Source organism: Ruditapes philippinarum, unplaced genomic scaffold, assembly GCF_026571515.1.
Source record: "Ruditapes philippinarum isolate M1 unplaced genomic scaffold, ASM2657151v2 ctg1079_1_1_1_1, whole genome shotgun sequence".
Classification (NCBI taxonomy): domain Eukaryota; kingdom Metazoa; phylum Mollusca; class Bivalvia; order Venerida; family Veneridae; genus Ruditapes; species Ruditapes philippinarum.
The window spans coordinates 105,488-249,666 of NW_026855141.1; the positions used below are offsets into that span (position 1 = coordinate 105,488).

General features: G+C 31.4%; 4 protein-coding genes across 10 annotated transcripts; 2 read left to right on the forward strand and 2 right to left on the reverse strand.

Moving 5' to 3' along the window:
- The first annotated feature begins 1,400 nt into the window (after window positions 1–1,400).
- Window positions 1,401–4,216, forward strand: LOC132742258 (uncharacterized). The gene has a single exon (XM_060730607.1). It carries the CDS (start codon window positions 2,237–2,239, stop codon window positions 3,209–3,211), a length of 975 nt encoding a protein of 324 aa, XP_060586590.1. The 5' UTR covers window positions 1,401–2,236; the 3' UTR covers window positions 3,212–4,216.
- A 2,207-nt stretch (window positions 4,217–6,423) lies between these two features.
- On the reverse strand, window positions 6,424–13,773 carry LOC132742247 (Parkinson disease protein 7 homolog). Its single transcript, XM_060730594.1, has 5 exons — window positions 13,592–13,773; window positions 11,747–11,908; window positions 10,646–10,715; window positions 9,875–10,006; window positions 6,424–7,372 (listed from the first exon to the last, which is right to left on the reverse strand). The coding sequence occupies exons 1-5, from the start codon at window positions 13,748–13,750 to the stop codon at window positions 7,227–7,229; spliced, it is 669 nt and encodes a 222-aa protein (XP_060586577.1). The 5' UTR covers window positions 13,751–13,773; the 3' UTR covers window positions 6,424–7,226.
- A 169-nt stretch (window positions 13,774–13,942) lies between these two features.
- On the forward strand, window positions 13,943–65,508 carry LOC132742259 (forkhead-associated domain-containing protein 1-like). Of its 7 annotated transcripts, XM_060730609.1 has the most exons (28): window positions 13,943–14,315; window positions 22,426–22,632; window positions 24,954–24,986; window positions 32,890–33,149; window positions 33,407–33,468; window positions 34,033–34,062; window positions 35,678–35,799; window positions 36,443–36,571; window positions 39,379–39,501; window positions 40,927–41,106; window positions 45,192–45,356; window positions 46,703–46,915; window positions 47,818–48,057; window positions 48,992–49,190; window positions 49,413–49,601; window positions 52,824–52,951; window positions 53,804–54,131; window positions 54,673–54,802; window positions 55,083–55,189; window positions 55,511–55,670; window positions 56,120–56,391; window positions 56,975–57,204; window positions 57,546–57,766; window positions 59,462–59,513; window positions 60,003–60,116; window positions 60,582–60,794; window positions 61,457–61,485; window positions 62,772–65,508. In XM_060730609.1, exons 1-27 carry the CDS (start codon window positions 14,208–14,210, stop codon window positions 61,469–61,471), a joined length of 4,230 nt encoding a protein of 1,409 aa, XP_060586592.1. In that variant the 5' UTR covers window positions 13,943–14,207; the 3' UTR covers window positions 61,472–61,485; window positions 62,772–65,508. The 7 variants fall into 7 exon arrangements, with proteins under 7 accessions (XP_060586592.1, XP_060586591.1, XP_060586596.1 ...); XM_060730608.1 differs by lacking the exon at window positions 61,457–61,485; XM_060730613.1 differs by lacking the exon at window positions 61,457–61,485 and having other exon boundaries at window positions 40,927–41,010.
- Window positions 65,509–125,597: 60,089 nt separating this feature from the next.
- LOC132742246 (uncharacterized) lies at window positions 125,598–126,699 on the reverse strand. The gene has a single exon (XM_060730593.1). It carries the CDS (start codon window positions 126,604–126,606, stop codon window positions 125,845–125,847), a length of 762 nt encoding a protein of 253 aa, XP_060586576.1. The 5' UTR covers window positions 126,607–126,699; the 3' UTR covers window positions 125,598–125,844.
- Between the last annotated feature and the right edge of the window lie 17,480 nt (window positions 126,700–144,179).

A 144,179-nucleotide genomic window follows, 5' to 3' on the forward strand; every position in this document is an offset into this window, starting at 1 on the left:
TACGGAAAATGAAAATACGCATTTTATTTCATCAATATGTCTCAATACTTCATTTATAATTATATAATTAAACTGTTTATTCATAATTCATAAACATTATATAATTATGTTTAAAGTGCACATGCACTTGTAGTGTCAAATAGAAAATTTAATAATTTCGGAACAATGACTTTCAGGTTTTTCTCTTTTTTTTTTCCATTTTTTATTTTCTTTAATTCATAGTTTTTGTATATAAAAAGGAAAACAATACCGCTCAACTATTTCAATGGCGCAAAATTCATAACATATTTTTTCCCTTACAGAAGCTGAAATATTAGCCCGTTGTTCAAATATATCAAATATTTTGATACCTACCTATACAACTTGTCACTGTAAGCTTTCGGATTTCTCATAATTTATTGAAAGCGTACGTATTTTTTCTATTGTCACATAACCTTGTTAAAAAGATATTGACTCTATGTATTATTAATTCTCGATTAAGTTTCAAAATTTCTTTTGATGACTTTATTACAGATCGTCTCAATTTTTAATATTGGAATGAAATATAAAAATAACATTGAAGGTCAGTTATTGAATTTGAAACGAGCGCTTATTACTTTTGTGAAAGGATTTGAACGACACTTAAAAAAATACGCGGTCCTCTCTTAATCAGCCGATATAAAAATATTGAAAGTGTACCAATCAAATTAAATGACAAACGAAAATTACCAGTTACTTAAACTCCGCCATTCACTAGGCACCTTTCGTATACATTTCACCGATATTTTTGATAAAAAAATTGACGTTCAACTTATCAAAACCAAATCAATACGTGTAATATCACATTAAACCGTCCGGATTTTACCCAAATTTTTGTAATCTTAATACTAAAGGAGGGTTATTACGGTGATTATTGGATATCTGAAGGAATTTGAAGACATCTAAAATCAATTAGAATAATAGCGCAAATAGATAATAAGGGGTTTCGTATACTAAAACACGGACACTGTCATACCAGGAATTCAGGTGGAAATGATCTTTTTACAAAGTGAGAAATATCATGAAATATGTTTATATAAGAAATAACAAGGACAGAGTTATAATAAAGCTAAATTTATCTCGTTAAACAGTACTCCTCAGTAAAGAAAATACTATACTATATTCCTAAAAAAAATATAGGGAAATAAATCGAAAGTTTTCTTCATGAAAATATGGAATATATTTGTACCAGTGAAATTAAGGATGAGATTTTGACGTCGTAAAACAAACGCATAACAACACGAAATAAGCTCATAGAAAAAGGAAAAAGAGAGGGAATCTCGCAAAAATATATATGTAGGAAGGAAATACAAATATATACCGAAGCAAACTTGTAGACCGCATAAAAAGCAGGCAATAAATCCCAGACATTAAGAGAGAAGATTGTTACTTGTAGACCGCGCAAGAAGCGCGCAATAGATTCCAGAGGAAATACACTGTTACTTGTAGACCGCGCAAGAAGCGCGCAATAGATTCCAGAGGAAATACACTGTTACTTGTAGACCGCGCAAGAAGCGCGCAATAGATTCCAGAGGAAATACACTGTTACTTGTAGACCGCGCAAGAAGCGCGCAATAGATTCCAGAGGAAATACACTGTTACTTGTAGACCGCGCAAGAAGCGCGCAATAGATTCCAGAGGAAATACACTGTTACTTGTAGACCGCGCAAGAAGCGCGCAATAGATTCCAGAGGAAATACATTGTTACTTGTAGACCGCGCAAGAAGCGCGCAATAGATTCCAGAGGAAATACATTGTTATTTAGGACAGTACAGTAAACACCGATAAACTGAAGAGAAAGGGAATAGTGGAGTACGATTTTATCATTTAAATAATTAACAATAAATTAAACGAATTGAGATTTAAAATTAGTGCAAGAAAATGCAATAAATTAATTTAACCAGTTCATACAAAATACCAAGTTCGCAAAAAGAACAGATTTTGAACGAAATTCACGTGTAACGAATAGTTAAAAATGAACAAAATTATGTTCAATCAGAAGAATTCATTGAAATGAAAACACCAACATTATATTAAACTTGAAATATTTCAACAGAGTGTAAACATAAGATTATATCAATTTAGCCATGCTTCAGAATAAAATGTCAACAGAACTTCCGCTATACCTATACACTTAAACGTGTTTACGTGGTAACGACAGATTAAAATCATTTATTCTCCATACTGTTTTTTGTCAAGATAACATTTCCTTGCTAAGATGGATATAAACTTGCCAATGAGCCCTCCAGTAAACAATAACATCCAGTCGAGTTTGTGTGACAGACTGGACGCCGTTGTTTTTGAAAAGATGCGTGTCGTCAACACACAACTTGACGCCCGGCTTACACTTCAAGAAAAAATCATTAATAAATATCGCAGAGACGTGGAAAAAATACACGCGCGTCAAACTCGAAAGATAAAGCGCGAGGTGAGACAAATTCGACAAAAGAAACCGGACTATGTGTGCGATGACTCTGATATAAGTACATCTAGAAGTCAAAACACGGTTGGTACAAGTCGACAACGATGTTTAAGTGAGCCGAGCAACTTAAGTTACTGCAGGCGGTACTATTCTCATCACTTTAACGTCAAGGAGCCGGAAAAAGAAGACAAGAAGGACAAAGACGGGAAAAAGCAGGGACCTACTGACTTCTTCAACATGAGGATGAGATTATATTTCGTCAACATGATGAACAATATTCGTCAGAGGACACATTTGCATCATGACATACCGGACGATCTCTCTTACACAAATAGAGACAGGTTAGACAGCAACGATCTAAATCTACATTCACATTTCCTTCCAAAACTACCCCATAATGCTAATGCAAACTATGATATTCATGAAGAGAAAGAAATATGCGGAGCGCAACAGGATGAACCAAACGAGGAAATCACAATTCATAGCGTTAAAGAAGAGGACGATGAAAACGTTTTCAATGAAGATGATCAAATTACAGACTTTGGAGGGATGCCTGTCCTTGCTAAAACCGATATTATACATGAAAACCCAAGAGATATTAATGCAAACAAGTCCTGGGACGGGAATAGACGTAGACATAGAAGTAAAGGCGGCAAGTCAAGGCGTAGAAGTATTTTAGGATCTGGATCGGAAGAAGAGGTGGTGTATAATGAAACTGAACGTAGGAAAGCAAAGCATGCCTTCGAGAAGATCTTTGCTGGCTTATTGTAACTGAAAGAACTGCGTGGACTTTGTAAACGATAGTTGAAGCGTTTCTGTGAAAGAAAGAAATAGACACAAGTGCTTTCCTTTCGATATGGCAGTTGATGCTTAATAAAAACGTAGTTGCTGCTAATAACATTTTTTTTTTCCGATAAGTATTTTTCTGGTTTAGTATGAAATAAAAATAAACCACATGTTCGAGAAGATATTTGCAGGCTTAGAGGACAAACAAACTAATTTCGAAAAGATATTTGCTAGCTTATTGTGACATATAGAACAATGTTTATTATATTGATGCTAGTTAGTTGTCATAGAAATAAAATGGGGCCAAGTGCCAAAAGTTATTTGAAGGTTATTCTGTGGTAGATGAAAAATTATAATTTTTAGGGGATATCTGCTGGATGTCGGTGATATAAAAAATACAGCATTATCTTTAAATAATTATTTGCTGTACTGCCGGTATTTTATTAATACAGCCGGACATATACTATACCTGAATTCAGACTGTTTTGCATAAAGACAATTAATGACGGATGACTGAATACAGACTTGAAAAAACGAATGATTACTGATTGCTTTTCAATGATTAGATGCCTTCCTGAAAATATTTGCTCACTAAGATAAACTAGTACAACATTGCTACGAACGACAGTGTCTTATTGTGTATGTACAATATGAATTCGAAAACACAATTGTTGATTGTGATACAGGAGTACAACACAACTTCTAGTGGATATTTTGCGAGCTGATATTATTTATGTACGTTCGTGTATGTTTTTATGATATAAAATTAACTGTATAATTTCGGGTGTACTTAAGTCAAACATTAATTATTTAACAACTAACATTTTCTATAAAACACGAATACAAACAAACATAACTGAAGGACAATTGAATATTGTTTGTTTTCAAGACACCACGTTAAAAAAGTTCCTAAAAAGTGAAATTTCGTTTGTAGCATTTAATTGACCCGTTTTGTAATGAAAAAGAATATAATATAAACTATATTAAATTTATTTGTGTTGTTATAAAAGCGGTTGTAACTTTGCAGTACATAAAATCTTTAAACATAACCAAACTTACACGCTGGTCTGGCATGTGACATTATCCCAATCTAAAATGTAAATGGTGAGTGTGCCTGTAAAAGTAAAAAAACTTGACATTTTGACAATTGTTTTCAATTGTGTATTCTATTTCAATAACCCACATGACTCATGGAAAGTTCTTTAAATATCCGTAAAAATGTACATGCATCTGTTACGGTCAATTGAAAGTACTGCAGTATTTTTATATTTCAGACCTTTTTTTTTAAATTTTTGGTCAATGGCTTTTGAAATATGGAACTAATTATAAATAAAGCTTGACTTTTCAACGAGAAAATGAGCATAATGTCACTTAAATGAAGTATTATTGATGTAACACTGGGTATTTCAGATCGTGAACCTTGTAATATGAATATATAATTTATTATATGAATACATAATTTCTTTGCATTTCATCCAAGCAATATGTACATGAAACTGTTATTAAAATGAGCACTCTTATACCTGTATACCAATTTAGCACTTGTATGTATAGGTAAAAACATATTTCTAGAAAGAACAACTTCTCTTAGTCAATTTTATAGCAAAAGAAACAATTTCACTAGTGTTTATCGCTGCATTTCTTTATTTAACAATTTGCTTAAAAGGAACAATAATTAAACCTCAGAAAAGGGTATTTTTTATCTATAGAGAAGGGGAAACATGAGTTTTATAACATCGGAATAATGGATTTAGAGGTTTTAGATGTTTATCACTTGAAAAGAGTAGCCCTGAATGTAACACTATTTGTTATAAAAATAGAAAAATGTAAACAAAGTACATGTAGTATTTTGACTTCCATACAAAATAACTACATATATTAACTGTACTGATTATAAAAGGCAACTGCAGATGCAAAAGGTTAAGCTGGTCACTGGCAAAAGGGTAAATTCTGGAAAGTATAATATGACATTTAAAATAAGAGTTAAGATATATAAAGAAAAGCATTTCTGGGGCCTAATGGGCCTTTACACTATGTGACGAGACGCTTCATGTTTAAAGTACTCTCAGCAATTTTCCAGTAATCTTTACAAAGAATATTTCGTCCTTTTTGCTACAATTGGATTTCATTATCAAGACCATGACCATTTATCAGGAGAAACCATTTTAAAACAAATTCTATGTTTCGTTTTAAGCTTAAGACAAATAATTTCAGAGGTAACAAATTATAGCCATTATTAAATCAGCAGGTGACGGGTATATAATATATATGCAGATTACCCATAATAATTCATCATTGATACATTATATATACATTCATCATGATTATCTGTAAACACTATAATCAATTGAAAATTAAGTAAATTATTTTTAGAATTAGATACCAATTATTTAAACAAAATTTATCTTGTTTTGGTAGTTCGTCAATCATACAATGTAGGTAGATTTTAGATATGCAGACAAATCCTGGGTAACTGATGTATTATTAACCAAGAAATAACCAAAGAAAATTTTGTTATCAGTTATACCTGTTATAATCCCAACTGTTGACTGCATGTTTTTCATTTTCAATACTTGACAATTATTCTGACTATGTGTACGAGTGTAAATTGACCTATTATGTATACTATAGAAAAAGTTCATTAGTGTGTATTTACAAAATTAAATTGGTCAGGCCTGGCTGTGCGGGGCGAACAATTTAATTTTGTAAATACATACCAGCTTAGTGTTCCAAGTTATTTTTATAAACAATTGATTTACTAGACTGATTAACATTTACTAATTTACCAAAGTAAATGTATTACGATTCATTTTAAATACTGAAATCCTATTGGACAAAAAATGATTTCAAACACTAAGATTTATTATCATATATAATTTGTTCCCATTAATAGTTTCAGGGTAATAATAAATGTATTGCAAGTAGGTACTGGAAACTTTATAATTTATATTCATGTAGCAATGTGTATTATAATATGGTCTGGGAAATGCTTTTCTTATTCTTGGGTAGATTTGTATAAACTAAAATTAAATTACGCAAATTACCTCCCTTTAACCTGGAAGAATTTTCCTATCACTCTTCTGTCTTTCAAAATAAAGGTAAAAATGACACTGCATCCAAATAGATCCTGAACATGTAACTGACATGTATTTTCATTATAACAAAATCTGATAATAAAACATGAGAAAAATGTGTAATGCTTTTTTATTGTTATTTATTTCAGAAAAACAAACAGTATTAAATATTTATCAAATAACAACATTATGCACCAAATGAGCTTATGATTTAACAGTACAATACACACATATTTCTATATGTATGTAGATGTATTAAACTGAGTAATACATGTATATCTACACTCATTCATTGCTTACAGCAACAAGCCACCACATTCTTCGAAAAATGGAAAATTCCGAAACGTGAGATTCATAAAGTAAAGGAAAATCTGGAAATTATGAAATTTTTGTCAAGCTTTGATAAAAACATTATGCCTTAGTTTGAATATAAATCTACACAACATCTGAACTCAAAAACAACTAATGACATTAGCGTTCATTTATTATTATAATGATTTCAGCATAAATACCTTGACATTTTACGATAGAGTAGTCTTTTTTACAGTTAACAAAATTTTTGCAAAAGAAAAGATCAGAAAACTAACTTCAACAATAAAAATTTACAATTTTTTCTTAACAATAAAATGGCAAGGATATGTGCAGAGAATTCAAGTATGGAGGCAACTGAAGGACAGGGTCGAGTCTAGGACACCCAATTACAACATAAGGTAAAAATTCCATGCAGGTATATGCAATCTATGATCCATAACCTTTGACCTATAGGATTTTTATTGATCACTATGAGGAAATGCTGAGTAACAAACTTAATCACTCAAAATTTACATCATAATCTTCGCCACTTTTTTTCGAGAGTTCACTCACACTGAATGGGTAAATTCAACTTTATGGCAACAAGAATATAGTCTGTGCAGTTGCCAAGGTAATCACATTTTTACAAGCATCGGTGCCACCAATGAATCTGCTTTCTCTTTACCCTGTATGGCTTCGACAATTTCAAGCGATGAAGCAGGTCCAGGGCCCCGACTTTTCAACTTCCCCCCTGTACTCCGATCTCTAGTACTTGTAAACTCTTAAAAAATTTCATATTAAATTTTATAGATACCTTCTAAAGAAAAAGTTTTTAAAACAAAAAAAAATGTTTCTTAAAGGGACTACTCTGAGGTTTTTGATATGACAGGATTGAAAATAATTTTTCGAGATTATGTCTTTCTGTTTCATGTGCCCAAGATGGTTTATGTACCATCAAACAAATGTATATCTGTAGAAACCTGTGCTAAGATAAATCAATTTTTAGGTAAGAATATGTCAGTCCCTAAATGAGGCTGATTTTTTTAATCTTGAAAAACAACAACAACAAGGGTGCCATAGTCACAAAATACACCCGTTTACGAAAGCTTTAGATGGAGATGGGGGCATTATGGATAAGTGTTATCTAGCAAGCAAGTTTTTATCCTTGGCACTGTGTTGTTAAATGAACCTTAAAACAAATCAGTAGGGAAGATAAAAAGTACATGTAATTGTAATTTAATAACTAAAAAATTCTGATTTAAGATTTTATTCTAGGGAAATACATTTCATTACAATTCTTAATCTTTGAATGAGCTGAACTGATATTTACTTGAAAATTAAAATATAATTAAATTTCTATGAGAAAGTATTTACATTTGATAAGGTAATTACTGTATGATCTTTATGAACAAATACCAAGTCTACAGAACACCATAGTTATCACAGTTAAGAATCTTGACCAATGAATGAAACATGTGTAAATAAATGTTACATTCTTTAGAACATACTCAAGTCCAAGAAAGAGGATTATTTTATGCCCTTTGATTAAATTCTATTTTTAGAATTGAAAGTGAAAGTAGATCAAGGGGAGTAATTGTGTAAGTCATTTATGAACAAAGTAATAACTTTGTTGTTGCCCTTTGATTAAATTCTATTTACAAAATCTGGATATTTCATCATCTTTAGTGACCTTGACCTTGTATATATTGACCTAAATTATATGTATCACAGCCATAGTCTTGATAATGACCATTTGTGTTACAATCCCTCAATAAACAAGCATTTGATAGTATTGCGGGCAATACAGTAGTCCCCTACCGGTCCCTCAAAAAGTTCTTTAATTGTCATACACTCCTGTGTATTGCCATTTATAATGAATTTGAGGATGAAGTCTGTATTTGAAAATATCGACCACAAAACATAATAAAATAAGTTTGTTTATATCACAGTAATGTGTTAAGTTTCCATGCTTAGTAAGGAAATTATGTTTATACAACCTTGTCATATTATTACGATGTGGGATTTTAAAGTAAATCCTATAAGGAATGAAGAAGTTGGAGTGAAAATACCAGTTTCTCGAAAAAAATCTAAGTTCAAGGGGGACATAATTCTGGAAATAGTCTTGCTAGAGTATTTAACCTTCTCAAAAATGTCGAGTGATAATAAGAAACATATATATGAAGTTTGAAGTAGATACATTAGGAAATAAAGAAGTTATTTAAAAAAGACAACATTTTTTCCCCTAAAAAATCTAAGTTCAAGGGAGGTAATATTAATATTTTTTGTGCTAGAGTTATAAAACCTTGTCACATATGATGTGGTTGATGACCAGGAACTTATATATTTAAAGTTTGAAGTAAACACCTTAAGAAATAAAGAACATATAGTGAAAAAAGCTGAAAAATTTAAATCAGAAATCTTGAAATTCAGGCTATTTGTTGCCATAGCAACCAGAATTTTCAACATAGGAAGAAAATAAAAAGATGTGCATAATCTCCAGACTGCCATCTACCCATATTTCAAGTTTCATAAAAATATTTTCAGTACTTTTTGAGTTATCACTGGATCCAGTTTATGTGTTAAATTTGCCATATTTTCAGACTATTTGTTGCCATAGCAACCAGAATTTTCAACATAGGAAGAAAAAAAAAAGACGTGCATAATCTCCATACTGCCATCTATCCATATATCAAGTTTCATAAAAATATTTTCAGTACTTTTTGCGTTATCGCGGGATCCAGTTTTGTGGACGGACGGACTGACGGACTGACAGACTGACAGACAGACAGACGGACAGACAGACGGACAGACAGACAGACGGACAGACGGACGGAGGGTAAACCTAAAGTCCCCTCCGGTTAAACCGGTAGGGGACTAATGATGACTAAATGGTCCATATACACATCTTCATATTTTTATCTGAACTTTGACCTCTATGTGTGACCTTGACCTTGGCCGCAAGGACCTGAATCTTGCACGCGACACTCCGCCTCACAATGGTGAACATTTGTGCCAAGTAATATTGAAATCCCTCTATACATGTGGAAGTTTTGCTCTGACAAGCATTTTTCAATGACCTCTAAGTGTGACCTTGACCTTTGACCTAGAGACCTTGTTCATGTGCGAAGCTAAGCTTCTGATAGTGGTTAAAATTTCTATGAAGTTTCATTAAAATCCCTCCATACATGTAGGAGATATGCTCCAGACAAAATTGGACGCCGCCCGCCCGCCAGGGGCGTTCCCATAATACGTCCCGTTTTTCAAACGGGCGTATAAAAAGAATGAAAAACAACAACAAAACAAAGAGTTACCGTTGTCTTAGAGGTAATGTACTTACCTAACTTATCTTTCACACTAGGATGAGATGTTACATTCTTTCCACTGCCCACTTTGTGACTGGCCAGAGCAATTGGAGCTGAAAGAAAACATATACAATGTACAATTTTTATATTTTTGGGGGAATTTTATTTTTCATGTAATACATGTATTTTAAAATCAAAGGGCTCACCATGGTAGAACCATAAACTTATATTATGAATCAATCAAAGAGTTATGAAAAGCTAAACTCATACAAGTACTAACAATAAGCCTACAAGTTAAGGGCAATGCCAACCTTTATGTCAGACCATAATTCCATACTGTTGGCTGCTTTGGATATTCAAATACGGTATTTATCTTTGTTTGAAATAATATACTGTAATACATGTATAGGAATCATGTTTTTTGTGGTTATTTTTTGGTATTATGTCACACCAACACATTATAGGTCATATGGCAACCTTCCAGCATTACTGTTGGAGGAAGAGCATAGGTGCCCTTCTGTGAATTATTTCAAGCACAAACAGGCACTTGAGTACAACCACCAACGTTCCATAAGTTAGTTGGATATGAAAGAATAAAAAGTCTGTGTCGGAATCTGAACCCACAGCAGTGATGGGTAAGTGGTTTGAAGGCAATTACCATAACTATTTGGCCAACTTCAAATACCGCCATGTTCATTATTCATATTAAGCATGATAACAGTTACCCATTATTTAAACCTATGATATATTACCTGCACATACTGCTGCTATCACTCTGCCACCTTTCTCCTGATCCTGTAGAATCTCTCCAACTTCTTTTGACTGAAATAAAATAAACTTATGTTATAAATACATCAAGTGTTATTTCTTTTGTCCTGTCCTCAAATCAACTAATTCTAAAACCATGTCCAAACAAATATTAAATACAAATAGGAGCAGTGCATGCGCTGTAAACCACTATCAATAAATATTGTAAGTTTAAAAGGGGCAGAACTCCTAAATATATTTGCCTTCAGGATAATGTCCCTTGTTTTACAACTGCTTTGTCATGATGATCAAGCATTACAAGTTTCAAGTTTATAGCTATAATAGTTTTGAAATCATCTTTAATACCAATAAAAAGAGTCAAAAAGGGGAATAACTCAAAAAATAAAGCTTTCAGAATAATGCCCCTTGTCTAACAACTGACTTTTTTCACATTAAACATTGAGAAATGTGCTACAGTAAAGTTTTTGCTAACCCTGCCACCACAGCAATAGTAATTATAGCTCCACTTTTTCTTCGAAAGAGAGGAGTTTTATATAATAACTTTGCCAAATTTTTTAAAAATATTTTTAGGAATAATTCAATTGACATACCATAATGATATGGAACATTATGTCTCAGAAATTGAAATATATTATAAATTCAACTCAACAAGGCAGCGAAGAAATGAGCATAATCAAAAGTAGGGTAGGAAAAAAACAATATAGAAGATTAAAAATCATATTAATAAAAGATCCTGTATGTTGTAATTAAGGATGTAACATACAGTTAAGTGAAGTTTTATATAATTATGTATATAATTATTCTTCTAAAACAATTTCCAAACATCCAAGAATATGTTAAATATGTACAGCAAATGTTTATATACAAATTTACATTATAATTAAACATTAGAATAAAAATTAATGCATTCATTTCTTACTGAAGACTTCATCGAAAATAAATAACTAATTACCTCCCTTAACTTACATGAAATATTAAATCCGGTAATATCTTTACAAATAATGCTTTTTGAAACTTACAATATTGATAAATCTTCATTTGAGCATCAGATTTATGAAATAAATCCATTAAAAACTTATTCTCACCGCAGCTAAATTTTTCGCTCCATTTGCTCCACCAGGACAAACAACGACATCATAGGGTCCTTGTTTAACAGCATCAGAGAGGGCCGCATCAGGTACTATTTTCACATTACGGCTGCACAATACAGGATCACTATTCATTAAACCAGCAAGCGTTACATCTATCTGTAAACAAAATACATGATGTAAATAAATAATTTGTTATGAAAAATGACTACATCTGATATTTAGATTTTTTTCTAAAAAATTTAATGCAGTGCTTTTTTTCATACTTTTAGATGAATGGTGGCAAGGTCTATGTAGAGAGGAAAATTGCATTGCTAAGGGAAAAAGTGGAAATCTAAAAACAGATGAATCAGTTCATTTAATGCATACATGCCATAACGTCCCCGATGTCCAGGAAAGTCCCAGAAATAAGGATTAATTGTTTACCCCCTGTGGCTTCCTGAGCGAAGGTGCCATACATCATTAACAAATGGCCAGTATAAATTTAATCCGCCTGCAGGCAGTTATTAGTGGTCAAACAACATGAATATTACCGCTATATATATGAGGTGATGAAATCTACAGGATTTAGCAAATGACATGGCTAATTGTCCTTACTTAAAATAGCTTTATTCTATCCTGTGACTGATTGAATTTAGGATGCCTAAATACTTAAAAAAAGATAGAAAAACTGTCAATAATTATTGACATTTTGTCTTGTTTATGTTGTCATTAAATTTGCAAGTTGTAATTACCCGTAATATAGGTTGTATGCCACTATGTAAATTTAAAAAAAAATGATCAATGCCCTCCAAATGAAAAGTGTCCCATAAATGAGTCTAAAAATTAGGGCATGTATGATTTTATGTTAATTCTAATATAATATCATCATCATACTTTTTTTTTAAAAGGGAATTTTATCAGAAATAGGGGAAACAAAAAATATTTTGGAGATGGGATTTGGGCCAAATATTGGTCACAAATTGGCCTAGAAAGAATGCAATGATTTATTTAAATGGACATAAAATAGTTGATATGATATGAAAGACAGTCTAGTTAAGTATATTGTGTTTTTACACATAGAAAATTGAGTGTCCAGTCCGACCTAGCAAAAATGTGATATTTGGTTTGTTGTTCAAAAAAGTGGGAAGAATTATGTTATTGTCAACATCTAGTGATGTCATTTAGCTGCAATTTAGTGGCATTCTGCTGATTTGGCGTGTTCAACCCCTGGGCTAATTATATCCCAACACTGAGCAGATAGGCGGGGCATTCCGATAACAATCTTTTCGGATTAGAATTGAGCTCGAATAGCAGGCCCAAGGGCCTGCTTCCAAAGTGACCTTTATGGTATAAACGCAAGTACCTGCTAGATAGTGATGGTTTTCAAAACTTTCATCGGAAGTATGAAATTGACACATATCTTGACACCGCAACTTTTTCGAATTACAAGATAAGGACAAAACCCGAGGAATTCTGATTGCTATGAAAACAGATGCGTAGACTGGTTTCCTGCACACTTCTATGGGAACAATAACAGGACAGGGAACAAGAATAAACGGAAGCAGTGTATAAAATAGCGAATGACAGTTTTAAAATAAAATAAAAATTTAGGAACGTTTATTTTGAGGCTTTGCCTTTTTCATAATAATTGGCGAGTGTTCCGAGTAAAAACCGATGTAGTGCATGAAATACCGAATGACTCCTTTGAAACGGAGAAATGAATGCTTTATAATCGACTTCACAGTTCATGGCTTTGCCTTATTTCATATTATTGAACTATCAAGGGAGACAACACATTTTTAACTAAATCAGTTTTACATCAAGGGAAGTAACTATAGTCTGAGAAAAGGTGACATTTACCCCTCCCCTTCTGAGAACATCAACGGCGATGACAGTCTCCATTTCCTCCGCTCCTTCAGATAAGATAACCAAAGCTTTCGGCATGATTCTACACTGCTCGTGAAACTGCTTAAAACCGTGCCGTTTGACTGCTGTAATTGTTCGATAAACAAACCGCATGAAACCGGAAGTAGAATTAATTTTTAAAAAGTCTTCAAACCAAAATTTATTTAATAACTTATTTTTTATTTCGGCATATATTTTCCAGTTTCAAATAAATATGAATGATTTATTGAAAATTATCTCAGAGAAATGAAATTATTGCAGTAAATATTGAAAATAAATAAAGAAATATTTTCAAATGTAGTCTCTAGGTTAGAGATTATGGTTGTTTGGGGTTGTTATGCCGAAACCTGTCAAATGTGGAAACTGATAGTTTTGATGACAATTGACAAGTTCATCACCATTGTTTAAATTTACATGTGTTTTTGAATATGATATGAATAAGTGTTGAAATTGTGTTATCGGAAAACGTTGTAAATAATTGCAAGTTAGTCAAATCTGTGTTCGATTTTCCAATTAATCAGTTTTTCACGGGCACCTGTTGTTTTTAATTGGCATGTGGTAAATCAACATCATGAGCCGGAATTCAAAAGCATTTCTGAAAGGAAACGATGGGAATTACTATCCATTGGCACCTAAAGTTACAACTATAGGAAAAGATGGATGTGACATACTTTTACAGGTGAATATTTGATATATTTTGTATCTAAGCATAATTCTTTTAACCATTAAAAATCATGTGCCATTGTGAATGCATGTCTGAAGCTGTTCACTCAATTCATTAACTGCTTTTACAAGTTTCAAATGCACTTTAAGCTAGAAGATAAGATACTTTGCTGTTTTTACTGTACCAAAAAGGAGTGTGAATTTGTAAATTATTGGACAGATTTAGTAATTTCTTAATGCACTGTCAAGTATTTAGCCTGATTTCCCAATCCCTGTAGAATAGCAGGGAACATTTAAAATGTAGAGCCAACAAAGCTCTAGCGTGCCATGTGCAGGATAATTAGATTTATGAAATGACTGCCAATACACCCTCTCTCCTACGCCACCTCCCTACTCTTTTTAAGGTTCACATAAAAGTACCTACATGTATTTACCAGTGACAGAAAAGGCAAAAAGAGGTTCTTCGTTTCAATGACTGGTTCATATATTGTTATAACATTCAGATATGTTTTATTTGATAGGCAATGCGGTGGCTCGATAGCTCAGTTGGTTAGCCCACTGATTATCACTCCTGAGGTCCTGGGTTTGATCCTGGGTTATAACCTTGGGATTTTCAGAGACACTTTCAGTGTTTCCCACCCACATTAATTTGTACCTAGAGGTGTACTGGTAAGAAATCCAGGTAATCCTCGCATGTATCAGTGCTATACACTGGGCATGTAAAAGAACCAAGGGGTCTATTCAATAAGAGCTAGGGACTGGTTCCCGGATTCCCTTGTATCTCATAGCTGTCTCTTAAAAATGTAAAAAATGTATACCTGCTTAGAGTGATCGTAAACGATTTTAAAGCAGTAAGATGTAGAACTAGAACTAGAATATGTACAATAGTTGAAAAAAAAACAACGTAAACTGGGTCAAATGGCATTGTTGCTGTGTTAGCCCATTAACAAATGCAGAACTTTGACTGGTTCAAATTGTCAGTGCTGGAGGATTTTCTAGGTTCACAATAATACCAAATGATTTTTGTTAAGTGCAAATCTATAATTTCATACTTTATTAGGTAAATAAAAAAATAAAATAAAAAAGAGTACCAGTTCAACGTTGCACATCAGTTTTTTTTTAAGACTGGCACTCATCAACATTGTATGCCTGCTGTTGTAATATTCATGTGAAATTTCTTCTTCTATGACAATTATAAATATAATGAATATGACAATATAATCAATATTCCTATAAATTAGCTCTTAATTGAACATTATTGTGTAATCTGAATACATTTTGATATGTCGTCATAATAGAAAGAAAGGAACTTAATATATGGCTATTAGATCAACCTCTGATGAAATAATTAGGGATATCTTGCTGTTGGCAGTGGTATAAAACATGGATATTTAACTTGGATACTTAGTTTTTGTGTCCAGCTTAATTTAACAATAAGGTGTGAGAGTATAATTGCTTGAAATGTACTTTACACAATATAAAATGTTTTTTGGGTCACTTTTACTAAGTTAAACCTTTTGTGAACGAAACAAAAATTTCAGTTTGAGGTATTTATTTGCCTGCAAAGTATGGTATATCTCCTATACTACTGAAAATCTTCCCCCGAAACTTCATGCTTGTCACATCAGGGTCAGAACTGTAGGTAATCACCTCAGACCCATAACTCTAGCAATGAAATTTTACTGAGTTATCCTCTTTGAATATAAATTAACTTTGTATATACCTAAGGCATGTTGCTTTAAATTGTATGTGTATAAATAAACAACAGCAGCAAGTGACTGCATGGCCAAGTGGTTTACATGTTAGACTCAAGTAATCTAAGGATCACTATCTGAGTAACATAGGTTTAAACACTGTCAGGGGTCACAGTTGTTTCCTTGAACAAGTCACGATTCACACTCATTGCTCAGTACTGGTTGGTTCCAGGAATTGATTCAAAAATGCGTCTAAAAGGTATTTAAGAAGCTTCCTATACACAATCAAACTAAAATAAATTATGTATAATTTACCAACAACAACAAAATCTCAATGTTTTAATATCATCATGCATGTTAATATGACAGATATCATCACAGTGTCTTACACACATTTAGATAAGTATCACATGACATTTAATTCGCTGTAAATCTTCCTCTATCAACAGTTACCGTAATGTTTCTATCAATACCTGAATTATAAAACACTAATTACAATCTATTGATTCATGGATGTAGGACCTGTGAATCAAGGGTACATAAACCTTGTTGGCAGCAACAGCTGTTAGTATTGGAATTCAGTGGTGTTTTTTTTGTTATTGTTACCCAAGAGTAATTAATGTAATTAACTAGAAAGGTGATACCAATAGATGAATTATAGATTAAATCAATCAAGTGAATCTGCAGCAGCATGAATGAATACTGTCTTTGTGACTAGGATTTGGGCAAGTCTTACCTGAATAAAAGAAAAGAAAATGTCAACTTACATACAAATCTGATCAACTGAACCTTAATTTATATACATGTAATTACCATATTTTATCAGACTTAAATAGAAAAACAGATCTGATCCCCAAAAGTTTAATAATGCGTTTTTTGTTGTTGTTTTTTTTTCAAATTAAAAGCTTTAAATTCTCTTTCAAAATGTATTCTGCATAAGAAAGACAATTTTAACTTGATGGTGACTGACCTTAAAATGTACCAGTATGTTAATATATGTATTACAAAATTTGAAATTATATGTGAAATGTTTGATTGTCCTTGAATATGATTCAGAAGTAAATATTTAATTGTTATTGAAAAATTGTTAAAATTTAAGATTGACAAGTATTAAATAAAAATGATAAAAGGGCTTGTAAACATGTAAATTAAAGAAACGTTAAATGCTGCTTTATTATAATGATCCTTAACTTGGATTTTTAACCCTTACCTTGCTAAATATCTTAAATGTACTTGTCCATATTTTAGTCTGGATAAAACTTTTGTTCATCATTTTTAGGGAATATTTCAAAATTAATACTTACTGAATAGCTAACTTATAACTTAGCCTTGTTTGATTTTATTCATTAGTAAACAAAGCCTTAATTAGGTTGTTCCACTTTATTCATGTAGAAATTTTACGTAAAAACAATATTTTTAAGTTGTCTTACGATGCTAGAAAAGTCCAAACAAGATTTCGATCTGTGGTGAGTTACAAAAAATAATTATAAATTATAAAAGCTTTTGAGACTGTGATTTAATTTTCTTTGATTGCTTTTAACAATTATTTTTTTATGTTATACTTACAGGTCTGTTTCAAAATGCTTAATTTTGCTATGCGTTAATTTTGAGGTAAAATCTGTGATTTCAATTTCTCTGAAATATATGAGAACAAAATAAAGAAAACAGAATCCTTAAAAAAACGTCCAGTTTTTTAACAACAATGATCAATAAAGAAGGGTGACATTCATTTAACTCATTGTTTAATTTCATGTTAAAAAATACTGAACAAATGTTGTCATTGATAGTTTGGCTAGAATGTAGGGAGTTGTAGGCTGGCTGGACTGACACATGACATTAAAGGGACAACACTGAGGTTTTAAGTACATTATGGAACTTAATTTTTTTCTAGATTTTTACACCATTTGATCATGGTCTGTACCAATATTTTAGATGGTTTGCTTGCTTTGTTTTTCCTGAATAATCATTTGTATTTAGGAAATAAACTTAAATATAAAAGTTTTAAAATGCTTTTTGTGTCGCCTTGAAAAGGTGACATATAGGGGTTACTTTTGTCGGCGGTGTCGGCGGCGGCGGCGTCTGTGTCGGCGTCGTTGTCGGCGTCGGCGTCCGCTAAAGCTTGTCCGGAGCATAACTCAGTCACTATAAGTCTGATTGACTTCAAACTTGGTATGCATGCTTCTTTCAATAACCCGAAGTGCAGTGCACAAGGACCGGTACTCTGCAGTTCTTATTTTTTGAGTTATTGCCCTTTGTTAATTTTCATACTTTAATTTTGTCCGGGCCATTTCTCTTCAACTAAAAAAGCTATAGACTTGAAACTTCATAGGATGATAGATCTCATTAAGAAGAAATGCAGTGCACAAGAACCAGTACTCTGCACTTCCTAATTTTTGAGTTATTGCCCTTTGTTAATTTTCATACTTTATTTTTGTCCGGGCCATTTCTCCTAATGTATAAAAGCCATGGACTTGAAACTTCATAGGATGATAGGTCTCATTAAGAAGAAGTGCAGTGCACAAGAACTGGTACTCTGCATTTCTTATTTTTTGAGTTATTGCCCTTTGTTTATTTTCATTTTTTAATTTTGTCCGGGCCATTTCTCCTTAAGTATAAAAGCTATGGACTTGAAACTTCATAGGATGATAGATCTCATTATTAAGAAGTGCAGTGCACAAGAATCGGTACTTTGCATTTCTTAATTTTTGAGTTATGGCCCTTTGTTAATTTTCATACTTAATTTTTGTCCAGGCCATTTCTCCGAAAGTATAAAAGTTATGGACTTGAAACTTCATAGGATGATAGATCTCATTAAAAAGAAGTGCAGTGCATAAGAACTGATACTCTGCATTTCTTATTTTTGAGTAATTGCCCTTTTTTGATTTTCTTACTTTATTTCTGTCCTGGTCATTTCTCCTCAAGTATGAAAGCTATGGACTTGAAACATCATAGAATGATAGATCTTATTGATAAGAAGTGCAGTGTACAGAAATGCTGCTCTGCACGTATTATTTTTTTAGTTATTGCCCTTTGTTATTTTTCATATTTCATTTTTGTCCTGGCCATTTCCCCTAAACTACATTGTTCACAAGGCGACACATCCGACTCGCGGAGTTCTAGTTTATCTTTCAGAGTACATGTAACTAATGATTTTCAATTAAATTCCTAATATATGTTTTATTATCTGTTTCATATTTTTTCATGTTAATTAGCGCCCCATGTGATCTATGTAGGATTTTCAAATTTTATGTTTTAAGGCTTTAGACCTTAGTTAGGAGCTCTTCAACTATTCGCTCATTCTCAATAAAACACAGCATTTGGTGTTCCACTGGGTAGCTCTTATACGAAGGAATTTCTTGAGGTCAAAATGTCGTTAGAAAGGTGGCTGCCACTTTGTCTAATAGGGACTCTCTCAGTTTTACATTTTTATATGGTATTTTTCTTTTACAAGTACCATTAATGCCCTAAAATGTAACATACGTTACTGTCGCCACCTAGATTTTTTAACTTTGAAATTGTGTTTCAGAAAAATAAGTTCCAGAATAAACGAAACATGTGCAATTTGTCATTGCCGCGTGTATATATGCACTTCGATTATTAGTAAAAATTATATTTGATTGATAAAACCTCATTGATATAATGGATGATCAAATGTCGCCAAACGTATATAAATAAATATTTTCAAACCTAAAACAATTGGAAGCGAAACAGAAATTACATTATTGAATCGATGCATGCTTAATAATACAGCATATATATAATTATAAGCAAAAATAAGCTTGCAGCCTCCAAAATATCATTCTGTTTTCGGAAATTTTCAATTTTTATTCAATTTTTTTCAACAGCATTTTAAAAAGAAACATACGTTACCATTGTTTAAGAACTGATCCATTCAAGGAAGACTCCAAACAAGAAATAAAATTAACATGTGTGTAACTCTGATATATTAACCACAAATTATGGCGGGTTATATGCTCTTGCGTCATTTTTCAACCCAATTTCGATGTAAAAATGAAACATACGTTACAGAAACATACGTTACTAACTTTTTAAAATAATTTTATCCAAAGGTAAATTGAAGTCAGAAAGCACGTATAACAGCAACATTAACTTCCATTTGACATTAGTAAGTAAATTTTGTTAACTTTGGTCGAGTTTCAACATGTTTAAGTAACCACAGTGAAACAAACGTTACTTTTATCAAACAGACTTTATATTTTTTACACATGCAAATATAAAAAACATAAAATCGCATTTTTATGACAAAAGAATGATATACATTTGATTTCTAAATAAAAAAGTCGATTTTACATGTAAATTTCAATTTTGTGATAAAGTTCATAAATAGACCAGTGTGAAACATACGTTACTCCAACTTACAATTCAACAATTTTTGAAAATTTACTGGAATTAGCATGCCTGTTAGTAACGGTAACCTTGTATTAGATGAAAGAAAATACAAAAGTGTTTTTGCAAAGGAAAGATATTTGCATAATATGTTGATGTACCAGCAGAAATGTTAAAAATATATAACAAGCTGTTGAAGTTCTCTACAACAACTAATTCGTTTCTGCAAATAGCTTATTGGTCATATTTCATTCTATATATAATAATGTTAAAATAATATCCAAAAATATAAATTATTTTACAAAAAATGAAATTGTTTTCTTAGCCTTTACTTGTAATTGAAAAAAAAGAAACATACGTGATATGCCATATGGGGTTAAATATAGAACTGCTTAGCAATAAATTTTCCAAATATGAAGAAAATGGAAAGTTGAATGTTTGAAGAAAAAGGTTACTAAATACAACATTTGTGTATGCATTTGACCTCTCATATATTATAAATGATATATATCCTTTGAATGAAGACATGAAATAATCATTTCCAAATTTGACTCTTTTTGCTTTCAACGAATATTTAACTTTGAAGAAATTAACTAAAAATTAGCAAGGAATCCGACTTCCTTGAATTTTCCTGGGTTTGAAAGTCCCTCTACATAGAGAATTTACAGATTTTGATATATTTTACAGACATTTGCTATCTATATTCAGCCCATATGTTACATTATTAGATCTGAAATCTACGTTACCGAGGAAATGCATTGTCATTACCGAAATAAATGCTATCCTGTTATATTTTAGTTTCTTGTTGAAAATATTTCTGGCAAACTTGCAAAATACCCTAAACTTTTACTTCAGGGATAAAAAATGACAAAATGACAACATCAAATTTTTAATATTTTCCAACCTCAAATGCTTTGTTTTATTGAGAATGGGCGTATTACCGTTGGATCTTACTGGATGATTTATTACAAAATGAAGAAACTCATTAATTTTCTTAGAACTTGATAAGCAATAATAAGGGTCTATTAATACTGCCAAAGAATTGCTTTGATTAAAGTTTTGTTTTGATATCAAGTTTAACAATATTATAGTGAAATAATTACTCTGCTTAAAATGACTGCAGTGATTGGTGTGCCGTGGCGAAGTGATGAAATAAATGTATGAAATATAACAATAAGTGTGTTATATATAAATGGAAGGTTGAAAAAGAAAAAAAGACACATACATCTTTTATTGTTAAGTAGTCTGTGATATTTAATTTATTTCATTTTCATATATTTGATAATCTATGGAAGAAAAAATCTGATTCCAAAATGAAAGTAAAATGGGCCTGCAGATTGTTTTCAAATGGAGTATTTTCATTGGTCACAGGAAAACCTCGGACCAATGAAAATACTTAAAGGGAAACAACTCTGCTGTGCCAATTTACTTTCATTTTGGATTGAGAATTTGACATATAGATAAAAAGGTGCGTTATAGTTTCATATGATGCTTTGATTGAACAATTATTATAAATAATAACTTAATTTTATCATATTTAAATACGCAATACAAAGAAATATTCTTTCACGGTGAATTTAGTGTGTTTTACTCGTGAGAGTTTTACCGAAACGGTGCAATCAGATCTCTTCCGAGTTTCATTTGTTGACAGTTTGGGCTTGGATATTTCTTGCTACGTATAATCAGCGAAGGTGCCATTGTTGTTTTCTTAAAGAGTATTTATTTATCTAAGATTTGAGACCAAGATTGTTAAGATTGGTGAAAAATTGATGAATATATGCGCTGATAATTGAGATGCTAGTGATATTTCTATGCAAAATGAAAGTAGAGTAAAATACCTTTATAATATTTTAGTCATAAAATTTTTTTTTATAATTTTTTTTAGGGTTTTGGGTTGTAGAGGGGGAACGGGGGTTTAGTGTAAGTCATGGTCACGCAACGTTTACCTGTGTATTATATCAAAGCAAATCTTTGTCAGTAACTATAAAAACATTTACATTTTGTTGCATTAATTTCTGTAATAATTCACATACTTTTCCCTGTTTTTGTATAAAACGTTGTGTTTATTTATCTTTTTATTTATAGACAAATGGTGTAGACCAACAACACGCCGTCGTAGAGTACAGCGAACAAGAAGATTGCTATGTGTTACAAGATCTCAACTCCACACAGGGAACATACGTTAATGATGTTCGTGTTCAAAATGCCGCTGTTCGTCTCGCACCAGGGGACGTGATCAGATTCGGCTACGGAGGAACACCTTATGAACTAAATATAGATAATCCACCACCGGTAATATGTAGTTGTTATTTAATTGTTAATTCAGAGAAAAGTGAATGCAATTTATGATTTTATGTAAATGATCTCCAAAATGTTTATATGCAAGGCTCTTATAAAAGAGAAAGAAAAAAAAAAGGCTCTAAATCATCTTAAAGGAACTTCACTGCGTTTTTTTTTTATATGAGGGGACAGAAAATGTTTTCTTGAGAAATTTATACTATTTGATGTAGGATTATACAAAACACCTGAATGCAAAATTTCAGATCATTGCTCTGACCTTCATGTTCCAGAATAATCACTTTTATTGTACAAAATTGATGCACTGTTACATAAAACCCAACCCAAAAAATATAAATTTACTTTTTCATGAACTGTTGGGATTGGGAAAGGTTCTTTCGCTATTATAAATACATTTTACATTTTTGCTAATTATATCAATATATACTTGGTTCCTATGATATCAAGGGTTCTATGATATCAAGGTATTTAAATTTTCTGTGACTGTTAGTAAAAGCAACACATGATGATGCTAATATTTGTAAAACTTGCACACTAGATTCATTTTCATCTGCCAATAAATTTAATTTGGTGAATAATGAATGTATTTGTGGCAAGAAAACTATTTTTATAAAACCTTCATATTTGACTACCATTTTCCTTAATTAATTTTACACAGTCAATTAAAATATGTTATAAACACATATACTGACATATAGTCTGTTCATATAGTTTTAATTTTACAGCAAGTTAACTGTTGGAAGTTTTTCACAACTTAACTTGAAAGTTTTGACCCATGAGACTATCCTTCCATACTTGCTTTTTTGGGGATTACCTTGATACCGTAGTAACCTCCTCTGAAATTACCCAAAATGGCAGACATTGAAAATATTCTAAAAAATGTCATTTTTATTGGTTCTTTTGAAATATTTTTTGACAAACAGTTCTGGAAAAGGTTCAGTTATAAGATGGAAGAAAAATCTCATTCATTTATGATATTTATATTTAAATATTTTCTGATAAATGTTAAGTACAGTGATATCATAGAACCCCGGGCTAATATATTAATCTTTCTTGATCATTTACATAAAGTCTTTGATATCCTGAATATATAAGTTTGGCTAGATGTAAATATATATCATAAATGTATTAACCATTAATTTATTAATAATTAAATGTTTGTCAGTAACAAAATTGATTGTTATTAATATGACCACTTACTTATACAATCATGTATAGTTCTCATTTGTTTGATTTTGCAAAACAAGATCTTATTACTGAAAATAAAGAACTTATAATACGCATAATTTTCATGTACTGAATTTAAAGTTCTTCAGAGTCCGAGCTGCATGCCTTCAGATGAGCCGAAATATTTCGTAAAAACTTGAGAAAAATGTTTTAGAAAAGTAAAAAGATTCAAGATTCAAGTAATAATTTACATGGTACCAGTATTTGTAATTACTTACTGATTATGCAGTATTAATAACTATATTTCTACTGAGTAAGGGCTATTATTGCATATATTTTTGCTGCTTTTTGGTAATTAATTTATGTGCAGTGTAAGTGCCATTAGCAATGTGCAAATTTCTTCCATTGTTCACTTTACAATATTATACTTTTAAATACATTTTCAAAATTTTCATGAAAATTAGCATAAATCTGGAGGCATGCTGCTTTTACTTAAAAAAATGTTTTGATTATTCAGCTAGTCATACACCCTAAATGTGTCAGCCACTCATCATTTGTGTAGGAAATAAAATGTTTGTTTCTGATCATATAATTTATTTTTAGATTAATTCTTTTCATTTTTTTGTCAGTTATATGATGTGATATTTTTTTCCTTTTACTCATCATTTGTATAATGCAAAATTTTATTTGAACTTTTTAGTATCTGTTATGTAAGTGTTGAGAATTACAAACAAACCAAATTTTTTTTACATAAATATTAACTTAGAAACAAACATTTATTTCTTTGTCCAAGATATATACATCCTTCAATGTTATACATATATTTAACAACGTTCTCCGTGTATATGAGCCGTGTCACGACAAAACCAACATAGTGCGTTTGCGACCAGCATGGATCCAGACCAGCCAGCGCATCCGCGCAGTCTGATCAGGATCCATGCTGTTCGCTTACAAACTCTATTACACTTAGTAGAGAAACTGATAGCGAACAGCATGGATCCTGATCAGACTGCGCGGATGCGCAGGCTATCCGCGCAGGCTGGTCTGGATCCATGCTGTTCGCAAACCCATTATGTTGGTTTTGTCATGGCGCGGCTCAAATGTTACACATATATTTAACAATGTTCTCCGTGTATATATAATTATAGAACCAGATTTTGCCGTTATACCACCAGTCTACAGTACGTATTGCTACACCCATGTCATAATGTTCCCCCCATTGTTTATGTTAGCATGTAGCCTAACCCTTTACCTGCTGGAACTTAAAATAGTATTGAGCCTTTAGCAACAGCATAGAGTCTGGCCAGTCTGTACCCACTTGTGGCTGAGCGGTTGCCTTTAAGGGTTGAGGCATCAGGATTGCAGCCACCGTTTAATTCATAATAGGCAACTAAAAATGGGTTTGAATAACTCAAATTTATGTATCTCTTAGCTCCAGCAAGTTAGATGGTTTTGAGCCATGGTGTTGCTTTAAGTTTGTAACACCCAAGGTAAGCTAAAATAATCTTTCCTGTTCCGACGTCATATGACCAGAATTGTGTTGGTGGGTCGTCAAAACAAACCTGGACTTCATTCTGTGCAGTCTGACCTGGGGCTCGATCGATACTGTTTGTTGCTCAGTTTTTAGCTTTTATAATTATTATAGAATCATTTGAAATTTAAATGGAAAACAAATTCAAAGCAAATGGCAAATCTATTACAAATATAACCAGCAGGTAAAGTGGTAATTTACCAGGTGGTAGGGTAGACTAGAATTTCTTTATAAGGACAGCCCTATAATAGGAGTATTGCATATTGCGCATAATCTGTACCATAAACTAATTCTGCAACATATTCTTTGAAGTACCTGGTGGTTGGGCAGCACTACATGTACTGTTACAGAAGATTGTTTTTCTTTGTTGTCAAAACTTACTTTTTCATGACAAATTCAAAAAAACATTTTGTGAAAAAATCAAGTATGCAATTCATTGCTGTTGATGCATTTTAATGCCAAAATAGTTCAGACCTATAGATCATCAAACTTATAAACTGCCACATTTTACTATTTATATATTTACTTTCAATCAACATAAAATTAATTTAATAATGATAACTTAATAATTCTTTAAAAAGAAAATTTAAAATAAATATAAAAGAATGTATTTTAGCAGATTATAAATGAAAAGTAACAATTTTGTTATACTAGTTGCTTTATACTCTTTAGTTGATATACACTTGGCAGGGAAATATTTAAGTTATCACACTAAATACTGCATGAAAGAATAGATTTCTAGTTTTTACCTTCATATGTATTGTAATATTATCTAGGATTCAAACACCTATATTGTATGAATGCGTTTGAAACTGTTTGATCACAGTATTGCACAATGTTTTTCTCACAGACTTTATAAGGTGGTTAACAAGTTGTAATTCAATGCCCTCTGCTGGAAACAAAAGTTATTAGTCTTTTGCATCAGTGTAGAACTGCGTCAGTCAGCACATCTGTGCCACCGAGTCTGACCTGGTTCTGTACTGTTGGTGGTGATGCAGCATTGGTAGTTTTCACCCACAGCAGTTTAAATCCATATTTAATTTATTAGAGCACAGTTCAGCCACCGCATTGTTCTATGGGCTGGCTGACAAGCAATTTACCAGCACTAGTTGCCTTCACTTTCGCAAGGAATTGTTGTCACTTAATTTGTACATACTAGAGCAGAAGTACAGTGCAAATGACTGAAGAAAGGATTTCATTATCAGTAACAATGAAAGTAACCTGTACTGTCCAGGAATTGAACCAGGGTCACCTGTTTAAGAGTCCAACGCTACTTAATGAGTGGACCAGACAGCTCCCTGTACTTCTGGCAGCTTAATTTTTGCATTTTGTAAAGGAAATTCCTTAATATTTAAATGGACTATTCCAAATTAAGAGCAGGGCAAATCCATTACACATATTCAGGAGGTTGAGAGTTAATAGAACCAATTTAAATTCTCTCGCTTATTTAAACAGCATATTTAAACAACTTAGAGTGAAGTAACTATGTAAAAAAAGGGATATCTAATATAGTATTTGTACATGGATTGTTCTCATTATATGGTGAACAGTAGAAATGTATTTGTAGAGATAAGATTATTTATATATTCTAATACAAGTTTTATTCTTTATTTACATAGAGTTAAATAAAACCTTTAGATGTTAATACATCGAGGTTCCTGATGTCATAGATTAGTGAACTAAAACACACGATCAGTAAAAATTTTAGATTGAAAACAATTAAGAATACTCAATTTTTAAGATGTCTTTTGAATTTTGATAAGGAAAATTGTTAGTAAATTTTAGTTGTGGTAGCCAAGGATGGGTAAATTTTAGTTGTGGTACCAGAGAATCAGTAAATTTTAGTTGTGTTGTGTAGCCAAGGATCAAACTTCCTTCCCCTGTATTTACAGTGGGCTTTGACTGGTTACTAAAGAACCACACACAATGCGAAGCCTTTCATGTCTATATTTGATAACAAGACATAATTCATAAACCTTGATCAATATCAAACCAATATTCTTATGTTTATTTAAATCAAGCAGTCTAATTTTTCATTCGATTAAGAATCAATATGATTATATTATAAAGAGTGCAACCAAATAAATGCCCCAGTAAGGACTGTTTTCCTTAGCAATGTCAACATACTTTATTCATGTGCTAATTTCTTCTCAGTGGATAATTTCTGTTAATTTAAACCATTTTTTTGTAGCATTCAAAATGAACACAAACATTTTAAGAAAATAATTTTATTGTACAATTTATACTTACCGTATTTACTATTTATTAAAAGGAAATTATCAGGTTCTAATAGTAAAAATAAACAGGAATGGGACCAAAGTGTTAAAATCACGAAAAAGAAAACCCTGCTTGTTCTCTTGAGAATGGGCAGTAAATTATAACCAAATTAAATTTTTTTATATACTTTTTAAGAAAAAAGCGGTTTAAATAATGATGGAAATGTCTCCAAGTAGGTGCATGAAGTCAGCATAGAAAATTATTAAACATATTTTATATACAAATGTACATGTTTAAAAATCTGCTCAATTTTGCAATATATACTTTTTTGCAATATTCTTTTTCTATACTATATTATGTGCTTCAAATTATGATGGAAATGTCTACAAATTGGTGAATTCAGCTTAAAAAATTGTCAAACATAATATATACTGCTCAATATTGCGGTATAATTGCTTTTTGCAATATTCTTTATAATTATATACTATATTCTGACTTAACTTGTATTACTTCATTTTAATTGAACAATTTGTATTTTATCTAGCTTGAGCTTAGCAGATGTTTAATTAGATAAGGATGCCATTCTTTTTATAACCAGGATGCCATTCTTTTATTATCACTTATATCAGGAAATACTGTATTACCCCTCTGTTGTAAACTACTTGATATTTTGTTGTTTTTTTTTGTTAACTGGAGGTTAAAGATCAAAATGAGATTTTGTAATGCAAACGTATATTACTGGCATGTGCCGATATAAAATCTCTGATCTCATACCAATCTTTAAGCGAGTATCATTTACCTTGTACATAATGTCTTAAGGAAATTCCACATGTTTGAATTTGTATAATTTTGTAATTTTCCTTATTTGATATTTATTTTAACTGCAATTCAATTAAAGATAGTTTTTTTTGCTCATTTTAATATATTCATACAGTATATAGTCATAATGTAATTGTAAATAGCAATAAAGGGCAATATAATTGACCATGTTATGTCAAATTGCCATACATTTTAATATTAATTAATATCACTAAAAACTCAAGTTTAATCTTGGAAATCTAAGTCTGTAATTTTCATTTCTAATGCTTTGTAGTCATTATTCTTGCGAATTTTCCTAAATTTCAGGATTTAATTGATTTGAAAAATATTAATGAGACAAAGTTAATTTAGAAATGTTCTCCTGGCTGTGATGGATGATAACCTTAAGGTATTATCTTTCTGTAATGCTTTCCCGCCAAAAAATTCTATAACATCGGCCAATATCCTAGCAAATCGTTTTATAGTTTCCGGAACATTATTTATTCAAAATCTTGGGCATTATATTATTTACAATCACTCATTCTTTTATTGCTATGTACTAAATTCCAGTTATAAACGGTTAAAAATTATTGAATACCAAAGATTGTGAAAAATAACGTTCTGGAAATGACCACTTAATATTACGATATTGGCCGATATTAGAATTTTTTTAGCGGGAAAGGATTACAGTACGACTACCTCAAGCCAGTTTTATCATGACAACATTCCAAATATCTGATGCACTGCTATCATATATACCTGAATTATTGAACAAATAATGACAAGTTTTGTATTTAGAATGACTCCTTGATAAATCTATTTTTTAAAATATGTATGGGTATAATGTCGGTTGCCAGACTATTTGAATTGACGTTAATTTTACTGTCTGTAGAAATTAATCACCTGTCTGATATCAAAATATTATGAAATCGTTAAATGAATGCTCAATTACACACAAATCTTGAATTGCGCATTTTACCTAAGTGTATCATAAATTATCTAATATTGCATTCTTATTAATTTTGTAAAGCAGCTAGATTTTTATTGGGTGGTTTTGATTTTTTTTCCATTTTAATGAAAGAAGGCAATAATTGTAGTATTATAAATTAGATATTTAGACTTAATTAAGTCATGTTATAATAATGACCATGTATAAAAGATTGTCATACATTTATATTATAAGAATATATCGAATATTAAACTATAAGATGCATACACTTGAATATTGCATCGGGTTTTTAAACCCTATACGTCTTTAACACTTGGTAAATATTGTTTATGGACATGTCCATCTTAACATCAGGGCAAAACCATTAATTTAGTCATTTTTAGGGAGAATATTTATTGTATAGTAAACAGAACCTTCATGTGATGTTTGTCTGCAAATTTTGTTAGCATTGGTTAGAGTCAGTGTTGCCAGACTGGCAGACAATGAGTTAATGTTATAATATTTATTAGTAGTTTAGGAATGAATGAATTGTCAAATCATGGGTCTTTGGCATAATTACAATCCTTGGGAAAAGAAATTCAAAGAAAATAAGCTTAAATTGTCAATTATAAACTATATAATGAACAGAACAGAACAGAAATTTTATTTCGTAACGTATACAATACAGTATCTTGTTACATTACATATATCAAATATTATAAATAGCTAAACACATGATATAATTCAAAGATTTACAGTATATTGGAGAATGAACATATATTGCTGCGAAAAAAAAATTGTATAAAATAAATGTATATCAGAATATTCTCATTTTTAATATCAGAATAATCTCATTTTAATATAAAAATTACTAGCGAAATCTAAACGTTTACAATATCTATGAAAATAATAACAACATTTTAACATTAGTGACATTTATGTGTAACCTAAGCTTATCAACATATCTTTTCTTTTACTATTTGCAAAATAAATAAATTTACATAAATTTAATAATATAGACTTTTCACATGACTGAAGTAATTCTATGAATTTAAACATGCTAGGTTTTTTATAATAATACCTTTTAATGAATTTAGTGCGTATTTCCTGGTACAAATTACAAACAAGTATAAAATGAAATTCGTCTTCAATATCTTGTGTATTACAAAGTTGACATATGCGCTCATGTCTTTCAAGTCTGTTTCTACCATATCTACCAGATTCTATTCTTAAATTATGCGCAGATATTCTGAGACGGGTTAATTGTTGTCTTGATTTCATACACTTAATCTTATCTAAATAGCATTCCATAGAAAAATTATCCTTGATATGTCTATACAATGTATTTAAAACGTTATTATTAACAATATCTGAAAACCATTTTTGTTTAAAAACATCAATGACTCTTTGTTTAAAAATATTAACAAATTCTTTTGGATTATAAAGTTCAGGACAATTCCACACCTCAGAAAAACCAAAATTTATCTAAAATTCCTTTTACTTGATATGCCCAGTTTTTTACTCCTTTTTTACACTGATTTAATGTATTTATATACACACATTTAACAATGATATTGCTTGAATGTATCACTTTAAACCAATATTTTATTATGTGAACATATCTATTAACATAAATTGGGTATCTAAAATCCTAGCTCACCATAAATTGCTGCATTACAAGAGCTTATAATGGACATATTTGATTATTTGATTCATATTTGGACAAAATAAAACAACACTAATTACAACACCTGAACTTGTTGAACAATTTAAGTATGAAAGTGCTAGGTAATTGACCTTGACTGTCTGGGTCAAATATGAAATTTGAATCATATTGATCTTTAATTTCTATGAACATTATATTTACTCCAATAATCTTTCTGCAATGAGTTTGTCTTCAGAAATAATAAAAAAAGTTGAACATCAGGCCCCCACTTGGCAGTTGTTCTTGCACATTAACATTATTACATTATGCTGAAAGTAAAACATAATGAATTTACAATATATGTATTACAGAAATTGAAATATTATAACATTTTATTATTTCAATCTTTGTATTTGCCATTATTTTGATTAGGAACAAAAAGGTTTTGAAAGCTACTTTTCTTCAATAATTTTGCCATGTAATACAATTTTACTGTTTAACTATAAAAGTGTAACAAAAATTTATCAATCATTATCAGAACTTGTACAATAAATACGTATGTTCAGAATTACAGGAGAAGTATATAGTGACAATTTTATCCAGGGGCGAAGCATGTTTAAGATTTTTACTACATATCAGTTAAAATTCATATCATTTAAGATCTGTATGGCCACTTGAAATTATAAGGCAAACATGAAGTTATAGTCAGATTAGGCTGTCAAATCAAGCTTGTAAGACAAAATTTATAAGCTTTTAAGCAGAACTTAAGGCCAAAGTAACATAATTTCTTGTTTGTCACATTTTTTTAACCATCACATTTTTTTAACCATTTCTCTCTTATTTTTTAGTATAATATTATACTATATAACTGAAAAGCTTTGAGTATAAGAGATCATTTTCTTCCTGCCTAAATTTCTTTAAAAGAATAGACTCACACAAAAAAATTCAAGTATTTTTTCTTTGCTTAAAATTTCTGTAATTTCAATAAAAAAAAGTCTCATAAACACATTACAATTTGGTGTGGCCTTATATATCAATAATTCATTCAGATCAATAATTTTGGGTAACCAGGTGTTGGACTTTAGGTGAACATGAGAAATTTATTTGCTTTGTAACAGGGTATACCACTATACACTGGCTAAAGGCTAACTGTTTGACTGAGCTAATTAAATTTTAATCAGATTAGAAATGGGGAAAGAAAAATATTTGGCATTATTATGCAGATTTTGAACAATGAATCTAATGGTCAGCTGAAATATTCAAGGCCAAATATTTAGACTTAATGTGCAGCATTTGCATGGTCTACTAATTATTTGTATTTCAATTTTTGTCTTTAGGTAACTAATAAGAATAATAACAATATTATTCACAAGATTTTTTGTTTTTGATACATTTTGTAGTTTGAACAAAATATTTCTAGGCACAATGCAGTCGCAGATACTTTAAAAGGGTATAAAGCTATGTGTCAAAAATATTTTTAAAAAATTAATCAATAGAAAAATCATAATAATTGTTTCTGTAATTTTGTGGTTGATTCTCAGTACATACATACTGTACATGTACATAAACAGAATTAAACATTCCGGGAACAAACTAATCTGCTATATATTATGTCATTATTTAAGCAATGATTTCTGCATGCGCCATTTGCTTTATTGTTGAACTTTCTCTTGTGAACCTATCAATTAACAACACCCAATTATCCTAATTAGATAGCGATTTTTGACATCCCTCTTGCCCTTGGAAATCTATATCGCTTACTTTCATCCATCATTCATCAGATACATGTACATCGATTAAAGCCCACATTTTATTTCAGAGAAAAAAAATAATATCAGAAAATAAGAGTTTTAACTTTTTTTCATTTAAGAAAAAAATTAAGATAGATATATAGCAACATTTGTTAAGCAATGTTTTAACTAATTGAGGTTTGGTTTCACTGTGTTATTTTACTTTTATTTTCAGATTGCTTACCCACCGGTTCAATCTCGACCGGCATGGACTGGTTCTCTAGCAATGATCACAGACGAACATACATTATATACACAGTCTTTACAACAGACCAATCCTGGCCTTCCTTACTTAACCACACCCACTCTCACAGTTCCAGCAGCTCATTGGACACCTGTAGCACATGCACATCCTCAAATACCTCAGCCCCGCCCACCACTTAGAAGTCGGCCACTTAGTGCTGGATCGAGAAGACCTACATCAGCTTTTGACAGGTAAATATTTGAATTCCACAGATTCTACAGTTTTATCCCTTTACATTTATGCAAAATGGTTGATAATTTGCTTTTAATTGTAAATAATAATTGTTATAGGGATTACAATTTTAGAAAACTAAACCAAAATGGTAACATTCCTTAAGAATTGCTGTCAGCTTATTTTGATAGAAGATGTCAAGATTATTGAAAAGATATTTATAATATACTGAAATTATTATCCAGAAAATACTGTTAACCTCTGTTTATGGTTATAGGTTACAGACTATTGGTGGCACAATGCAGCCTCAATCACCTGTCTCATCCCCTCTTCCAAGAAGTAAGTACATGTTTCTATCATCACTATTTTGTCACCCTCGACCCTTGAACCCTTTTGAACACCCATTTTTGTTTTTGAAAGGAAAAAATAGGGTAAAAAAATGTTTACAATTTTTTAAAAATGTACTAAAAAAATCTACAGACAGGAAAATTTAAAAAAAAATAGAAAATTTAAAAAGATGTGTTTTTATTTTAGGACTGTTTTATTCATTAAAAACTAATTTTAATTTAAAAATTACTTAATCGTCTGTGTGATCAATTTTGAAATATTTTTTATTTTTAATGTCTAATTTTAGCTCATTAAACTGAAATAAAGTGGCATGATTAAGACTTGTAAAAGTTTGAATTAATAGAACTTAGAGTTTATCTTTGTGGTAGTTTGATGCACAATCCATATATTTTTTTGTGTGATTCACAATATTTCTAGTCAGTTTTGTTCGCCATAGCAACCTTTTTTGTTGCTTAGATGCAAAAAGAAAGTCCTTTATATCCTGTGTGAAAAGATGGAGGTTGTGTTTTAAGATTTTGTTTCATTGTGTGTTTTTGTTTTCACTTTTTTCAACAGCTGTTAATACAAAAGCATGGACAACTCAAGGTATTTTGTTGATGATGCACCTTATGTATGCTTTTTCACAAATTCATTTAGGATATACTGATTCTTGTATATAGGCATGGTTTCCTCACCTCCCCTAAGTCAACCTTTGGTGTAATCTTTTTCTATTTCAAATTTTAAAGAGACTATAAAAGGGCAATTACATTTATACCATCTTGATTTTATAAATTATATGAATATTTGTTAGAATAGAAATATTTTCATGTAATCACAAATTGTGGACTTCTTTCAAAGGGGGACAACTCATTGTTTGCTACCTGTTTCTGCATCATAATTTGGATATTTTTCTTTAATTATCTTTATCCAAATTTAAATGATAAATGGTAGAATGGTACATTGAACACTCAATTTTTTTCATGTCCTAGTTTAAATTTTTTTTTAGATCATGACAAATGGCAACACTTTTGTCATGGGAAGTAACTTTTTCTTTCTTCTGTCCTTTTTTTCTTTTGGGTTTTGGCATAAGCTTCTCTTTTTCAAGTGTGTAAAGAAGATTTCTTCATCCAAATAGAACCAGTTATCTAATTTTCTTTACCTTGCTTTTGCAGCAGCCTGGATTTTTATTTATTTGCTAGTTTAGAAATATTTTCATACCATTGCAAATGGTTGCTCTTTTGCCAAGGGAAGTAATATTTTACTATTTGTGATGATTTCAATCCCAACATTTTATGGGATGATTGTATAGGTTTTCGAATAGCTCTAAGTCTATTTTATTTCTTTATTTGTTCACCCTCAATTTTCTCTAATGTAGATATAACAAAGAAGCCAGTGTGAAATATCAAGAATTCAAAACTTTATTGCTTTTTCATTTGAGATTATTCCTTTACGCTAGAAGTGCACAGTTGAAGTTTATATACATGTATGCATGAAGCAATAAGATACATTTATCTTGTATAATTTTACTATTGTATCTGCACAAAAATTTATGGCAGTATAGTTGTGCACATTTAAAACTGTAAACAAATATATATAACAAGAGAATATTGCATGAAATTGCTCTATTAAACGGTTTTATCACTTAAGTTGATAGTGTAAAGTTGTATTACCATGAAACACATAAAAAGCAACTTCACAACATACAAGAACAATAAGAGCAATACAATCCACCAGAGTAACACTCTTTTGTAATGATCCAGTTCTTATAATGATACCTTCTGCAAAAATTTATATACATTTGTTATTTAAATTTATAATATCTACAAAAATGTTTATTCGGTCTGGTCGGTTTTTAGCCAAAAAACAAACAAAAAACCGAAAATTCAGTAACTATTAACCAAGGTTGGAACTTGACCAACAGCTGAAGAAATTTTAGATTGATTTTTAAACGTTACATTTGTTTTGTTTATGACAAGAGATGGCATTTATATTCATAAGATTTGTGATTTTAATTTCCAATCCTTATAATATTGTATCTATCATCCTTGTTATCTACCAAATTGTATCAAAGAAATTTCTCTAGTTGTATACACCATGATTATGATTGACCAATGAAAATTAGCATTACATATGACTTTGTGCAGTATCATTATTTTATTTTATAAAAGGGAGAAAACTTTGTATATTTTCTAGTTGTATATTGTGATAATACATATTTCAGGTGGAGGATGGGTGAACAGTGGTAATGGTAGAAGTGTAGTAACTAGTCAGTTTGCTCCAGCACGTCCTGCTTCAGCTGAAAATGTTCAGGCACAGGGAGAACTTTTACTAATGCAAGAGAAGGTAAACACATGTTGTTTGAACCCTGTTTGTTGTTTCAATTAGTAGTGGTTACATAAACAAACATTTTTTTAATATTAATAGTTGCTGTAAGTTCAGCAGATATGAACAGACTATTCTAATCAAGATAAATTTACAGTTTTATAAAGCCTCTAATTCTTTGCCATTCAATATCCTTATTAATTAAAATTATTAATTTTCATTTTTGTGTGATTTTGAGACAGAAATTCCAAATATTTACTAGTTAGGTGCCTGGAGGTGCACCTTAAATGTCTTCCCTTGCCAATAAAGCTGAGCGTGTGACCTCAAAACAAACCAATAAAATCATAAACAATATGTTTTGATATGTAAACTGTGTCAGATTTGATGGTTATGATGAGCTAATAAAGTTGAAAATAATTCCATTGTTTCTCTCTAGAACTGTGTTAAAGATGAATATGATAGTGCATTATTGCTTGATACTGCACATCTTCTTGTTCAGGTCCTGTATAACTGTTGATATTACAGCCTTATTGGTTATATTACTACACATCTGAACTCAAATCCATGCAATTACAAATGATATTGCATCACATATTGAACTATTTTTTAATACAATTGAACTGTGTAAGATTTTCAGTATTTCGGTGTTTGTATTTTACCAAAGGATCAGAAGATCCGGGAGTTATCAGAAGAGGTGATGAGACTGCGTACTGTAGAGATGGAATCATTGCATAAAGATCAACATGCTCAACAAACAGAACAGCAAGTTCAGCAACTACAGCAACAATTACAGGTAACAGTTCTCTCCCTTACTACAAAATTCCCCATTCTATATTGTAAAATTGAGGTAACAGTTCTCTCCCTTACTTCAAAATTCCCCATTCTATATTGTAAAATTGAGGTAACAGTTCTCTCCCTTACTTCAAAATTCCCCATTCTATATTGTAAAATTGAGGTAACAGTTCTCTCCCTTACTTCAAAATTCCCCATTCTATATTGTAAAATTGAGGTAACAGTTCTCTCCCTTACTACAAATCTCTCCACTATATACTCTCTTCCGAAATTGGGAAACTGGCAGTGTAAGCTAGTATGAAAGCTATGTTGATTTTGTGCTATAACAAGTGTTTGGTTCATTTTTTTTTAGCATATTACATCTACATATTCATTAAAGTTTGAAAAGAAATAAGGAAAAGCTATATTTGTATTTAGAATTTTTTTTCCTTTAGCAGTGTAAGAATTCACAACTTCATTTATGATGACCAAATGGCATCATTTGGTGTAACAACAACAATGTTATTGACTCTCAGCGTTTAGTTTATACAAACTTATTTTAGTTTGATTGTGTTGGAAGCTTAGCCTAACATTATTAAAACCCTCGAATCTGTTCCTGGGACCAACCAGTACTAAGCAAATTTTTGCTCAAGGAAACAACAGCTTGCCCCTGACAGGGTTTGTACCCACACGATCAGCAATCCTTAGATTACAAGTTTGAGGCATTAACCACTCAGCCACTCCGCCATTCTCAGTCTTTGGCCTCACAGATATAATATGTTGTTGGCCAATATTCAATCACCTTATTAATAACATTATTTTGTTTTGGTAATTCTGTTGTTTTTTTTTCTGGAAGAACATGTTTAGGCAATCTTCTGTATTACACACCTATGTATATTTCAGTTGTAAAACTTGTATGTAATATAAGTCTTAAGAAAGCGGACTGAACCTTATATTATACTCCTAGTTTCAGAACCCAAGGTCTATTCCAGGATATAGCCCATTTTTGTGTCGCCTCTACGGAGTAGTGGCGACATATAGGGATCACTTCTCCGTAGTCTGTCTGTCCGTCTATCTGTCTGTCTGTCTGTCCGTCCGTCTGTCCGTCCGTCACAAAACTTGTCCGGACTACTCCTCATAAACTACTGGTGCAATTTCATCCAAACTTTACAGGAATGATCAGTACCAAGTCTAGTTTTGCATATTGTCAGCATTTTCCGGTTCGATGATTTTTGTCAGAGTTATGGCCCTTTAATAATTTTTTTATTTTTAAAGTTTGTATACCACTAATGCAATTTCAATGAAACTTTACAGGATTGATCTGTAGCCCAAGTCCTTGCGCATATTGCACGGGTTTTCCGTTGATTGATTTTTGGCCGAGTTATGGCCCTTTGTTAAAAAGGTGTTTTTTTTCTGTGTGTTGCCAGATACACAAAAGCTTGTCCAGACTACTCCTCATAAAACTACTGGTGGCAATTTCATTCAAACTTTACAGGAATGATCAGTACCAAGTCTAGTTGTGCACATTGTCAGCATTTTCCGGTTCAATGATTTTTGTCAGAGTTATGGCCCTTTAATAATTTTTATTTTTTGTTTGTCCGGACTACTTCTCTTATACCACTGATGCAATTTCAATGAAACTTTACAGGATTGATCTGTAGCTCAAGTCCTTGCGCATATTGCACGGGTTTTCCGGTTGAATGATTTTGGCTGAGTTATGGCCCTTTGATAAAAAGGTGTTTTTTTCTGTGTGTTGCCAGATACACAAAAGCTTGTCCAGACTTCTCCTCAAAAACTACTGGTGCAATTTTATTCAAACTTTACAATAATGATCAGTACCAAGTCTAGTTGTGCACTGTCCGTCTGTCTGTCACAAAACTTGTCCCAACATGAAATTGGCCATTATGAGGCAACACATGTGATTACTGATCGCTCTTGTTAATATTGATTAGTAATTTTTTTTTTCTTCAGTCACAGGCAACAATTACAAACAAGCAAATGGATATTAAAAATGGAACTATAGTAAATACTGTTAAAATATTGATTGAAGAAATAACATGCACTGTTAAATAAATCCCCTATTTCACCTTAATCACTCAAATAATGTTTGTGGTTGTTTGTAAAATTGTCAATGATTGCACTTCAGTTATCATGATTTCATCCTACAGACACAAAAATATTTGAGATAAATTTCTGTCTTTACACTCTAATGTTTCATCCCAAATCACTTAATTCAAATTCATTAAAAAAACACTCCTGAAACATGAGCACTGAACTTTAACCAGTGAATTATTATATATATATATTTTTTTTTTTGATGATTTAATCTCAAACGTTTTTTCTTTGGCTGAATTACTTGTTCAGATGCTAACTCTCAGTCTGCCAACTGCTAACTGGTTCAATGTAGATCATTCCTTCACTCCGTTGATCAATTATAATTATTCTAATTGTGAAAAATGACCCAAACTGGAAAGCCATGCAATGCTTTTCTCTCAGTCAGGCAAAGAATTGCACAAAATTATAACTTTCTGTTTATTTCTAAGTATATTTCTTCATTATCTTTTGCATGTCTGTCTGATTTAAGTGCCCAAGCTGATCTATTTAAAAAATTCAAATTTTTTGTTTTAAGGATTTCGGACCTCAGTGAAGTTCCTTTAATATTCAGATTCTCAAGACAATTATTATGCTGTTGTTTTAAAGAGGTTACTGCTGACTACAGAAGGTCACTCTGCTGAGGTTATACTGTACATTTCTTTTCTAATTTGCCATGCTTTTTATATATTTCATGCAATTTATATATTACTATTTATGGTAATGAAATTTTTACAGGAGATAAGGTGTCGTCAAGGTCCAGCTGTCATGGGTGCTGATCCAGAGGTCACTAACAAACTGTCACACCTAGAAACTGAGGTCTCGTTCAAGAAGCAAGAAATCATCGAGCTTAGAGAACAGGTAAACATGACAACATAATACTGTGTGAATTGTTTCTAGTAATTGATAATCTGTGAACTATATATAGATCCTAGCATAGGTCTGCTCTCTGATTAAAAACATATATTTTCAAAAAATTATAGCATAATCTTAAATTATGTTAAAACTACATATAAATTTATAATCAGTTCTTAGAATCTGAATGGTCAATAAAGTTTTAGATAGATTTTTTGACCAAATACTGAGCAATTTACAGATTTAGAGTTTGGTAACTGAATCCAATAATTAGTTATTGGAAATTTTTAGATTCTTACATATAGTGCTCAGGTGAGCACTTGATTGGTTCCTGGTTGTCATTCTACCAATATTAAGCAGTATCTTAGACTTACTATATCTTGTAGGATAAAATTTCAAATTTTGAATCACATTGCTTGATAAAATGTTGGTTTTTAAAGAGACTCATCTGAGGTTTTTTTTTGCAATATTGAAAGTATTAAAGATTTATGTACAACTTCATGCAGGTCTGGATCAATAACTTGAGTGCCAAATTTCAGATAGTTTACTACCTTTGTTTTTCCAGAATAATTACACTATTTGTTAAAAATGTCCTTAGAAATGAAAAGTGTTTCAAAAGGAGCTAGGTATTGACCCAAAAGACAATTTTTCAATTTAAATCATTTTATATAAGTATATATTTCTATATTTTCTTTTGCATATCTTTCTGTTTTAAGTTCACTAATTAATATACATGTATAGATGTAAGAAATCCAATATTTGTTTTGTTTTTATGCTATTTGTCTTCAGTGGAGTTCCTTTAATAAAATGATAACAACACTGTTTCATTAACTTGATGGATATGACACCAACTTACACCTTTAAAACATTGAAATTTTTTTTGATGTCATATATATTATGATCTCTTTGATGTTCAGTCTTTTTGACATTTTCTCATGATAATTAGTGTGATAATTGGCATGATAATTGACATGATAATTAACATGATAATTGGCATGATAATTTGATAATCAGGACAGCATGTAAAGCATGTTTGCTTGACCTCCTCACTTAGTCCCAATTGTAAGATCACCCATGTTATGGTATGATATAAGAAATATGACACAGCATTGACTTCTGAGAGTAAAATCTATTTTTAACATTCAAACAGTTTTTTTTCAATCAGGAGCAAATAATTTTATTTTGAAATTCATTAAGTTGAATATAAAAAAAGGAAATGGAAAATTCAAATCTTGTTCTATTAAACATAATAAAGCATGTAATTCAGGATTCATATTTTCCATACAAAGATAGGTTGTTAATGGCCCTGTTATGATTTTAGGTTTAGATTTTTTCTCAGAAGTTTGCTGTTGTATATTGAATCATTAATGAGAAAAAAGCACTGTATGTTCAAGAAAATGCATGATTTTATAAATGTTTACATTTTTACAGCTGGCGCAGCTACAAGCACAGAATGACCTTGACTTTGAAAGTCCCGCCCGTATACGTGCGGAGCTCACAGATAAAATTAAGGAGGTTAATAATCTCAAAAATGAGCTTGAGCGTGTCAAAAAGGATAAAAATATAACCTCAGGGCTCGTAACTCAAATGCAGCGAGATATGTCTAACAAAGTAAGACAACTCTGCTAAGACTGCACTCAGTAACCTTGCCCTGTGGAGTTGTGCACCTTTATCTAACCAAGAAATAACATTTTTTATGAATGTTTTATAATACAAGTTTCAGAAAAAAGGGCAAGCCATATTGCATTATACAGTATATGATCGGTAAAAAAAACAACGTTTTGGTCCATACATTAAACAGTCCCATATTTTAAAAGAAATCATTTATGTGAATGAGTGATGATATCTGTTTATGATGTCATAATGGAAATTTTTGTTGTACAAGCATATATTGAAATTAAGGGGAAAAAAAAGGAGCAGATGTAAATTGATAAGAGTTGATTAAGAATTTTAATTGCATGAAAAGATACACATTTTTAGGCCACACCCATATGTATAATATAGCCCTCCCACATGTAAAAAAGGTCCTCCCCTATGTTCAGTGAAAACAAATTAGAATTCTGTAAAAAATGGGAGCAAACACAAGGGAAATAAACAATCAGCTGTTTTAAACCTTAGTACCTATTCATATATTAAATTATCTTTGTTTTAACAATTCTACAGCTAAAGGCAGCGCTTCAAAGACGGCCAACTCCTATGTTTACAAAATGGGTAAAATGTTTACACATTGATGTGCCATGCACTCAGACATATATATGTATACTCAAGATGATTTTGTTTTCATTAATTGTGTATACACATAACAAATTCAATTTGTGTTTTTAATATTCAGTAGTCAAATTATAATAATTGTAATACCACTGTTTATTTTATAATATCAGATTGATAGAAAATATTTGTATATACAGTAGAACTTCTATAAGTCGAACTTTGATTAGTCAATTTTCTCGATGTGTACAAGTTAAATGAAAGTCCCAATTTTCCCCCCTAAATATTCCTTATAAAAACCTATTTATGAGTCGAAATTTTATGTGTCGATTTTTTCGATGTGTCAAAGTTTTTTCATGGTCCGTATATAGAATAAATCAAGTACAACTTACCACAAATAAGTTGAAGTCATTTGACTTTTTTGACTCCTTCAATCTCGAGATATTTTTCACACCTTATCTGGCCGCGGAGACGATTTCCAATCAGCTTTGGTGACACTGTGTTTATTAAACAGCCGTGTCTCAAACAGCCTTTTTATGCGTTTAAATGTGTGATAAAATGCTTTAATTGTTACCATTCAAATTGACGTAGTGGTTTATTTAAAGTTAACAGTAAGAACTACATGTACTTTTATTTGAGAACTTGCGTGACCCTGTATCGTGTGATAATCACACGCAAAATATTTACTAAAAGCTGGTTAAGTTATCACTATTTCCTATTGTTACGCCTTTTGTAATTTCCTTGTATACGTCAAACGGTCAAAATTTTGTTCTGAAATTGAGACTGATTCATGAGTTGAAGTCCCGATGTGTCGAAGTTTTCACACAAGTCCCATCGACTTACCGAATTTCTACTGTAATTCCATTTGACGTCAAAAAGATATGATTATTTTTGTGTGCAAAAACCCAACAGATTCTACATGTATGCTTTTGTGTGCAAAAACCCAACAGGTTATACATGTTTATTGCAATTAACACAAAAAAAGTTTATTTTGAATGAACTCACATTATTACCATTTCATTTTTATGTCATGATAAATAATTCTAAATTAAAAAATATGTTTTTTCTTTGTATTCTGGTGGTATGAAAGATTTATGGTACATGTGAAAATGTATGTCAAAAAATCCAAAATGATAGAGCATTAAAATTGATAATGTCTTAAATATAGTAGAGCACTGTTTACTTTTATATATTTATTCATTAATTAATTAATATCCCATAATTTATAACCAGAATAGGAATTTAGAATAGCAAACTCTCTTTATTCTATTGTTAGCTGACAATAGAATGAAATGTTGTCCTTGTATTTAAATCTTTAAAATCAGAAAAAAATGTTTCAGTTGATAAATGTTGTATGTCAAATATTTCAAGTTTGTCTTATAAAGGCGACACACCTTCAGTTTGTTGTTATATTTCATGAAAAAATAGAAAATGTTCTGATCATGTGAATTATTGTCAGGTGTAAAAATAAAGTGATTTACCCTGGGGTCTTAAATAAAATTTACAAAAATAGCCTACCTATGCCAAAGTATGCAATAACTGCCTTAACTTTGCAATGGAGTAGGAAATTTGTGAGGGAAACACTTAATTCAATCACTAATGGCCAGTCTCATGAATTGTATATCATAAGTGACAGTCATTTCTTTATTCAGTTTTATATTTATTAATGTATTTACTAACTTATCTTGAGACATTTATCTTTAAAGACAGATAATTAAATTATTTGTCTGTTAACTTTATCAAGTCAGATTTTTATTCTTTTTCAAGAATATATAAACAGAATCACTTATTATGTTGTTTTATTTGGGAAACAGAATGCAATATGGTTGCCCTTGGTTCTATGTTTGCAGCATGGGGACTACTTTTCTTCTTCACTGTATTATCTGCATGATGTTATCAGGCTGGTCAATATGAAGACAAAATAGTTCTGTTATTATATTCTTTCTATAGAACTACTTTGCATAGAAATGTACAAAATACAAATGTCATCCTAATGGACATAATGGAGAATCCTAATTTCAACCTCTTAAATAAGTAGTTAAGACAACCTTTTGGTATGGGTTAATTACTGTTTATTAATTGTTTCAGTCTACATTTGCTATCACTGGTTATATTTGAAATAGTCAACAACTATATTAATCTTATAATAAAAGTTGTCATATTCAGAAATTTCACAGGACATTAAATTTTCCAAGTATTGACCATCCTGATGTATTTGTTTAACTGTATGCCTTAGTAAAACTGTCCTCTCTATGTTAACACCTTAAACTTAGCACACTTACTACAAAGTAGATGCATTTTCTTTTACCTTTGTATAATAAATTATAAACAATCTCATATAAAATGAGCTATTCATTTGTTTTAAAATTTATATCTACATATACATAAATTATATTTTCTCCTTGGTATGGTACTTTAGAGAGCAGTTATATTTAGAAATTTTAATTTAGTATCCTCTTTAGTTTATTTCTTTTTATGTGCTGAATGGAGCTTCAAAATTCCTGCTTTTAAATTTGGGTTTCTTTCTTATTTAATTCGTATTTTTATTCATGACTTTGTTTTTGTACGCATACATGAAAGTAGATATCACAGCCTTGCATATCACTTGTTCTTTTCTTTCCCATATATATTCACCCCTTTTTTGTAGTAAACATTTTAGGGGCATATGTGGTAGAAAGGTCAAAGTCATTGGACTTCAAACCACTTGCCCTCTCACCATTGTAGGTTTGACCCCCCAGGGACTTTGGATTCTTTCATGTTGGAAGCTATCCAGCTAGATTACAGTTGATGGTTCTACTCAGGTGCCTGCATTTCCTAAAATAATGCACAGAGGGGCACCTGAGGTCTTCCTCCACCAGTAAAACTGGAGATGTAGATGTATTAATTTATTTATACCTTGAACGTAGTGTAAGACTTATGCAATGGAATTAAACTTGCCAAGATATTTTGTTTTGTTTGTTAAGACTAACTTAATACATCTCATTTTATTTTACTATTAATGAAAAACACAGGTCTGCAAGTTTAGCTATTTCTACACAGACCTTCATTTCAATTAAATTTAATACTATTTTCCTGTAGAATTACTTAGACCAACTTACTGATCTCTATGCATATATAATATCAGCATAATAGTTATATAAATAATATAGAATCCTAAAAGTTAGTTCTTTTGATTCTATTTTGAATATTCATTTCATTTAATGAACATTTAAGCATAATATTAAGCCCATCTGGTAAAAAAAAATTGAATCTGTTTCATTGAGATACAATTGTTTCCCACCATTAGTTCTACATAATATTATTTCAAAACTTCAAAGAAAAAAAATAACATAAACCTGATAAGAAAAAATTGAAGAAAAATGTGCAATGAAATAAATTCAGCATGCCTATAAAGTGCATACCACCTGAATATTCTGTAATAAAACAATTACTTTACACATTCCACCTTATTTATATGGAAAGCAACTAAGACATATGTTTTATTTTAGGATTCATCAATTTCTAAATTGACTCGAGAAATTGAAGCATTGAAGAAAGAATTACGTGAGAAAGACTCGCAGCTGTCCACAATGACCACCAAGGTTAATAAACTTAAAGAACCTAAGACTGAAGAGAGAGATGCTAGAGAAAGGGAGTTGATTAGTCTGAGACAGGTAAATAATTGTTGCCATTTAAACTGTATATTAGTTTATTAGTCTAAGACAGGTAAATATTTTGCCATTTAAACTCTGGCTGTATATGCTCTGGTAAATACCCTTTTCCTGATATTAACACCTTGCCCCGTTTTGACATAGAAAAGTGAGTTATCAATCTGAAGGCAGTTTATTAAATAAACCAAGGCAATAAGCTCACACACAGCTGGTGATGCAATTATATAAAATACAGCACAATCTAGCAGAAAATAACAAAAACAGTATTTTTATGCCCCCACAGAGTGGGAGCATATAGCGTTGCACTTGTCCGTCCGTCTGTCCGTCCGTACGTCCGTCCGTCCGTCCGTCCGTCTGTCCGTACGTCCCGAAATCTTGTGAACGCAACTCCTCTTAAACCGGATGGCAGATTTTGCTTAAACTTCCAGGGATGAACAACCTTAATGTGTAGATGGTAGTAAAGGAAGGAATTTTTGCTGCGACCAAATTTAACAGAATTATGGCCCTTTGTTGATTTTTTCACTATATACCATGTAAAAATTTTGTGAACGCAACTCCTCTTAAACCGGATGGCAGATTTTGCTTAAACTTCCAGGGATGAACAACCCTAATGTGTAGATGGTAGTAAAGGAAGGAATTTTTGCTGTGACCAAATTTAACAGAATTATGGCCCTTTGTTGATTTTTTCACTATATACCATATAGAAATTTTGTTAACGCAACTCCTCTTAAACCGGATGGCAGATTTTGCTTAAACTTCCAGGGATGAACAACCCTAATGTGTAGATGATAGTAAAGGAAGAAATTTTTGCTGTGACCAAATTTAACAGAATTATGGCCCTTTGTTGATTTTTTCACTATATACCATATAGAAATTTTGTGAACGCAACTCCTCTTAAACCGGATGGCAGATTTTGCTTAAACTTCCAGGGATGAACAACCTTAATGTGTAGATGGTAGTAAAGGAAGGAATTTTTGCTGCGACCAAATTTAACAGAATTATGGCCCTTTGTTGATTTTTTCACTATATACCATATATATGTTGTCAGTGGGGGCATCCGTGTCCTTTGGACACAGTTCTAGTTTTCTATGGTATTTAACTTTTGTTTTTACTTTAAATAAGTCTCCCCTTTTTGAGACTTCAATTAGAGAATTATAGAATATCTTGTAAGAAGTTCCTCAAAACAAATTGTTTAGCATTGTTTTCACCAGTAGGGGTAGTTTTATTTAAAATGGATTTGTTAGCTGGTGCCTGACTTTAATTTGTTAGGTGCCTGACTTTAATTAAGATGGAACTTTTTAATAGATACTATGACTTTTATTTATAATGACTATCATTTTGTATTTTAGAAATTTAAAACAACTGAAAATAAGACTCAGGAGCAGCAGACATTGATCGACAGTTTACGTGAAGAACTTGAAAAGACAAAAAGTGCGTTGTTCGCCGAGAAAGACGTTCAACGTAAGCTGCAACAAGATGTTGATGCGGCTAAAGCAGATGCTCAAGATTTGGAGAGAGCTGAAAGAGTGGTTAGAGTTGATCTAGAACAAATGTCTAAGAAGGTAAAAGATATATAGAGGATATTGAATGAGTGCAGTTTAATACTAAATTTATTGAACAAGTTGAATAAAATCATATGCGAGCCTCTGGCGAGCATAATATTGTTTTATTCAACGAGTTTAATAAATTTAGCATTGAATCTACACGAATATTATATTCTATTTATCACAAATATAATATAAGAACAGTAAACTGTTAAAATGAGTAATTTTCCAATGACGCGTCTATAGTGTAACGCTAACATTAGCGCGTTTTAACGCTATGTTTCTGTATAGCGCAAATGACGTCACGTCAAAGTGTTATTACACTAGTGTAATATCGTTTTTATTAAATCCGGGGCCGCGGTTTATGTGATAAACTGGTATTATTAATAATTGTTGAAAATGATTTGTTTAGTTTTGTGTAAATTTTTTATGTTTATTATTGATTGATTGAGATGAAAATTTGAATCTTATTTGAACCACTCGTCTGGAATTAACCAGTGCTGGTTTCATTTGAAGAAACACAGAGTAGTGACATGATAAGGACTCAAACTCATCTAGGTTGAAAGGTAGACGGCCACTAAACAACTGCTGTCCGATTTGGTTTGTGATTTATACCTTAGATTGATGACATTTAAATCAGTTAAAATGGAATTCAAATTTCAGTTTTAACAACCATCCTGGTTTGTTTATGGCTTCATTCAATAGTGAAACAAGAAAACTCAATGCGAGTTCAATTAGATAAATAATATAATGATTAAGTTTGCATATTTGTTAAATTTCGTTAACTCTCTAATAAAACGGAGGGATGTTAAATTAATTGGGTCATTTTTGCAATTCTCCTGATACTGAAAATTCTATTTTGAAAGTTTTAAAAAGTGTTTTAATATCAAAAGTAACATATATAAATATACTTGTTTCAGAATGAAAGATTTAGGAACCGTGTTGTTCAAACAACATTTTCTACACCTGGCATTAAAGCTCCTGACACCGAGATTTCCGATGACGAACTTCTAGAAACATTAAAGAAAATTATTGATGAACGAACAAATTCATTTAGAAACATCAAGGAATTGGAACAGAAACTCAAGGCAGCTGAAGCTAGCAACAAAGGATTTGATAAAAATCTTCATGATTTACGCAAAACTTTACAAAATGCAAAGGTATGCTAAAATACAGTGTTTCCAAATCTAACACCAAATTGCTAATATTACTTGATTGTATATCACTTTTTTATTAAGCTTAATATGTGTTATGATAATTCATAGAAATGTTTGATAATTGAAAGTGAAATGAATTTCATCTGTTTTATTTCCTTGAATTTTAATTTGTTTTGAGAAATCTATTACTCTCTTTATAACACGTTTTGATTATAGCATAGGGATCATTTCTTTGACACCTTTTTTTCTTTTATTCAAATATTGATATTGATTTTTAATATACACATTTTATAAATGCAATTGAATGGATTTTTTATGATACTAACAAGAGATTGTCGAGCACTATACCCTTATCTGCCTATTATATCAACCTTTAAAATGTAGGCAGCAAAAACAGTGAGCATATAAGCCAGGCCAGTCAACACTCTTTTAGCATTCTGAATTTCTGACCTATTCATTTACTGTTGTCTTTTTATTGTGACATTGAAATCCATCAATATTTTCTAACAATGGACTATTTGAATGTAAATGAAGACAAGCCCATTATACAATAGAGAAAAATGGAATCCTGAAATAAACTCCAGAACAACAAATTGAAAATGTTGCGGGTTCTGTTTGATTGACCCTGTTTGTGGGAGGTACTGGGAAATACAAGTTACTGTCTACGCCCCATAGTACCAGCTTAAGCAGAATACAATATTTTAACACAAAATGGTGACATATTGAATTTAGGAACATCTACAGATGTGTTCATATGACGGTTATCATGGTACTTTCAATGTGACACGAGTCATTCCATGAAAAGCGGCGTAATTATGGTCTTCAAGTAAAAGAATGCATGTGCCCTATACAAGCAAACAGTGGGTGGAAATTACAGCATGAGTGTTGCTTAATTTGAAGTAAAGGAGAAAACCTTAACATGCTTAATTTTTTTCAGGTACATTTGAAACAAAAAGGTAGGCTCTCTGGTGCCCTGAAGGAAGAGATAGGCCTAATACAATCTGTATCAGTAAATGACACTGTCGCCTGGATTAAGGAAGTTGCAGTAGGTCTTCTTGAAGGAGAACTGTCCTGGGAAACGGATATAGAAAATGCATTAGAGAAGTGTGGAGTCAATGTTAAACTTACTAATGATGGTAGGTGAAAAAAACACCACTACTGATAATTCATACAGTATTATTTCAATGCAGAATGAATGTTAAAATTTCTTATATTTTAATTTAGGCCCAGTCTGATTGTGAGTTTTCTTTTTTCTCAGAAATGTTAAAAGATTTTTTTAATTATTATTAATTGTCTTTTGTTATTTTTCATTATTTTCTCTTTACAATATATATAATGTATTTTTACTATGATTTCAGAGCCGAGTAAACATATAAGTCTTCTGTTTGCCAAATGGGAAAGTTCTCTAAGTGAGAAGGAGCGTTTAGTGAAGCAGATCTCTAGTATGGAGATTGCACACAAAGAGGATATGCTCCTACAATTGGAGCAACAGAAAGTGGAGTATGAGGGCAGAATTGCTGATGCTGCAGAAAAAGCCAAGCTTGAAGGTATGAATGGACTGTAGATATATATAAGCCCTTCATAATGTTTTGTTGGTAAGGTCCTATTGCCCTTCACTTTATCTATCCTTGTAGCACATTCATTTATGGACCAAAATTAAAAAGATTTGTTACGTGTTTTGCATGTACATCTACTTTCATGTTTGGGTGGTTGGAATGGAGGTCAAGTTAAGGTCACCAAAGCAATAACACAGTTCTGCAACTTTTTTCTTCTAAAGTGTTTAAATACTAACCTATTATATTCAGTACAATTTTATATGTAAGTAATGACTGCATGGACCTCTACCCTCAGGTTGGGGTTCCTGCACGTGAGTGCGTTAAATCAAGGTCAATGAGTTAACAAATATTTTGTCTCTACCTCTAGGAGATTTTAAGACATATTAACCAAATATCTTAAATGTTTGATTATAACATGCCATGCCTAAATCCTTATTTTAAATTCATGGTATGAGCTTAGTAAAATTAATCTCAATGTAATTTGGCTATGTTATCCTTGTTAAATAAGACAGAGTTACGATAGGTCATCATACACATCTGTGTTGACTATGTACTTTAGGATGCTCATTATTACCTATTTAGATACTTTTGGAATCCCTTTTTACAACAATGAGCAGTTTCAAATTTCAAAGCAGGACCAGTTACAAGTCAAATTATATCAATTAAGTGGAGTTCAAAGGTTTATTGTTATAGAGTACACTGCAGCTTCTGTTCCGATTTTTTTTGTGGATGATGATAATATAATAGAATGTTTCAGAACAGATCAAAATATTTAGAGTTGTTATAAATATTACGTACAGTTTGTAGATAGACAAGTATGATAAATAAGAGACAAATAAATAAAAGAAGTGTTTTTACAGTCTAGACATTTGTTGACTTGTGCCAAGATTGTTCCCCCAGATTACAGCATTATATACTTTGCTTATCATAATTTTATTGATTATCTGTAGTGCTTAACTGTATACAGTTTATAAAATGTGACACTTAAAAGGCAATTTCATACAAATCATGATAAGGGTATCAGGTATTTGTCATTGGAATACATGTATTTTTTGCTTTCAGTTGAAATTTAAGTTTACAATTAAAAGGTTTAGAGTTTCAAAGGTGCACTGAAACCTGATACCAGTTTTAATTCATTTTTGGAAATTTATGTTGAATAATTTGGATAAAAAAGAGAAATAACTGATCAATGTAAATATTGCTACATTAGGATTAAATGCATTTTTCAAGGACTGCACAATGAAGTTCATTATTCGCATTTTTTTGTTAATTGTGAAATGTATAAGTAAATATCTCAAGTTGGAAAATGAAAAATCATCTAATTGAGTACTGTATAAATTAGTACAAAATATATTATATTATGTATATAAGATAAACTGGAGTATAAAGAGATTATATAAGAAAAGAAACTGATAATAAATTGACCATTTAATCCAGTAAGCTGTACAATTGAGTTCTTTTAGCCCTGCATTGACTTTGAAATAACCCATGTTTCTTTTAATAGATATTTTTAGAGCACCGCAAACGGCATAGTATCTAGTTTTTATTATGCCCCCACAGAGTGGGAGCATATAGCGTTGCACTTGTCCGTCCGAGTGTCAGTCCGTCAGTCCGTCCGTACGTCCCGAAATCTTGTGAACGCAACTCCTCTTAAACCGGATGGCAGATTTTGCTTAAACTTACAGGGATGAACAACCTTAATGTGTAGATGGTAGTAAAGGAAGGAATTTTCGCTGCGACCAAATTTAACAGAATTATGGCCCTTTGTTGATTTTTTCACTAGATACTATGAAGAAATTTTGTGAACGCAACTCCTCTTAAACCGCATGGCAGATTTTGCTCAAACTTACAGGGATGAACAACCTTAATATGTAGATGGTAGTAAAGGAAGGAATTTTTGCTGCGACCAAATTTAACAGAATTATGGCCCTTTGTTGATTTTTTCACTATATACTATGTAGAAATTTTGTGAACGCAACTCCTCTTAAACCGCATGGCAGATTTTGCTTAAACTTACAGGGATGAACAACCTTAAGGTGAAGATGGTAGTAAAGGAAGGAATTTTCGCTGCGACCAAACTTTACAGAATTATGGCCCTTTGTTGATTTTTTCACTATATACTATATAGAAATTTTGTGAATGCAACTCCTCTTAAACCGGATGGCAGATTTTGCTCAAACTTCCAAGGATGAACAACCTTTATGTGTAGATGGCAGTAAAGGAAGGAATTTTTTGCTGCAACCAAATTTAACAGAATTATGGCCCTTTGTTGTTTTTTTCATTCTATACTATGTAGAAATTTTGTGAACGCAACTCCTCTTAAACCGGATGGCAGATTTTGCTTTAACTTCCAGGGATTCACAACCTTAATGTGTAGATGGTAGTAAAGGTAGGAATTTTTGCTGCGACCAAATTTAACAGAATTATGGCCCTTTGTTGATTTTTAGTTTTCAACTTGTGGCACATGTAGTCCAAAAAATATTTGACCTAGAGTCATAAGATTGACAGAACAGTGGTGTGTGGGGGCATCCGTGTCCTATGGACACATTTCTAGTTAACACTTCATCTGCGGGAAATGAAAGTTATAAAGTAGCTCAACTTTTATAGTTCTATAACGAAATACGTTAAACATCAAATGACTGTTCCAATCCAATTTTATAGCAGGGCCAATCTATTACACAAGTTCAGCAGGATCAAGAGTTAATAGCTTGATTTGATGTGAATTTTATATTCCATCATTGTAAAGAATCTACAGAACTGATTTAATTGACTGTGATTTATATTATTATTGTTTTTAATGCGATATGAATCTCAGTATCAATACCAGAGTGTACCCTAGTATTTGTGTCCTCTGGTATATAAAAGTTAAACACACTTTAAAATCCTAAATAAGCCAGCCCGCATAGCTCAATAAGTTAGAGCGCGAGACTGATTATCTTGACATTGTGGGTTTCATTCCTGGGCTGGCCAACTAAAGTTACTAATCAGTCGTTAAATCGAGGTCCCGTGTATGGCACATTAAAGAACCAGGAGAAGCTTTTGGAATTGAGGCATATTTCTGTATCTGTTTCTTGCACTATCCTCCAAAATCTAAAATGACTAATACTCTTCTGGAGTACTTGCCCATATGGGCAACTGGTGGCGAGTAAAGATAAACTCAAATACACACACAAATACTAAATGTTTATATCATGATAATATTTATATTATCAGTTGAGGAGCGTATGAACAGAGCTATAGATGATATCAGGGCAGTAGAAGGTGAGAAATTAGATGGTGCTGTACAGGCAGAACGGCGGAAGATTGAGGAACTTGAGGCAACACTAGAACAACTTAGAGCTGTAAGTTTGTCTGAGGGTCAAATACTTTATTAAAGAGAGAATGTGTCATTACTTAAGATAAAATTAACGACAGAATTGAGTTCAATTAATTTAATTTAATTGATTTTAAAGTATAATGAATAATTAAGCTGTAGTATTGTATTTAAATCACTAGAAAAATCCAAGCGCACAATTGTATGTAATTTCCATTTCAATCTACTTAATATAATGTACCGGTAAAAGGTGACTTAGTGGATAAAAATGTCTGCCCCTTAACCTAGGGATTGTAGGTTCGAGCTCGTGATTCCTCACACATCCAAAATACTGGATAGTTATATGATGGAGTTTCAACAATGGTTCAAATAAGTGCATAAAATCATAATAAAATCAATAATTGAGCTAAAAACTAACTTAAAAATCCTTATCTAATTTGATTCTTTATTGGCTGGATATACAGGAAAAGAAATAGAACTTGTATTAATTAAATAGTCCAACCTTTTCATAATCCATGCATCAATTATTTAGAAAGAGTGTGAACAAGCTCATATAAACTTTGCTTATCAATAATGGCCGAAAGTTTGAATGAAATAAATGAAATGGTGAAAACACTAAAGAAATGTGATGAAATAAGAAGACTATATATTAAGTTTCATCACAAAGAATTGCTCACATCATTATTAAAATCTATATTTGCAACTCCATAAAAATGGTATTGCTGTAACTGTTTATAGTGAATTTATAGAACTCATTCAAAAAAATAATATTAAGCTCGCCAGAGGCTCGCATAATATATATCTATTCAACTTGTTCAATAAATTCACTATTAACTTTACACTCGTTCAATATCCTCTATTTATTCAACTTTGTTTCCAGAATCTAACAGAGAAAAATGAAGACAACCAGTCTAAGCTAGAGGCAGGACAGGAAGCACTCTCACTACTAGAGGAGTATAAAGTACTAGAAGTTCAGCTCAGAGAGCAAGTGGCTAGTTTAGAAGCCGCTAAAATAGAAGAAGTTACAAAATTAACTACAGAACTTGTTGAAAAGGATAGAAAACTAGACAGTGATGTAACAAGTTATAAGGAACAAATAAAACAACATTCTGTAACTATTTGTGCAATGGAAGAAAGAATTTCTAAAGTTATGAAGAAAAATAAGGAATGTATTGAAGAGGCTGAGGCATATAGGAAACAAATACAAGGTAAAAGCTTAATTTTAATATGTTTTTCAAAGCAGATTTATTTACAGTACTTAATCATTGTGAATGTCATAAGTAGGCCGTTAAAATTTCTTTAACTTGAAGAGAATAATGACTTTCATTTCTGGTTATTTTCATTCAATTACATCAAATATTTGTTTTGCCAGACATGGAAGAAAGCCATTAAGAATTAGGCTTGAAACAGAAGTATGTATATGGTGTTTTACATACATATATTAAATTGACTATTATTTTAAATGTTGTATTTTCTTATGAGCATGAAATAATTATTCTGAATAAAATATTATAATTATCTTTGTTCCATGTAAATTATTCATAATACGACATTTTTATATTTTATTTTAACAGACAAAATTTTTCTATCTACTTTCTTTTGAAAAACGTGCCGACTTTTTAAAACAAATTTATTTTACTTATACAACTAGAAAACAAGTGTGTACCTTTTCCAATAGTACCTAGACACTAAATTAGAACAATGCTTGAATATTAGTCTTCTTACATGTTATTGTTTCATTCATTGTAGAATTAAAAGCAGAATTGAGTAAAAAGGCTAAAGAAAAGCCCCCACCACCTCCTAAACCGAAGATTATACCTGTCGTAGAGAAACCATCCCATGATGTTGTTGCAATGGAACAACTTATCCTTGTTCTTAGGTAATGTTTATTACAATGTACTTAGGTCCTTGCTTGAGAACTTTTTTTTAGATTTTAAGATATATAAAGGGACCGCCAAAGTCCGCCCAGTGTTTGGGGTTGTCTCTCCAGCTTTTAACCAATTGTCCATTACTGCTGTTTATTACGAACTAAATACTAAAATGCTGTGAGGAGTTGAGATAAGTTAAAGTTCAGTATTTGGCGCATATCAATTTAAAGTTAAGTTCATTATTGTGTCATAGACATGATAAACGTTAAATATTTATATATATATTTATAGGAAGGAGAATGCTGATGTGAAGGTCCGGTTACAGGAACAGGATGATGTCATCCTTGGTTTAAGGAGAGATCTTGCTGGAGCTTCAGCCAGGCTTTCAGATATCACAGGTAATTGTGTCTTAAATGCATTTATTGAAAAACAATCTTCTTAATAAAAGATACCAGAAAAACATTGTTTTATTATATTTTATCAAAAATCTGTGACAAAAATTCATAATAGTGTAAAGTTAGCACAGTTATGTGTAAAGCTAACTTCTACTATATAGATGCATCTAGAAATTTTTATCTTGACAATAAGTAGGTTCCAAATTACAAGAAAGAAATTGGATTGCGAAGTAGACAAGTGGGTTGCGTAGTGTAGTGAGGTAAAAGTTGAATTCTTTTTCAGTAATTGATTGTATACTAAAGATACAAAATGTTTGTTTGTAGGTGAATTGAGTGAAGGACAAAAACAGGAGGTGGAGAAGTGTAAAGAGATGGTCAGTCGCAAGGAGAAAGAAGTCATAGAAATGAGGCAACAATTAGCTAAACTTTCAAGGATTATAGATAAACAAAAGGAAGAAGTTAAATCACTGGAAGGTGATCTTAGGTAGGTTTTCTTGTGTTAAATATAGAACAGAAAGAAACAGGAAATTGCATGGTGTATGTAGTACAATATGCTTAGAAAGTTAAGCATAACAAATTATGAATTCTTGATGCAATATTCGTTTTATTCCCTGCGTTATTCAAATCAAAATTGACAAAAAAATTCATCTTCAAGTCTGAAAATCAGGAAGGTATTATTTTAAAGGTTCGATGATTTAATTTATGAACTCCAAAATATCAATAACGTACAATTTATCATGATAACAATCATAATTAAATGCAGGAATTGCTTGGATTTGAAATGTAAAGAAAACAAGGACATATGAGGTCAAAATATGAATGCTTATAATTGAAGAAGAGTGAGACATCTAAGTATCCAAATTTTAATACTGTATTATATATCCAAAATATGATTGGAATAGATAGATTAATTTAACAAATATTATTTTACAGTAAGGAAAAGTCAATTTCACTGAAGTATAAGACTTTAGTTGATAAGGAGACCCAGCGTTCTATGTCTCTTGAACAGAGTCTAGAGGCAGAGAAAACGGAACAGGCGAAACAGTTGGAGCTTTTAGACCAGGAGGGAAAGATCACATCGGAGATGACGTCTCTAGGTGCTCAATGTCGAGGAGAGAGACACGAGCAAGTCATTGCTAGGCAACGGGAAGCTTTGGCAGAACTCAGAGCTAGAGTTAAAACGCTGGAGACAGCTAGACCTCCGTGTAAGTTAATAAAAACTTAATCACTTACATTTTTGTGTAAAAAAATTATCTTATGTATAAATAGCCAGTGTGTGAAGTGAGGCACACACCGCAAAGGCATGCAAACAGCATACAATAATATCACCTCTGTTTGTTCATAATTAGATTAGCATCTATATATGATAAGTGTAACATTAAATCAAAAGAAAAAAACTGTAAAATTTACGATAAAATAAAAAAAGTTTTAAAGAATACCAAAAATTTTTTGATAAATTAAATTAAACAAAAAATTTTTTGGGGCCAAAAAATAAAATTTTCCAAAAGAACCATAAAAATTTAAAAATATAGAAAAATTGATTGGAATCTTTTGCATAAATTTAAATACAGTTTACCCTAACTTTTTTAAATATGTCAACATCAATTTTTTTTTTTAAAATCCCAAATTGGGCCCCTCAAACTAAAAAGGGATGGCCCGTGATTTTGGAAAAAACTTTTACAAATTTTTAAAATTATTTTTTTATAAAATTTTAAACCTTTTCGAAAACAAAAAATTTTACAACCCCTCGCAGAATTGTATTCTTATTCTTCTCTATTTTTGTAACAGTACCAACCCAGGATCAGGCTTTACAACAAGTGATCATTTTGAAGAAAGAGCTTGCAGAGATGAGAGCAAATCAGGCGTTGGCAGAGGACAAGAATATTCAGAGTCTGACTATGTTAGATCGTGAGGTTGGACGAGCACGAGGGCTGGTTACAGATAGTAATCCTGATGCTGAGATGGAACGCAGTGCACATAGAGAAACAATGGAAGCTCTAGAAGCCAGTGAAAACTCGGTAAGAATTACTTTATTTCTATATAACCAAAGGCACATACAGACCAAAGATGTATTCGAAAAAAAATGTAGGTGTAAATGGGGGAATTATAATGTTCATGAAAGATACTCACCGAACTTACTATGGTTTGTTTACATACTTGTTGTAAAACTATGCTCGTTCATTTATGCTTACTTTATATTACCAAAGGCACATACAGACCAAAGATGTATTCGAAAAAAATGTAGGTGTAAATTGGGGAATTATAATGTTCATGAAAGATACTCACCGAACTTACTATGTTTTGTTTACATACTTGTTGTAAAACTATGCTTATTCGTTGTGTGCTTTTTCCTTTACAGTTCCTCAGCACATTGAATTCCATTTCTATGACCTTGGATTTGGATGGCATTGAAGGATTGAGACCGCTAGGTCACATACCTAAAGATGAGCGAGATCGTCTTCTGCGAGATAGGGAACGGGCGTGCGAGAAGGTTGTCAATCAAATTAAAGTTTATAGGGAAAGAATAGCAAGAAAAGATGAACTTTTACAAGGATATGAGAGAGACCTGGCCAAGTTAAGGTAGCTATATTGTCTTTTCATTAAACCCCCGCACAACAAAGTTGTAAGGGAGGTATACTGGAATCAGCTTGTCCTTCCGGCTGTCCGGCCGGCCGGCCGTCTGGCGTCCGTCGCTTTTTTCTTGTCCGCCTAATAACTTAAGATTCTTTTGACCCACAGTCTTCATATTTGGCATGGAGGTTAGTCATGATTAGTAGATGACCCTTATTGATTTTGAGGTCACCAGGTCAAAGGTCAAGGTCACAGGGGCCTTGACTTCAAAATGATTGTCCGCCCAATAACTTATTATTCCTTTGACCCACAGTCTTCATATTTGGCATGGAAGTTAGTCATGATTAGTAGATGACCCCTATTGATTTTGAGGTCACCAGGTCAAAGGTCAAGGTCACAGGGGCATTGACTTCATAAAGATTGTCCGTCCAATAACTTAAGATTCCTTGGACCCACAGTCTTCATATTTGGCATGGAGGTTAGTCATGATTAGTAGATGACCCCTTTTGATTTTGAGGTCACCGGGTCAAAGGTCAAGGTCACAGGGGCCTTGACTATAAAAAGCTTGTCTGCCCAATAACTTAAGATTCTTTTGACCAACAGTCTTCATATTTCGCATGGAGGTTTAGTCATGATTAGTAGATGATCCCTTTTTGATTTTGTGGTCCTGGGTCAAAGGTAAAGGTCACAGGGGCCTTGATTTCAAATAGTTTGTCGGCCCAATAACTTAATAAAACCTTTGACCCACAGTCTTCATATTTGGCATGGAGGTTAGTCATGATAAGTAGATGACCCCTATTAATTTTATTACACTGGGTCAAAGGTCAAGGTCACAGGGGCCTTGACTAAAAAAGTTTGTCCGCTCAAAAACTTAAGATTCCTTTGACCCACAGTCTTCATGTTTGGCATGGAGGTTAGTCATGATTAGTAGGTGACCCCTATTTATTTTAAGGTCACTGGGTCAAAGACCAAGGTCACATGGACTTTGACTTCAAAAAGATTGTCTACCCATTTACTTTAATATTTCTTTGAACCCACAGTCTTCATAGTTTGGCATGGGAGGTTGATCATGACTATAAGGTGACCCCTATTGATTTTGAGGGTCACTGGGTCAAAGGTCGACTAAAAAAAGCTTTTCCCCTCAATTGCTTAAATGCCTGTGTTATTTATTGATTTTGACATTTTCACATTTGAAGCATGTAGAATACAAGAAACTTGGATTTAGTACCCTCAGAATTTGGCAGGCGACATTGGTCCCTTGGAGGCTTCTAAATGGCCATGTTTGATTTCTTGACATAAAGTGGCATGCGGGGGTAATTCCCCACGCCATGACAGTGGCACGTTCTAGTTTAACAAAGCAAATTGTGTTTTATTGTTTAATGATATTTTTGACAGAGAAAATACCGATGTAACATTTAGGGTTCTTATGTCTGAATCTTAAAGGTCTCACATTAGTAAGGCTATATGTTGTCACCATATAACCAAAAGAAAAAGTCATTGTGTATTTAAAACATGTAAAAGGTTATTAAAATAATGTAATATTTAGAAGAATACATTGTTATACTAGCCCAGTAGAATTTGAATTCCTTTAATAGGATTTAGTTACTGGTAATTTAAAAGAATTTTCTCATTGAAAATCAATTGTCATGTGTGATAAAAATGTTTTTGGTTAGTTCATATTTCGATATTTATTTTTTTTTTCAGGCAAGCTCAAGAATTAGCTGATAGGAAATCCGTTCAATTAGACACCTTAGCTGTAAGTTATACAAGATTCTTGTTTTGAATTCCACGTTATCTTTTTGATTTTCAGCAATGATTTCTCAATTTGTGCACTTTGCCTTGAAAATTAATTGATATTATAAAATAGTTCATACATTACTGTGTTTTACAAGAACTAACATGAATCTAACACAAAATCTAAAGAGTGTTGATTTGGAAATAAGCTAAGAATAAATAAACAGAGTTATTAATTCAAAATTCCCTTTAAGATAAATTTCAAGAAATTAAGTAAGTAATTAGGATTACTATAACTTTTACCCTGCTAATTCCTTATATTGAAGTTTTTCTAGCAGTCAAAGGGATGTCATCAACAAAATGTTTTATAAGTTGAACAACCATGAATTATACTTGAGTTGGCCAGGACGCTCAGATGCATATACTGACTAGACTAGACTTTAAATGACTGTATAGGTATGTTGTTATATCTGCAAATGCCTCTAGTGAAATGTATATATTTATATTACAGAATGATGTAAGAAGTAAGACTGAGGAGTCACAATACCTCAGAGAATCATTACATCAAACCAGAAGTAAACTGGATCAAGAGAAACGCCTCAATACTGCAATCAAACAAAGAAAGGTAATGTTATTATATCTACATGTTCTTTCACACCTTAGTATGCCCATAAAACTATATTATATGTTACGTACATATATGGTATGACCCTTTCTTTATTACAGTTTTGTGATATGTTTTCTTTTGTCTCTGGAAGAATTACATCCGACACTAGTGTTGAATATTGGCAATATATTTAAAAGCAGGTGTTTGAGTAAATTAGAGATTTTTATTTCACTCCACTATGACTCGTGAAAAAGTAATAAGAACAAGTTTTGCGAATTTTACATATCTGTATTACATTCTTTGTGTTGCTGTCCTCGTATATCCCCTTAAAGAGTATTTAATGTCTCATTAACATATTGTGTGACTTTGATTTCATTGACTGCACTCTGATGTTAATTGATTTTAAATACTCGTAACATTCCTGTATACAAATTATAAAACTGTTGTGAATGACTTGTAAAAGTGTTGTGTTTTTTCTTGTAGACATTCCACTTAGAGAATGAGAAAGTTCATTTAGCACCTGCATCTCATCGATGTAAACCGGAAGATCCGAGATTAGTCCTGAAGAAGAAACGGGAACGAGAAGTTTTAAAGAGGAAAAATTATGAAATAAAAACATTGAAGCACGAATTGACGGAAAAAGAGAGGCATTTATTCGATACACAAAATAAACTTTATACAGTATCACATAGCCAGGTAAGATAAAGGTCATGAATAATTTGACATCAAGTTTATCTTTGGTATATATTCTAAATCAAGATTTATGGGACGTCCATAGCCGAGTGATTGAGGTCGTTCCAACCACTTGCCCCTCGCCCTCTGTGAGTTTGAACCCAGCAATCAAACCGAATGTCATTAGTTTTACTCAGTTGCTTTTCCATGCCTGAAATAATACACAGAAGGAACACCTGAGGTATTCCTTCACCAGGAAAACTAAAAGTCGCCATATGACCTATACTGTGTTGGTGCGACGTAAAATCAAACAAAAGTCCAATTTTAATTTCATACATACATATCAGGGGCATATATTCAATTGGTGTGATAGGCCTAGAGGCGATGATATTGAAAATACAACAACACAAGATTGTCATAATTATAAAATTCTCGTAAAATCTTCTATATGTAACTCAGTTTTGCCATAGAAACCGTTTGTACTCTGTGCACTCGTACTCAGAGGATCCACCTGCCTTTAGATCGTCCCAAACCGTGGTATCTTTATCATATAATAATTATTTAAGAACAGTTAAAATTTTGAATGTTATTTTATTTTGGATATTAAACATGACTTTACTTGTGTCTCTTGTTATTGTCATATACAATTTATTTTATGAAGATCATTTATTTTTTATTAACTACAGTACCATCGAGCTTAGAGTGTATTGTTTCGGTAAGATCAGTTCTGGTTAAAAGAAATAATTAACCCTTGTTTGTGTTGATACATATACAGTAACAACTAATATTACTTTTTGTAAATAACACATGTGCATGCAAATTAGTACAATGATAATTATTTGAGTTGTGGATCTATAATCAGTACAACTTATTTTATTCAACTGTTACACACTCAATACATTCCCATTAGTTTCTAACAAATTCATAGTTAAAAGGATACATTTATTCTCAATAGACCTAAGTGACTGAAGTGTTCATGTCTTCGAGTTTTCCTTTTAATAACTTACCTGTCACCTCTATGGACAGGAATATCATGAATGTGGTCATTAAAAGAACTTAGCTAAGCAGAAATTTGGCAACAGCCATTCTTATGTCTGCTCGTACGAAAACTTCCGCATGAAATTCTTTCTAGCTAACTAATTTTAAGCGTTTTCCTGCTTATTTTAGGCAGAATCCTGCTAACTTTTACGTACGGGTGTTATGTTGCAAACAATGTGTAAAAGTAAAACATATTAATGTTGCCCTATGACATTAAAAGTAAGGTTATCGGTATACCTATCCCAACCCAATCCCATAGAATAAGAACCTGTGTCATTCCCTTTTGCTAAACGATAGAGGGTGATCAAAATCATAAATGTCGGCTTAACTTTTATTCACCATTCCTGACAAAAAAGTAGTATAGATTCCTGACCAACGATTCAGATGTTGGTGATTCACCTACTTCTTGGAAATGTACACGTATACAAATAATAGGCAAAATTTGGCACAGAAAAGTGTTTAATATTTTGAGAATTATCAACACAAAATTATGACAATTATGATTTTAACATACCTAATATTAAGATTTGTTTTAATTGTCCAAATGTCTGTTTTATAAACATAAATGATAGATGCATGTACCAAATACAGTGGAAAAACAAATTCTAAACAAAACTCGCTGTATTTTAGTGCATGGTTGTGTTAATCTAGCTAGCAAAATAGTGTTTGTTTCATCTTGTGTCATTTTAATACACGTAACACAATGGCATAAATGATCAAAATTTAAATGGAGTTTTTAAAATTTTCTTTTAATCTTCAACTATTATACATCTACTTACATACTTATAATAAAAATATGGGTGTAATTGAAATCATACAAACTGGTATTAAAATTGTGTCTAAGTTATACGAAAGATAGTGTGTACATAAAACTATGGTATCTTTTTATTCAAGTCTCTTAATAAATAAATAATTACGTTTTAGATACATTTATAATATATTGTTGTTTTATTTCCATTGCAGGACTATGAAAATGAAGAGCCCCAAGAAATTCCATTAGCAAATTAGACTTTATCTAGATATATATTGACTTGAAAAAAAACTGTAGATGTTAGGGTAGACGCAGTCATAGAGATTAGAGAATATATTCAAGCTCTCTTCAGTTCAAGGAATAACTAGTGTGATGATTAGTGAGTCAGTTTTTGAAGGACTGACAGGCGATTGTTGTAGTATTGCTATGTGCAACGTATGTGGATATATGCTCAAAACATTCGTGGTGACGATATGGAGATGATAAAGACGACAAAGGAGGGTGAAAACATTAAGGAAAAAAGTCACTGGATCATTATGTTATTTCGTCAAAAAGGAATAACAAAAATTTGTTTTAAATAAAAGTTTAAAAATGGACAAAATGGTCTATCTTTCGATTTTATTTCTTATTTTTACAATTTTGAAATATGCATTTTGATATTGAAAGCCTTGAAATAACATTGGATAGTTCAATATTCAAGCCATAGGCAAAATTTCATTATACAAATGCAGTATCGAAATTGTTAAGAAAATAATATTACATATCATGAACTTATCATTTAATGTTACCTAGAAGCACTGCCCATTTTAATAATTGTTATTTAGCTTCCGTTTTATTGTTTTATTGTATTATTTTGTTGTATAAAGTTTTATGTTGCTAAAACATCATGTTATAAAGTTAAACCATGTTTGGCTAGCAGTGGTCTAGTGTTTATGACATGCCTCTAAATCGAGAGATTATTGGTTTGAGATATATTTAGATCACATTTATGGTTGCTGATAAAGAATTTGAAAGATTAGTTCAAGAAGCAAAGTCTGGTGTAATTAAAATGAAGATTTAGTTACACATTTCGTAATATTCCATGTATAGGGATGAGAAGTTTTATAAAGTATACCGAAGTTTAAACTATTCAGGTCATGTCTACTGCATGTACAGGGGTATTCTAGAACCTGTATGTCTTTTTGTCTGATTCTAATACAGGATCTTTACAATTGTTTAAGATGACTCTTACTAATCTCATTTAATATTTCTATTTCCATTTCTCTAGAATAAAAATATTTATTTTCATTTTGAATTGATTGAGAAATTTTTTTTACTCGGGATGAGTCGGTACATAATATTTTAGATGATTTTAGATGAAATGAGACATAAACTATAGGGATTGATATATAAACAGATGTATTTAGATTGTAGTTATTATCAAATTTATTGTTATAATGCTAAAATTATTGATCACACATTCAAAGCAGGAGGGATTTTTTGTAATTAAGTGCGATTATATGAGCTGCATCACGACAAAACCAACATAGTGCGTTTGCGACCAGCATGGATCCAGACCAGCCTGCGCAGGCTGATCAGGATCCATGCTGTTCCCTTATAAACCCTATTACAAGTAGAGAAACTGATAGCGAACAGCATGGATCCTGATCAGACTGCGCGGATGCGCAGGCTGGTCTGTATCCATGCTGATCGCAAACGCACTATGTTGGTTTTGTCATGGCGAGATAAATATTGTGTTTATTTGATAACATGAGTATATGAATAGTTGAGTGTTAAGATAATTTGAAAGCATTGACTGTGATATTGTACAGTGGTTGTTTACATTGTTAGTAAAAACGTCCTGAAAAATAATCTCACATATATATAAATAAATGTTGTTCAAAGAAATATAGTACTTTGCTATGATACAGATTTGCTGGGTCGGGTGGGGGCTGCGTTCATTGAACGCCTGTCCTTGTCGATCTTGTTCATCATATTTTACTTTAAGGCTGCATTAAACTGAAGAATATATACATATATAAAATTTCACTTAAGTGTGGTAACAACCTTAATTACAACATACAGGATTGTTAAGTATTGACACATAAAATAACCTTGTCATCTTTTAACAGTTTTAATGATGTCAAAGTTTACATAGAAACAAACCACCATGAAGCTTGGATTCGTAATTTATTTGAATGAATTATAGAAAGTACTACTTAATTGCTTATTGTGATTAGGTAGCTTGTTAAAATCTTCATTCAAATATGTGTTTTATTTTGTATGATATAAAAACTCGTGCAAAATTCGTTTGTATATCTGTTGTTTATCTGATTATGTGAAACTTAATTTCAAAGTTATATTTATGTGCTTAGAGCAAACAGTAAATAGTGGATCTGATTTAAAAATTGTGTGTAGATTTATGTACCAAAACATCATGTTTTAATAGTTTTGTTTGGTTCAACGGTTGTTGGTCAAAATTATTAGTTTCCCTATTTACTTCGTATAATATTTATTCCATAGTTCCATAAGGGCATTTAGATTTCAAGTGCCTTCGAGTTTTCAAAATATCAGTTTGTATTCCATGCTACTTTGTAAACAGAGATTCATTTTTTAGCAAAGATTACTTACATTTCCTTCATTTTCTAGTTATAGATGTGGTGCGCTTAGTAGGCAGTTATTTGCTAATAAAAAATCATATAGGCAGTAGCATTTTCCGTCCGTTTTTTTGCTCTTTTACTATTTTTTACAAAATTGTTTGTTAATACATCGTTCTTTAATTGCTTAAGTTATATTGCTACATAATTTCTACATTGTGCATATTGTTTTTCTAAAATGTTTTATTTTTATTGTGAACATTATTGTTCCAGTCTGTGATCTATATGTCTTATCTTTAGGTTTCTATTAGTAATGATTAATATATATTCTGGGGTAAGATTTCATGAAGAAAATAAAAATGTAGAACAAGAATGTGTAAGTTGTTAATTTATATGCATCCAAATATGTTTCAATGAAGCATATATAGATTTGACAGTTTGTGCTCCTTTAATTTTGTCCTATTATTTCCCCATTTGCTGTTTTTCAAACAACTTTGATATATCAAATAAATAATATATGTATGTTTAAATTTCTATCATCGAATATGGTCCATAGGGTTTCGTGTTCATTCCTCCAGGTCAAAAATGCTGAAATACATTTCAATACTATACTGAAAGTATAATTATAGAGTTACGATTGTAAATGTCTCAAAACAAGTCAATGAATATCAAAATTACAAACTAATCTAAAAAGCTTGTAGCTGCTATGTAAAATTGCATTCATTCCTCTATCCTAAAAGTATATTTTATTAGAATAAATCATTTCTAAGGATCAGACAATAAAACAACATTGAGGTGAAGCAATGAAACCTTTCTACCTGTACAATAAAATACTTAAACAATACAAAGGATAAGTTTACAAAAAAAATCGTAAATCTTGTATCAATGTGTCAATAGAAATTAAATGATAGAAACAAACGTTTGCGTCATGCATTCAAATCTGGAAAACGAGTGATCCCTCACAACAAAATTACATGAAAATTGCAGACTCGGTTTGATTGATACTGTGCATGAGAGATAATGAAATTGTGCAACATCCTACACGCCCCTAACACCTGCTTGAGCGGTATTAAATTTTGAACACTTAAAAGTGTTGGAATCATTGATCCCGAAGGACCAGAAAAATATATCAACACTGAAATAATATATAAGACAACTTTTAACAAAAACTCTTTCAATATTCACGAACTATATAATTCATTCACATCTGGATGTAATGAGCTCCGTGACAATAAGGATAAGTCTAATCAAATTAATGTAGCCACAGACCCGCATATCAAAAATGTTTTTTTTAACGATCTTAATGTTTTATTTGGAAGTTTAAATAACCAATAAGATAAAGAATCAACTAGAATTTGTTTCACACGTACATATTAATTTTATCGTAGTAATTAAAATTTGGCCAACAATTCAGATGATATCTTTTGTTGGTGATAATGTATAAGCATTTTTGTGGTGTTTTGTAAAGTAACCATTGAAAGTTTGTTTACATGATTTCAATTTTAGTGTGCTAGCTTGAATTTCCTTCCTTTATTGTACTTTGTGCTTCCTCGCTTGTGTACAGAATAGCATACAATAACATGTTTTAATACCGTAGTCTGTATTAAGATATTGCTCGTTAGCGTGGAAGGAACCTAGCATTTACCTTTAACATCAACCAAACGGAGACTGTAAAATGTTCAATTTTACCTTGTTTTGGAGTTTATAAGTGAAACTGTTTTTAATTCTTGTCTTGTTAACCAGCGATAGGTTCTCACTTAAGAATATATTTGACGAAAAGAAAACTAAATATTCTCAGTTTATTCTAGTACGATTTGGTCTGGAAATTTATAAATTGATAGATCCCTACTCGGCCCTTTTATAATTTGAATTACAATAGCTTTAACCACAAGCATTGACATGTGCTCTTTTGTTAACAAGTTGTTGTGGTGAAATTTTATCCACTGATCTGATAATAAGAATTAGACATGTCAGGGTCTTTGTATACTAATAATAGACAAAATAAATTAAAATGAGGATTATCCATACTGTCAATTAAGCTATGTGCATATACATTTTTGTTTGATAATAAATGTAACTTTGGGGCTCAGTTAGTTGAAAAAGTATTTGTAACGAATAACACGAATTTGTTTAATTCTTTATCCCTCGTCTATTGATCGCTGTGCCGGACATTAGCATGTTTATGACTATAGACATGATTTGGATTTATTTAATGATATTATTGTAAGTACATTTGCTTTACCTTTGTAAGTAGATTTCTCTGCTTTGTACAGACGCATATGAAGGCGGAGATGGTACAGATTTTAAAACCAAGAAGTATTATTGAATGTTTTCATTCGAATCTAAGAAACCCATTTACATGTTATACCGGGGACAAACTAAAACAAATCAATATATAATACAGTATTTTGATTTGTAATAGCTAACTTTCGATCAAAATCAAACCAATAAACAACACAATACATATTCTCTTCTATAAGTGGGTCCGGTGAGTTGTGCAAAACATTTTTTCTTTTACATTTTACAAATAATTACAATAATTACCAACACATTAATGCAAAATGAAAAATTTCTGCGATAATACTATATTGAATCTTATACTATTAATGCTGGAACTAATGAAACGATAAACATTTGAAAGCTTGTAGCAAAATTCGTCACAATAAATAATTCGACAAATGAATATTATATCTTTCTGAGTTCCTTTATTTTCCTGAGTGCCTGTCGACTTTCTTGTTGTGACCTCCCGAACACTAACGTATAATAGTACATGTATGTTTGACACATTTAGCGAGATAAACATAATATGAATCGAATACAGTTCATTTCGTCTAAAAATAATATTCAAATAGATAAAATATTTTGTAAGCACAACAAAACAGAACACTCCTTTAAATAAATATTCTTTTTATTTGCAATAAAATATTGCCAGTAAACAATAAGAGTTAGTAATATAAGAACTGTTCTACTTCCATGCAAATTCAAATATAAAGAGGTATTTCGCAAATATGACCAATTTCAGACCCACTGCATACATAGTTATATGTGAGGAATCGTTCGTTAGCAGTTTTCCTGTTTCCAGTTAGTCGTAAACATTGATGGTCAGCTCGACTTTGAGGATAGCCAGGATACCAGTGGAAATATCCGCTTTTGGACCCATATGAAAACTTCCATTGCGAATTAACACGCTTGCCATCAATGTGAATATCTGCTTTCATATCATTGGCTATCAACATAGCCTTGATACTCTCATACTTTTGATCAGAATCAATGTTGACGAGGTAGCCTCCGTCACTCTTGCACATGGCTTCTGCATCCAAATTATTTTTTTTGCTCAAATAAAATTTCAAGCAAAATCCTTCCATGGTTGTATGATAACTTAAAGGACACAAAATTTTCGTACTTTTTTCAGCTCTACCTTCACACACACCTGTCTCTATTTCATTACGGTGAATGTATTTTCCTTCCTTGCCCCCACAGTGTCTGGTTCTAGTTCGTGTTGAGAAGAAATCAGCTAATGTGGTGCCACATTCAGTCCATTCTGACCACGCAGTACATGCGTGATAATTTTCTATAACTCTTCCAATCATCGTGATCAAGGAATCATTAAATTCTCGTCCAAAATTCACAAGCGTCTGTGCGTCTAGATTTTTTCCGGCAGTTCCAGAGCTTTTGAGCACTTCAGCACTGCAACTTTGCCCAAGAAGAACTAGTATTGTTAAAAGAAATGCAGCGGAATTAGAAATTTCCATTTTACCAGGTCTATTGTCAAGTTTATTTAAATACATATTTTAATACACGCTATTCAGTTAACACCAAAGATTCATATGACATTATGTATATAATGTGAATCCTTAGCACAGGAAATACTTAAAAATACAGGAAAGTATTCAACAAAACATAAAAGCACGCATTGTAAATAACTCAATTATAAGTGTAAGGTATTTGTTTTTCTATATTCATATTTGTTTATTTCATTAGTTTTAGAAGCTCCATTACGGCCAAGTAGCCTAAAACGTTCAATTTGATTTGTATACATATATCAAGTGAAGCAATTAAAATGAAAAAAAATCTGCAAAGGATAATAATTAAATAAACTTAATTTCGATACTGAGTGCGATTTTTAACCCGAATTGAGTGAAAAGCGTTGCAACGCTTTCCATTTTTTTGTCTTTTTGTACAATAAAAAATATGATTCTGGAACAATCGGAGAGGAAATTATTTGAAAGTTATCGGTGCACACCGACATCAAATGATTAAATGGTACACAATTCTCGAAACATTTCCAGTATCATCATGACAAAAATACATCAGTGAAGTACCTTTAATAAAGCGGAAGGATTTACCATCTAATAATGTTAGACAGCAATTCATTAGAACAGCCGATAAATTAGTCAAATATGGCAATTTAGTGAAAAAGTTGATTGTCAATTGATGCTTATTAAATTTGCAGCAAAATTATCGCTTCTAATTATACTTCCGTAGGTTTATAAGATTGATTTTCGTAATTTCTTTCAGATAGATTTTATATCTAAATTGATGGTATGATTCGTTAAACCAGTATTTATTCAATAGATAAATAAGAATGCCTGCAGAGCACCCAAAATAGAAAATTGTTGCAAGCTCGGTTTGATTGAGACATATTCATGGAGGATACTGGAAAGTTTGAGTTATCGTTCAAGCTAGTGATGACTTAAGCAGAATCAATTTTTTTGTGATTACTTCTCTTTTTCAATGTGATGTGTTGATGTTATCATACTTGGAGCTTTACAGAAAAAATATTATGCTATATTTCTATTTCGTCTATAAGTAGGGAATGTTCATTGATTTAAAGAAATGATAGCAAATGTAAATGATTTAAGATCTAATAATTTTAACCACCAAGTTTTCTTTATAAAAGAACAACAACATCACCAACAAAAAATGTTAACTTAAGTTGTTATGATGAATATAATAAAGCATCTTTGTTTTCAATATCTTAATAATCATTAGTATCAACATTTTTCCAATGTAATTCACTGTCTGCAAATGACAGATAACAATAAAGTAAAAGCTTTACATACCAGGATGAAGTAGATAATCTCAAAATTTAGATATCTAACATAAAAACATAGCAATACACTTCACTAGGTTACAGTTAATATATTATTTGTAAAGATATTACCAAATTAACATTTCATATTAATAAAGAAGGGTAATAAGAAATTTATTTTCTATAAAGTTTTTCAATAAGAAATGAATGTATACATTTTAAAGATTACATATAATGTGGACAAATATTTGCAGTACATATTTTACATATTCTCCGATGTTTGAAAAATGTTTTAGAAGCATAATTTTATACACATATAAAATTTCACTTAAGTGTGGTAACAACATTAATAACAACATACAGGATCTTTAAGTATTGAGACTTAAAATAACCTTGTCACCTTTATTTTTGTTTGTTTTGGGTTTTACGTCACATCGACACAGTATAGGTCATATCGCGACGTTCCAGCTTTACTGGTGGAGGAAGACCTCAGGCGCCCTTCCGTGAATTATTTCAGGCACGAACGGGCACCTGAGTAGAACCACCGACGTTCCGTAAGCTAGCTGGATAGCTTCCTCACATGAAAGAATCCAAAGTCCCTGTCGGGATTCGAACCCACAGCGGTGAGGGGCAAGTGATTTGTCACCTTTAACCAGCTTTAATCATGTCAAAGTTTACATAGAAACGGCCCACTATGAAGCTTGACAAATTCGTAATTTATTTGAATGAAATATAGAAAGTACTGCTTAATTGCTTTTTTTTGATAAGGTAGCTTGTTAAAACTTCATTCTAATATGTGTTTTATTTTGTATGATATAAAAACTCGTGTAAAATCAGTTTGTTTATCTGATTATGTGAAACTTAATTTCAAAGTAATATTTATGTGCTTAGATCAAACAGTAAAAAGTAGATCTGATTTAAAAATTGTGTGTAGATTTACGTACCGAAACATGTTTTAATAGTTTTGTTTGGTTTTTGTTGGTCAAAATTATTAGTTTCCCTATTTACATAGTATAATATATTATTCCATAGTTCCACAAGGGCATTTCGATTTCAAGTGCCTTTGAGTTTTCAAAATATTAGTTTGTATACTATGCTACTTTGAAACCAGAGATCCATTTTTAGCAAAAATTACTTACATTTCCTTCATTTTCTAGTTATAGGTGTGGTGCGCTTAATAGGCAGTTATTTGCTTATTAAATTCATATAGGCAGTAGCGTTGTCCGTCCGTTTTTTGCTCCTTTACTACTTTTTACAAAATTATTTGTTAATACATCTTTCTTTAATTGCTTAAGTTATATTGCTACATAATTTCTACATTGTGCATATTGTTTTTTTTTTAAAAATAATTTATGTTTTTTTGTGAACATTATTGTTAACGTTTCTATTAGTACTGATTAATATTCTGGGGTAAGATTTCATGAAGAAAATAAAAATGTAGAACAAGAATGTGTAAGTTGTTTATTTGTATGCATCGAGAAATGTTTCAATGAAGCATATAGAGTTGACAGTTTGTGCTCCTTTTATTTTGTCCTATTATTTCCCTTACTTGTTGTTTTTCAGACAACTTTGATTTATTAGATAAATAATATATGTATCTTTAAATTTCTACCATCGAATATAGTGAATATGGTTTCGTATTCATTTCGTCGAGGTCAATAATGCTGAAATACATTTCGATACTATACTAAAAGCAATATTTTAGAGTTACGAAATGACAATGACAATGAGTTTATTAGTAATATAAGGCCTTCAGCCCAAAATACAATCCGAATTTCAATTTAACAAAGAGTGAGATATAAATATATATAATAGACATAATTATGAGTATATTTACAAGTAATAAGTATAATGGTAATATTGAATATTTAAGTTGAAATAAAGGTAATATTAATTAAACATATAATGAACAAATGCCAATATGATTAATATCAGTGTTGAAGAGGTAACTATTAATTTAGATATAATATTTAAACATAAAGGTAATTGGTTACATAGAGAAACGGTCGTTTCAACAAATGGAGTAACTGAAATTCATGGCACATAAAATAAATTAAAAACAATACAATATATATGTTTAAATTTGTTCAGTTATTTGAACCTTTCTTAAACTATTTGCTTCATAGATAAATTTTCGCTGTTTCTGACATTATAGTATTAAAGCTTTCATTACTGTTTACAATCACAATCCAATTACAAAAATTTAAGTGTTTGTGTCTAAGGTCGTTGTACAGCTGACAGTCAATCAAAAAATGCACTTCATTTTCCACAACATACACATTACGTTTAAGACAAAATGAACAAAATCTAAATTCTCTGTCAATATTTAAGTGCCTTCCTATTTCAATTTTCAAGTCAGGGCAACTGCATCTAAAATTTGCTAATGCGCGTTTATATTTATAAGGCATGCTCAGTGACAAATTTCATTCGTCAGAAATAGATGTTTTATAAATTCTGTAACTAATTGCTTTAGGCGATGAATTAATGTCAGACATTATCTCTTGTCTACAGCAGTCTGAGACTCGTGTCCTAAATACTTGCATGAATGTATTAACATTTCCGACTCCGCTCCCTGCACGCGTAACCAAGGCCTATTGAAAAACATGCGTTAACATGAGTTGCCCATGTTTGAGTGGTTCGTCCTTGTCATCTAAGTTTTAAGCATAATATAGCATTTTATTGGTAATCTATATTATGCATTTCCGTTAATTTCAGCCAGTTACTTAAACACATTTAGAATATAATGTTTACACTTAATTGAGGCGTCCGAATCACTAAGGGCGAAGGAAACTTGCAAGCTTTTGATTAAACATGCCTATTGCTATCCTTTTGCAAATGAATTAGCACATTTTCGATCCTGATCGATATGTGTTAATCCCCAAATCTCTGATGAGTAAAGTCAAAATGGGTACCATAGCATCGAATAGTTTGAAAGCATCATTAACACTAAAATAAACCAAAATGTTTCTGATAAGTCATAAATAACATTAACAGCCTTGGTCGCCTGTATGGCTAGTACATTCTTTCGTTTTAGTCCATGAGAGTTTCGGGGTAAAGTATGCACCAGGTATTTGTAACAATTGAACAACTTCTATTTTCATTTTCATTTCATCCAATGCTCATATTGTCTTTGGACCCGCCATTTTTCTGAAAACGATTATCTTAGATTTAATCAAGTTTATACACATCCCAGTTTCAGCACAATGATTACTTATTTCATTTATTTGTCTTTGGAGATTTATAGCCGTGTCGGCAAAACTGGAGACATCATCAGCAAATAATAAACAATACAGCTCTCCTGTATGTTGTGAGATAGTGATTCCATTTTGACATTTATTATTTAAGTATTTCACAAGGTCATTTATGTATAGGTTAAAAATGATTGATGACGTCACACAACCTTGTTTTGTTCCTTTGGCGCACTCAAAGAAATCAGTTAACCCGTCCATCGTAGGTCCTGATACTTTTACACATGACCGAAGTTGAGAATAAATATTCCGGAATAACGTTAGAAATCTGCCTTCAGGGGATATTCCCTTCCGTTCTAAGCTTTCCCATATTATGAAATGTACACAATTGTCAAAGGCCTTAAGAAAGTCAACGTAAAACACATATAATCGTCCTCTTGATTTACTTATATATTATTGTACTATAGATTGAAGATTAAAAATGTTATCAATAGTGGAATATTTACTCCTAAAACCAGCTTGGCATTCATCTATAATGTTATTCAATTCGGCCCACTTGGTCAAACGATTTGCGAGGATTTTCATAAAATTTTTACTCAAGCTATTACCTACAGAAATTGCCCTGTATTTATTCGGATCGGATTTATTTCCTTTCTTGTGTACAGGGGTAACAATGCTTTCTGCCCAGGTAGGTAGGAAATGACCCGTATGTAGTATATTGTTGAATAATTTATTCAAGTATGGTATTGTTAAATATATAGTACTTTTGAACATTTCTATGCATATTCCATCCACTCCTGTTGCGCAATTATTTTTCAAGGAATTAACACTTATCATGATTTCGTCGTCTGTGACGTCACAATCAAGATCTGTGTCATCTATTCTATCATAAAGACTGTTGAATATATCTTGATTATTTAAAACTTGATTGTTTTCAGAAAATAGCTCGCTTAAGTAGGAAACCCATGTGTTTCCATCGATCGGGATGTATTCATTTCGTTTTACATTTCCCGTAACATTTTAATACAACTCCAGAAAAAAACTTGCATCATTTCGGTTGTTGATAAGTTCATCGCGCATCTTATTTTAATAGAATTGGCGCTTAGTTTTACACATATTTTTAAAAGTTCGCTTATTTATCAAATATTCATCAAAGTCTGATTTATGTTGTGTTCGTCTAAATTTACGCAAACTGATATATTTCAGTTGTTTCATCTTTGCACATTCCGAGTCCCACCAACGCGGTTGTTCATGATTTGCCTCCATACTTCTGTTTTTACCTTTATATACTTTTAAAAGCATGTTTTACCGGCGATTTTAAATAGGTCTTTAAAAGTTGTACATGTGTTGTAGATATTTTCCTCTTGAATAATATCATTATAAAAGGTCTCAAATAATGGTGTGAATTTTTGTATAAATGTATCTCTGAGCGACTCTTTCCATTTATACGTTTGATGTTCATAAAGGTTCGGAAATGAGTGAAATTCCGTTGAATTCACGTTTACAGTATCAAGTAGAATTTGACAGGTAACCGGAAAATGATCTGATAAATCAAAGTCTTCAACACTGAAGTATTGTATACGATCAAATATGTCGGTCGACGCAATAAAATAGTCAACAACACTCAATCCTCCATTTTCTGTACATGTAAAGTTCCCGGTTGTATCTCTAAATAGACAATTATATAATATATGTAATAATTATAACAAAATTATGTTTCAAAACAAGTCAATGAATATCAAAATTACACACTAATTTAAAAAGCTTGTAGCTGCTATGTAAAATTATTACTAGTTATATCATCAGTGAAACTTCTTAAGACCTTTAGAAATTATGCAAAGCCGAGATATATCAAGAGTCATTAACACAAAAAGAAATATTTGAAAACAGCAGACTTATTTTTATTGAATCTGTCAATGGAAAACAATCAGAAGTACAAAATCTTGCACGCCTTTAAAACCGGTTATAATGGTATTTATTCCTCTACACTGAAATTTTACTGTATAAGAGTTAGACTAATCATTCCGAAGGACCAACAAAATATAACAATGCCGAGATTAAGTACAAGAAATATTTTATGCTGTTCATTACCAAACATTGACCTCATTTGGGATATTTAGGATCACATTAAATGTAAAGGAGTAACCAACAATATAATATACAATAAAGAAATACAGAAAAAGATATTTTATTGGTCAGTAATATTTGGTGTGTGTTATTTTTAGACGCGTAGGGCTTGTAAAGTAACTAATAAAGGCAGTTTGGTTTATACAGAATTTATTTTAGTTCGATTGTGAAGAAAGCTATAAGCTTATAGACACACTTTCGAATCCGTTCCTGGAACCAACCAATACTGAGCAATGAGTGTAAAAATTCTTACTCGAGCAAACAACGACTTGCCCAGTACGGGGTTTGAACCCATGCGGCTAGCGATCATAAGATTACTAGTCCGACGCGTTAACCACTCGGCCATGCCGCCACTTTGAAAGGCACTTTAAGATACCATAATATACAAAAGTGTGTGCCTGTGCACCTTATTCAAAATGTTTTAATATCGATGAAATACCAATCTTTCATTGAAATTTTGCACATGAAAACAATCCGGGCATCGCAGTTAACGTTGTATGTCTGGAATCGTTGATACGTATTTCATCTCATTCCAGTAAGCCGTAAACATGTATAAGAATCTGTATGTTTCGGATATCCGGGATACCACTGGAAATATCCCTTTGTAGACCCATGAGTAAACGTCCATTGCGAGTCAATGCTTCTACCAATCAATGAATATAACGGATATACCAACATATCTCTAACGGTTTCAAATTTGTATTGACAAGATAACCTCCTTTACTCTTGTACACACATATTCATGATCAGACAGAATCTTTTTGTTGTTTTATTTCAGTAACGTTTTGGAAACTATAGAAATACACCAAAATTAAAAAAGCTTTTGAGAAATACAAATAAAAAAAATAATGGACCTTTAAAACGTTATTTTTATACTCTCGGGGGTAGGGGTCGACACCCCCTCTAGACCCCCCAGTGAGAGCATTACATTATGATGAAGTTCCACTGTTAATGTGTGACTACTTAAATAGTATATGATATTTTGAGTACTTTATGTCCTGACTACTGCTTAAGGCCGCATCTACACCTGGTCAAGTTTCTTTCACGTCATATTTAGATAAGCTAAATAAATGGCCCTTTCAACATATTATCATGCACATTTTTTTATTGAAATGTCTTATTAGTTAAGATTGCCTAATCTGCTATTGTTTTCCGATTTTACGCAATGCTTCTATTCAATACCTTGTTTTTTTTGTTTACCATTGGCTTTGAATACAAGATATTACTCTGAAACATCATGAAAATTCATTTTTATCGATTGAATTTTTATGAGCCCAAAGTGCGGTCGTGTGTCTGATGTTAGAAAATGCATTATGTACATGTGTAATGCTTTTTGGGGTCAAAATTAGACCCTAAAGTACGTAACACACTTTGGGGCTCGAGCCCTTAGTGCGCTGAACCCCAAAGTGCAGTGTAACACTGCCTGTTCTACTTTTTGTTACCAAGCAAATCATCGCATTCTTAAGTTGAAACATGTATATATACCGCTTAAATTTGTATATTAGGCAGCAACGTTGGATAGTGATGTTACTTTCATTGGTCATAAAGATAGTGATAAATGTTTTTGACTTTATTTAATTTACACTTCCATGATTCATGTATATCAAATAGTATTCTCTTATTGCACAAAATTAGTGATAATGTCTCGGACAGTAATGTTAAATGTAGAAGTAAGATAGCAAATCATTAATATCCATTACTGTTTCAATGTAAATATGTTTCACTTTGCTAGTTAATGACATAAATGACAAAAGCCTTATTGTCCATATCGTTTTAAAATTATGTAAATATATAATTTTACATATTTCATATATTCTCGATTTTCCTTCTTGATTACTTGATAAACTAACCCCTATTTTATTAATTTTTATATTTAGATAATTAAATGCAAACATTTGCAAATTTTGTGCAATGTTTCGCCTTGACAATTTTGTCCGATTTCCATATCCCGCTGCCATTTTTTTTTAAATATTTTGACTCTTTTATATCAGTGAAAAACATCTAAAATTTAAATCGGCGTTTTTGATCATCCAAAACAGTAGCTTTCACTATTTCGAATCTGCACGAATTTAAACGTACTATCTGGGAATACAAAAAAATCGCGGCAATTACGATCAATTAACAACTATCAATAATAATGCTGCGATTTCAGTATCAATAAAAATATGCGAAAAACGTTTCGAACCAAATTTCGATTCTTTCTTAGAGTATAGTATACCATGCAACTTTAGATACATATGTCAGACCATAAGTTAAACACTATCAGATCAAATATTCGCCGACGTAAACGATTACACAGGCAAAATAAACTCAGCCGCATACAAGCTGGCTAAAATTTAAACAAGAAGAACTGAAATAGTTTCTTACAAAAGAGAGGCAAAATCAGTTTATTACTCAAAATTTTCAGACAAACAAGGATTTTTGTCTTCTAAAAAAGGCTAATGAAAACATTAAAACCTTTGTTATCTCCTACGCAAACATTTTCCATTTCCCCCAATACAAAATAAGGATACCGAAGAAAAGGTATTTTCTTATGTTAACAAGGAAACATTATTGAATGATTATATCTAAAGCAAACTTTCACTGAAAATTTTAATACATCTGTCCACAAACAACGTCGATCATTCCAGATAATCTTTACCTAAACGAAAACAAAAGACAACAAATTAATATTTCGTAAAAACGAATAAATATTTCGTAACTACGAATAAATATTTCGCAAAAACGAATAAAATGCCGGGAAAGAAGTGTCGAAAATGTCATCCTAGGGGCTCCGTTCATTTAGCCTTCTAATCTTACCGCAGTTCAAACGTTTGTAGGCCAAACATATTTCTTGAGCGATTAGTTACCTTGAACTTAGTCATGTTGAGAAACACAATAAAGAACTAAATGTGAATTTCATAATCTTGCATTTGGTCATCCATGATGCTTTAAAATCGAACATCAAGTATATAGGGAATCAACCTCCGTATAGATTGGCACGAACTTCTTTGACCTATAGGCATGGACAACACATATTGTACCAGAATGCCACTTTATAATGCAATAACGACCTATTAAAGAAAAACTGCAGTTCCGACATTCATACAGTTGTAACAAATTTAAATTTGTACATCAAGTTTAGATAACAATATGCAATATAGAAATATACTCTGGTGATAAAACTGTAGTAAACAGACACACGGTTTAGATTTTGAAACAGATTTTATTAACAAGTATAACGGTAAACAATTAAAGAATTAACTAATACTATTTCTGTCAATATTGAATATCAGTTTGTTGAATTAACAAAACAGAACAGTACAGAGTAAATGAAATGTTTTAGAGAAATGTTATAAAATAAATTTGACATGTTTACTGCATAAGATATCATAGATTATAAAGATGTCCAATTTGCACACTCGTTACATTGTCACACGACATTTGATATTTCCATTTTTTGAAAACTGTGTGTGTCATTCAATATTTAAGACCTTCAAGTTAATGTCAGCTCTACTATAATCTCACAAATTAAAGCATTTGGTCAGGGCAGGTTCCGTTGTTAGTATATGAGATCTTTAATATTGATTGTATCTGGTTCCAGTCAGTCGTAAACATCCACCCCAGTCATGAGAATAATGTTTTCAGAATTAAAATTTCATCTTAAACAATAACAAACAAATATCCTCTATATCTTTCTAATCAGTATATCCTTAGGTATCACAAAATATAATGAATAAATATCATAGCAGAAAACAATATACTGAAACGAACAAACAACAACAAATATACAAGCTTCGATTATTTCTTATTAATAAGCATAGTGACAATAATGACCACTGTGTATTATGAGCTCTTCTTCTTCAAACATATCTAATATTCAAAAGTTCAAAAAGTTTGTATTAAACCAACACGTATACAAAATATCAGAGACATTCAAATGATTGATTAAAGTTTATTTAAATATTGTGTTTTACAACATTTGATAAATTATATGCTATAGTACTATGATTGCTATACATTTTTTCCTACGTCAGTTAAGTTATTCAAAATTTAAGGAAAGTTATTATGTGATTTATACATGTTACATGCGTAAACGTTAAATCAGTTCCTATTATTTCATACACCGTAGTACTTTAAACAACGGATATGACGATCGTTAAAACATACGTTTTTGTATAAATAAAACGTTTTGAAGTACTAGTAATCAGTCTAACATGTAAGCTTTGTTTTGAAAAAAACATTTAAAATATAATTATATTGATATTGGTGCGTTTCCTATTTTTATTTTGGAACTTCGCAAGCAAAATAATATAATAATTTTTTGCAGTCAAAATTGAAGGAACGAAACTGATTAATGGCGCCGCCTGATCTGCTTCCAGTTAGTGCTAAACATATCGCGTTAGAATAACTTTTAGGATAGCCGGGATACCAGCGGAAATAACCATTTGGTAATCCATAAGAAAACTTCCACTGGTTATTAACACTTTTTCCATCTATTTGAATTTGAGACGTTACTTTATTGGCAATCAACACAGCCTTGATATCATTATACTTTTGATCCGAATCAATGTTAACAAGGTAACCTCCGTCATTCTTGCACACGGCTTCTGCATCCGAGCCCGTCTTTTGTTCCATATACAATTTCAGACAAAATCCATTTGTTGTCGTATGATAACTTACTGGACATAAAGTTCCCATATTAGTTTCCACTCTACCTTCACAAACGCCAGTCTCTATTTCATCACGGTGACTGTTTTTTGCGCCTCTGCCTCCACAGCGTCTGTATCGCGTTCTGGTTGCGAAATAATCATATAACGTAACGCCACATTCTGTCCATTCTGACCACGCGGTGCAAACGTGATAATTTTCTATAACTCTCCCAATCATCGTTATAAGGGAATCATTAAATTCCCGCCCGTAAGCGACAAGCGTCTGTGCGTCCATATTTTTCCCAGCAGTTCCATTGCTTTGTAATACTTCAGCATCACAATTTGTTCCAATTATTACAACCACTGAAATTACAAATATAAGAGAAATGTATGCCTTCATTGTCCCACCTTGATTTTGCCGTACGTTAATGAATACAATTAATTGTCCAAAACCATATAACTTCACTCTAACCTTTAAATCAAAACTAAAGCGAACAAGAGAATGTTCATCAATATATAGCAAGCTACCTGAATACATCATACAATATTACAAAAACAAATGGGAAGATATTGTTCTATTTAAACTGTTATCTGTTAAATCAAAATACCACATAAAACACCACAATAACACAAAGTAAAGTAGGCCATTACAAAACTTGCGTAATTCTAGTTTTAAATAACAAAGGAAAGAAAAGAATACAGAAAGAAAGAACGTAAACAACTGAAATCTCATGCATTCAAAAAAAAATTATGCCATGTGCGATATTCATTATCTATGAAATGATAGATTTTGGTCCTTCTGTTACATTCTAAATTACTAATACAGCTATAACTTTGTGCCTTAGTATTTAAGTAAAAGGGAGATATGTTTAAAATTCAGCTAAATACTAGATGATCCTTTAATCCAGATTCATTTGAATCGTGAAGCTGATGTAAATCATATCAAGTCGTGAAATTTGTAAACCTTGAAGATCGCCAAACTGTCGCAGATTGGGTTGTGGCGGCTGTAAAAAGTCTCCCCGTACATGCAATCAATGTTGTTATATTTTCATCCTCAAGGGATTGTTCGGTGTTCAGTGCCGGCGTTCAGTGCCGGTGTCCCCCTCCATGTATGCTCACAACTGTGTTTTTTGTGCCGTGTGGAGGCTGTAAAAAGTCTCCCCGTACATGCAATCGATGTTGTTATATTTTCTTCCTCAAGAGATTGTTCGGCGTTCAGTGCCGGTGTCCCCTTTCTTGATTGAGCCAGGTAATGTTCATAAATGGTAGTTGTTAATACAAACTCCGTTCAAGTACCCTAGTACTAGAAATAAATATACATTTGTATTTATAAATGAACTTAAACACCTTGATGATTTACACATTTGCAGCTGTTACAAATTTCCAATGTCACCATTACCATGTATTTGAATGTTGAATTCTGCTGAAGCCGGTGCTAGGGGACGTGGACACTAGCGCTGTCCATGAACAGGCTAGATCAAACCGAGCCTGTAGCATTTAAAGGTTTGCTGTTTTGGGGCTTCTTTTTTCTAATTTAACTCTTTAATTGATAATAGACTACTTAAATGTTATTTGAAAATAGAAAATAACAAAACGGTAAAACAATATTGCAAATATGGTGTAATTGAAATCTAATTACAATATCGCAAATTTTTTTTCTACAAATTAAGGTTGAACCGATAATAACAATCATGCAGGTTGCTTCATTGGCAAGGCTTCTTAACTAATATTATCAAATATTTATTTCATGAATTCTTAAATCTTTGTCAATAAAACATTATGAAAAAATATCTATTCACAGCTAGTTTCATCTTATGAGGATTTATTAAATGAGACTGACAATAGTATCAGTCAATCTCTATATTTCATGAAAAGACAACTTGCGTTCATTGAACGCCGCCCTTCCTTGTTGATCTTGTTTATCAAAATTTCCTAAGGTACAATTAAATTAATATGCCATAAAATGAACACAGGTGACTTCAAACTAAAAAGAAGTAGATTTTTTCTAAGATTGGATCTTTCTCTATAAAAGAAAAAACGTTTACGTAAGAGAGTATAAGATTTAAGCAGAAAATATCAACAATGTTATTAAAGAGTAAGAAAATGATGGCTTTTTCTCCTTTTTAACGAAAAATATCAAAGATTTTAAAATGTTCAAATTTGCAATCTAAAATGTACTACGTAAATATATTATTTTACAAATTTCAAACTTCCTGTTTTCATTATTTTCCTGTTTAAAACGAACTAGAAACATTGTACGTCAGCAGTCAGCTATCGCATGTATATTTTTGTTCTTTAAATCATCAGATTTTGTTTCATGTATCCCGAAAACAATTACATTCGTTATAGTACAATTTAGTTTTAAAATGATTCAAAATATTTCGTTATTTGCTGCTTTATAATTTAAAGAAAACAAACACGAGAATGCTACTACACCTTGTCAAATCCATTCCCTGAGCGTGAAATTGGGTAAAATATTCAATGTAGCATTTTTTTGTTATAACAGCACGCTCATGCATGTTCTGTAATGAAATTTACGACAGTTTTTAATACAATCAATGAAGCTGTAAAGGACTATTTTGAACACATAGTAGATAGGTATTTTGTCCGCTTATTATAACTGCACATATGACTTTGTCAAATGGCGATTTTATTTCTATGTTTTAAAAGTACAGGAACACTTTAACGATGAAATCTGCTTTAAAACAGAAAGGTCTTGATCACTGAATGGTATCGTAGCAATAGGCACTTCTTACCTGTTTTTATTCTTACACTGAATACAAACTTGCTTAATATCTGAAATAGGCTTGTCCATGTTTTAACTTTGACACAACTATGATCATTTTCGTATATTTTTTTTGAACTACTTACTAACTGAATAACAATAAGTGCAGACCATGATCAAATGTCATCTACAATCTTAAGTTTAAAACCTAAAGAAAATTAGACGAGGGCAGATTGATAAATTCGTGGAATTGTATTATGTCTTAAACATTAAAAGAAAAACTACAAAATAGATTAAAACACGAGATACCTTTACTCTCGACTGACAAAAAGCCAAATAAATCATTAAGATATATTGAACTATATAGTTTACATGCAAATCAAAACACTACTCTATCCTACACTTTAAGCACGCCGTTGCGACGTTGTCACACGCTGATGACACCTAAACGTCATAGTCTAATATCTGGTTCACTTTTTTTAACGTAATTACCCCCGGTGGCGACTCATTTCTTATGCCTGTGTATCCATTGGTCAAAAGTCATTTTAAACTAGTCTGAACTGAACGACGTGCGCCCTGGTGCGTAGCTCTAATGATGTTTTCAAATCGTTGACCCATTAGCCTTCCTTCTTCAAATCGGGGAACAGACGGATGTCTAATGGACTCAAGTCCCGGCTGTACAGAGGGTGTGACAGTAGACTGAACCGGAGCAGTCTAATCTCCAGTTCTGTGTCGTGAGCCTGGTGTGCGGGGGCATTATCATGATGTTGAATAAAATCGTCCAGGTCTAGAGGAGGTCGCTTTTTCGGCGCAAGGCTTGTACCAAGTTCCGACAAAACACCTATAGTTGATAACGTACAACGACTGCATTACGGAAATATTTTGAAATGCATTTTCTAAAATGAAATAAACAATATTTATTACATACTAGAACCGGCTAGCTTTACACGTATTTATAGAAAGTTTTTTAATTACAAAATAGAAATAGTTATATTTGTTTTATTTTTTACCCATGCATAATAGTCCGCACTCTCGCACCTTGTGTTGTAGCAGGAGCCAATACCTATCTATGAATTATATATACATTTTCTTCTTGGCACTTCGCTCAACTCAAGCCTATTTAGGTGAAGGTGTGTCAGGTGACTTCCAAATAGAAGACTGGTGTTTTGATTCGGGATCGTAATAATACAGCCATGCCTCGTCCGTGGACTCGATTCTGTCTAAAAAATCTTCACAATGTGCCTCGTAACGCTTGAGAATTTATCGAAAACTGTACGCGCTTCTCTTTGTCGACTTCCGTGTACCCAGCGGAAACTTTCGACATGTTGAGCTTTTCTGTAAGAATGCGTTGCAAGGCATAAAGAGAGAGTAGTTGTTCGGTTATGCCCCGCACGGTAACGCGCCTGTCAACGTCCAGCAGTTCGTTTAATAAGGCTGTGTTTCCAACAGTAACTGTAGACGTTGGCCGATCAGTTCTTTCGTCATCATACACGGATGTTATTCCTTCTCTAAACCAGTGTTAAAGCAGCACGCCTCCAGATTCACGATAATTTTCTTAAATTTTGAAAATGTATTTGAATGTATACTTTTGTGAAATAACCAAAAGGAAGCAATTAACACATTATCAATGGCACTTACAACCCATGTAATTTACCAAAAAGCGGTCAAAATATGCATAAATAGCCCTTACTGCGTTAGTAACGCAGTAGAAATATAGTTGTAAATATTGCAAAAGCAGTCATTAACCGCACACGAGATGTAAAATATTACCTGAATCTTGAATCATATTACTTTTCCTAAAATTGTCGTACATATTCTCAAGTTTGATTTTATTGGAATATTTTGACTCATCTGGAGGCATGCAGCTTTAAATAGCCGATAAACAACGCTAAGACAGATATTGTTTCTTAAATATTAGTTTTTGTAATTTCTTTTCGAAACATCATTAGTTTGTAATATGAAAAAGTATGTATCGAACACCGGCTGTCGGCACAGATACGAATATCTTGCTCCCTGGTATTTGTTTGGCAGAAAGATTGCAATTACCATAGTAAACAGCTACCCTCGAGCAAGATATTCCGGTCTGTACCGCAGTGTGAGATCCTTACCGTTGTAAGGTTCTTATAATATGTAGTTTTTGCAACGAATGCAAATGCTGAAGTTTTGTTGGATGTACACATGTATTACATACGTTTGTTAACATTTCGTTAAGTATGTGACTTACCAAATTTTAGGTCCAATACGTTATCCATATAATAGTGACGCAATATTTGTTCAGAGTATGTGCCAAAGTTGAACAAGTTTGATTCGATATAATCGATTTTGGTTATTTGGAAGGCAGATATTTTGTCATCGTTTATAATAAATGAAAGTGAATTATGTCAAATTAAAACAAATGAATAGAAATTAAGTGCGAATACAATTCGTCTACACCTCACACTTTTTAAAGGCCATTTAAATATTTAGTTTGATTATTTTAACAAGACTATACATCTACTTTCAGAAAGATTTGTTTATTATTAAATGTATCCGGTCAAATAACAATTTATTGGCTTCGCCTCGGACAACTTTGTTGCTCAATCTGATTAAAATCAGCTCTAAATAACCCTCCGTATTTAGATCTGATCGTGACCAAATACGAAGTCATATCTGGTGACCTTTCACACAGCCAATCATCGGTGAGCTTTCATAATGTCAAAAGCGATGCGGTTTCTAATTACAACCCTGGGAAAACCAACATTGAGTAGGTAATTTTGACGATTTCGAGAACAAACATGGTGTTATCCATATAGCCGGCATTTTAACTTGCAAAACATTTTTTTCCATTAAAATTGACTATTTTTCAAGTTAATTTGTCTAACAAAAAATAACAATTTGTTTGACTTCCACTGATAACGGTCTTTTGATACTTGTGGGATCTGATATAGAATAAGTCAAGTATACATGTGCTATGCCGTATATAATTTTGTAAAACAAAATAAGCCTAAGATTTTGACGTCTCTGTTCTAATGTTTTCCAAGTGACTTGTTTTTATATTTTCCAACATATAAAACCAGGAAAGCCTCTGTCATTTTGAAAACAGCTTCCTACCGATATTAACGTAAAATATACTTTTTTAAATAAAAGATTATATATTACACTACATAAACCTTTTTTTTCATATTACTTAAACTAATTGTAGTAATTGTAGTGACAATGGTGTGCATTTAAATGCCTTTACATTGTTATTAACTTTTTCACATGATTGGTAAGAAGAACACGTGTCACTGAAGAGCCTTTCCTTGCTTAATCTACTGTGGTTTTCAGGCAAATAATCAATCTATAGAACAAGACAAGAATAATATTAAAGAGGATCGTATAGAATATGAAAACAAAAATAAAACCAAATAACCAGATAAAGATATTTTAAATATACATGAGTTTTGAAACTACAAAACATCCTCATCTTGCTGTTTAAGTTGATCATCTAAACATACAGGTTTAAATCGAATTCTAACTTCCTGATTTTAAATAACATGTTTACAACAAACAACAAAAATCTATATCTATAAATATCGTCTTAATTTTACTAATGCGTAGTTCAGTCGACTAAATGTGTCGTTTTTAGATTGCCCATGATAATATGTTTTTTATTTTAAAGTTACTAAAATAATAGTATGTGAAAAAAGTATTCTATCATACACGAAAACAAACTTTATTAATGAACAAACTTACCTCTTTTTGAATGAAAAGTAGCAAGCAAGAGAGTAAATTTATCATGGTTAAAAAACTTGTAAGTAATACATAAATATCATTGAAGCAAAAACATCAATTGTCTTAATTGCGCATATCATTCCTTGCAATAAATTGTAATGTTTAAGCCGTTAATACACTAGGTTAATATGTTATTTTCGTAAACAAAGTATCTAGATATCGGCTCGACAATATACATGATCAAATATGGATGATTTAAAGTTGTTGACAAATTATTACATGTTTCATTCTTCTGGAAGGGAAACATATATTATGCGGCGGTTTTGAACAAAAGGATCTGGGTGTAAAGTTATGTATAAAACGAGTTAGTAACTGTCTGTTTTTGGAAAAAAAGGACAAAGACACCTTCAATTTCAATCAAATTGAATAATTCTTAATTTTCTTCAACATGGTTCCCTTATACAGTCATGTATACGTTCCGATATTGGCATATTAAGGCAACTTAAAGCAGTCTCTTAAGGCATGTTTGCCGCCACTGATTTGTAGAAATATCTTTAACTTTGTTAAGAAAATAAGACGTTCGGCTACTCTTTATCATTTTCAAAATTTGAAGTTTAATATAAAAAATGCCTTAAAACATTTGCAAGCTAAAGAAAGCGAAAATATAAACCCATACAAATGTAATGAATTGTTGTATTAAACATACACCGGCACTAACAGCTATCTGTACAGACTTAAAAAAATGTGTAAACATATTGATCTTTGAAAACATTGTAGACAAATTGGTATTTGAAAATTATGTAAATAAACTGGTCTTTGACAATAGTGAAGGCAAAGTTGCTTTTGACATAGGATAGACATAGTGGTCTTGAAAAATAGTGCAGACAAAATTGTCTTTGCAAAAGTGTAAACACAGTGGGCTTTGAATATTGCGTAGACATAGTCGTCTTTTAAAAATTGTTTAGACGTAGTGGTCTTTGAAAGTTTTGTTGACAGAGTGGTCTTTGAAATTTTTTTCAATTGAAATTAAAAAAAGAAATTTCCTTTTTTCGGATTTACAAGAAAATCGTTTGTATCCGTTGACTTTTATGGAAGGGATAGTCTTTAAAAATGACTTTTCCCATCTTTTTAAAACTTTTTCCCTTTTGATAAAATTTTTTCAGATTTTTTCATACTTGGGAAACCAACCTTAAATATATTTTCAATTTAAAAAATATTTTTCTTTAGACCCTTTTGTTAAAAAATTCCATTTATTGTTAATTAATATCCATTTAAAAAAATCATCGTATTCTTGTGTTGTCGTGTAAATCGCACGTCATGGAAGTCGCGTTAAAACAATCTGTATAAGAATTATGGACTGTATGCGATTTATGGGCTGGATGACATATTAATCAGGAGGGCGTATGATAAGGAGGTAAAATATATCTAAATAAGATCATCCGTTCTATCAATGATATGTTATAATATGAAGAGTAAAAGTGCATAGGATTTTATAAGTGCTCAAATAATAGACAGAACAGAATATGCAATATGTAACAGGAAAATTTTCCTTTTTTCCTTTGTGTCACGACTTACAAAAATTGGATGATTTATATAGTAAATACTGATGGACAATTTCTTTGCAATAATGAGGCTGCTTCAATAGTCATCATCGTTTACTCAGGGTATTTACCAGTATGCTTTTTAAATTAAAGTATATACAGAATGTGTACAGGGGATTCCGACGATGTCGATATATACCCAAATAGAAATTGATGTATTAGTTATAATTGTATGACTACACAAAGCAGGAAATGTTAAATATTTGTTAAAAAGGCCAATGAAAATAGACTAGATCTACTTTAAATTTCATCAATTACTTGATTCGGCAACGTTTTTTTTTCTGAGAAAAAAATGACCACATTCATCATGTGACGTTAAAAATATCTTCGCGTTCTTGGGTTGATTTCAGAAAAGTTTTATTTAGGAGAAACTAATCATTGGTAACCGTGAATATAATAAAAAAAATCCGCTTTTTGTTATTTATTTTCTGAGCTTTTCAACAAAGGCATTAAATATACTAAAAACAATAGCCAAACAGACAGACTGAAATTATCGCAACAAAATTCAAAACTGTCAAATCAAAAGTTGTTTCTCATTTTGTAAATATGTTCACTTCCTGAATATACAGGTGCAGATCCATAGAGTGACAACTATACCCAGCCCCTTCTTTTGTTGTTATTTCCACATTCTCCGCCTGATCATTCACCTAGTTGTTTTTATATAAAGACTTATACTTTCATACCCCTCGTTGAATATTTTAAAACATTTGCCTCTTTGAGACCAATTGCGAAGAGTATTTATTTAGGATGGAAGTTTTGCCTTTTAATTTTGTTGCAGGTGTATAAAATAGTTTAAATTTAGTGGACGATTTCACAGCATCAAAATAAGTATTTATCGTGTTTCATATTTATCTACTAGTACATTAAATATCAAATAACAGTACATTAACATACATCTATGTTTATTTATTTGAAGATATCAATGCATTTGTATGAATTTAGACGTAAAAGTATCATACGTCTACAAAAGCAATGAGGTCCGACATTCAGATATTCAACATTCACAAACGGACATAGGTTGGCAGGGCAGTTCATAAAAATATTCAACGTTTCATAAAAATATAAATACTTATCGTACTTTCAGTTATAAATATGGTTTTATCTATAGGTTAAAGGAAATCAAAAGAAACCAATAATACATATGATCAGCAATATAAATTAAAACATTATTTTAGTAAAAGCAAATTTCTGTTGAACAAACTGCTTATGTATATAACAGCAATTTGTGTTAAATATTTTCTCTTCATAAATAGACATTCTAAATATGGTCATACAATAATTGGTTTCTTTGTTTTTATAGCAGGAGATAGTTTCTCCAGAGGCGACAGATTGCAAAACTGTCACAACCTGGCTTCGCAAGTTTCTCTCCCTTTTTCTGCTACCGATTTATTTAGAGTCTGAAGCTTGGACTCCACACTGTCTGGTTCGAGTTCTAGTTGAAAAGAATTCAGTAAATGCAGCGCCATATTCAGTCCATTCTGACCACGCAGTACATGCATGATAATTTTCTATCACCCTTCCAATCATCGTAATCAAAGAATCATTAAAGTCACGAGCGTAGGACACAAGCGTCTGTGCGTTCAGATTTTTTCCGGGAGTTCCATTGCTTTGAAACACTTCAGCGTCACAATTTGTTCCGATAAGTACTTTCACTGTTAATATTGCAAAGATGTGTGCCTTCATTGTCTCCCCGACTATCGATTGTCCAAAACCATAAAACCTCACTCTAACTGTTCAATTTTAACTGAAGCTATCGAGATAATGTTTACGAATATATAGCAAACTACGTGGTCACATGTAAATACAAATGGGATGATACCTTTCTATTTAAAATATTATCTGTAACATCAAATTTACGAAATTCCGAAAACAAAACAAAAAACAATGCCACAATGTTAGCGTAAATGTTGTTTACAAACAAAAAAGGAAACTCTTTTTATACAACTATATTCACGAAATTTATTTCAGTCAAATCTTAAGGTAGATCATGGGTAATGCATGACCTCAACTTTGAAGAGTATTCAAATAGGCTAGAATCACTTGTAAAGTACATTGAAATTGAGGGGCGTGGGTTCAAACCCTAGAAGGGGCAACTTTTTCTTTCTTTCTTTTATTTCTTTTAAAAGTTATTTATGTATCTCTCAGATCCCTTATGGAAGAAAAAAATGTTTGATTTAAATTATATAATTATTGTACGTATTTAATTGCTAAACAATGCCAAATTTAATAGCAAATATAATAGCAGATATTTTCAAAGTTTAATGAAATATAAACTACACTGTAAAAATATTTTATATTTCGCAGGTTCAACCAATATACTTTTAAAAAATAGTCAAAATATGGAAACAATCCATCATTGTGGTACATTTTAGGGATATTTTAATAAGGGTTTTTATAAAGGGAAATGGTCAAATTAGTGTTTTTATATTGGGTGAGGTAGGGTTACATTGTTATATATATGAAAAATGTTTTGTTCAGAAACAATAATTTTGCTCGTGTAATTTGTTACCTGAATGTTATTATTTGTTTATTAATAATGAGCAATTGGAAAACATTTTTCATTATGATGATATTATATATTAATTAGAGTTTCCTCATTTCTGAAATATATGCATAACTCATAAACGACACGGTAAAATATATTTAAATTTTGAATACAGGTGACCCTTAAGACATACAACTGTCCTAGGTTGTCAATTTTACAGTTCCTTATAGTGCCCATTACCCATGGTCTACCTTAATGTAATGAGTTCAAATTCGAAATAGATAAACCAAAAGTTAACTTGTCAAATAAAATTGCTTTTTAAGCTTTTGTAAAATGTTTTAACAAAATGGGTACGGGGGAGGATTCAGAGCTCTTGCAGTGCAAAATTTAAACGTCATACAGCATTAACGATTTCATATAATCATGCTGAACAATACAAAAATGAGTAACATTCTGGAATGAATAGGGCGTCGATGTTAGGCTTGTATCTTGTCGTTTACGGTAGGTTTTTTTCTCACCCCACCCCTTCCATTTTTACCCCCTCCCCTTTTCATCCTTACAGCCATACATGTCCTTCTCCTTTCGCCGCCCTTATGTCCACTCCATGTTTTTGTTGAGTGTCTTCTGGGTGCCCTATATGGGTGTGTTCGGGGCTACGTCCTTTTTGAACGTTGCCTTTACCTTGTTGATCTTTATTCTGTTTTTTTTTGTATCTCTATACCTGCCTATTTAATCGGATTTTCAAGATACAATTTTTCCTATGTGATAGCAAAAAAATGAAGACTAAACTTAAAAATCGGACAGTTTCTTTGTGATATGTTATTTCTGTGATTTAACTTTTGATTTTATTGTTAGCATTTATATTATTAAATCTATAATAATTATTTTATAAACATTGCTTTTGAAAATTTGTTAATTTTTCAGTATATAAGTTATATCTGCAGAAGTTAAGTATAAGATATATCGATGGTTTCAGCAAACGCAATCGTTGAAACAATCAGTTCAAACACCTTATTTCAATTTACGTTTTGACAGTTAAAATTGCTTTTATTTCTAGTAACACAACAGGAAGAACGTGATGTGAATGTGAATATTTTGATACTTAACTTTTCAATGCATTTATAGATTATTCAAAACCGATGTGAGTGACAGAAAATGCAATCAGCAGGGAATATTCGCTCTCCATTAACCTATAAGTGCTTATATATTGTTGTGGACATGTTCTGTTGTCTGGTGTGTGCAATGCGGAAAAGAACACTGAAAAAAGGATAAGCTTATAAATAAAGAAAGGAATCTGTGGTCGCATTTTTGTTTTTCTTAATACATATGTTGACCATGAAATCCGCACCACACATGAAGACTTCATCACACCCACATCTTAGATTTATCCAAATTTAATGGTATACTCTTCTTTTACGGTATACATACCTTCATTGCGTCTCAAACAAGGCTCAAGTTATAACGACATAACAAAATATGATTTTTATAACAATGCACACATTAATTTTTTATTTCAGTATTACCATTGATGGAAATTTAAAAAAGAACTACAAACATTTTATGACCAGTCTGATTTCTAAAAGTTCTGATCGTTAAGTGTTACGAAATTGCTCAAACAACGACGTCGTGGCTGAGATCGATATCATGTATATTTTGAAACGTTCTTCATTACCAATTTCCGACGTGAGAATTATGTCTGCATCCATTTTTTTCTATATCCAGCTGTCATTGTTTTTCATGATTTGACTAATTTCGTCGGTTAAAAACATCTTTTGAGTATCTAAACGCAAAAACAAAAATATGATTTGGTCATCTTTTGAATTAGATTTTATACACAGCATACCTATTAATGTCTATTTTTAATATGTAAAGATTTTCTCAAATCGGCAACTTTTACTTTCCTTTAATTGCTGTCAATATACCATAGAAAGTTTCTGTGCCCCTACTTGAGAGGGGGGGGGGCATTTAGATTTACCATTGTCCGTCCATCCGTCCGTCCGTCCATCCGTCAGTTCCATTTTTGTGTCGCACGTAGCTCAAAAAGTAATTGACCTAGAGTCATGAAACCTCACAAAAATGTTGATCAGCATGTGTAGTTGTGCACCTGGGTATTTTCATTTGGATATATTTAGTATTTATAGAGTTATTGCCATTGACTTAATAAAAATTTGCAATAAAATTTGACCTAGAGTCATGAAATCTTACTGGAATGTTGATCAGAATGTGTAGTTATGCACCTGGATATTTTTGTGTGGATAAATTTAGTATTTTTAGAGTTATTAACCTTGACTTAGTAAAAATTTGCAATTTTCAACTTGTGTCGTACGTTACTCAAAAACATATTTGACCTAGAGTCATACAGCCTTACTGGAATGTTGATCAGCATGTGAAGTCGTGCATTTGGGCATTTTTGTGTGGATATATTTAGTATTTTTAGAGTTATTGCACTTGAAATAGTAAAAATTTCAAATTTTCAACTTGTGTCGCACATAACTAAAAAAGTATTTGACCTAGAGTCATGAAACCTTACAAGAATGTTGCTCAGCATATATAGTTGGGCACCTTGGTATTTTGAATGATCTTAGTATTTTTAGAGTTATTACCCTTGACTTAGCAAAAATTTCCAATTTTCAACTTATGTCGCACGTAACTTAAAAAGTATTTGACCTAGAGTCATGAAACCTTACAAAACTGTTGATCAGCATGTGTAGTTGTGCACCTGGGTATTTTCATGTGGATATATTTAGTACTTTAGAGTTATTTCCATTGACTTAGTAAATATTTGCATTTTTCAACTTGTGTCGCACGTTACTCAAAAATATTTGACCTAGAGTCATGACACCTTATAGAAATTTTGATTAGCATGTGTAGTTGTGCACCTGGGTATTTTTGTGTGGATATATTTAGTATTTTAAGAGTTATTGCACTTGAAATAGTAAAAATTTCCAATTTTCAACTTGTGTCGCCCATAACTAAAAAAGTATTTGACCTAGAGTCATGAAACCTTACAAGAATGTTGCTCAGCATGTGTAGTTGGGCACCTGGGTGTTTTGAATGATCTTTGTATTTTGAGAGTAATTACCCTTGACTTAGTAAAAATTTCTAATTTTCAACTTGTGTCGCACGTAACCTAAAAAGTATTTGACCTAGAGTCATGAAACCTTACAAAAATGTTGATCAGCATGTGTAGTTGTGCACCTGGGTATTTTTATGTGGATATATTTAGTATTTTTATAGTTAGTGCCCTTGACTTAATAAATATTTGCAATTTTCAACTTGTGTCGCACGTAACTCAAAAAATATTTGACCTAGAGTCATACAACCTGACTGGAATGTTGATCAGCATGTGTAGTTGTGCATTTTGGTATTTTTGTGTGGATATATTTAGTACTTTTAGAGTTATTGTCCTTGACTTTGTAAAAATTTGCAATTTTCAACTTGTGTCGTACGTTACTTAAAAGAATATTTGACTAAGAGTAATACAACCTTACTGGAATGTTGATCAACATGTGAAGTCGTGCATTTGGGTATTTTGTGTGGATATATTTAGTATTTTTAGACTTATTGCACTTGAAATAGTAAAAATTTCAAATTTTCAACTTGTGTCGCACATAACTAAAAAAGCATTTGACCTAGAGTCATGAAACCTTACAAGAACGTTGCTCAGTATGTATAGTTGGCCACCTGGGTATTTTGAATGATCTTAGTATTTTGAAAGCTATTACCCTTGACTTAGTAAATGTAGTAAAATTTCCAATTTTCAACTTGTGTCGTACCTAACTTAAAAAGTATTTGACCTAGAGTCATGAAACCTTACAAAAATGTTGATCAGTATGTGTAGTTGTGCACCTGGGTATTTTCATGTCGATATATTTAGTGCTTTAGAGTTATTGCCATTGACTTAGTAACAATTTGCAATTTTCAACTTTCGCACGTTACTCAAAAATATTTGACCGAGAGTCATGAAACCTTACAGGAATATTGATCAGCATGTGTAGTTGTGCACCTGGGTATTTTTGTGTGGATATATTTAGTTTTTTTATATGCCCGAAAGAATTTCGGACATATTATGTTATACCACTGGCGTCCGTCTGTCCGTCCGTCCGTCCGTTAGCAATTTGGTTTCTGGAGCATAACTTAAGTTCCATTTGGCCCACAGTATTCAAACTTCATAGGATGATTGCCCATATTAAGAAAAAAGACCCCTATTGATTTTGGGGTCACAAGGTCAAAGGTCAAGGGCACTATAACCGTAAAACTGAAAATGGTTTCCGGAACATAACTTAAGTTCCATTTGGCCCACAGTATTCAAACTTCATAGGATGATTGCCCATATTGGGTAGAAGACCCCAATTAATTTTGGGGTCACAATGTCAAAGGTCAAGGTCACTATTACCGTAAAACTGAAAATGGTTTCCGGAGCATAACTTAAGTTCCATTTGGCCCACAGTTTTCAAACTTCATAGGATGATTGTCCATATTGGGTTGAAGACCCCTAATGATTTTGGGGTCACAAAGTTAAAGGTCAAGGTCACTATTACCCTAAAACTGAAAATGGTTTCCGGAGCATAACTTAAGTTCCATTTGGTCCACAGTATTTAGACTTCATAGGATGATTGTCCATATTGGGTAGAAGACCCCTATTGATTTTGGGGTCACAAGGTAACTATCACCTTTAAACTGGAAACAGTTTTCGCATTCAAGCATTAATCAACCTACAGCTAAATTGCTTTCGGGCATATAATGCCCCGCCTAGCGGTGCTCTTGTTAGAGTTATTGCACTTGACATAGTAAAAATTTCCAATTTTCAACTTGTGTCACAAGTATTTGACCTAGAGTCACGAAACCTTACAGAAATGTTGATCAGCATGTGTTTGTGCACCTGGGTATTTTTGTGTGGAAACTTTTAGTATTTTTAGAGTTATTGGACTTGACTAAGTAAAAATTTACAATATATAACCTGTGTTGCACTTAACTCAGAAAGTTTATGACCTGTAGGCCAGAAAGTTTACAGGAATGTTGATCAGCATGTGCACTTATGCACCTTGGGGTTTTCTTTTGGATTTTTTCAGTATTTGTAGTATTTGCCCTTTACGTAATAAAAGATTCTTTGTTTTCAACTTGGGCACATGTAGAAATAGAGACATAAGATTGACAAATCGGTGGAGTGTGAGAGCACCCGTGTCTTATGGACACATTTCTAGTTATGTTTCATATTTACTTTAATATTATGTTTATAAAGGTGAAAGAAACATACAATAAACATGCATTTTATATCACATTTCGAAATGCAAATAAATAACAAAATAATACCTTTTACACAGTAAAACATGCGCATTTACAAAATGTGTGTGCAGCAATTGTCAGAAGTAAATATAATGAAATATCAGAAAAATAAGACATTTTAAAAAAATATATGCACTAATTGTCATCAAATTGTTACTTCTTTTTATTTTGTCTGACAATATTATCATAAAAGAACTTTCTTGTAAACAATATTTATGTCAAACAAACAACGACATGTAGCCGCTTTAAAGATTATTTAAAAAATCCATAAAGGGATAAAATAGCCATCACTGCATATTCGTAGACACAATATTGTGATATCTCTGGCATGAAGTCTATCCAGCATTATTACAAATCAGATACATATTTCTAATATAAACTTTGATTGATTTTTGTAGGAAAAGGTAAAAAAATACAAAGCAATAAGCTATACTAAAATGGAAACGAATGGAATCCCAATTACATTGAATCGAATTTCAATGATTACCACATGGACATACATATGATATTTGGATTTAAATTGTATAACACGGGACATTGTATTATAAGTAATAAAAATAAATGTTTAAGAGAAGCGTAGAAAAGACATGTCCTATCTAAAAGCTCTTTCTCTCCCATATAAAACAACTCTAAAAACATCAATTTATCTGTTTACAATTATAAAAATTTCAAGTAAACTTTGCAGATTCTACGCGATAACTGTGACCTAACGGTAGTTTGTACTAGTAGTATCTTAATTTACATCTCATCATTGCGTATACATTATCAAAACATTCATATATCTTTTAAAACATAATTAATAGATGCAATGCCATTCCATATGGAAGTATAAGAGATGGTCATGAGAAATTACATAACATTGCATAGTTTATCTAAGCTAAACATGGTGTTAAATAATGTACAAGAAAGGTATAAACCAATTATTTCTAGTAAAATATATAATAAAAATAAAAATGGTCGAATCACATGCATTCAAGAAGAAGTTTCTGACATATAATAAAATCGATTAATTTACAAGGTAATAAAAGGATGTGCTTAAACATTCCACATCTCTTGCAATATTTTATTAACAAAGTTTAAAACGACGTCTATCTAAAATATTGTATAGGTTTTGCACACTAACTTTTTATTTTCTTACCTTTATTGGAAAAAAAGAAAGTATATTTATCGGAATCTGGTATTTCAGGGAACAAATTATCATGCACTTTTTCTTCAGAATACATATCTACTCTGAAATCATCATTAAATAGAGAAAATAAAAAGAACACCTCAAATTTAACAAAAAATGTTTTTTATTTTCAACTGAATTATCATTACAAAATGGACGCATTCTATCTTCTATACTCAGACCTTCATGACGGATAGGTGAAACTCCTAATCTTAATTTACAAAAAGCTGACCGATGAGCAGGTGGCAATATTATTTTACAGTATTGTTCGCTTTTATATTCAAACTTAGTAATTTTGTATAATCGTCCAGACAGCCCAGTATCAATGTATAAGATAGTTTGCCATTCATTAATAAATTTATTTAAAGACACAGACTCAGTAACTTGCACAAACGTTCTAGCAATGTGATTACCTAAAGATAAGTATACATTCAAATTATTCTTAATTAAAAATGATTTTGCATGGGAAAAACAGTTCTTACATGTCCAATTAGCTTTATTATATGATTATATGCCCAGAGTGCAGTACGTTTTGTTAATCTAGACTCTTCAATAATAGCTAACTTTGACCAGTTCAAAGCTTTTAATTTCCATTGACGGACTATCGGAGGCTTCTATCCCATTTCACCAGCAAGCCCTACATTTGGTGTGTGCTTGCCAAGACCAAGGGAGAATCGTTATGCCCTATTTTGAATCGCTTCAATGCATGAATATGGGCAATGTACCCATAAAGGTGTAATGTAACTTATTACAGACCAAACTATTGTATCATGTGAAAACATTGTATGAAAGACTACCTAAACTTTTAGATTTTGCAATACGTAAAAATAATGCTCGACTTGCTCTCTGGGCCACAGTCGTACAGTAACCCTACAAAGATCCAAATGTTAGTGAAAAGCATCACCCCGATAAATATATCTATCAACATACGCTAATTGACTGGAACCCACTTGAACTGACTGGTACGTTGCACATACTACGGAATTCGGTCTAAAATGGACAATATTGCTTTTGCTTGCATTAACTTGCATGTCATTTGTACAACACCAATTATCTAACGCAGATAATAATAACTGAAGGTCGTCTGCGAATTCAATCAGCAATACAACGTCATACGCATACAGCATTATATAAACTTTTTTATCATCGATCGGCACTCCAATTACAAATAATTCTAGATAAACTGATAAATCGTATGAAGAAAAATAAATAAATGAGACAAAATACAGTCTTGTCTTGTCTTAAGCCACAGTCTACATCAAACCAGTCTGTTTTATATGAATTTACCCTCACATTAGCAGACACAGAATGTACAGGGACTTAATAGCTGTTAACGTTTTACTTCTAATACCCAATTATGACAGCCTGTTCCAAAGAATATTTCTATTTATAGTATCATACGCTTTCCTAAAATTGATAAAAGCACAAAAAGTAGATTTACGAGATTTTTTTCTTGTATTTAGAATGGTATGCAATGACATGATATGATCTGTCGTGCTTCTGTTTTTTTTAAACCATTTTGCTCGTCTGTAATGATAACAGAAAAATTGATATTAAATCCTCCTTTAACGGGAATACTATCTTTTTCGCATGCTTTGCCTTTGTAAGCGGATATTAAATCTGTGTGTACTTCTAGCAGTGATATATGGTCACTAAAGTAGTCGCCAAGAAAGAGTTCATGTTTCACTTGAAACAAATGTAAACACCCCTATTATCAAACTCGCGAACAGTAGCAATTAGAACAGCTTGATGCATGCAAAACCTAACATATAATTATCAGTTTTAAACCGGATAACGAGATATGGCCTTTTTGTCTCTTTTTAATTTACAGACATAAATTTCTATGATATATTAAGCAGCAATCGTTTGCAGGTAAATGATCTATCCAAGCGCAAAACTGTTCTACTCGCAACCAACGGATCTTCTTGCAACCAGTTAATGGGAGTGTTAATAAAGCATTTCAATATTTACAAAATGAAACATTGCAACGGTTTAAAAATACAACATGATAAAATTGAAAACACTTTACTCAGATGTTTTTTTTTCTTTGCAAGAGACATGTTATAATCATCTTGTTCCATATAAATGTATAAGCCTATCGTGAAATTTTATCTTTTGATGACATTTTATTGAAAAGACACCCAAACTACAATGTATGGAATAGTAGCTTTAACATTTAGGGATACAAATGTTCCTGACAAACGTCATTATTTTCATTTAGAAAAAATAAAAGACAACGAAAATACAGGAACATGGATCTCGGATGAGAAAAATCCCAAACATTCGAGCACTCTAAGCAATAAATATGATATATTTAAATATCGGCTGTATGACATAGGAAAAATGTTGGGTATTTGAACTGATGTTACAAAAGATTACATTATAATTCATTGTTATGCTAACAAAACATTTTTTATCATAGTGGGTTAAAAGTTTCAGAACAAAAGAATTTGAGTGTTAAGTTGTGTATAGTACGTACAGAAACTAATTAAAACTTCCTGCTTTAGAAAAGCGGACAAACAACACATACAGTTTATGAATGTACATGTTTATTGCATTTATCTGAAGCATTTTGAAAGGTTTTAAATTGCTTTATTTTTTGTATTATATTTTCTCAAGGCATGTACCATATATATAGCACAGTCAATACTTATATTTTCTAACACAATTTGATATTATTGCCATGAATTGTATCTTAGTACATTTCTTGTATATAGACTACATTTATATGTATAAGTGTCATTGCTTATACATTTAGATATAAATGAATGTCAGGTTTTTTTTCGACTCAAATAGATAGTATTTAAAGAAAAAAAATCCCCCATGTGTGCTTTAACGAGTTTTAAAAAAATGCAAAACTCGGAGCTCGGCTTGGGTCCTTGCTCCTGGACTTGTTTTAATTTAAAGAGCCACACTGTTGTTTTCTAACAAATTTTGATATGTAATACAACTTTTAACAAAAACAAAAGTTGAACGTAGCGTATCCGACGTTTAGAAAACAAAATAGTTATTTTATCAGGATCTGCAACTTTCTCAAATGTACATTTATTCAACATGATATTGTCATAATAAAAACGGGCTTTCAAAATCTAAGTTTGAATAACATTAAATCTACTGCAAGAGTTGTCGATGGCTAAATTATACTTAGAATACTTTCGTAGAATTATATAATAATCTACCTACGGAATATTTCAAAAAGCGAACAAATTTAAGTTAACTTCTGATAAATTACAAAACCGTTATAGTAGAGTCAACGTTTCTACAAAACAATGTATTCTGTAACAGATATTAGCTTGAGTATTAAACCAGTAAGTAATTGGTCCGTTATTATATCAGTAGACTCTCATGTCACAAAATTATGTTTCAACTAACTAATTCAAGTTCTGGAATTACTGCGTTTTAACGAAAATGGTAATAGAAATCTATAATAAATAATAATCTAAAATAAGAAATATTAACAGATTTCAGGCGGATGGTCATAAGAGGAAAGCCATATAATGACAGTAAAATAACTGTAAAGCTAAGTATGCAAGAGTAGGTAATATATATTCGTATAAGGTTTTAGGACAATAATTTCGTAAACGAAAGAAGGGTGACATGTTTACCGGCTTACATCAATAGTACCCCTTGTTTTTAAAAAAGAAATTTGGGTTTTTCTGAGAAAAAATTTTAATTTAATTCACCATAAATGAACTAAAAGGAATAACTTCAAATTTCACAAAATTGGAAGAAATTTTTGACATGAAAAAAAAGAATCATCTTTTTCGTAATTTGAAAATTGAAGTCCAAAGACAGTGAAAAAAAAACCCTCAAAGTATATCTGTTGTTTGGGTTGTTTTTTTCAACTTTGGTTTAGACATTTGTAACGAAAAATTCGTCAGGTGGGTTTTTGGGGAACATCTCCCCCCCAATTTTTTGTTTCCCATGTTGATCTTTGAAAAAAAGGCATTTGGGGTGTCCCCTTAAAAAAGGCCCAAACTATGGGGGTTTACTTGTTCGGGGGTCGATTTTCCGGCTTTTCCCGGTTTTTCCCGCTACCTAAAGTTTTCCCCGGAGCATAATTCAGTCTCTATAAATCGGATTGACCTCAACTTGGTATGCATGCTCCTTTTAATAACCCGAAGTGCCCAAGGACCGGTACTCTGCACTTCTTTATTTTTGAGTTATTGCCCTTTGTTAATTTTCATACTTTAATTTTGTCCGGGCCATTTCTCTTCAACTATAAAAGCTATGGACTTGATTATCTTCATAGGATGATAGATCTCATTAAGAAGAAGTGCACTGCACAAGAACCGGTAGTCTGCACTTCTTTTTCTTTTAGTTATTGCCCTTTAGCAGTGTTTATAAATAACCTACATTTAAGAAAAAATGCTTAAGTGACAACTATACTGTTCACAAGGCGACACATCAGACTCGCGGATTTCTAGTTTTTGTAAACGTAATTACTTGTAAATAAAAAACATATCAGACAACTGGCGAAATATTTTAAAAATACTTGTGTATTTGATAAGTATTAAAGGGTATAAATCTATATCTTATGAAATATTTTTAAAAGATAGTCAATCATGATTATCCCCTGACTATCCCAAATAATTGAAGCCATCATCTCCTTAATTGTATACTAGAATGTAAATATAAAATCAATACAGCATATTTTACAATTAAGTACATATAGATAAAACAAATTTGATAAGAAACTGTTCCAATCTTCCCCAAGATCCTCTCTGCATTTCTGTTTCCTACGGTGTTCTGTTTTGGACAATCGTGGTTTTTTTTTATTTCGTAATTATCGCTATGCACGAATGTACGATAGTTGTTAACGCGATGGTACGATATGATGATAAAAACACGATGGTACGATGGTGCAAACACAATTTTTTCCAACATACACCATAACAAGTTACAACGAGTACGTTTGTAAATTTGTACTAAACTACTTCCCATCAAACATATTTTTATATCATTTGATTCATGAATGTTATTTATTAAACTGTTGAATCTATCATAATCAGATCTATAACAGTATATTAACATGGGACTTAAAATTTTAATTGCCTTATTTTACCAAAAGTATGGTGAAAGTTGAGTCTGTATACCTGAAAAATGAATACCAAAAAAAAACCCTTCCATTTTTTACGCTCATGCCATTAACACATATTATCTTTTCATTGAATATACTATCATATGAACGATGTGAATGACATATAAACCATATTTCAATTACAAAATATATGATCCCGTTAGCAGTAAGCCACTTTTTTTCCGTTTTTTTTCCGTCATGAATCATACAAAAATGAACCTACTAGAACCTTAATTAATTTCCATAATACTTTACATTATGTAACGTCTTACTGTAAATATTTAGGAAATAGTATCTTGTCTAGACTGTCTAAATGGTATATGTGTAAAAAAACATTATCGGAACAAGCACACAAAGCTTATGTTTTCACTTAAAACTAATTTTATAACCGATTTGGAACAACTCACAGATATCTCTATTGTTCAAAATGTTTGACTTCAAAAGTACAGCCTGTTTTGGCATATTGCCTCAGAAATTTGGTTTTTCTTAATGAAGCTAAAGATATTAGACATATCCATAACAAGTTCTTACATATGCTTTAAAAATAAAAAAGGAAAAAATTTTTGAAAAAAGGAGAGTTGGCCAAATTTTTCACTAAAATTGCAATAAAGTTCTTAAAGCTATCAAACACGGGGTTTAGTTTTCAAAAAAATGAATGAAAAAATTTCCCTTTTCTTAAATGGTAAAAATTTTAAATTGCTTGCAGAAAAAAAAAAACATTGTTGGGGAAATTTTCAAATTCGGCGTTTTTTTCCCATAAAGGGGTTTTCCCCATGTTGGCAAAACCGGGTGGTAAAATAATATTGACTTTTTGGGCTTTAATTTAATCTCAAAAATTTTGTTATAAAAATTTAAATTGCTTTATTGAATAGTAAAAACAATTAATTTAAAATTAAACATGTTATAAAACAAAACTTGAGTTATCAGTTTAATATTTTGATGGACGGTTATTTTTTTCAACTCCTTAGTTCATTTGAAATTGAAGATGGACGCTGAATCACATAATTACAACATAAACGTGAAAATATGTTTCAGCAAAAGATGATAAGGCCGTTATGCAAACAAACATGAACAAAATAAAGGACAGATATTTAATTGCATAAATAATAATGACATGTTATAAACATATTTATTACAGTTGTAGATATTAATAACATTAATATAAAGTCTCCATAGAAAATAAACATGCAATCAAAGTCAGAAATGGACAATAATACTTAAGAATTAAATAAATGAATTTATTTCTAAACTTAATTTATTTTCAAAACGTTTAATTAAAATCGTAATTAAATACGGGAATACTTTAATTTAAAAGCCATTACTTCTCTATACTTGTGCCATATTTATTTTTGATTTTTTCAAATTTATCTGATTAACTAAAATTCCTTTTAAATGGACTTATAACTTATTTTAAAGATGTCAATTTTTTTCCCAAATTTCCGTTTTAAACCTTTTAAAACCCAAAAAAATTTTAAATCCCAAAACGGGTTTCCGGGGTGTACCTTTTAATGAGGGGGTTTTTAAATTTGAAAAATCATCGGAAAGATTTCAGTTGGAAAACGGGGGGCGGGGAAACCTAAACATGAGTAATTTTTTGGGTTCAGGGGGCCCAAAAAAACAATTCCAAATTTTTTCAAAATTTTCCCTTTGCATAACTTTATTAAGGATATAGGCTTTAACTTTGAAGAAAGAAATGCATTGCCCCAAAAATTTCTGACTGACAGCAATTTTATATTTACCACCACCCCAACAAACATCCCCCCTGAAATGAATTTAAATATTGGAAATCATAAATAAAATAAGGGTTTACCCCAAAACCGCCCTTTTCCTTTAAAAAAACCTAACAAACAGTGCAATCAATGGCCTTTTCAAAAATGTCCAATGAACTGTCAGTCATACGTTTGGATTTTTCATAAAATGTATACAAAGTTTCTTACTTGATTGAAGGCAAACTGTCAAACCTTGATTTCTAACTTTTTTTCTATTCGAGTCACAAATACATACAAACTTACCTTACGTGAATGTTTCATTTTGGTTGCAAAACAAACAAACATTGCTCATTTCCTACACACAAACAAGAAAGAATCGCAATGATAGAAAAATATCATGTTTGTGTTTTCAATTAATTCGACCGGGGCTATAATTCGAATATGTGTCCTTCCCAATAACAAAGTGACTGATAAGAAAGCTAAACTTTCCCGTCCTGGTGTTTTAAGACTTCTTTTTGCAAAACTAAAACATCGAGAGTTCAAGTGTATGGCTTGTAAAATTGCCTTGTAGATTCTCTACTTAAGTTGTATAATTGATGGCGCTTGGGTAAAAATGCCCTTCGGGGTCACCTTTTTAAAAACGGGTTTTGGTTTCCCAGAAAAATATTTATATATAAAAAGGGTATGCACCACAGTACATTTTTTTCGGTTTTTTAATTATCTCCAAAATTTAAAAAAAGGTTTTTTAAAAAATAATTTTTTGAATTTCAAAAAAAAGGTCCTTTTTTTAAAAAAAAAGTAAAAAGGTTTTTTTGGTATTGATAAAAAAAAAATAAATTAAAAATAATTATTTTTAAAAATATTTTTTAAAATAGGGAAAAAATTTTTAATAAATCAATGAAAAGAAAATTTTCCCTAAATTTTCCTTATTGCAAGGTTTTTAAAAAAAAAAACCCCCCCAAGGAATGTATTTTTTCCTTATTTGGGTATAAAAGAAAAAGGAATTTTTAAATGTACAAAGCTAAAGTTATTTTCCCCATGGGAAAAAAGTGACTTAAATAGAAACCTTTTTGCTTAATAAAAAATTTGGAATTTTTTATGGGCAACGGGTTTGATTTCCCCTTAAGCTTTAAAACAATTTTCCCATAAGAACCCTACAATTAAATTTTCCTTTAACAGGAAAGGGCCCTTTCCAAGGAAACCTTTATTTTTTTAGCAACCGGGTCTTTTTAAATGTAACTGTTTTTTTTTTCCCTAACAATTTTTAACCCAAAAAAAACGTGCATGTTTCTAATACAAATTTTAAACGTGTTTTTTTTTCTCACAAATTTGGGGAAAGAGGCCTAAGACATTTTGATTTTTTTGGAAAAATTCGCAAAATTGCTAAATTTAAAAGCAAAAGTCGGGGTTTTATTTTTAAGTTTTGGGGGAAAAAAATTTGCATGATATTTTTTAAAAAATTTTTAAATTTTGGGGGAAAACTTCGATTTTATATCTTCTTTTGTTTATAGTTTACAATATGACTTGAAAAATATCAATAACGTATAATAGATTTAAAGATAGTTATTCTGGTAAAGATTGAAAGGTAAAGTGAGATAATACCAGTATCACTTTATATTTCTCTATTTTTTAGTTGTTGTAAATGTTAGTGGGTTATGAAAAAATACAGAATTTCTGTCTGTTGTTGTGTCTTAAATGAAATTTTATTGTCGATCAATATGTACTCTATGCTATCAAAATAAGAAAAGTGTTCTGGGAAAATATCAATAAAGAATGAAAATAGTTAGCATGCTATACTAGTATGCAAATTTCTTCAGCAAATAATTATAATGTCACAGGCAAAAAGAAAATAGTATAAAAATTCAAAGTTGATATATATTTACTGCATACAGAAAACTGAATAAAGAAGAAATGAATTTTAACATACCTAGTTATATTTTTTTGACATAAATAGTTAATGACGGCTTAAATTATTTAAATATTCGAATGTAAGAAAACATTACATTTAAAAAAAAACTCCAATAGAACTGATAAAAAACAAAATGTTTACAAAAATTTTTCAGCGTTTGTAATTTCGTTTGGGATAAATATTTAATTACGCAGTGGTCAAGTCCACTACTACGGTGTGCAACAGTTATCATATTGTGTTTATTATCTTTAAAACGCAGGCTTGCCATATAAATTTAAAAAATTTTGGACATATTAAACAGCTGTCAGCGTAACCAGTAGGAAAACGTTGTCCATTTAAACCTTCTATATTTAAAATATCAATGCAAACGGGCCCTTGGGATTGTATTTTTTTTCCCTATATTTTAAAAATCAAATACAAAATATGTAATTTTTTTTCCTTGCCCGTAAAGAAGTGTTAAGTTTTTGTGAAAATTTTCTTTAATTCTCACTTCAACTAGCAATCTGATTCAACCTTATACCGAATATTAAACGGAATGAATCCATGTACAACAATAGTTCAGTTGGCACGAAATTCTCGTGCACTGCACTGCACAACTGCATTTTTCACAATACACAGGATAAAAATATTATTACCAGTATATTAAAATTATAAGATAGTTTAATAAAGATACCTTTGTTTTCCAATTCACTTGCATCTTCAGTAAAATTGAAAAAAGGGCTAACAAAAAGAAAGGAAAAAGTTAAACAACTTGTGAGGCTCAAAAGTTTTATTTGTATTGCTTCTCAGTGAAATTTAAAAAAACTTTGCCAAAAAAACAAATTTTAAAATTTTTGATTTTATCTTGGGAATATATTTTGGGTTCTAAAAAAAAAATGTTTTTTCCTATTTAGATAAAAAATTTGGGAAACTTTTTGTTACAAAAAAAAAATGCAACGTCACTCTCACATTCTCATAGCGGCAAAGTAAATGTTTGAATAAATAAAATAAACACCGTTCCATTTGCATTCAAATTCAAATATAAAGAGGTATCTCGCAAATAATACCAAATACTTCAGAACTGCATGGCCAGTTATATGTAAGGAATCGTTGGTGAGCAGTTGCCCGGTTTCCAGTTAGCCGTAAACATTGATAGTCAGTCCGACTTTTAGGATAGCCATACAACCAGTGGAAATACCCGTTTGTGGATCCATATGAAAACTTCCATTGTGAGTTAATACGCTTGCCATCAATGTGCATATCTTCTTTGAAATCATTGGCTATCAACATAGCCTTTACACTCTCATACTTTTGATCCGAATCAATGTTGACGAGGTAGCCTCCGTCAATATTGCACATGGCTTCTGCATCTGAATTATTTTTTCTGTTCATGTACAATTTCAGGCAAAATCCTTTCGCGGTCGTATGGTAACGTAAAGGACACGAAATATTCTTATTGTTTTCATCTCTACCTTCACAAACGCCGGCTTCAATTTCATCACGATGACCATAACTTGCTCCCTGTCCCCCACAACGCCTTGTTCGAGATCTGGTTGAGTAGAAATCAGTTAACTTTGCTCCACATTCAGACCATTCTGACCAGGCAGTGCAAACATGATAATTTTCAATCACCCTCCCAATCATTGTTATAAGAGAATCATTGAATTCCCGCCCGTAAGCGACAAGAGTTTGTGCGTCCAGGTTATTCCCAGCAGTTCCATTGCTCTTCAACACTTCAGCGTCACAATTTGTTCCGATTAGAATTATCACTGAAGCTATAAATTTAACAGATATGTTTGCCTTCATTGTCACAGTCTGACTTTGGTCGAAAGTAAATATAAAATATTAACTGTCCAAAAACCATAAAAGTTCAAGCTAACTTTCAAATCAAAACTAAATCCACAAGAGAATGTTCATGAATATATAGCAAGCTACGTGAATATATGATACAAATTCAAATGGGATGCTATTTGTTCTATTCAATTTGTTATCTGTGAAATCAAAATACCACATGAAATACCACAATAACACAAAACAAAGGAGGACTTTACAAAACCTACGTTAATCTAGTTTTTAAAAACAACGAAAGGGAAAAATTAAAGAAAGGAAGAAAAAACATAAATAACCGCGTGTGTTATGCATTCAAAAGTCTTTTGCCATGTGCGATAATTATTGAAATTAACATCTAAATTTAGAAACCTTATGTCATGTATGAGAAGATAAATTGAAAATATATCCACCTTAAATAATATTGATATAAATATTTTGATAATTATCAGCTAGGCACAGGTACCAGAAACAAATGGCAAATTTTTTATTTTAAAATTGAACCCCCGTAATAAGTTTGATTAAAATTTTTTTCAAATTTTTAATAAAGTTGGGCCTTTTGTTTTATTATTAAAAAGGGGTAGGGAAGCTTCTTTTCGTAAAAAGAGATATGAAACAAATTTTTAAAGACAATTAAAGGAAAAAGAACAAAAAGCTTTTTTTTAAAGTAGACCAAACCCCCACCTCCGTCTATAAAATTTAAAAACATAAAATAAAAAAATTGGAAATTTAGTTAAAAAAATTAAAACAAAGAGATAAATTAAATTTTGAAAACATTTTATATGTAACAAAACTGATATGAGTAATCAGATTTAGATTCCAGATTCATTTGAATTGTACAGTGGATATAAATGATAAGAAATCATAAAATTGTTGAAGCATTGATGATAAATAAGGTTTAAATGAGCCCTTTCATGTCCATAAACGGCTGTTGTTAATTCATGCCAGCATTAAAGTCCCATAGTACTAGCAATGTAAAATGTATAGAAATGCAAATAAAACAAACATGATATGATGATTTACTCTGTAACTGCATAAAATGTCTTAAAGACAATATATTTATTGCATTTTCTTATCAATAAAGATACAAGATTGAGGAGTGTTCAGATATGAATACACGTAAGCACACGACACCTTATTTCATAGGGGTCACTGTTTTGTTTTGTTTTGTTCCTTCAAAGTATTCGCCTCAAACAGATATACAAAGTTTCTGTCTCCGGATTCAATCCTTGAAGGCATATTTATAGGTTTTAAGGTATACTATGAAATAGATAAATACAGAATCCCTAAAGAAAGCCCAACACGGCAAAATTGAAAATGTTGCAGGCTCGGTTTGATTGAGCCTATTCATGGACGGTACTGGGAAAAGTGCAAGTTACCGTCCACGGACCCCTAGCCACCGGCTTAAGCAGAATTCAAAACATTTAAACATGAATTAGTAAGCTGAACAATTTTTCCAATTGAAAGATATATCTTTCATCATGTGTGTTTATTTCAATCTTAAAAGTAAGGGCAATCAGGTAATAAAACAAATTGTTGTCCAATATTTTATAAAATCAATCCATCAATTTGAAACAAGAAGTATCTTTTAAAAGATACTCGAACGATGCTAAACTGTTTTTACTTGTAAAGGCTGTTTCGACTTTTTTTCATAGAATTTTTAAAGGGTTCTTTTTCCCAAAAGGGAATTTTTTGGTAAGGTACCCTTTTAAAAGCCTATTTAGTACAAATAAATATATGGTTTATTAATATTTTAAAAAAAAGTAAGGAAAATTTTAAAATTTAAAAAATATGAATTTCACATAAATTATTGTAAATACCATAAAAAGTTTACATTACTATTGCGGGGACCGGAGGTTCGGGTTTTTTATTTTTCATGAATTTTTTATGATTTTGGAGTCAAAATTTGTTTGAAAAAACAAAGAAAATTTAATTTTAATTTATAATGTATTAGGGGTTGGGAAAAAGGTTTGTCACATAGATCTAGGGGAAGCCCCAAAAGCCCGCGGAAAAGGTTTTAAAATTTAAATGGCAGGAACTAGCACGGTACACAATTTAAAATTTTTCCGAGAAAAATTTAAATTGGGTAAGTTTTTCAATATATATTAAAACATAACGTAAAGTTGATGAATATTAATTAAGTTGCATTGCAAATAATGATATTACAAAAACAAACCGTGACATATTTGGCAGTTGAATTATTCAATGAAATGGTGTACATTGAAATTATGACGTCGACAGAAAAATTAAAATTGTTTAGATATTTATTAGAAAATATTATACGATGTTATACAATGTGAATTACAGTCTACAAATAAAACAATAACAACGGAAAAAAAATAGTTTTTGATTTTAAAATTTCCATGGGAAAATATGATATGGGAAAACAATTCTTGTTTTGCCCAAAGCCCCCGCACTAAGAAAAATTACCCAAAAGTCTAAGACAATACCCGAAGTATAAAAAAAATATACCAATTTAAATTGGGTTTACACCAGTAAAACGATATAATTTTATCAAAATGTGTCACTATGAATTGAAGATTCCCTTTTTATTCTACAAGTAAGTGCTATTTTTCTTTAAATGTCATAGATATGTTGGTTAACCTGCCGAAATTTTGTGTGACCTTCCGATTACTGATGTTATAAATCTTATTTATCCTAGTTTCTTTTAAAGTTAAACTTCTTATTACAGATCTAGAAATAATTTTATTATTATACACGTTTATTCAAAACGTACATTAGTTTTCAAAGGGACGTCAAATATTCATGCCAATACGAAATAAAGCAACCAACAGTGAAGAGATATTTTATTAATGCTTAATGATATGAGTACAAAGTGACGACATAGATATAAGGTTAGTGGGATATGGGTTTTTTGGCATAAACATAATATCAAAGGTATAGATCACTTTTCCTAAATTCATATTCAAACACAAGCTTTGCTGTCAAAAGAACAGGTTAAATTCCATCTTTTCAAATCAATAAACATTTTTATTTTCACTTGAATATAGTCAGTCGATAAAAGTTGCAATACAAATCAGTCTATATTTCAGACAATGTGATATACAAATTCCAAACGACTAGCAATTGTCATTCATATTTTGTAATTATTTTGAGAGTTTTAAAATGGCAAATGAGGAAGTATCGCACTAAACTTATTTATGAAATGCTAGTTTTTGTCCTTCTGAAATTAGACATATAATGACTTATTCGGCTATAACTAATGGCCTTAAGAAAAAAGGAGATATGTTTTTAATCAGATATTATGAAGAGATGGTAAAATTCAGATTCATTTGAATGGTGCAGCCGATATAAGTAATAATGAAATGTGGAAACTTTGAAGATCGTCAAACTGTTGCAGATTATGTTTGATTGACCCAGATTATGTTCACAAACGGTAGATATTTATGTAAACTATTGTTTACATTCCATAATATTAGAAATAAATGAAACTAAAACATCGTTTGATGATTTACACTTCTGCAGATGTTTCACATTTCAAATTTTACCATTATCATTTTTAAATATTGAATTTTGCTTAAGCCGGTGCTAGAGGACGTGCACAGTACCTGCATTTGCAAATATTGTCCATGAACAGGCTCAATCAAACCGGGCCTGTAACATTTTGATTTGTCATTTAGGCCTTTCCTTTCTTTAAGGATTCTATCTCTCTCTATTTTTACTGTTTAAAATGATTAACAGACGACCGGTATTTGAATTTTCATTGCAAAATAGAGAGAAAAAAAACAGTACGAAACAAGTAGGCATGGTTTAATTAAAATCTAAATATCTCAATTATTATCTACAGATTTAAGTTATACTATGTGCATCATACGCAGTTAGCTTTATTTTAACCCAGACAAATATTCTTGCCTGAAAATATCAAATATTTATTTTATGATTTCTTAAATTTATGTAAACAATATTTTATGAAATGATTTTTTATTCACAGCTTTTTAATCTTAGGAGGATTTATTTAATAACACTGGTTAGGTTTCAGCCAATCTTTATATGTAATAAAAATAAAAGGCAACTCGGTTTCCTGAGATAATATTAATGTAAAAAAATGAACATAGGTGACTTCGAACAAAAAGTAGAATATTTTTTTTTACCATTATTCCATTATTAGAAAGAAAAACTTTTGCGTTTGAAAGAGAGTAAGAATTTTGCGTACTGTTGGCATGATTTTAAGCGTAAGTTATTGTGACAAAAAAATATTAGCAACGTCATAAAAGAGTAAGGAAAAAGTAAATTTTTCACGATAAATTTTAAAGTTTCTATAACAAATAAACTGTTCAAATTTGCAATCTAAAAATGAACTACGTAGATGTATTGCAGTGTAACTTCCTAATTCCGGAACTTCTAAAATCGGAAACTTTTAAACCCGACCATTAAACAAGGTCCCGAAATTTTTCCTTCTCTTTTCTGAATTACGGAACTTCTAAATTCTGAATTCCAAACGATTATTTGGTAAAATTTTCGTCGTATCAATTCAAATTTAAAATCCGGAAATTTATAAAGGTGTGAATAAATATTATAATTGTGATTGTAAATCCTTCAAAATGTTAGTATTTTCCAAAGTAACATTTATCTTGGCACCTATAATAGTCACAACCCGTCAAACATGTATAACCCTTAATGAAAGTGTTAAAAAACAACATGTTAATAGCAGGTAATACATAAAATATATTAAGGATGAATTGTTTATAAATATTATACTATTGTATCCACAAATTCAGTAACAGGTGATAAAGAAGTTTAAAACAGTTACAAACTTTTTAGAAGATCTATATTTAGCCGTTTTATAAATTTAATCAGCTTCATACATTTTTCGTTACGTTGTTGTTTAACGTTTCGGAATTCTGAAAACTTCCAAATTCCGAACGTTTTGGTTAGTCCGACAGGTGTTCGATTTTCAAAACGTTACACTGTATTTTACTTATTTCAAACTTCCTCTTTTCATTATTTTCCTGTTAACCACAAACTAGAAAACATACACGTCAGTAGTTACTGCCTGTATATTTTTCATCTAAAATTGGCAAGGAAGAAACGACCACTTTTTGCATTTTTGTCCAAAATAATGAATGTAGAATCTTCTATATATTGAAAATATTATTTTGTTAATATGGGCAAAAACATTTAACATCGATAGCCAATGAATTTGAAACATTTAAGGCATATTTCGTAGATGTCTTTTTTTTAAAAAGAAACTGTCTGACAAATTACAAAGAAAAATAAAAATGATTTTTTTGAACAAATAGTAGATAGGTATTTTGTCCGCTTATCATAAATGTACATCGGTTTTTGTCAAATTGAGATTTTATTTATATTTTATATATTGCTTGTTTGTTTCAAACGTACAGGTACACATTCTTAACAACAGACATGTTTTGATCGCTGAATGATTATCCTAGCACAGGACATATACAAAAGTACACTTTGCTGTATTTATTCTTACACTGAATACTTTCTCCCTCACATTTTAAATGGACTTGTCCATCCTTCAATATTTGCAAAATTATTACCATTGTCAAACAACTAACTGAGTAAATAGCGACTAGTGCAGAGCATGATCAGTTGTCATTTACATTTATTACTGTAATTTTATTTGCATAATAAAACGGTTCCAATTTTCATTTAATCAGAATTCAGCATAGAATAGTTCTGTTATTAAACACACATGAATATTGCACGTGAACAAAGTACAACAAAACGTTTCGGAACAAAATGCTGCTGTTTATGTAGGATTATAATCGTCCAGTAATGATTTCATACGTGCGACAGTCGCTCTTTAGGATATATACAATCATAGTCATTTTGTCATTGTTATTGATTGAATACACGATTGTAAGGAATACATTATCAAACAAAAATTAAGTTGTGTTTTCATAAAGGGCATCAAAGGTTTTAATCATTTGTTGTTTATAGCCAAAGAATTTAAGTAGAGAAGATATTTAAGAGGACTGTATCTACCATAAATACATATTTATTAAGTTATTACTAAACTTCCTCGTCTATCTGCTCATCATTTGAAAATTACCTTAACACAGCATTAATGTTAGCCGATTTCTGACACCCTGATTTTATAGCTTTTCTCAGCAACAAACAAAACACACTCTTATCTTTTAACATGTACTTGTCGTTGTAATTTTGGTAATACACTGGACAGTCCACTATTATAAAGATAAATATTTTGGCTTTGGGACTTGTACACCCATTTTTTATTTTCTTTGTATGTATTTTTTTCAGATGCACAATGTTAATGATTGCGTTACAAACAAATTTGTGGATGGACTTGGTGACCGATGTAGCAGGAAATACAAAGAACAATTTCTACTCGCAATTCTATCATTCAAATACCTAATACGAAATTTAAAAAAATAAATATGAATAGCATATATGTCTTAAAACATATTTTGATATATCGTGGCAACTTTGTCCTTATTTTTAAAGATGTATCTTTTTGAAGGGTACAAAAATGTGTTATTGTCTGATTTGATTGACCTGTCAATTATGGCATTCATTTAAATATTCGATACTCCTTCCGTTCTGTCCGTGTAGTTAACGAGAATTGAAATGGAGTATTTTTTTATTAAAAATCACACTTGCTTAATGTCAAGGTCCTAGTCACCTCCGGTAAAGTAATTGCTTAATACATGAGAGGTATGTGGCTCATTCCCTACTAGTGCCATTGTTTTTAACTTATGTTTCCTATGTTTCTTGCAACCAATTTTAATGAAAATAGCCAAGTGCCTGCAAAATTGTCTTCACGCATATGAAGCGACTTAAAAACTTTGTTTTGTCTCTTTCGGCATTCAATATATCAACGGCATTGAAATGACAATTTATTTCAATCCGAATAAATTGAAATATTATTTTAAAACCATATTATTTCAAACGAGAGACTTTACCAAAATTAGAGCAAACATATTCAGATGAAAGGAACAACAACAACAAAAAAAACAAAACAACTGTAGCTCCAATAATGTTGAAAATATAAATACAAGAAAACATAAAACTTTATGCGATCTCGATCTCGAAACCCGTAAGACATTTAGAAATGATATATCCTTAGTGCGCTATAATGCCCATTATAATTATTTCATAGACATAACATTTTATCACATCTCACTGCGAATATCTCACGAAACTTACCGAAATTTATCGTAAAATCATATTTCGTGTGTATTGACCCTATAATCAGTATACATTTGACAGGTAAATAAAACGAAACAAAAAATGGGCGGGAACAAGGCAATTCTTGTCTCAAAAATACACTTACAGTTGACGAACGCACATTCCTCTCATGGAATGAAAATAAGACAGAAGACATCAATTTAAATACATTTAATCATCCCTACTTATCAATCATAATTAGAATTAATGTATTTTCTTTTGATTTGATGAGATAATAATTAGAAAAAATCAAAATATCTGAAATGTCTTATATAGTAAAAAAAAGAGTTACTTTATCTATCGAGTCAGGAAATTTGTTTCCAACTAATAACTAAAAGCTAATGAAACAATTGATGCAAATTGTGTCTCACTATTGAGTGAATGAAATAAAAGGGCAAGCAGTCTGAGTCAACACTGATAACAACAACAACAAAAACTAGAAAGAATGCAAATATAAAAACACTTTTTTTAAATAATGCACTTTATTAATGAACATAAATGAAAAAGAATAATATTAGAATATAAAATGCCGACAAGTTTTGAAAAGAAAAACAGTAAATTATCTAAAGATTTAAAAGTAAGAATAGAAAATTATACCAATAAATAATTCAAATATACAGTGATTTTATTATTGTATGTTACTAAAGATATTTAATTTTCATCGCATGAAAGTAATAGTTTTTTTCTCCTCATTTCGTAGCTACTATCAGTTGGAAACGAATTCACAAATGAAAGAAATCGGACCACTATCGCATAAGTAGTTGTAAGTGCGGAATCGAACTTTTATTTCAGGTCTGTTTCCAGTTAGGCGTAAACAGTTATACAAAGAGTTTGAGGATGGATTGTCTGGAAACCAGTGAAAATATCCGATTGTGGAACCGTAAGAAAATTTCCACTGTGAGTTGACACGATTGCCGTCAATGTTAATGGATATTGTTACATTATTGGCAATTATTATTGCCTTTATATCATCATACTTCTGATCCGAGTCAATGTTGACAAGAAAGCCTCCATCTCTCTTGCACACGGATACCGCATCCGAATGAGTTTTAGTTTCAGTATACAGTTTTAGGCAAAATCCTTTTGTGGTCGTATGATAACTGACAGGGCACGTTGTCTTCGTTTTGTTTTCAGTTCCTCCTTCACAGACTCCGGCTTCAATTTCATCACGATGACCGAATCTCGCTCCTTTTCCCCCCACAACGCCTGGTTCTAGTTCTGGTAGAGAAAAAATCTGATGTTTTTGCGCCACATTCGGACCAATCTGACCATGCAGTACACACGTGATAATTTTCAATCACTCTTCCAATCATCGTAATCAAGGAATCATTAAATTCCCGCCCATAGGACACAAGCGTCTGTGCGTCCAGATCATTCCCAGCAGTTCCATTGCTTTGCAATACTTCAGCGTCACAATTTGTTCCAATTATTACAACCACTGAAATTACAAATATAAGAGAAATGTATGCCTTCATTGTCCCAACTTGATTTTGCCGTAAGTTAATGAATACTATTAACTGTCCAAAACCATATAACTTCACTCTAACCTTCAAATCAAAACTAAAGCGAACAAGAGAATGTTCATCACTATATAGCAAGCTACGTGAATACATCTTACAATTTTACAAAAAAACAAATGGGAAGATATTGTTCTATTCAACTTGTTATCTGTTACATCAAAATACCACATGAAACACCACACAATAACAAAAAGCAAAGGAGGTCTTTTACAAAACTTGCGTAAATCTAGTTTTAGATAACAAAGAAAAGAAAAGAAGAGGACAGAAAGAACGTAAACAACTGCAATGTTATGCATTCAAAAGAATCTTTTGCCATGTGTGATATTTATTGAAATTAACATCTAAATGTAAGGAGCTTATATGAAGATAAATTGGAAATATTTCCACCTTAAATTATGTTGATAAATAAATCTTTTAGCAATGATCAGCTTGACACAGATACCAAACAATTGGCATTTTTCAATTATATTTTGAAATAATTTTGAGAGTTTTCAAATGGTAAGACAGAAAATTATCGCACTTAACTTATCTATGAAATGATAGTTTTTGGTCCTTCTGTTACATTCTAAATAAAAAAAGAAAATTGACTACTACAGCTATAACTTAGTGCCTTAGTATTTAAGTAAAAGGGAGATATGTCTAAAATTCAGCTAAATATTAGGCGATCCTTTAATCCAGATTCATTTGAATCGTGAAGCTGATGTAAATCATATCAAGTCGTGAAATTTATAAAACTTGAAGATCGCCAAACTGTCGCAGATTGGGCTTGATTGAGTCAGGTAATGTTCATAAATGGTAGTTTTTAATACAAACTACGTTCAAGTCCCATAGTACTAGAAATACATGTATTCATAAATGAACTCAAACAACGTTTGATGATTTACACATTTGCAGCTGTTACAAAATTCCAATGTCACCATTACCATGTTTGAATGTTGAATTCTGCTGGAGCCAGTGCTAAGGGACGTGGACACTAGCGCTGTCCATGAACAGGCTAGATCAAACCGAGCCTGTAGCAGTTAAAGGTTTGATGTTTTAGGGCTTCTTTCTTTCTAATTCAACTCTTTAATTGATAACAGACTACTTAAATGTTATTAGAAAATAGAAAATAACAAACGGTAAAACAGTATTGCAAATATGGTGAAATTGAAATCTAATTACTAATATCGCAAATTATTTTTTCTACAAATTAAGGTTGATTATAACAATCAGGCAGGTTGCTTCATTGGCAAGGCTTCTTAACTAATATTATCAAAGATTTATTTCATGAACTCTTAAATTTGTGTTAATAAAACATTATGAAAAAATATCATTTCACAGCTAGTGTAATCTTATGAGGATGTATTTAATGAGACTGGCAATCTTTATATTTCATGAAAAGACAACTTGCGTTCATTGAACGCCGCTTTACCTTGTTGATCTTGTTAATATTCCTGAGGTACAATTAAATTAATATGACAAAAAATGAACAAAGGTGACTTCAAACTAAAAGAAGAAGATTTTTTCTAGGATTGGATCTTTTTCTGTAAGAGAAAAAAACGTTTACGTAAGAGAGAGTATAAGAGTATTGTTGTCATGATTTAAGCAGAAAAATATCAACAATGTTATTAAAGAGTAAAAAAATGATGACTTTTTCTCCGTTTTAACGATAAATATTAAAGCTTTCTGTGGCGAACAAACTGTTCGAATTTGCAATCTAAAATGTACTATGTTAATGTATTATTTCACAAATTTCAACTTCCCGTTTTTATTATTTTCCTGTTTACAACGAACTAGAAACATTGCACGTCAGCATCCGGCTATCGTATGTATATTTTTGGTCTATAGTTTGGTTAAGTAAGGAAAGGACGACTAATTGTTGCTTTGTTTTGTCCAACCTGATGAATTTAAAATCTTAAATTCGCTTTTTCTTATTGTAAATATTAATTTGCAAACATGGCCCAAGGCCATTGAAGCGTTGAAACAATATTTCTTTATTTTTTTTCTTTTATCTCCCTAATCCCCCAACCCTGCGATAATGTATTACACAAATGTCAAAGACCATTCTCACAGACAGATATTGCAAAATCGAAAATGAAATCATCAAACTTTATTGCATGCATTACCCTTAACAATAACATTTATTCTAGTAAAATTTAGTTTTGAAAACGATTCAAATTTCGTTATTTGCTGTTTAATAATTTAAAAAGAACAAACACGAGAAGTGTACTACACCTTGTCCAATCCATTTCCTGGGCGTGAAATTGCGTAAAAATAATATTGTGGCATAATATATACATGTACAAAAGTATATTTTGCTGTATGTATTCTTACACTGCATACAACATCGCTTAAAATCTTTAATATGCTTGTCCATCTTTCAATCTATTATCATTTTCCTATATTTTTAAATACCTACTGACTAAATAGCGATTAGTGCAGACCATGACCAGTTGTCATCTTTTTTCTTTATTTTAAAATCTGACAAAATCTGGAAAAGTGTAAAAGCTCGGAAGCATTAATCACAACAAAATTATATAAGAATAGCAGACACGGTTTGATTGATATGCACATGAGGAATAATGAAACAGTACAACATCCCTCACGCCCCCTAGCACCGACTTGAGCAGTATTCAATTCTCAACACTTAATAGTGCTGGCATCAACGATCCCGAAGAACCAGAAAAATAAAAGTATAATAACATGAAGTGAAGAACGGGGCAACTTTATACATCTGTCAAACGGCACTTGACACTTGCTGTTGTGAAGTATAAACATCTGGAAACAAAGTGATTCCTCGGAAGCATTACTCACAACAAAATAACAGATTTAAGAATAGCAGACTCGGTTTGATTGAGTATGTACATGAGGGATACATGAAAATGAAACTTTAAAAAAGATATATTGGTTTTGAATGTGTTGGTATATTTTCAATTTTAAACCATAACAGTATTTTTTTTACATATCTAAAAAAAATCATTATTTATTCTTCAAATCAGTAATTTTACCTTTTTTCATATCTGTTTAATTTACTTAACTCGTACCTGCTAATATGTATTATTCTTTACAATGGAATAAAAAAACAAAGAACAATATTATTATAATAATAAAACAATACAATTTCTCTTTAAACGATATAAAGCTTTATCTTATGAAATTTATATATATTTCAAAAATCAATTAATAAAATTAAGTGTTGTTTTCATTTTCTTTTGGTCGATTCAACATAGAATGTTACTGTTTTTAAACAGTAACATGAATTTGCCCTTGAATAAAATAAAAAAAAAAGTTTTGGAACAAAATGAAATGCTGCTATTTCTGTAGGATTTTAATGGTCCATCAATGATTTTATACATGCGCCAGTCTCTTTTAAGGTCTTAAGGAAATATATAAACACATTTCTTTCATTCAGCTCATTTTGTCATTTTAATTGAATTAATTGACTACAGGATTGTGAAGAATACACTAACAAACACGAATGAAATTGAGTTTTTTTCATTGCAGGCATCAAACGTTAAAATCATTTGTAGTTTTCAAACAAAGAATAAGTAAAAAACAATATTATATACCTAAAATTCTATTGTTCATTGTATTACAAAACTTCCTCGTTCATCATTTGAAAATAACCTTTAAACCGCACGTCTTATACCTTAACATGTACATATCGTTGTAAGTTCGGAAATACATCGTATACAAAAGGTCATGATAATAAAGATAATTGTCATTGCTTGGGGACTTTTTTCACAATGTTTTTTAAAATAAATCTATTGTTTTTCGGTTACACAATGTAAATGATTGGATTGTAAACAAATTGTGGACGAACTTGGTTACCGATGTAGTAAGGAATACAGAGAATAATTTCTGCTCGCAATGCTATCACTCAAATATCATAATGCGACGTTTAAAATGCAAATTTAAAGAGCGTAAATTTATTTCCAAGCTTTTAAGACCGATAGTTTTTTTATTCATATAACATATATATTGGCAATTTCTACCTTATTTTGTTTAAAGATATATACCTTTTTGTTTTTTTCGGATATGAAAGTGACAAATATGAATAAATGGGCGGGAACAAGGCATTTCATGTCTTAAAATACAGGAACACCCACACAGTTAACTTACTTTCATCTTTTAGCATGAATACGAGGGGTGTCCCAGAATTACGTGGACTTTTGCTATAACTTTTTTATTTTTTAATGCATTTTTTAGCAAATTTGTACACAATACCTTTAACATATCCTTAATGAATATGTCCATTATTTTTAAATTTCTAACATTGCTTCTCTATATTTTACGTCGCTATAGTAACGCAGTATGCGCAGGGCGGGGCAGTCCAATATTTTGTATTAATAAGTTGTCTTTACTTTCGTATATCTTGCGTATTTATACGTAAAAAATGGCGCGACGTCGTAAGCATATGCAGTGACGTCATATGAACGTTCGTTTGAAATTTTGACGTCATAGCTGTTTCCGTTATTGTTTACCAGCGGACAACTGACAACCGTTGCTCTTGGATATTTAACAAAAAATGACGTCCACGGATAACGCGGAACATCGGACTATCATCAAGTTTTGTGTTAATCTTGGGAAGACGCCAACACAGACGCAGGAAATGTTGGAGACTGCAAAAGTGAGACTTCCTGTTTGTCGATCACTCGTTTTCAAGTGGCATAAGCGTTTTCGAGAAGCCTGGGAGGACATTGAAGACGACAAGGGTCGTGGGAGAAAGTCAACGTTGACTGCGGCGTCAATTAAGGACAAGTTAATAGTATGCTTTATTATTATTATTATTATTTATCATTATTATTATTATTTTTATTATTATTATTATTATTATTATTATTATTATTATTATTATTATTATTATTTGCGGATTAAGTATATGTACAATATCGCTTACTTAGTAGATAAATTGTCTATTTGTCAGGTGTTACGGCGAGATCTTGTGCGTTCCTTGCGTCGGAAGCGGCCGAACCTTCCCTTGGATCAGGTGTTGCTGCACCAGGATAACGCGCCAAGCCATAACGCAGCATCCACCAGGCTGGAGATCAGTCTTCTGGATTTTCAGATTCTGGAGCACGCACCCTACTCGCCGGATATGGCGCCGATGGACTTCCGGGTATTTCCAACTGTGAAGTCGGCACTTAAGGGACGGAAGTTCGATTCCTTCCAGGAACTCTCGTTCGCAACGCAGAAAGTGGTGGCTGATTTCGACCAGGAGTGGTACAGGGCGGTGTACGACCAGTGGATATATCGACACCATAGGTGTATTGAGTTAGGCGGCGACTATGTTGAGGAAAACTGACATTCAGCGCCACGCATTTATTAACAACTAGCGACACCACCGGAATGACGTTGTAACGTCGGAATACACTGCCCCGCATCCGCTACCCCTTGTCTCATTACCCTGCCCACAGACACTGATCCAGTTGGCGGACAACTTTGAAATTTTTTGTACTAATGCAATAAAGTTGCATTTTGTTCATGTTAGTTTTGTTTGTTTTTATTTTCAGTAGTTTTTGAGTTACAGCCAAAGTCCACGTAATTCTGGGACACCCCTCGTATATGACGGGGAAGAACACAAATAAACCTTAAGCTGAAACGCATTACTAATATAATATAATTATAACATATAAATATTAACACATGAATAAATGACACAGCATGTCCCAGAAAAGTGTGTTATTTTTTATCTTGTGATGATTTATGTAATTACACTGGTAATAGTATCAGCCAATCTTTATATGTAAAGAAAGGCAACTCGGTTTCCTGAGATAATTTAATATCACAAAAAAATGATAGGCGACTTCAAACAAAAAAGTAGAATAATTTTTCTATGACCGGATTTTCTATTATTAGAAAGAAGAACTTTTGCGTAAGAAAGAGAGTAAGAATTGACCGTTCTGTTGGCATGATTTTAAGACAGAAAAACTAACAGCAACGTTATAAATTAGTAAGGAAAATGTGATTATTTTATAATCCGGAAATTTATAAAGGTGTGAATAAATATTATACTTGAGATTGTAAATTCTTCGAAATGTCAGTATTTTCCAGAGTAACATTTATCTTGACCCCTATAAGTGTCACAATCCGAAAAACATTTCGAACTCTTGATGAAAGTGTTAAACAAAAAATCATAAAAAAACAGGTTAATAGCAGGTAATACATAAAATAATGTATATTAAGGATAAATTGTTAATAAACATTATGCTATTGTATTCACAAATTCAGTAACAGGTGATAAAGAAATTTAAAAAAGTTACAAACTTTTTAAAATATCTATATTTTGCTGTTTTATAAATTTAATCAGCTTCATACATTTTTCATCACGTTGTTGTTTAACGTTTCGGACTTATGAAAACTTCCAAATTCCGAACGTTTTGGTTATTCCCACAGGTGTTCGGTTTTCAGAAATTACACTGTATTTTACTAATTTCAAACTTCCTCTTTTCATTATTTTCCTGTTTACAATAAACTATAAAATCTGCACGTCAGTAGTGACTGCATGTATATTTTTCATTTAAAATTGGCAAGAAAAAAAAATTTTGTCCAACATAATGATTCATATTGTAAATATTATTTTGTTAAAACTTCCTCTTTTCATTATTACTGGTCATCTTAAACTTTCCAATCGAAGTCCAAGTATATAGCAGAGTGGACAATCGAGAGGTCAATCATTTTTTTATAATAAAACGTTTCGGAACAAAATAATATGCTGCTATTTATATAGAATTTTAATTGTTTAGCAATGATTTCCTACATGAGCAAGTCGTTCTTTAGGAAATATATAAACATATTTCTTTCATGCAACTTATTTCCTATTTTAATTGACTTCATTGATTACAAGATTGTGAAGAAGACACATACAAACACAAATTACATTGAGGTTTTCATTGCAGGCATCAAACGTTAAATTATTTATAGTTTTCAAACCTGCACGTCAGTAGTTACTGCATGTATATTATTCATCTAAAATTGGCAAAGAAAAAGAATTTTGTCCAATATAATGATTCATAATGTAAATATTATTTTGTTAATATGGGCGAAGACATTTTTCGTAGATGTTTTTTTTAAAGAAACTGTGTGACAAATGACAAAAAATTATAAAAAGGACTGATTTGAACAAATTGTTGATAGGTATTTTATCCGCTTATCATAACTGCACATCGGTTTTTGTCGAATTGAGATTTTGTTATTTTTTTATTTGTTTATTGTTTCAAAAGTACAGGTACACTTTCTTAAAAACAGACATGTTTTGATGGCTGAATGGTCATCGTAGCACAGGACATATACAAAAGTACACTTTGCTGTATTTATTCTTACGCTGAGTACATTCTCCCTTAAATGTTTTATGGATTTGTCCATCTTTCAATCTTTGCAAAATGGTTACCATTTTCAAACAACTAACTGACAAAATAAGGACTAGTGCTGACCATGATCTTTTGTCATTTACATTCTTAAGTTTGAAACCCGAAAAAACTTCAATATCGATACATCGATTTAGCATGTGTTGATATATATTTAATTTTAATGCCAAAACTGTCATTTTATTTGCATAATAAAAAGGTTCCATTTTTCTTTAAATCAGAAATAATTAGTTTCTTTCTTACCAATTTTTCATATCTGTTTTATTTAGTTTACTCGTACTTGCTTACGTGTTTTATTCTTTACTATCGTAACAATAAAGAATTATATATAAAGAAGAATCAATACATTTATGTGTTATTTTTATTTTTTAAAGGTCGATTCAACATAGAATATATATGTTATTAAACACACATGAATATTGCCCATGAACAGAATACATTAACGTTTAGGAACAACATGATGTGCTGTTATTTCTGTTGGATGATACTCGTTTAGCAATAATTTCATACATGCACAAGTCACTCTTGAGGATATATATATTAATAATATTTCTTTTGTCAAGGAAATTGAATTGATTAATTACAGGATTATGAAGAATACACTATTTAACAACAATTAAATTGTGTTTTTTTATTGAAGGCATCAAACTTTTAATCATTTGTATTTTACAGCCAAAGAATATATGCAGAGAACATTTTTAAGAGGACTGTATCCACCTTAAATACATATTGTTTATAGAATTACTAAAGTTCTTCGTAAAGCTGCTATCACTTAAAAATTAACTTTTTACAGCAATTAGTCGATTTCGGACATCCTGACTTTATCGATTTTCCCTGCAACAAACAAAAAAACACACTCTTATCGTTTAACATGCATGTACATAGTATTGTAAATTTAGTAATACATTGGAAATTCGACCATAATAAAGATAAATATATTTCCTTTTCTTAATTGTTGTTTTCTATGTATATATTGTTTTGCAGATGCACCATGCAAATGATTGTGTTACAAACAAATTTGTGGATGGACTTGGTGACAGAAATCTGTCTTGTTCAGTATTATATTTATTTACGGCATTGAGATGATAATATATTATAACCCGAATAAATGTTAAATATAATTCTAACACCGTGTTATTTAAAACACGACATGCGCCTTGTCCTGTTTTTGTTGGGGTCCTCCTGGGCTCCTTGCCGCTCGTTCGTGCTGCTGGGTCGTGTGGGGGTTGCGTTCATTGAACGCGTCTTTCTTTGTTGATCTTGTTTATCATATTTCACCTAATTCAGTGTAAAACCTATTTAATTTAACAAAACCAACATAAAAACAACCGTATCTTCATTAGTGTTTAAAAAAATAAATAAAAAAAAACTTAGAATTCTATGCATGCTCGATCTCTCAACACGTAAGGCATTTAGAAATTTTTAACCCTCAGTGCGCTATAGCACCCATTATTATTACTTCATGGACACGACTTGTAATCACTTCTCATTGCGTATATCTCACGAAATTCACCGAAAATTCATCGTAAATACGAGAAGATATATTGTGTGCAATGACCATATAATCAATATGCTGTCGACAGGTTTATAACATCAAACAATAATGGACAGGGGCAAGGCAATTCTTGTCTTAAAATACAGGAACACGAACGCAGTTTCCTCTTTTGGAATAAAAATAAGACGGAAGAACACAAAGCTGAAACGCATTTATGAAAATGAATTATCCCTGCTTATCAATCATAATTGGAATAAATGTATTTCCTTTGATAAAATAATAATTAGAAAATAATCAAACTCTGTGAAATGTCTTATATATAATAAGAAAAAGTGTTTGTTTATTTATCGAGCCAGCAAATTTGTTTTCAAGTAATAACTAAAAGATAATCAAACAAATGATGCAAACTGTTTCTCATTATTGTGTGAATGAAATAAAAGTCATACAGTCTGATTCAACAATGATATCAACAACAACAACTAGAATGTATGCAAATATAAAAGCTCTTTTTTAAGATCAATCACTTTATTAATGCAGAAATGAACAAGTATAATATTAGAAGATAAAATGCAGAGAAAAACAGTACTTTCTTTAAAGAATAAACAGTAAGAATAGCAAACTTATACCAATAATTATTGAAATATTCAGTGATTTAACATTGTATGCTACTAAAGATGCTCAATTTACATCGCATGAAGGTAATAGTTCATCCTCTTCATTTCGTAGCTACTATCAGTTGAAAACGAATTCACAAATGAAAGGAATCGGATCACTATCGCATAAGTAATTGTAAGTGCGGAATCGATGATTTGCATCAGGTCTGTTTCCAGCTAAGCGTAAACAGTTATACAAATGGTTTGAGGATGGATTGTTTGGAAACCAGTGAAAATATCCGTTTGTGGAACCATAAGAAAATTTCCACTGTGAGTTGACACGATTGCCGTCAATGTTAATTTGTGTTGTTATATTATTTGCAATTATTATTGCCTTTATATCATCATACTTCTGATCCGAGTCAATGTTGACAAGGTAGCCTCCATCTCTCTTGCACACGGATACCGCATCCGAATGAGTTTTAGCTTCAGTATACAGTTTTAGGCAAAATCCTTTTGTGGTCGTATGATAACTGACAGGGCACGTTGTCTTCGTTTTGTTTTCAGTTCCTCCTTCACAGACTCCGGCTTCAATTTCATCACGATGACCGAATCTCGCTCCTGTTTCCCCACAACGCCTGGTTCTAGTTCTGGTAGAGAAAAAATCTGTTGCTTTTGCGCCACATTCGGACCATTCTGACCATGCAGTACACACGTGATAATTTTCAATCACTCTTCCAATCATCGTTATCAAGGAATCATTAAATTCCCGCCCGTAGGACACAAGTGTCTTTGCATTCAGATCTTTACCGGCAGTTCCATTGCTTTTCAACACTTCTGCGTCACAATGTATTCCCATAAGTACTATTAATGTAAATATTGCAAAGATATGTGCCTTCATTGTTCCAGTTTTACTTTGCTCGTTAATAAATAAAAACTATTGATTGTCCAAAAGCATGTGACTTTACTTTAACTTAACAATGTCAACTGAAACCAACGAGAGAATGTTCATGAATATATAGCTTGCTAACTGAATACATGATGCAAATACAAACGGGATGAAATAATTGTTTTTAAATTGTTATCTGTTAAACCAAAAAACCACAGATAATACCACAATAATACAAAACAAAGGATGACTTTGCAAAACCTTCGTAAATCTAGTTTTTGATACAAAAGGAAAGAACAAAGAGTTAAAGAACGTAAACAATTGCTTATGTCATGCATTCGAAAGTCCTACGTTATGTGTCATTGTCATTGAATTTAACATTTAAGTATATAAGAGGTTATATGAAGATATATGAATGATCAGCAAGGCATTGGTATTTTTTGTAATATTCGTTTATAATAATCATGATTGTTTTATCATGAAATAACAGATAAGTATGCTCTTGAACTTATTTGTGAAATAAAAGTGTTCGCCCTTCTGTAACATAAAACATGAGTTATTCATTTATCCCTAAGAGTCTTATCAATAATGAAGATATGCTTAAATTCAGAATTCAGTTTTCAATAAAAAGTAAAAATGACGGTCTTTTGAGATGCTTTAATCAGGGACTTTCAAATAAAATAGTCTGGAGTCGGACCAATTTCACAAAAAAAGATGTCTCGACTGAGTTACGTGATAAGGTTATTACCAACCGTTATCTGGCATAGTACATGACCATTCAAATATCAAATTATAAGATAATGTTTTGTTAGACTGATAAAAAAATACTGAAAACAAATACTGGCAACATTACATTATCGGGTTTTACTTTAAAAGGTAACAATTTTATAGATTTGCAATGAAATTAGAAATTTTTTGTTTCGAGTGTCAAGGTAAAAATCTACTGTTCATATTTGAATATAGGTCCGAGTTTTTCAAGCTTTTTTTAAAAATTTATTCATTATTCAATGACAAAAAAGAAATTGCTTTTACAGAGAAAAAATGTTTTTTAAGTGTATTATTTCACGATGATATTTACAAATATAAGATGAAGAATTTGTTTTCAAAATGTCGCCGTTTGTCTGCAAATATTCTGTACAAGCAATATAAGTTGTGCAAAGATCATTGCTTTAATACATTATTTTCTGAAATATTTATCTTTTTGTCACAAGTTTAAAGCTTTAAAAGCTTTTTTAAAGAACATCATATTGTTAGAATTTTTATTTTTGCTTTTGTTTTTAACTTTCGCCTGTTCTTGAACACTTGCATAATTTGCGTATAGCAAGCTAAACCGAGTTAAACCGAGACACTGCTTTAATTCAGATTCATTTGAGTCTTGCAGCTAACAGAATAATGCTTATTAATCATGAATATTTTTTATGGTTGTCAAACTGTTGTAGATTTGAGGTGATTGAGCCCCTTCATGCTAAAAAACTATAGTTGTTAATGCAGGCTACTGTGGTCAAAAATCCCTAGTAACAAAAACGGGAGGTGTGTTCAAATATGAAAGCAACTTGGCCAATAACTCGCCTTTAACCACTTTTTGCACGAACAATGTACATGTATCGCATAGATTGTTGTGCTCTTAATTGAAAAAATACATATGTAAATCAGTTCAGACCAGCTTTGACAATAGCTCGATAAACGCTATCTACTCGTGTATACAAGTATGTTATTATAAAGTTACAATAATTGTTTTTAATACGTGCATACAATAATCAATTCGGCAATTAATTCGACATGAGTCATAAAATTCATTTAGATTATTTTCCAATATTAGCACAATGCAGGATTTAATAAACAAGCTATAACAAAACTCGTTTGAAAATTATTAAAATGTAATGTTCATTACGTATTGCTCTTAACATTGACATAATATAGATGAGATTTTGTTTAAAATGCTACCTTGAGGGCAAGATTATAATGATTCAAATTTGTTCAAATTAGGCCAATGACAATAATTTTTCAGCAATTGTGAGCTTCTTATTTCTCTATAAAAATGACAAACGAGAAAAAAGGGTATTCGTTTTCAATTCTACTCATATTACATTTCTTACATAAGTCTTCTGTCGATATTTCTATGCCTCGCCTCTTAGTTAAGCAAATTAAGAGCGGAACATCTTAGCCTTGATTGTGCAATACTTTTGTTAAAATTTGAGACACTTGATAAATATTACTCTGCAATAATATATCGGTCTACTGTTTACATGGTGCTAATAAATCTATACTGTCAATAAAAATTGCTGGAATTATACAACCAATACCCCTTCTTTAATGGAATCGACAGAGATAGTAATCAGATAGACCCCGGGGAAAAAACCTTTATGTGCAATTTAATATCAGCTGATTGTAGCAAACAAATTTTAGGTTCTTGGTTTGAAAAAGTAAACAATAATTAGAAAAATCAGGTTATCTTTATGAAGCGTCTGTTTGTCAAGATTTTCCCAGCAGTTCCATTGCTTTTTAGGACTTTGACGTCACAATGTGTTCCAGCTAGAACTACCATGGAAGTTATAGATAGAACAGAGATGTATGCCTTCATTGTCCCGGTTTTACTTTGCAAGTCAGTAAGCAAAATATACTTATTGTTTAAGATATATAGCAACTTTAACTTTCAAACTTATACTTAAGCTTACACGTTGTCCTTCACACATATAAAGCAAGCTTTAAGAAAAAGTGATACACATGGAATGTATTTGTTTTGAAATTATTATCTTGGGATCAAAACTAAAGAAATACGAAAAAATGAAAAGGGAAAAAACATGCAAAACCAAAAACCTTTCTTAGGTGTAGTTTTAAAAAGGACTAAATTACGTAAACAACGTCTTGTTGCATGTATTCCAATATTTTTTATCACATCACGAAATTTAATTCAATCATATCTAAAGGCCCATTAAGCTTCAAAGAAGAAAATATTTGTATTTTCATAAAACCTGTTTTTTAATTTTGGTGTCCTGTTACAGTTTCTTTTTAAATGTACTCATTGGTGATATAGTTGTATCATCTTTTATACATTTTTGCGTAAGTACAATCATAATGATATATCTTAAATGGGAGTCAAAATACCTCTTTGTTTGCCTTTTCACAAACCATTTCTTATTTTACGTTATTTCCTTCAGGTAAAATGCATCTTTCACGTTTTAAATTTGTGATAACAGCATTATTTTTATACACGATTGCCCTTCTTCAGAACGAAAGAATAATTTCTAAGGCTTAATGTAGCTTAAATATAAAAAGTTGTCATGGAATGAAGTAGTATGTAAATATACCCTGCTACAGGATTTTTTTCATTTATAACGGTTTTGTCAAATTTATATAAAGCATGTAAATGTATTTAGTAATACCTTAAAAAAGTACCTTTAAAAAAGACTTGAATCACTTTTCGAAGTCAAAACCCGATAAAAGTATTCAATACATGTAATAAAGTACCTCTTTAACTTGATTATGTAGAGTATAATGATGACTAAATATTTTGAAATATGGTTTGGACAAATATTATTTGAGCAATAGAACGTCACATGAAAAGAAATGAAAGAAAAAAATTAAGGTCAGTAATTGGATGGACATATATGCCCAAAATAAAAAGTATTCTTAGTCTTTATTGGAACGTTGGTACCCCCCCCTTCCCCATCTTAATACTTACTCTCTGTCTTAGATAGCTTTGCATTGCATGCATTGAAAGTCATTTACTAGTACCATCGATTGAAATACCTAAGAGCTTATTTATTTCGACCTCAATGATACAGTAATATAATTATCATAATTGTAGTATTATATTAACTAGAAAATATATTTCTTAAAATTTATATTTAATTGGACATATGTACTTTAACCTGATTATTTGTATGGCAGTAAACAGAATTTCGATTGGATAACACTGCAAGTATGATAATTAAATTGCTTGTAAACAATTTATAGACTTCTTTTTCTGCTCGACTAAAGATTCTCACATATCACTCTATCAAATAAGTTTAATCTCATTTAATTTTAATCATTTTCTTATATTGAATAGAGATATTATCTTATTATCATGTTTTGGCTAACAAACATTGTTTTTTGTCGGCATATTTGTTTTGTTTATTGACTAAACGCAAGTAAATAGCACAAAATTAAGCAAATTTATGTCGATTTAAGCACAAATAGAAATCATAGTCCTTTCACTATTACACAGACAGCAAAAAATAAGTACTTGTGCATTTTTAAAAACTTGATATTACGATGAACATCTTCAAAACACAAGACACTGTTATCTGCTTTTTCACTGCAGTATTAATTCAACAAAGTCTTAAGATATATCAAAACAATAGTCAAGCAGACGTCTAGCTGGATATATTGTAACAGCAGAAGACTATTTTATTTCTTATTAAAAACTCTCAAATCAAAAGTTGTTTCTAAATTTGAAACACCAAAGCATTAAAATGGAAAAAAATATAGTTGCTGGAAATAAATGTATTTTGTTTGATGTAAGATGGACTCGCAATTAAATTTTGTTTTCATAGTGCCGAAAAAGAGTAAATTCGTTTTGTACTTGCCTAATGTTGCATTTGCAGTGATGACACAATTCAAAACATATTCACATATTCTCGAGAACGAACTATAAAACGTAAAACACGCGCTAAGTGCCAATATTTGAAGAAAGCTACTGCGTATAGGATTGGCTAGATCATGTTTGAATTCCAGAAACGTTTGTAACAAATGTAATAAACTTTCCGGGACTCACAAGTCGCCATTACTTGTTTAGATTACTATAAAAGTCACATGATCACCAGTGGTTAAATATATTCTTAACGTTTCTTTTATAGTTGACATTTATTTTGGCAAACTTATCCGATATATTGGCTCGTAAAAAGTGGAAAAATACGGAAAGATACATGACTATTCTTGAGTTTTAAAAACGAGACCGCACTTAGGTGACAATGTCATATATAAGGTTTTTACATCTTTTAAGATCATTCGAAATATCACAATAAGATAATCTGAGGTAATTTATGTTAACTGTAGAAGGTGTACATCTTGTTTCGTATCATATGACTCCTTAGTCAAATAAAAAGAACAGGTAAAGCTATCAAAGAAATGTCTGAGGCTATATTTTATCATTAAGATGAAAATTATTGATAATTTTAAAATTAGATGTTACAACCAGGAGAAGAGTATATCTATATCCAACCAATCCGTATGATTTTCAGGGAATTGTTCTGTTGTCCAGCATGTAATCTTTTGCATCATTAATTACCTAGTTTTTTCATCGTATAAAATGCTTATCATTTAATTTTCTTCTGTATAAGGTTTTATTTCAGCATAGCTTTTTTGTTTTATAATGTCCACATGAAATATGCCTTCTATTACACAAAGATATTTTAAAGGCATGGGAAATTGATCATCTTTTGATCTCTTCCAATAGTTTAAACTTATTTTTTCCCCGAATATTTTTTTTAAAGATATATACATTTACAATACAAATCAACATGTTTATATCCAAGAAAAAGGATTTGAATGAATGGCTAAATCTTATAACATTCTTCTCCTTTTAAGTCTATTTTATAATGTTTCGAGGTTTGTACTATATCAAAAGGTATGGCGATTCGGGAACAAAAATATTTTGTAAAAAAAAGGATGCGAAAATGTGTAAGAATTGAGAAGCTTTATAGCAATCACATAATGTTGTAGCTAACAAAAACATAATTAAGAAGCAAAATTGGTATAGTTAAGACAAAGAGAGAAGTGTCTCACATTAAGATGAGAAAAATCGATTTGTTTCGGATATGTCAATATGAACATGCTAGAAAATAGTGGCATTATCTTGGATATATGGGTTTCCCAAGAGAATAGTTTTACGAATTATGTTAAATTTGAAAAGACTTTGAAAAGGCTTGTCACTACATGTGTTAAAATGTAGGCATTCAAACAAAAAGTGGAAATAAGTTTTGCATTTGCCCGTACATAACGGTGCAGGAGATATATTCTTTTTAGAAAAGGATCTGCATTTTGTGCGTAATCTCCTTGGTACTATTTGAAGTTTCCTATCACCATTATGATAGAAGTACTTTGGGTAGATTGCTTGATACGCTGCAGATAGATTTTGAACATTGAATGTGGGGACAAATTTTATATGTTGCGGGAAAGGTTATTCCACTCACGTATGGCAGTTAAAAAGAAAGAATTAAAATATAATGCAGTTCTTGCTGATTTACCTCTTGTGTTATTTGAGTTCCTTAAGTTGTAGCAAACGTTTGTGGGATCTGGTATAGAATACGTCTTGTATTCAGGTGCTATGCCGTATTTAATTTTGTAAAAAAAAGACTATAGTCTTAACGTGTCTGCTTTAATGTTTCCAAACTGACTTCCTCTTTTACATTTTCCAACAGATAAAACTAGGATAGCCTCTGTCATTCTGAAACCGGCAGACATAATAATAAAGAGGATCGTATAAAATACGAAAATATCCAAACAACCAGATATTTTAAATATATATGAATTTTGATACTACACAACTTCTTCAGTTCACCATCTAAAAATAGCTTTCTCCTCATACAGGTTTAAATCGAATTCTTACTTCCTGATTTTAAGTAACATCTTTACAACAAACAAGATAATCGCACGTCGAAAATTTATACGTATAAATATAGTCGTAATTTGGGTAATGTGTAGGTCAGTCGACTAATTGTGTCATTTTTAGATTGGCCATGATAATATGTTTTTGTTGTTAATTTACTAAAATAATAGTATGTGAAAAAAGTATTCTAATCATATACAAAAACAAACATTATTAATGAACGAATGTTCCTCTTTCAGAATGAAAATTAGAAAACAAGAGACTACAAATATATCTTACTTAAAAATCTTGTAAGTAATACATACATAGTATTAAAGCAAAATTATATATTGTTTTAATTCTTGCATTAAATAGTGATGTTTAATCAAGATATTGGATAGACAACATACATGCTCAAATGTGAATAGCTGAAGTTATTATACAAATAAGTACATTGTTTTGAAAGTAAAAACATATATTGTGTAGTGTTTAAGAACAAAATGTTGGGTATTTAGTTTTTTATAGAACGATTTAGTAACTTCCTGTTTTGGAAAAACGGACAAAGAAACCTTCAATTTTAAACTAATAAAATACTAATAGAAAACATTGGCAATGTTATAAATACAGATTCATGTAATGCATTGTTGTATGAAACATACACCTGCACTATGAAACATACACCGACACTAACAGCTAACGGTAAAGAAATAAATATACATGATAATACCACACTTTATATAAATATTCATCTCATGTCCATTATATTGAATTCATATACGGATTGCATGTTTTCAATGTTTCTTTAATCTGATTAATATCATTGATATACCGTGTTTATTATAGCTAATAGCTACTTTAAGAAAAGATATACCTTGAGAACACATATGCGAAACATTTAACATCACTAAACAGTTTGATTTCTTTATAATCAAAAAGGGTTCAACTAAAATAAAACTTGAAAATGAATATCACATGTACATTTTATCTTAATTCATCCATACATTATGAACTTTGCAGAGTAACACCTTTCTGTTGACAAGGAATTAGGCCAGATGTGTTCTGGAGAAGCTAAAATTGAGAAAATAGAAATTCCTTAAGTTTATATATTCTGAAAGAGGAACATTGGTTCATTGATAATTGTGTTCGTGTATGATAAAAAAAGAATTGTCTTCTTCATGTCCTTTATATATGTAATTTTGAAACAAACACATATTTGTTCAAAGGTTTATTAAGAAGCTTTACTTTGAGGAAAATTGTCCCCAACTTGCTACAATCAAAGAGAAGAAAAGATGCGTCATTGAGTAAGTTTTTAGAATTATTTCAAATGTTTATTTCGATGTTTTTCTTTTGTTTACAGGAGACTACGATATCTCTCGTTAAAATGTTTATATTTAGGTATCCATTTTATAAGGTTTGCATAATAGAAACACGTTTATAAACAACTAATTTAAATTTGATATGTTATATGTTTTGGTTGAATAATACGCATAGAGCGGGCTATATGTTTGCTTAATACTTGTCGGTCCGACCATGTTTATATGTAAAATGCATGTGGCTAATAATTTTCCCGAAATGAAAAAAATGAGGTACTTAAACAACTAACAGTAGTATTTGACACAAAGTATCATTTCCTTATAATCTCTGATATATATAAAGTGTGTACATACAGTTTGAATTTGATATTTTCAGAACGATTGTTTCAGTTGCTATGCATATAAATCAGAAACCTTATGGCAGTTGCTTCATATAAATAACAAACTAAAATTGTTTACATAGTTCAAAGTACTTATTCTCTATTCACACCGCGTGTACGTAACAAAAACACAATTCCGTTAATTAAAACTAAATTAACTAGTAAACGGTATCGGATTCGGATTTAAAAGAAACCAAACTTGCCGGACAGAATATTACGAGAAAACACCGAGATTTATCGTTATCGTGAAGTATCGATATTTTACTTAAGGATATATGAACGAAATTCCGGTTTTGTGGTCGAACCTGCATAACGGGTATTACCAATTACATCTGTACATTACCGGATATTGTGAGGCTATACTTAAGCAGATAATTTTTCTCTAAAAAAAGGAACAAAAATACTATTGTTCTACACGTCACAGCTGTTGGAATTAGCTCATAATATTAAGGTGGCTGACCTTTCATCATTATCGGAAATTGCTGCAGAGGAGCAAGGGGCGTTTTTGTTCTTTGCTAGTTGATTTTTATTGTTAATTCATTGTCTGCAAATTATCAGTTTATACTTCGCATAAATAATTGCTCCTCTGCGACTATTTTCGATGACGATTAAAGGACAGCCGCCTTCATATTAATGAGCTAATTCTAACATCTATGACATGTAGAACACCAGTCGCATTAATCTGTTTGCTTAAGGTGACAACGGAGTCAATTATCACTGAAAATGCCTAAAATGAGATTTTTTGCTAAGTCGATTTATCAACCTTTTCTGAACACATTCGTGATTTAATTTTGGAAGTAGTTAGTCCAAAAAATGTGTTTTTAAACGTTTTAAAACGGTACCTGTACCATTTTTATCTGCTATTCGCGTAACCTGTCAATTATCGATAACGCTCCGCCCCCTGTTGAGGCATCAATGAGGGAAATCGGTAGTTCCATATATGCGTGAATTACCGGTCCATACTGGTCCATACTACCCGTAATTCATGTATCGTACAAATACCGTACATCTTTTATGAATATCGTCTACCTTTTATTTAGCCTTTTTTTTTATAAAATAAGAAATTGTCGGCCAATGTACGTAACATAATGTATGAAACATAAATATATAGCGGCAAATCGCACGACCACGTGGTTGATGCTAAAATATCCATAATGTGTGAAAATAATTTGTCTGTCTCGTTAATCTGATAGAAATTACATTGAGTTTATGGACTTTTGTACGTATTCAAGGGCTTGCTTTACATTCAACCTCGTTTTCTAACAATGTCAAGTAAAACAACAACAAAACAGACAAGATTTTTTATGTGAACGCCTATATGACTTGTGGTAATTTAAGGTGTCCCTGACAAATTTCTAAACCATTTTAGGTTGTCTAAGGATGATTATTTCTCTATGAATCAATAAAAAAGATAATAAAATACGAGCATAGTATCAGTGAATGCTTTGAATAAATTGTTCGCCAGTAAATCGAACACAGTACTAATAAACCTGGAACAAATTATGGAATTTATTGTATATCCCAGTAGAAACTGGATCTCTATGCCGTGCATAGATGATTTTCATGATCATAGAAGTCAAGAAGGTCAGATCATAATGATCGAGTGATACCTTTTATTTCTATTAAAATATGTTAAGCATTTATATCAATTTGGAGGAAAAAATATATAATATCCCGTTCTACCGTGGATTTTAAAAGACCGTCAGAAGCTCAGTTTTTTGTTATTTTAATTTATATTTTAACGGAATTTCATACACGAATTCACAGACAGAGTGACACTGGTGTAATATAATAATAATGCCGATGATAATAATAATAATAATAATAAACTTCAAAAGTGAAACAATTAAATACCCCGCTACGTTCCATTTCCCCCCACCGAGTGCCTCAAATTTTACCGAAAGTCACGTGACATGTGCGACCGATATCAGACGGAAGGTAAATCACGTTAAGATTTGAAGATATTTCTGTTATAAATTGATATTAATCAGCAACTTTTTAATTGGTCAGATGTCACTGGGTCATAAAATGTTGTTAGAGTATGTTACCGCAACTTGTGACCCTCTCTGATGCGATATTTGTGTATTATGCAATTATTTAGCGTGAAACGTAGGGGTCCGAGAGAGAACAGCCGATTTATGACACTTCGTTTGATGCGGGTCGGACTAACTTTGAATCGGCATAACTTTTTTAATAATTAAGCAATTAACATGCGGTTTAAAGCACATGAAAGGGAATTCATTTACGGAGGGAACCGTGTCAGGGATTTTTGTTTGCTCAATCAGCGACTTAATTATTTTATAATTACGTAATATGTATGGTGAAAAAAGTCGCATAAAATGTTTGACGTTACGTAATATTTTTTTGAGAAAAGATAGAAAAAATTTGAGACACGGTTCCCCAGATATTATAAGTATGTTTATTTTCCAAAAGTTTGATGACAAAAAAATAAAAAATAACTTTGATATGACGATTTAAATTTTAGGATTTTTATTAAAATTTAATCATTTACAAAGGCATTATTTTCAAATATGTTATTTTTTATGATGATCAACGACATTTAATGCACAAAGATTAAATAAATAACAATTATTACTAAAATAAGTTGGTTTAAATGACATTTATGCGAGTACCACAGAAAGTGTCTGTTGTCACCTTAATACTTGTGTCATTATAACTGTTTAATGCAGGTTGATAATAATGCTCTCAAAAAGAAATAGAGGATGACAGTAGTCTAATCGTCAGTCACTGACTTACAGAAATCACAGTCTTTGTTGTGTTTGAAAAATCGTGATATCATGACCCCTACCTAGATATCGTTATTTTTGTCGTTACATTTATCTGTCCATTTCAAAAGTTTGTCGGCCAAACCTACTTTCATGAGTGATCAATTACCTTGAAAACAGACCTGTTGATAAATACAATAAAGATGATATCTTCATTATTTTGCATTGGGTCATTCATGATGCTTTAAAATCGAACATCAAGTAAGAAGTCAGGATGCAAATCAACTTCGGTATAGACTGACACAAACGTCTATGACCTATAGGCCTGAAGAAAAAATGTTGCACCAGAAAACGACTACTATCTTATCATACAAAAACTAAAATTCTAATTTTCATACCTCTGTAACGACATTTTTGAATATCCTTCGATAGATAAAAGTATATGTTGATAATGAAGCAATATACATGGATGATATGACTATGGTTAAAGAAACACGTTTAGATTTGATCAAGAATTTATTAAAAATAATAACTGTAAGTAATTCAACGAATAATTCAACGAATAAACTTATACTACAAGTTTGGTCCATTACCTGATATACACGCCTTTTAACGCCTTCTTCACCCGCCCCCCTTAACTGTTGTCTCAAATGGTGAAACATGCCTTAATGAGGTCCCCAACACTTGTTTTTGTTTTAGAAATGTTGTTTAAAAAAAGTGACCACTTTTTTGGCGCGGCCCCCAGATCAAAAGATACATAGGGGGTTGCCAAAGGGGGATGTGCCCTCTTCTGTTAGGGGGGTTTGAAAGGGGCGGCAATCCCCATCATCGCGAAGAAAATTTTGGACTTGTGAGAGGCTAAAAATGACCCCAGATTGATCATAAGGTAACGTGTAAACAACGCTGAAAAGCATTTGACTCTATCTCAATCCATTAAGAAATTTAAGCTTGTGCATGTTGTTACAAAGGCAATGGTCCAATCAACATTTGTGCCAATAATAATTAGTATTGAAGCAGATTTTATAGTTTTATAGCAATTTGAACTTGTAACGGGAGACTTTTCAATGAAAATAGCCATTTTCACTTATGTAGTGATGGGTTAAATATCAAAAATAAGGTCGCTGAAATAACAGAGGGTGAAAAAATATTTGAATTTTTGGGTAATGTTATAATGATATTCATTATGCAAACACTTTTCATTGTTGCACGCATATTGACATTTCCATTTTTCAAAGCTGTTTGTGATTCAATGTATATGATCGTCAAGTTATTGTTAACTCTACTGAGGAATCTCACAAATGAAAAACATTCGGTCAGAGCAGTTTCCGTTGTAAGTATGACATCTTTCAAATTGATTGTGTCTGAGTCCACTTAGTCGTAAACATGTATAAGAACCTACATATTTAGGATAGCCTCGTAACCAGACGACATACGCCTTTGTTGATCCATGAGTAAATTTCCATTTAGAATCGAAACTTCTCCCGTCAATAAATATATCTGCTTTTACATTATTTGCAACGATCATGTCTCTAACGCTAGCAAACTTTGACCCAGAATCAATGTGAACAAGGTAGCCTCCGTCACTCATGCATATAGCTTCTGCATCCGTATGATTCTTAGAAACAGAATACAGTTTCAGACAAAAACCTTTTGTGGTCTGATAACTAACTGGACAAGACTTTTCCGTCTTGTTTTCACTTCTACCTTCGCAAATGCCGGTTTCAGTTTCTTCTCGAGGAACGGTCTGAGTTTCCTTGCCTCCACAGCGTCTGGTACGTGATTTTGTTGAAAAAACATCAGTTGACGTAGCGCCACAATCAGTCCATTCTGACCACGCGGTACACACGTGATAATTTTCTATCACCCTTCCAATCATCGTTATCAAGGAATCATTAAATTCACGACCGTAGGACACAAGCGTCAGCGCGTCCAGATCTTTCCCGGCTGTTCCGTTACTTTTCAAAACTTCGGCATGACAATAAGTTCCAGTCAGATCTATCACCAAATTTATGAATATAACAGAAATGTATGCATTCATTGCCCCAGTTTGGCTTTGCCTTCCTGACAGTTAATAGAATTAAAAACTGTTTATTGTCCACAAAATAACTTTCAACACTAACTTACACATGAAAACTAAAGCCAATGAGAGTGTGTTCATAAATAAATAGCAAGCCACATGAATACAAAAAATAAATAAAATGGGAGGAAACATTTGTTTTGTTTATTGTTATCTGTAAGATCAAAACTGATGAAATACTAAAAACTAAACAAAACAAACGAAAATGCACAAACCCATGTAAATGTAAGTTCAAAAACAAACAAAACAGAATGTAAATACCGTCGCGTTGCATGTATCTCTAAACCTTTATTGCATTCGGTCATTGTATATTAATATAAAGAGTGTCCATTATATGGCATGAATTTCGAATAAGTAAGGTCAAATTCTTTTGTCAAAACTGAAGTTGTTTTAATGCTTTGTAAAACGGTTTGTAAAACAAATCAGGTAAAAATATTGCCTAGTATTTTGAAATTGTGTCACTTCAAAGGTATTTGTTTATTTATCGTAGAATGATTTTTGTATGCATTTAATAATATAGTGTCGGGTTTAAGTGATTAATATTGTCAAATTGAAATTGTTGTTCTTGTAGTGTTATACATTTATATAAAGGTAATAATCGTCAGAAATTAACTTGAAATAATTTTGAGTTTGAGTTTGAGTTTATTCTAATTTCAATGTATAGCTTGCTCAAACCGTCTTTTTATATTTTACTTCTGTGCGTTCAACTTATTATAATAATATAATAATATAATTTATAGATTTACAAAAGCAATGTTTGTAAAATTATAGATTTGAAAACTAAATTTCAGAAACAGCAATATATTACAAATATAATGTGAATTTTAAATATTTAGTCTTCAACAATCGCACGACAATTAAATGCACGTTGAATCACAAAGGAGGTCAACATGTCTTTAAAATGCAATTACATAAACGGGTATATATCCCCAAGCTTGGCACCGGCGCCTTATGTTATTTATTACTATGGAGCTATTTTTAACTAATGTATACTAATAATTATACTGCGCTACGTTGGGCATGTTTTGTACGTGCTCATTTTTCCTCCTTATTCAGAATAGACATGCTCTACGTACGCCGCCATAAAAGGGGGTGTGTATGCAAAACAAGTGCAAACATATTCACATAGAAATGTACTGTTCTTTTCTGACCTGTGCAATGATATCTTGTATGTCATGTGGAAACGTTCAAAACAGTGCTATGACAGGGAAATGTGAATGGAATGAGCTAATAAATATACAAAGAAATATGTTTTCTTGTGTAATTCTGCAACACACGTGAATACTAGCTCACGTTCATATTTTTGTCGCAGTTTCGATTGTAATAGTTTTGTTCACCTCTTGTTCGTTACACAAGCATTCACTGCATTTTACCATTTTACACTATGCTAGGCTATAACAAAAGGATAAATTGTTTGTACAATTTCACTGTAGAATTACTCTAAGACGTACAATATAATTAGATTACATAAAAATGTTGTTTTTAAAGGGATTCCAACTTTATTATTTGAAATGACAGGATAAGAAGTATTTTTGAGATATTTATACAATTTGATGTTTTCCAGGATAATCCTGCTTAATATGCAAAATGACGTTTTTAACGTAAAACGGCCTGAAAATTGCAATAAAGGTTGATTTTAAATTCATAGTACATCTTTATTTATTAGTCTTTATTTTCCTTTTGTTTTACCACATTTAATGAACCGGTTGATTTAGGTAAGATTTTCAAATTTTATTTCTTTAGGCTTTTAGACTGTACTGGCCAGAGTTCTTTTTTTATTTTTTTTTAAATATAATCTAAGTAGCGCGTCTTATCCACCCATCAAGTATTTCATATACAAACAGGTTCACTAAAAGTCTGCTTTATAACAAGGTCCAGTTATAAAGAGCTCATAAAGAGATAACAGTGTAGTTAACTAATCCATAAGCATCCTAACTTGTACTAACGTATTACAGATATACCAGCTAAAGCCTGCTTTGTTTAGATTAATAATAGTTATATTGAAGATAACACCATCAAACATAAATTTCTAACACAATCGTAAAGGCCCCGGATGATAACAATTGTTTGGAGGTATATTCTTAAAAACAAGTTATTTTTAAGTCATTTATTAAAATGAGATCATCCGTTCTGTTAAAGAAGTTTACTGATATAAAAAAAGATAAGTACACAATACATCAGAAATGTGCTTCTTGGCTCAGTTTGACAACCACTATATCGGGAAACATTTGTTTAAACTTAAAAAATGGTTGTAAAGCCCTACGCAGTTTGTGTTATTGTAAATATACATTCTTAAATCATTTCATTACAATGGTTATCAATATTAATAAGTTGTCGTTTAAGAGAACTTTAAAATAGTCTGACTGCCAAATCAGCAATCCATTTCAAAGTTTTCAAGAATAAAACTACTTACTACTTTTTTCAAATCACAATTTGGGTATATCCACACATAATAAAGAAACATGTCATAAACAGAACGGAATACATTTTTATTGGAACATCGGAGAAATGACCAACACTTACCCTCAGTCTATAATATTGTTGTGGTTGCTTGTATTGCAATTCCATTAAGTTATTTCTTGTTTTTCTAAGGGCAATCAATATTTTGGTCTGAATCATTCAAACAACCGATACTTACGTTGGAAATTTTATTTCCTAGTATCTCTTAAAGTAAAATTTTCTTATTGCAGATTCACAAACTATTTTGATATTATACACGTTAATTCAAAATGTTAATTAATTTTCAAAGGCACGTAAATTATTCAAGCACATGCGAAATAATATAAACATACATTTTATTAAATGTTCAACGATTGAGTACTGTATGTGTGCAACATAAAGACATAGATACAAAGTTATTGCAATAAATATAGAATATAGAGGATATACAAATTTCTTCTATAAATACAGGATTTATTTTCATCAAATGGTATAAAAATAAATAGTTCACAAGTGGCAGTGGCAACGAGTGAAATATGATAATTTTCATACCACAACCCTATGAATAGGAAGAATTCCCTATTAATTTTGCGTAGTGGCTGAATTTAGAAGAAAGTAGTCCGGCAAGACAGCAGTGAAAATACGCAAAATATGTTTCACTGCAGTATCAAAAAATAATTTTATAGTGAAGATACGGAAAATCAAAATACTCATTTTATTTCATCAATATTTCTCAATATTTCATATATAAGTATATAATAAAAACGGAAATTATACGTGAACATACTGAAAATACGCATTTTATTTCATCAATATTTCTCAATATTTCATATATAAGTATATAATAAAAACGGAATATATATCACTTCTCCAAAAAATCATATTCAAATACCAGTTTTGCTGTTATGATTTTTGTTTCGAAGGATCAAGTTAAATTCTGTCGTTTCAAATTATTAAACTTTTTTTCCACTTAAGTATAGCCAGTAGATTTTACTTGCGCTACAATCAGATGATAAATTACCATGTTGCATTTGAAACTATTGAAATTTAATTTGAAACTATTGAAATTTAGAATTAATAATTATCCTTTAAAAGTTCTGTGTTTGCAATTATTTTTCAAAGGATTGAATAAGTAAGATAAGAACGGTTCCATCTGCATTTTAATTTTGTTTTAACCCTTAACCTCATATATACGCCGTTTTGGCGCCGTCCCCCAGCCAAATGCCAAGAAAATTGTGGACTTGTGAGAGGCTAAAAAAGACCCCAGGTCGATCATAAGGTAACGTGTAACAAACGCTGAAAAGCCTTTGACTCTATCTCAATCCCTTGAGAAGTTGCAGCACTTTGAAATATATTTTGATGGAAAAAATCGAGGCAAAATAGTGATTTTTGGCTATTTTGAGATGTCCCCTCGTTGCCATGGTAACAGGAAATTTAAGTCTGAGCATGTCGTTACAAAGGCAATGGTCCAGTCAACATTTGTGCCAAGTTTGATTAGCATTTTTCATAGTTTCATAGCAGTTTGAATTTGTAACAGGAGGCTTTTCAGTGAAAACGGCCATTTTTCACAATATGCTCATGAGGGAAAGGGTTAGCTAAAAAAATTTAAAATGTTACAAAACAACAGTTTTTCACCAAAATTAGGTGAAAGACCACATGTTACATATACAATTTTAGGCAAAATCCTTTCGCGGTCGTATGATAACGTAAAGGACACGAAACTTTCGTATTATTTTCATCGCTACCTTCAAAAACGCCGGCCTCAATTTTATCACGGTGACCATACTTTTCTCCCTGTCCCTCACAACGCCTGGTTCGATTTTTGGTTAAAATAGAAAAATCAGTTGATTTTGTTCCACATTCAAACCATTCTGACCACGCACTGCAAACGTGATAATTTTCTTTTACCCTCCCAATCATCGTTATAAGAGAATCATTAAATTTCCGCCCGTAAGCGACAATAGTATGTGTCCTGCAGTTCCATTCCTCTTCAACACTTCAGCGTCACAATTGGTTCCTATCACTGAAGCGAAGCTATAAATATAACAGATATGTTTGCCTTCATTTGTCACAGTCTGA

What these genes read in the sequence shown, in the direction of transcription:
- LOC132742247 (XM_060730594.1), bottom strand. Translation starts at nt 13,750, where the DNA reads ATGCGGTTTGTTTATCGAACAATTACAGCAGTCAAACGGCACGGTTTT. An exon ending in GAGCGAAAAATTTAGCTGCG is followed by an intron (nt 10,716 to 11,746) that starts GTGAGAATAAGT and finishes ATTTTATTTCAG; the next exon opens with TCAAAAGAAGTTGGAGAGAT. An exon ending in TTGTTTTGTTGTTGTTTTTC is followed by an intron (nt 7,373 to 9,874) that starts ATTCTTTTTATA and finishes AAATTTTTTAAG; the next exon opens with AGTTTACAAGTACTAGAGAT.
- LOC132742259 (XM_060730608.1), top strand. Translation starts at nt 14,208, where the DNA reads ATGAGCCGGAATTCAAAAGCATTTCTGAAAGGAAACGATGGGAATTAC. An exon ending in GATGTGACATACTTTTACAG is followed by an intron (nt 14,316 to 22,425) that starts GTGAATATTTGA and finishes TTTTATTTATAG; the next exon opens with ACAAATGGTGTAGACCAACA. An exon ending in TCACTGGAAGGTGATCTTAG is followed by an intron (nt 55,671 to 56,119) that starts GTAGGTTTTCTT and finishes ATTATTTTACAG; the next exon opens with TAAGGAAAAGTCAATTTCAC.
- LOC132742258 (XM_060730607.1), top strand. Translation starts at nt 2,237, where the DNA reads ATGGATATAAACTTGCCAATGAGCCCTCCAGTAAACAATAACATCCAG.
- LOC132742246 (XM_060730593.1), bottom strand. Translation starts at nt 126,606, where the DNA reads ATGAAGGCACATATCTTTGCAATATTTACATTAATAGTACTTATGGGA.